Here is a 140115-nt window from a genome sequence, read left to right as displayed (position 1 = left end):
TTGGCTCCTGGGATCGCGAGTGGAGAAGTACGATATATTATGATATGATCAACTCAGAAAAGCTGCAGGTTAAGATCCTTTCGCTCATTTACTACGCAGATTTGAGGTTCCCTGCACAGACTCCATGCTGTCAACATGGAAAATCTCTTCTCAACAAGAGCCCAGCTTCCCCTTTCTGGGACTTCTCATGTTGTGGCTTCATCTTATCGTCCAACTGACATTCTTTGATTGGAAGGGGAAAACTAAAGATTTTAACTAAAAAAATATAGCTAGAGAATTTGTTGGTCTTCAAGAATAAGGCCTGTTATGATCCTAACTGAATGATGTAAGCTGAAAATACATAAGCCTAAGATGAAATTGAAAACTGAAGTCTTTATTCTTTAAGAAAACCTCTGTACTTGAAAGCATGTCTGAAGGGTTTACTCGTTACCACTAACATCTAGCATATTGGTATATAATCTATTTATACTCCACAAGAGAGTTTTCCCAGGTGGGTACAAACAAGTTTCTTCTTGATTAGGTCTACCAAAATACTTAAGCAAGGTAGAATTTAACCTATTATGAAGTTCACCCCTGGCCTTCACTGTTTTTCTAAAGCGGTAAGGGCACATTAAGGAACAGGCTTAACTCGCCTTCTTCCCAGTGTCGAGTCGCTTTATAAGCTAATAGTTTAATCTTGTGAAGATGGCAACCAAAACCTATGGCAGTTCAAATATCTCCAGTCTTCTGGAGCCAAATAGAGTTTTCAAGTTTGTAGCTCTCACCTCAAGTGGTTATGGGTGTGCTGTGACGAATCTGCTAACTCCAGCCTTGCTGTGACGAATCTGCTAACTCCAGCCTTGCTGTGATGAATCTGCTACCTCCAGCCTCAGTCTCTCCCACATCCTTTCCTTCCTTTCCTCTAAGTAAAATGAAACTTCTAAGAAAAAGCTTTTCAAACAAGTTCAGCACTTAGGACATATTGTGTGCACACTTTTGATAAGTTAAATTCAACCATCTATTAAAAGTCAAAACCAGGAGATAAATCAAGAGACCAGAGGTTCTGCTTCAGTTTTAAACAGACTTTTACTTAACATTCCAGTCTTTAACCACAGAGGCTAAACTGAGGAAATGGTTCCGCCATTTGCTATACATTCCAACAGTATGTTTCAATGTCAAGTTAAGAAGTCTAGAAAGCTATTTTCCCTGGAATAGTATAATCTCTTTGAGAATTTCTTATTGTTAAAATAAATCTGAGATCCTAAGCATGACCTGGGGGAAGCTTTTCTCTAAGGAGAAAGTGTCTACTTAAAAGTGTTTTTAAAAACAAACACAGACACTGTGTACTAAGATAGAGCTGAGTATTGTTAATTAATTCCAAGAAAAGTGTCACAATCAGAAACAACATATTCTCTTAACATTTTAAAATATGTATTGCAAAGAAATTGTGTAACTGTAGATGTGCTATTCTTGATGACATTATACACATGTAGCCCACCTCAGTGTCCAATGGTGCTAGCATGGGTTGTTGAGTTTGCTGCTGAAAGACTGAAGCAGAGATGCTATCCTTCAGAAAGCAATGATGACTGGAGAGGGGTTCTCCATGTTTTATTCTGCTGTTGTTTCTGGCTGTATAACTGTTGACTTCTCGACACTGTGATTTTTATATTTAAGACAATGTATTTATTTTGGTGTGTTTATTGTTAAAAATCTGTTCTAGCCTTTGAAATCTCCGGCCATTTCTACTCTAGAAGCACAAATAATTCAATGCAGCACAGGCTAAGAGCTTGTGTAGTTTGGAAATGCCAGTAAAGGCCTCACTAGCCAAGGGAAAGCGATGCTTTGGAATAAACTAGACAAAGTAAGGCTGGCACCGCAGTCATGAATCTCTCTGTGCTCAAGACTCAGCCAGTGCTTGACATTATTGTTCACTGTGGTGGTAACACGTTGGACCTGACACACTGCTGACCATGAAGGTCGCCACCAGTGTAGACTTTTTTTGGTTTTCAATTTCTTATCTGTAGAATAAGAATGTGGGGCTTTCCTAAGTTAATTCTGGTTTTTTTTTTTTTTTTTTTTTTTTTTTTGAGCTTTGTATGTCTGAGTTTTAATGTTTTGTGTACTTTTACATGAACACCTGACCACACTTTTGAGTTAAATTTCATCCCATGTGATATTTAGTTGCTCAAAAAAGGAAAGGAGGAAGGAAGAGAGAGAGAGAGAGAGAGAGAGAGAGAGAGAGAGAGAGAGACATTGCTGTAGGTCATCAGTGTACAGAGAAAATCAGTTATGGCCGTTAATACTGTAGCTGAAAGTGCCTTCTTTGTACATGAGAATAAATTCATAGCATTATTGATCTACGTTATTGCTCTGTCTTATTTACAGTCACACCTGAGAATTTAGTTTTAATATGAATGATGTACTTTATAACTTAATGATTATTTATTATGTATTTGGTTTTGAATGTTTGTGTTCATGGCTTCTTATTTAAGACCTGATCCTATTAAATACTACCTAGTCAGTACAACTGTCTGTTGTGATTCTCTGAATGTTCTTAATGCCACCGTCCTGGCAGAAAAGGTGGGTGCACAGTTTTTATATGGCTGTGGGACAAATGATGCTTTTTTTCTTAGCCACCGCCACTAAAACAGAAGCAGCTCTTGTTCTTGCTCAAAGACTCCGTTTTCTTTGCAGACCACCTTCTGAATGCCTGGCAGGCTTGAAGTGGTTGAAACTTGCCTCTCACATACGAGTTCCATGTAGAGAAAATTGCCCGTCTCTCTCACACATGTGTTCCATGTAGATTACACTCCTGGGTTCCTGTTGCTCCCATCTGGCCTTCTGTCTCTTATTCTCAGTGTTTTTCATCTGCATCTTTGGGTCACTATGCTGTGCTCATCAAGGCCTTAGCTATGTCCCTTGCCAATTTCTGCTCCCCTCTTGGAGACTTCAGTGGGGCGGATTCTCACTGGGAAGCTCCCAGAACCTTGACTGTCTTGGTGTGAGCACCTGTGTGCTTTACCCACTGTCACTCTCAAGACCACGGCCCAGACTCTCACATATGGAAACCCGGCACCTACGACTGGGTCACCTAGCTCTAGAGCTATCAAATTCCTACTCTCTGTACCCAAAGCCAGGCTTCCACACTTCCTGACCCCTCAGCACTCACCTGCTCTGGAGCCTTGGCCACTGAGTCCCTGGAGCCTGGAGCCACCTATCTGATGCTCTACTTCAGATTCAGACATTGGCTCTGGCTGCTCACCTTGGGGAACATTTTTAACACCCTCCATAGCTACTGGAGTCATTTCCCACCTCTCTTCACCCCCATCGGCCACCGGGTGAGGCCACAGGACCTCTATTTGGATGGTTGTAGAGCCTTTCTAAGCAATTTCTCTGCTCCTGTCCTTGCTCCTCACTAAAATCTATTTGTAATAAAGCAACATGAATGACTCTCTGAAAACCCAACCTCTGGGACCTGTGAGATGCTTCAGTGGATAAAAGTACTTGCTGCCAGGCCTGCGGACCTGAATTTGACCCCTGAACCCACACATGGTAGGAAGAGAAAACTGACTCCTGCAAGTTGTCCTCTGACCCTCCACACATGCACTGTGGTACGTTTACAAAAGAAAAAAAAAAATCACAGTATGTCACTCCCTCAACTCAAAGATCCCAACAGTCCCTGTGTCACTTAGGGTTACTTGGTCTCCCTCCATCTCTCCACCCCATTTCACTTCCCAGTGAACTTCAGACACATTGGTATTCTCTCCCCAACGTTCCAGGGGAACTCCATCTAAGGCATTTGCACTTCTAATTTTTTGTTTTTCTTTTGAAGACAGGGTCTTACTCTGTAACCCAGGGTGGCCTGATACTTAGTACCTAGCCCATGCTGGCTTTAAACTCACGGCAATTTTACTGATTCAATCTCCCAAGCATTGGGATTACAAAAAACATATATGTGTGTGTGTGTGTGTGTGTGTGTGTTTATATATATATAAATACACACATATATATATATATGTGATGTGCAAAGTTCTTTTAGTGGCAGACAACACAATTTAATGTTTTCTAATCATTCAGTGTATCCTAAATATACCAGCAAAAATGACTATTTTGAGTATTAAAACTTTCATAATCTGAAAGAGGAAGAGAGAGGTGTGTGTGTGTGTGTGTGTGTGTGTGTGTGTGTGTGTGTGTGTATAACCTATGTCTCTGTGTCTCTGTGTCTGTGTGAATCTGTGTTTATGTGTCTGTGTGTCTGGTTTCTCTAAAGAACTAGGGTGTTGTGGGTTTGGTCTAATGCTTGTATTATGTTAGTTGGGTCCCCAAAATTACAAGGGAATCTGCTTGTCTGCATGTAAGCCACTGAGGGTCCCTGCCCCCAGTTGGTTTTAATTGGTAAATAAAGTTGCTGGCAGCCAAAGGCTGGGCAGAGAGACAGAGGTAGGACTTTTAGGATTCCCAGGGAAGGGACTGAGGGAGGAGGAAGGAGATAGCTGCCATGTCAGGAAAGGAGTAGCTTCCATGCCTGAGAAGTGCAGGACAGAGAGACAGCCAACATGTAAGAGCCAGGGACTATGGCCCTGGAGGGCTACAGGCCTGTGTCCAGGGCAGCAAGATGGAATACAGGTTTTAGTAAGTGACAAGTTGGCATTATCAGAAAGTACATAAGCCACGTGGAGGTTAGGAAGTGGCCCAGTAACTGAGCTGTTTTAAGGCATATTAAAATATAAAGCTGTGTGTGTGTGTCTGTGTGTGTCTGTGTCTGTATGTATGTGTGTCTTTCTCTCTCTGTGTGTGTCTCTGTGTGTGTGTGTATGTTTCTCTGTGTGTGTCTGTGTCTGTGTGTCTCTCTGTGTGTGTATGTCTCTCTGTGTGTGTCTGTATGTGTGTGTCTCTCTCTGTGCGTGTCTGTATGTGTCTCTGTGTGTGTCTGTCTCTCTCTGTGCGTGTCTGTATGTGTGTGTCTGTATGTGCATGTCTGTATGTGTGTGTGTATGTATGTGTGTGTGTGTTTCATTCAGGAACCCAGAACTTTGGGACAAGTATGGAGAAACGTGCACTACACCCACCGCCGGGTTGATCTAAGCAGAGATTAACTGACTACTGCAGCACTAGGGGTCAGTGATTTCCTAAGGGAAGAGAAGGAGACACAGAGCTCACTAGCCAGGGCATGGTCACAGCAGGTGGAGCTCCGGACTGCACTGACTGCTGGAACCTAAGGCTTGTTGGCTACCTGGGAGACAAAAAGGTCTGGGTGTCTGCTTCTAACAACCATTCACACATGCTGAACTTCAGGTGTGGTGAGAGTATTCCAGTCCTAAAGACTTTCTAACATCTAAGATGTCCTTGAAGCACATAGAACAAGGCAATGCAGCTCTCAGACCTGATGGGACACACCTGTGGGGCCCTGACATGAACTCCCACTGCTAATGTCACAGTGACCTTTTTCTTCTAAGTTTATTTATCAAAACATCAAGGTAGAGAAGAGATTAATATTGTAATCATTATGAGAGGGTTTTCAGTAATGTTAGGATGTGTCTGAGCCTTAAAACTAGGCATAAACTATACATTTATTATATTTCATCTAAATTACTGCCTTCATAGTTACAATTTAATTCTCTTTAAGCTTACTTAACCTAAAGAAGCCCAATTTCTAGAGATATATTTGCACCCTAAAGGGAGAATGCTCAGTAATAGAATCTGGAGCACTAATGTGCACCCCAAGTTCTTTTCCCCCAGAGGTACTTCCTCCTCCATCCAACTTACTTGCTAGCCACAGACAACTCCCAGGCTACAGACAGACTCACCCACACACAGACATTCACGTTCTTGGCAGTCAGTGGTTTCCAGGCTTCCAGTCACCTGAAGTCTTTCTTAATTGACTCACTTAAGGCCAATCATTGCTTGGCTGAAGCCCGGAGGAAAGGACATGAATGGAGTCAACACATCGACATCTGCTGATGTCAGGATTGATAAATCCATCCTGAGAAGAGAGAAGATGCTGGGCTGATGGTGCAGAGAGGAGAAGGGCAGAAGGTAACAAGGATGGAAAGAGGAGGAAGGGAAGGTGTCCATTATCCGGTCCACAGAACTAAATAGCTTTCTAGCTTGAAGTAGAAGTTTCACACCATGGCTTTGTTCTGAAGTTATTGATGATGGATAACAACTGATTAGGTTATCCATCATTGAGGATGGATGAAAGCTGGAGCTGTGACCACAGTGTTACACTCGTGGTATGTCGGTGTGTCTCAGGGATGGATGGCAGCATTTGCCGGTTCTGCTGACATCACTGCTGATTTCCTTATAGAAGCTGCACACTGTGGCCCTCCACACTGAGACTTTGCTGCCACCTCTAGGAAGAATGCAAACACTTCAAGTGCCCAGGTTCCAAAGGGATACACCTTGTCACCCCACACCTGCCCAACAATTGATATATATTCTATGAGATATTATCAGCTCTAAAGGAAGCTTCAGGGCCAGGAAAGGGTGTGGGAGAGCCTGGGTAATGGCTTAGTTAATAAAGTTCTTTCTGTGTAAGCATAAAACCCAAGTTTGATTCCCAGAACTCACATTTGTTTAAAAAAGAAAAAAAAAAAAAAAAAGGTTTACATTTGTAATCCCAGTGCCAAGGAGGCAAACACACAAGGATCCCAGGAGTTCACTGGCCAGTCAACATAGCTGAAGCGGAATTGCTGTGTCTAGGTCTCAAGTATGAGACCTGGTATCAAAAATCAAGATTCATGATAAGCTGAGGAATGACACTTGGGTGTGCTCTCTGACCTCCATGTAGATGCATACATGCACACACACACTCCTATATGTACATGTATACTTCTGCACACACAGACATGTTTCTGCACACACATGCATATACACACTCTCTCACACACATAACCCTAAGTAAATCAGTGTGAAGAGAGAGATGCAGGGGATGAAAGCTACTGCTGTCATGCCATGTGTGTGCCTCGAGGAAACAGCTCATTGGTCCTCATGCAGGTAGATGCCTGGCTACTGGCTTTCAGCTCTTTTTCTGGAGTCCTTAAAGCATGGAAATGCCACGTTTCCTTTTTTATTTATTTGAAGCCAGAAAAGTACTGCAGACTCCCTCACCTGCAGACTTTCTCACCTAAAGATAGTCTTAAGGTTTCAAGCCCCTCTAAGACTACAGAATCCTCACATAGATGAAACGAGCAAGGCAGGAGAAGGGACTTGGACTTACCCACACATCTAGGGATATGGCAGTGTATGTAAGGCTGGCTCTGTGTCTGGCAGCATCCACAGTGACAATTTTGGCTTACCTCAGTTTTCAAAAGCATTTCTTTCAGGGCAGAGCCCCTGTGAGAAGCCCCCTTTTCTGTGCTGGCCTCGTGGGACTGTGGTTTAATAGTTTCCTACGAAGCAGGAAGCTAAAGTGTTCCCAGGGCTACCAGAGAAAACTCAAGGGCACCATAACTGAGCTGAACACAGCAGGCAAGCCCTCTCCTGCAGATGCCTCGCAGCAGGCCCTGCTGTTCAGAGGCTTGTCTTTGTTTTCTGTCTGATGTAGCTTTCTTCAACTTTGTTTGGGGTCCCAATCACTTCAGTATTATTTAGCATCTTGCACGTTCTATTTTTGCTGTTTTGGGAGAACTGAACCAAAGGCCTCAGGTGTACCAAGCAAGTACCCTGCAATAAAGCCTTCAAAAGGAATTCCTTTTGAAGAGTGGGAAATGGCAAATAAATCCCAAGCCACATTCTTCTGGTCTTGTCCATCCTCAGTATTAGCACCCCACATTTTCTTTCTGATCCTCCAATTCAGCTGGGGAAGTCCTTACCTCAGCTCAGCTGGAGCAACACAAAGCCTTCTGTCACTTTTGTTTTAATTATTTGAAGAGAGAACCTCTTTCCCCACAGGATGCTAAGATCTGGGCTGCTGTGTCACCATGCACCAGCACGTGAGCTATCTCTTCTGTCCTTTCCTGACAGCATTAGGGAACCATGGCTGCTTAACCAGTCATTTCATATGAGAGGTTTGCTCTAAATAAAAAAATAAAACACCAACATGCCATTAGTTTTTATTTACCATGCAAACTCATAATCTCAGAATAATTGCAAAAGTACTGGGCGTTGCTATTATTTTTGTTTTATTAAGACAGGATCTCTCTATGTACCCCAGGCTGGCCTTTAACTCAAGATCCTACTATGGCAGCCTCCTGAGTTTTAGGATTGCAGGCAAATGCCCACCAACCTTTGTTGGTTTTACTGACATCACTAAAAGGGATCAAAACAGGGGCTGAGGGGGGTAGGTCAGGTGGTTGAATACTTAGTACCTAGTGTGCATGAAGCCTGAGGCTCAGTCTCCAGCATTGCATTGTATAAAACATTGCACACCACATTGCATAAAACTGAGATGGATATTAACACTCCTTTTAGGTGCTTGCTCACAACATTGTGGCAAAGCTCTAATACCATTTAAACAATCGTCCACAGGCAATGGCCAGAAACCTTGGGCTGAATGTTTGAATGAAAAAGTCATTATTTGTATTGGATTAAACGTAACCCAAAGTGGGAGGCCGAGTAGATAGCTCAGTAGGCAAAGAGCTTCATCTGCAAACTTGAGGACCTGAGTTCAATTCCCAGAACCCACATTTAAAAAGCTGTATAGCTGCTCATGCTTATAATCCTAACACTGGGGAGACAGATCTCTGGGCCTTGCTGGTCAGCCAGCCTAGCTAAAGCAGCAGGCCTCAGGCCAGTGAGAGGCCATGACTCAAAAGAAAAAAACCCACAAGGTAGATGGTCCCTGGAGAATGACAGCTAGGTTGTTTTATGGACACTACATGTTTGCTCACATGTACACACCTACACACACACACACACACATACACACATGACAACAGGGTCAAAAGTGGGCAAAATAAGAAGATTCCCCTTTAAAAGGCAGCTATATTGAGAATTTATGTATTCATGACTTTACCATGTAGGCTCTGTCCAAACCATGATGATGCAAGGAAAAAGCTTCACTCTATGGTTAGAAAGCACCAGAATGCATAGTTTAGTGGGCAGAGTAACTGGGGATTGAGGATGCATGGGAAGAAGCTTCTAGAACTGCACATACCCTGCCTCAAACTTGAGACAGTCCCTGAGGTCAGGGAGCCTGTGCACAGGATGTAGAAGGGCAGACAGGGATCTCAGCTGGGGTTTGCTTCTGTGGAGAGAGCTGACATACGATTCCCCCAGACTGAAAGGACATGGTGAATACTCTGGCTTTTCACTGAAACCCCAAAGAGGCTAGACCGTGGTAGATAGACTCAAAATCAAACTCAAAAAAATCCACTCAAGAGACAGAGACAGACAAAAGCAAACCTGTCTAGTAAGATAGAAAATCAAGTCTCTACAAGTTCAAACAATGAGTCAAAACTTAAACATTCAATTAAAAAAATTACTATCCCCTAGGGGAAGGTGACAGAGTGCAGAACTTCTAAGAACTTCTGTAGAACGTACCTGTTACACCCTCCTCCACCAGGAAGAGAGAAAGAGAGTGGGGAGGGCGGTAGAATGGGAGGAGGGAGAGGGGGGACATACCGCTTATCACCAGGAGGAAAACACCCAGAAGACATAGAGGCCAGCTTAAACCCAAGCAACAGGACGTGTAGGTTATAGTTTCAAAGCAGCTGATAGGAATGTTTCAAGAAATGTTATGACCATTCAGGAGGACGGTCATAATGAACTAATGGAGCCCCAGCAGGGACTGTGTAAAGCTGTGGACTGTAGACACCCAAAGCTGTAACATCAGAGGGCAGAATCTCATTGGATGGACTTAGCAGGGTGAAAATTGCAGAATAAAAAGCCAATGACTTTGTAGCTGGGGTTAAGCGTTTCCACTTGAACCAGTGTGGAAGTGTGAGGGAAGTGCTTCAAGCTAAAGAAAATAACAGCGATGGACACTCAGATATCTAGGAAGGAGTAGGAGATAAAGAACCACTGGAAACAGATCCACAAGTAAATGTCGAATAATATCTTTATCTCTCTCTTACATTTTTTTAAAGGACAAGTACCTATTAAATGCCCAAAAGTATAAATTACTGTGTAGATGGTTTAAAATGACAACAAATTAACAGAACAGAATGGTGGTGGGGGTTTGAAGTTCATCTTGGAAGCCGGGGGAGGCCACAAGACGTTCACTGTGAACAATGTGAAGTTGAGTTCAGAGTGGAGAAGGCCACAAAGGGATGCATCAGCGCAGAGAAGCTGTTTCTCCAGTGATATTGGCAACTGCTAAGGACATCAGCCAGGAGAGAGAGTTTGTGGTGGTGGTGAGGAAGAATGACGGGGGGGGGGGGGTTCCTACAAGTTTAATGCAAAAAATAGGGGATGGAGACTGAGATTTGTGTGTGGGGGGGGAGGAGAATCCCATTCCTCTCACTTTCCATTAGCCTGTCATTCTATTTTGAGACTTGGTTGTTTACAGGACATCAGGGTAGGGGTTGTGAGTAAAAACTGGATAACAGTCAGTTCTCTTGGGTTCTTTATAATGTCAACCCATAGGAAAGGCTTAAAAATGCAAAACATATTTTGTCTTGGAAAGTTTTCACTACGAGAGAGAAAAAGAAACTTAGTTCTGATATAAAATGTCCAGAAGTCTAAGAAGACAAAAACCCAAAACATCAACAGCCAAAACCCCAACCTGCGCTGAAGAATCCCTGTGCGCTGGACACCCTGCTAAGAACAAGTGCTTAGAGGAGGCCTTGAAATTTAAGCCTCAGGACAACAGACTGCTATCTCATCACTAGAAGAGATGAGAAAGGAGAAGAGGGTTCTCCTTTGAAACCATTGACGTATTAGACCCGATGAATGTTGATGTCCCTGTCTTCTGATTCTAAGATGCCACCGGCACTGCCTCGTCCTAAGCGGTGTCAATAAAATGTCTCTAGATGTTTCTCCATATCCTCTAAGAGGCACAGACGTTGCCTAGATGATCTGGTAGGTGGGAAGATTTTCAGATTAGGGGGCCACACAGTAGAATCTGGCACAGACAGTACAGCCCTTCAGAAGCCTGCAAGCCTCTCTGGCCATAACGAAGCTACAGCTGAAGGACAAACGACTGGGTGATTTGTGGGGACATGAGCAGGCCACTGGCACAAAAGCAAACACAAGTCCTGAAGAACCTCATGCTATGTTTATGTGTATGTTTATGTATATGTGTATGTGTATGTGTATGTGTATGTGTATGTGTATGTGAAGAAAAATACCAACTCTTTTCTGGACAGGCACTTGGACCCGTGGGTTACTAATATACCTGGGGCTTATTTCTAGAGCTAGAACTAGCAATGTATCTAAGGGTTGGATCAAACATTTCACAGAACATGCCAAAAGTTATGTCATGGAGACTACTAATGATCCCACAACCCCATGACTATGTGTACAGGAAAGCATATACCACATGTGGACAGAAGTCTTAAGTCACCTGCCAGGCTACCGGTATATTGATTGACATCTTTTGAAGAAGGGACTGCAGCCTTGTACCAGGTGTTTTGAGCCACACCAACCAGGGATGACAGGACCATGTGTTCCCCATTCCTACAAGGAGCCACTCACTGGTCAGAGATGTCATGGATCCAACAGATCTGATGCCACAAATAATAAGCAATCTTGACAGACAGAATGAAATCTGTGTATGAATGAAAATGAGCATAGTCCCACTCCTGCTGGCTCTTATGTCATGAGACACTTTGCACGAGACTTTCCAGATTCATGTAAGTTCTGGCTACAGCATTCCAGCTTGCTGCTGAGTTGCAAGCCAGATTTGCCCAGAGGCTGCTCTTTACTGGTGTACTGTTAATAGAGACAAGGAAGACTTGTCAGGTGGCAGGCACTTTGCTTGCCTGTTGTGAAGGGGTCAGAACATGCCATTCAAAACCGTGCTACTTTGGCACAAGAGCTTCCGCTGATCCGGGTCTTCCCCACAATAGCTCCAGGTTCTGTACATGAAAACTGATCCACAATGATTGGCCATTGTTTTCTATTACTCTAACTTACTTACTTACATACTTACATTATTTATTTATTTATTGATCTATTTATGAGTCACGGTTTCCCTGTGTAGTCTTGACTGTCCTAGAACTCATCCTGTAAACCAGGAAGCCTGGCTGTCCTGGAATTCATGCCGTATACCAGGCAGGCCTCAAACTCAGATCTGCCTGCCTTTGCCAACCGAGGGGTTAAAAGTGTGTGTCCCCATGCCCAGCTACTCCGACACTGCTGACCAGCCCCTCAATAACTCTGATTTGAATGAGCCTGAGTAGTTAGGCTCAGTTGAAATGCTTTGGGCAGGGATACAACATGGCTGACACTCTGCCCTTCTCAGTAGGAAACGTTAGAAGGAACATGACTTTAAGTGGCCAATGCCTGACTTTGAGTATCTAACCTGAGCAGGGACGGTGTCAAAGACAAGCCAGGGGCTTCACCCACAAAGCAGAGACAGTGAGGCAGGCATTGGGAAGCCGATGTTTCTCTGATAATTCTCTCATCTTTCTGTCCCTAACTCAGACCCCCATGACACAGAGCTGCCACAGCCAAGTGTACGCACCGCACGAGGCATCACACTAAAGGTGAATCATTGGTTTGTCTCAGAAATGAGAAGAGGACTGAATCAGACAAACTTTGTTGTCAAAAATATCTCCCAGAGGATGTTACAATGAAAACCAGAAAGCAAAGCCTGCAGAGAAATACCAGAATGTTATGAGAAATCTACAAAAGTTGTTTTGAAGATAAATATGGTAACAGTACTTGAATCACTTCTGGAAAATGTCAACAGTTCAGTACACAGCCTTAACTCCCCTTCAAAGGCAGTCTCAGAATAGAATGAGACGCTTTAGCTCTAAAGATGTGTATTTCACAGAGCGGATCCGTGGAAAATGCTGGTTGAAGATCAAAACAAACACAATTATTGTGATGGGTGAAGCCCTAAAAGAGAATAATCAGAAAACACCATACTGCTTGATATGTTAAAGGAAAACAGAGAAAGGGGAGAGGGAGGAGAGAGAGAAAAAGGGAGGGAGAGAGAGAGAGAGGAAGGGAGGGAGGGAGGGAGGGAGAGAGAGAGAGAGAGGGAGGGAGGGAGGGAGAGAGAGAGGGAGGGAGGGAGGGAGGGAGGGAGAGAGAGAGCACGCCATAGTCAAATTGAGTTGTAAAACTCAGAGCTGGTGAGGGGTTTGGGAGACACAATGTTTAGACCCCCTAGCCATTACCCCGCAGGTAGTTATCAGCAGAGCCACAGCCTGGGCCAAGCCAGTTTTCTACCAATCATGTTGTATTGTTCTGGACAGGTTTCCAAAAAAAAAAAAAAAAAAAAAAAGTATTTATTTATTTTGGCTGGGAGGCAGGGCTGTGCCAAAGCAAACACGTGGAGGTCAGAAGACAACTTGCATAAATCTGTTTCCCTCGCCTACTCGTGGGTGGGTTCTGGGATTGGAACTTGAATCACTAGACTTATCAGAAAGCACCTTTACCCATGGATACTTCATGTAGACCAGGTTGGTCTTGAACTTGCTGTGTAGCAGAAGCTGGTCCTTAATTCCCAATCCTCCTGCCTCCACTTCTCGAGTGCTGGGATTACAGGCATGAAGGGCCATTCCCAGATTTGTGCATTCTTATCTTGGAACATTTCGCTAAACTCTTCTGTCAGTGTGTTATTTCATCAGTGGTCTGGAAAAGTGGTGCCATGTCTCTCATACTAAATATAGACATTGTTTTGAACCTTTGTCGAAGGAACAAAATCACATTTTAGCATTAATTGCACGTATTTAGATGTTTATTGACTACCAGAAGTTTTCTTATTTGAAGTTCTAGCTCATACCTTAACATATTCTCCCATCACCGTGTAAAGCACCTTTCTATGTCTGATGCCTGGTGTGTGACCTACCACACGGAGGTCACCCAGTGTTTGTTGAACCTCCCTGAGGCTGCATAGGTGTTTATTTCTGTAGGACACGCATCTAGGTTGTATATTTGAATCCCAACTCTAACAAGAACTTGAAGCGAATTTGTTGGCGTCTAGAGGTGCAGTCTCAGAAGATCTCACACATATGTCTGTTCCTTTGCCTGGTATGGTAAGGAGGAGAGCTACTCTAAACCCTTTGCTGAAAAACAGACTAGGAATGAGCATGGGTACCATGCTCCACTACGCTTGAGAGAAACTCCACTGAGGTGGGAGAGCAGGGTGCAGAGTGAGGTCAGGATGGCCTTACACAAAGGCTGTGAAGTCAGCCTGCAAGGGAAGCCTATCAACAAAGGGGAGGGCTGGAAAGAACGTCCAGCCTGGGCTAACCATTGGCCCAGGAGCAAAGGCAATCTTGAGTGTTTGCAGGTGACCTGTGGCTCACCCACTAAAACAAATTCGAGTGGGAGTTAAGATGCCATGAGACGTGGATGCTTGAAGTTGTGCCTAGAACTCCATGTAACAGACTTGAGAATGCAGGAGGATCCAAGGCTGTTTGAATGAACTACAAAGCCCAGAATGGCATAAAAGCCCCATCCTTTGTACAATAGGGTAGTTGAACTTCTAGACTTTGTGCTGTTCTGACCTGCCTCCTCCCTTGAAGCACACCTTTTCTTAATAAATTCCTCTGTTTTGCTTGCTACCATTCAATGTCCCTGTTCAGTTCCTCCCTCTAGGATACAAGAACATTTCCCATTGACCTCCAACATCTACCAACATCAACAGGTTGACTCATCCTTCAAGTTACCTTTTTCTAACATCTTTCAGAAACCCATTACCCATCATGCACTAGGCATGTCCATCCTGTAGATCACAGGTCAAAGAGAGCTAAGAATGTGGTCTAACACAAACTTGTAAGCTTAGTTAAGACATCATAAGACATGCTCATATTTTTTCATGATTCAGTGATGAGGTTCTCAGGTATAAGCTCTGTAATGGACAGTGTTCTACTGCAGTGTCAAAAAGCCGAAAAGCCGGGCGCACTTGTTAGTACATCCCCCGAGCAATAAAAACTCCTTTATTCTTTATGCAATGTTAGGAAAACTAAATGTTTTCTATCAAAATCTCACTACATTCATGGTTTTGAAAAACTTGGCTAATCCATGCTGTACAGAAAAAAAAAAATCTTTAAAGGAAACATTTGAAAATACCACCTTAAATGTTAATGTAATGGAGTTTTAGGAAGGGTAGATAGAGACTCTAGGGCTGGAAAGTCACTGAGGGTGAGGCCTCTCCTTCATAATCATCTGTGGGCCCCGTGTCTCTGGCAATACTAATTTTAAGGAGGAGGAAAGATTCACAATTGCCCCCTCGAGATTTAAATCTATATGAAAGGGATGAAAGTCTGGGTGGCTATGCTTTACTGAAGCCCACTTCCTCTGGGTAAACATGGCTGATTTTATAGATGCTTTTCCTTAACTCTCACGGGTCTACTCCACTATGTGAGTTTTGGTCAACAGATGGGATCTCAGTCTTATCTCTGGCTCTGGGAGGGATCAGGGCTTTCTGGTAAAGAACAAAGACACACTATTGTCCCTCCCCTTGAAGAGTGAACCCAAATGGGCCTGTCAATCACCTGGACAGTAAAATATGTTTCAGAAACTTTTGAGTATAGTATAAAGCCTTCATAAACAAGCCTGGTCACTGTCCACACTATGCATTTTTTCCTTCATAGTGGTCTCTCTGACCACTGGCCACTCTTGTCTCTTGTCTCTTTGTAATACTTTTTGATTGCCATCTGTTCTGTACCCCACTTTCTGTCTCATCTGAACTCATTCAACAGAGAAAGCAAGGCCACAGAGCTGGAGGAGATCTCATAGCAATACAACCTATAACAGACACTTCGATCAGCCTTTGGTTTTCATGTTCACCCAGCATACAGTTACATTTTCTCTCTATATATTTTAAGATTCCCAGTAGCTCCCAATGGTAAGGGATCTCAGTTATGGAACTCACCCTGACAGAAGTGCTGAATGCCACAGTGTAGGAGCCTGGGGTGTCAGGGAGGTGGAGTGTGGGGGTGGGGATTCCAAGAGTCATTTAAGCCTCCATACAATAGACATCAGGCCTCAGTCGCTCACATGAACCTGTGGGGTAGAACAAAAAATGCCATATTTCTCTGAGTCTATTCATTGGAAGACATGCAGTTGTGTAGAAACACTTTCTTGAGATAAAAAAAAAAGAGACATTACTGTGTTGATTGCAGATTTAAAAATGCTGTAAGCTTTCAGGATTGTTAAACTGCAAGATTTGTTGTTGTTGTTGTTGTTTTTGATGTGGCATTGGCTTCATTTCACACAAGGAATAAAGAGAGATGGACTTCCCAACCCCAAGATGGTGTGCACTTAGCATGTCGCCTCTGTTCATAAAATCCATCTTGGCCTTTTACTTTCTGTCGTTCTGTCCTTCCGGCAGTCCTTCTGATCTTTATATTCTTGCCGTCTCCCCCATTTCTCTCCAGTCAGACCCATCCATGTATTCTGGGAAAGGCGGTTCAAGCACGGATGAGCTTGCAGTTGTATACCTTAGGAACCGCAATAGTGCAATGATATTTGGGGCTATGCACTCATGTGAACAAGCAGAGCTCCATACACACTACAGACGACCTTAGCGTTAAACAGAAAAGCTACTTCAGGATAGTGACTGGGCAGCTGTTACAGCCCCACTGCCCATGGCACCAGGTGAGACAGACACCACCCAACTTCCCTCCTCATGAAGTTTTACACACACACACACATCAAAGTTTCCAAACTTTGTCGTCTAAGAACCAAGTTGGTCATGTGATCGAGAACATGCTGGGTACCACCCAAGCCTTGATTCAGGAGCCTGGCTGACTTCCCAACCCTGGGCCTCACTGCAGTTGGAGGCCAGCCAGCAGGTGAGTGGCTATCTGTGAGGCATCTCTAGTGGCTTGAGGCCCCTTACAATAAGAGATAACTTGCCAAAATGTGATTTCTCTGTTGTAACTTCTGCCCCAATTCTACCCTGACTTCCTCCCTCTCACAAAGCATTTCAGAAGCATCAAGGCGTTCTGTCTGATAAAGTCTTTCTTTGCCCACATAAAAGGACTCTGTTCTCTGCGGAGAAATCTCAAGCTTGCTAAAGAGCAGTTGTCTTGGGAGACAACCACAGCTTATGTGTTTGGGCCATTGGTCCCAGAGCTGCCTTTCTTCCTAACTCTGTCAGTTCATAAATCATGACAGGACCCTTGGGTTTCCAGAGCAAAGTGTGGGATAGAGAGTCCTGGGGTTCTGCTGGGGCCCCCAGAAGCCACAGGCTGCTTACAGAGCAGAGCCCCAGTGTATCTAAGCACCCCATGCTCCTTGAATCTCATCTCAGAACAGGAAAGCGTTGACCGAGAGTGTGTTTGTGGAGGGAGTGGAACCTGCTGTCACTGCTCACTGACATAATCTGGTCTGCACCATGTACTTTTCACACCCTTCAAACAAGGATATATTTATAGTATCTGATTTATTTCAGGGTTGTAGTTTTAGTAAAATTTTCTTAAGAAGTAGTACAATACCCAAAAGCTAGTTTGCACTCGATAGTTACCTTTCTAGTTCTGATGTCTTCCTAGTTTTTGAAGAATATTAGTGCATTTGCACAAAACGTTATTTTTCACACCTGAAACCAGATGACGCATTGCAGTATTGCCCTCCAGGAGAGGTCTCCCCTGACAGTGTGAACTATTAACACAGGAACGTGCTCCCGGGTAGAACCCAGTACATATGGGATGCTATCCAACCTTGTATTTATGAGTCCAGAGTTACTGCGATAAACTGTGCTTGGTATACTATGTCCAAACCAGACGTTAGCCTCTTTTGCTCTCAATGATGCGAACAACACAATTCCTGTCTTTGTAGATTTTTTCTTTGCAGAGGAGGAAACTTGAAAGAAGTGTCCCGAAGTCCCCTCCCAGCTTTCATTCCTTCTTCAGAATTATTGTTGGTCTTCTTTTGTTCAAATATCCCTTTGGAAGTAATGTTCACGGAAGCGTTCGTTCTGTGTCTCACTGGAGGCTGGTGTACATCGCTAATAATGACAGAGCTTCCTATGGGAGTGTCCAGGGCAGCTGGCCAAGGCAAAGCGCTCCATGCAGACGCCCCCTTCCTGCGAGCTCCTGAGGTCTGCTGCTAACATTTTTCGCCAAGTGCTATGGACGGTGTCATGTATCTTAGGTTACGCTGCTCAGAACTGATGAGAAATGTAAGGTTTAGGGTGGGGCAGCGTATGCTGCCGCCTCTCACAAGGCCATAAAGCAAAGAACAGGAAGCTCTTGCAGGGCAGGGTTCCCCACAAGCTCCTTGATGGCTGGCAGCTCTTCTTGGGAACCTGACCTCCCTTCATTGTTGTCTCCTTTACTTCCTCCTCTTTCTACCAAAGCACTAACGGCATTTTACCACAAGGGGGCAGTGCAGGAGAAGAAACCAGTGTTGGGCTTGGTGCATCCTTAGGGAAATTATGTGCTTCACAAGCTTGATAATTTTTGTCCTCTGTCCCTCATTCCTTGCCTTCCTTCCTACCTGTCTCCTTATAGATAAATCTATATTCAAACTAGTGTCTCCATGAAGAAGTCTTCAGTCCCACAACTTATCACAGGGTCCTGAGACATGCATTCTGAAATAGTCTTGCATTTGACTAAGGCCTCTTTTGGATACAAGACACAGAGCACTTATAATTATGAGATATTTCTTAGAATTAACTGTTTCAGGCAGTAGTGTAAGGAGATACAGAGTAAGAAGGCCTCTGAACGTAAAAGGAAGCCATTTAATAATATACATTTATTGACTATTACTATATTATATTAATATATTATATTAATAATATACATTTATTGACTAATAATATACATTTATTGTCTAAGTCCCCCAGTTAGTGGGAGTCAGATCCCCAAGACTGCACAGCTGGGTGTTTCCTGAAGACTTTAGCTGTAGGATACAGAGGTGACATTCTGATCCCTAAGTGGCTGGCTTATGACAGAGGCTAAACTTTTGCACTGGTTGTGTCTTACTGTTCCTAATGGCGCTGGCAAAGAGAACCTGTTATGACCACTGCTCAGCCATAAAGCAAACTGCCGCTGTTACTGAGACCTAAGAAATAAACCTAACAAGCGCTACGGGATTCCCCCGCACTTTATACAAAACAGATAAAAATCAGGTTTGTAAGGCTATTTTTAGATAAGAACAAATTGCCAGTAGCAACTAAAAACCTGGGTTTTTGTTCTAGAGAATGAAGCCTGGATAGACTGAGCAGCGATCTCACCAGGGAGAAATCCCCAGAAAAGCAACAGAAAATATTTGAAAGACACAGCAGGGTTGCTTGGATGCCCCAGTAGAGCAGGATTTTCCTAGTATCTAATCAAAGTTTTTTTTTTTTTTTTTTTTTTTTGATTGGATATTTTATTTACATTTCAGATGTTATCCTCTTACCCCATTCCCGTCCCCTCCCTTTCAGGAACTCTCTATCCCATCCCCCCTCCTCCTGCTTCCATGAGGATGTGCCCCACCCACACTCCTACCTCCTCACCCTCAAATTTCCCCACACTCGGTGTCCAGCCTTCATGGGACCAAGGATCTCCTCTCCCACCTATGTCCAACAGGGCCATCCTCCCCTACATATACAGCTGGAGCCACAGGTCCCTCCCTATGTGCTCCCAGGCTGGTGGTTTAGACCCTGGGAGCTCTGGTTGGTTGGTATTGTTGCTCTCCTCATGGGGCCACAAACCCCTTCAGCTTCTTCAGCTTCTCTCTCACTCCTCCATTGGGAACCCTTGATCAGCTCATAGGTTAGCTGTGAGCATCCACCTCTGTATATGTCAGACTCTGGGAGACCTCTAAGGAGGCAGCTATATCAGGCTCCTATCAGCATGCACTTCCTGGCATCCACATCATCGTCTACCTTTGGTGACTGCACATGGGATGGATACCCAGGTGGAATGGTCTCCAGACGGCCCCTCCTTCAGTTTCTATTCCACACTTTGTCTCCATATTTGCTCCCTTGAGTATTTTGTTACTCCTTCTAAGAAGGATCAAAGCACACACACTTGGTCTTCTTTCATGAGCGTCACATGGTCTGTGAGTTGAATCTTGGTTACTGCATATTGCAAGCTTCTGGGCTAATAACCAATTATCAGTGAGTGAATACCATGTGTGTTCTTTTGTGATTGGGTTACCTCACTCAGAATGATATTTTCTAGATCCATCCATTTAACTAAGAATTTCTCGAATTCATTGTTTTCAATAGCTGAATAGTACTCCATTGTGTAAATGTACCATATTTTCTGTATCCATTCCTTTGTTGAAGGACATCTGGGTTCTTTCCAGCTTCTGGCTATTATAAATAAGGCTGCTGTGAACATAGTGGATCATGTGTCCTTGTTATATGTTGGAGCATCTTCTGGGTATATGCACAGAAGATGTAGTATGGTATAGCTGGGTCTTCAGCTATATGTCCAATTTTCTGAGGAACCACCAGACTGATTTCCAGAGTGGTCGCACCATCTTGAAATCCCACCAACAATGGAGGAGTGTTCCTCTTTCTCCACATCCTCACCAGCATCTACTATCACCTGAGTTTTTGATCTTAGCCATTCTGACTGGTGTGAGGTGGAATCTCAGGGTTGTTTTGATTTGCATTTTCCTGATGACTAAAAATGTTGAACATTTCTTTAGGTGCTTCTTGGCCATTCGAGTTTCCTCAGTTGAGAATTCTTTGTTTAGCTCTGTACCCCATTTTTTAATAGGGTTATTTGGTTATCTGGAGTCTAATCTCTTGAGTTCTTTGTATATCTTGGATATTAGCCCTCTATTGGATGTAGGATTGGTAATGATCTTTTCCCAATCTGTTGGTTGCCGCTTTGTCCTGTTGACAGTGTCCTTTGCCTTACAGAAGCTTTTCAATTTTATGAGGTCCCATTTGTCAATTTTTGATCTTAGAGCATAAGCCATTGGTGTTCTGTTCAGGAACTTTCCCCCTGTGCCCAAGTATTAAAGGTTCTTCCCCACCTTCTCTTCTATTAGTTTCAGTGTATCTGGTTTTACGTGGAGGTCCTTTATCCACTTGGACTTGAGCTTTGTACAAGGAGATAAGAATGGATTGATTTCTAAACTGGAAATGAAGTGCTTAGAATAGCATAGAGGAGTCAGGGCAGGCCGGGAGGGCACGGCTTACAGGCAGCAGGGAGTGTGCTTTAGCAGACACTGAGCTTAGTCCTTCCCTTATACAGAACCATCCATAAGAGCACATCTCGGCACGAGGAAAGAAGGGTACCGAGTACAGAATTCAGTCGTTCTCCCAGCATCCTGTAGAAGTGGATTTTGAATGTACCTGGTGTGATTGACAGCCGCTGGGCAATCTCTGGGTCTGGATGCTTTACTATATCACTGGCTCTCAGGATAGGGTGTGAGTCTAGAACCAATTAAGGAAAAGCAGGACTTGGCTCTGCCACTGTATGTCGAGTATAATTTATATTTTTCCTCCCTGCTAATGTGTCACTTGCTCTGGGGCTGTGTCCTGGGTCGCTTCAGTCCAGCTCTACTGTGGGTTCCCAAGGGAGCCTGATCTCAGTGGAGCAAAGCCATTAGGCAGAGAGGTTGAGCTTTGCAACCAAAAACTTGGGAATAAGGAGACCCACAGACAGTTTAATGGCAGGTTCATCTCTAGAAACTGAAATTAACAAGAGAATACCCTATAGACATTCCCACAGGCCAATTGGATCTAGACACTCCTCCCTTCAAGGCTTTCCACTCAGATTACTCTAGGCTGTGCCAGCAATTAAAGCTAACTAGCACTGCATCCTTGAGCAATGACTATGGTTATTCTACTACTCTCAGCAGGCTGTCTCACTACACAGCAGGGACTGCAGGGGAAGCACTCTTGTAAACTACCAGTGGCTTACTGCATTGATTTCTGCTGGGAGCCAACAAGAGCTGTTTTCACAAGCTCAGTCAAAATTATGCAAATAAGACCACACATGATAAAAGAGGAGACTATTGGATGAAATTAAAATGAGCAGAAGTTGTGGTTAAAAACAACTGCAGTGATTCAGAACAGGTATTCGAAACAGCTGAGGTAAACACAGTGGAAGAAAGAAAGCCCAATAGCAAATGGCATTCACACACAGAAAGCGCGGAGGGAAGCCAAGTGGCTTCCAGCACATTCCATGCTCACACTCCATGCTCACACTCCATGTTCACACTCCATGTTCACACTTCATGTTCATACTCCATGCTCATGCTCCATGTTCACACTCCATGCTCACACTCCATGTTCACACTTCATGTTCATACTCCATGCTCATGCTCCATGTTCACACTCCATGCTCACACTCCATGTTCACACTTCATGTTCATACTCCATGCTCATGCTCCATGTTCACACTCCATGCTCACACTCCATGTTCACACTTCATGTTCATACTCCATGCTCATGCTCCATGTTCACACTCCATGCTCACACTCCATGTTCACACTTCATGTTCATACTCCATGCTCATGCTCCATGTTCACACTCCATGCTCACACTCCATGTTCACACTTCATGTTCATACTCCATGCTCATGCTCCATGTTCACACTCCATGCTCACACTCCATGTTCACACTTCATGTTCATACTCCATGCTCATGCTCCATGTTCACACTCCATGCTCACACTCCATGTTCACACTTCATGTTCATACTCCATGCTCATGCTCCATGTTCACACTCCATGCTCACACTCCATGTTCACACTTCATGTTCATACTCCATGCTCATGCTCCATGTTCACACTCCATGCTCACACTCCATGTTCACACTCCATGCTCACACTCCATGTTCACACTTCATGTTCATACTCCATGCTCATGTTCCATGTTCACATTCCATGTTCACACTCCATGTTCACACTCTATGCTCACATTCCATTGCTCACACTCCAATGTTCACATTCCATACTCATGCTCCCTGTCTTCTTCCCCCACTCTACCTCTTTCCTCTCATGGCCTGGTTCAGTCTACTGGCCGAATTCAGTTTATTATGTTATCTGCCTGCTCTGGACTCTGCCAGATGTCCCTGACTGTACTCTCCATCAAATCTACAATAAAACCTTCTTCTCAACCATCCCTTTCAGCAGTCTGTCCCACTTTATACTTTTGATGCTGAAACCCTCAGTTTATCCAGGCCTAGAAACTCACCTCAGAATAGATAAAAGATTTAACTTTTGATTTTGGTTTGAGCTGGCCCTCTTAACTGTACTAAATAGGTCATTATGATATCCCACAAAGGTGAAAAATGATTTGAAGTCTGCTTCATATATTACCAAGATATGGACACAAAAGAGACCATTCATTATTCAGGGGCAGCTTTGGGAGGGAAAGATCTGCTTAGCTTGTTAAGTAAATTGGTGACCATAATGTTATCAACATAACATAAGATGACATACAACCACATGTGTATTTTAGGACAGAAATAAAAACCAGATTGACAAATTCAAGTTGCAGGTCTAATAGCCTACTAAATAGTACTAGTAAAACAGAGAAGTATCAAATGTCAATCAAACAGATGCAGTCTAGGAACTGAAGCTGAATGCACATACCTTTGAGGGCATCCATATTTTCAATTCATGTTTTCTCTTGTCCCTAACTCTGACTAAAAATAGCTAAATAATGTTGTGTGTAGTTTAAATTAACTCCAGAGACCAGGAAAGTAAAGGGGAACTATGAGGATTTGGGGAGGGGGTTAGTAATTGGGTGAAATAGCAGGGTTTAGGTGATTTGATGGGGGAGATGGGAAAATTGAGGTGTGGCTTTAACTAGGGGGGAAAAATACAAAAGGAGAAGGGAGAGGATAAAATAGCAGTGAGGATGTCTGGAAAAGTCCCAAGAAATCAACCCCAAAACCAGGCATGAGAAACCTCCTTTTGAGTGTTGGTCAGGGTTGTCCAAGGAGACTCTCCCCAAATTAAAAACTATTACTGTTGCCCTTGGTCTGGGTCAATGTTGTCCCAGAGGTGGAAGGAAAGTTTCTATGGCAGAAGACACCATGTACTCCAGACACAGGACTCAGAGGGCCTGAGCCAGACCTAACTGAAATCCTTCTCCCTGAGGACAAGGTTTCATGGTACCAGGAAGCTCCATGTGAGTTTCCAAGGGAGGGAAGCTACCAACAGTCCTACCCAGCTACAAACTACAACAACAACCAGCAAGGCACGATAACCCTGTGGGTACAATAGTGGCACACAGACCTTTTGGTAACCAGCAGCTCTCTAATTGGACTTAAGGCCTGATCAACAAGAGAGTAACTGTATCTGGTGCTGGAAACCTAGCCATCTACTCGGGGCCAGTGAAGTCACAGATCTTGGAGAAGAACCTACATCCACTTTAGTGAACCACTTAGTAATCTATAATCTCTGCTATAATATAAATATCCTTATGCACACAGATAAGAGTAGTACTCATCCTTCATCAAGGAAACTTCTCTTTGCAACTGAGACCACCTCAGAAAACCACAACCCATCAAAATGCAGAGAACAAGAGATCATGTGCTTCCAGTCTCAACTGATGCATATACAACATAGCTCCTGCACCTAAGGCTCAGGGGTAAATGTAGAAGATGAGACAGACAACGACTGCTGCTATTTCTTTAGGGGTTATGGGACTATTTAGATGAGTTATCTGCTCCTGATTTAACGTTGGTACCTGATATCTGTCTAGAAAATTGTCCATTTCACCAGATTTTCCAGTTTTGTTGAGTATAAGCTTTTGTAGTAGGATCTGATGATTTTCTGAATTTCCTCAATTTCTGTTGTTACATCTCCCCTTTCAGTTCTAATTTTATTAATTTGGATACTGTCTCTGTGCCCTTTGGTTAGTCTGGCTAAGGTTTTATCTATCTTGTTGATTTTCTCAAAGAACATCCTGGTTTTTCAGCTCCTGGTTTTATTGATACTTTGTATAGTTCTTTTTGTTTCTGCTTGATTAGTTTCAGCCCTGAGTTTGATTATTTCCTACTGTCTACTCCTCTTGGGTGTATTTGCTTTTTTTTTTTTTTTTTTTTTGTTCTAGAGCTTTTAGTGTGTTGTCAAGTTGCTAGTGTATGCTCTGTTCAGACATCTGTTTTTTTTAAGTTTGGGAAGTTTTCCTCTATACTTTTGTTGAAGATGTTTACTTGCCCTTTAAGTTGGGAATCTTCACCCTCATCTATACCTATTATCCTTAGGTTTGGGCTTCTCATTGTGTCCTGGGTTTCCTGGGTGTTTTAGGTTAGGAGCGTTTTGTATTTTGCATTTTGCATTTTTTGACAGTTGTGTCAATGTTTTCCATGGTATCTTCTGCACATGAGAGTCTCTCTTCTATCTCTTGTATTCTGTTGGTGATGCTTGCGTGTATGACTCCTGATTTCTTTCCTAGGTCTTCTATCTCCAGGGTAGTCTCCCTTTGAGATTTCTTTATTGTTTCTACTTCCATTTTTAGATCCTGGATGGTTTTGTTTAATTCCTTCACCTGTTTGGTTGTGTTTTCTTGCAGTTCTTTAAGGGATTTTTGTGTTTCTTCTTTATGGGCTTCTACCTGTTTACCTGTGTTCTCCTGTACTTCTTTAAGGGAGTTATTTATGTCCTTCTTAAAGTCCTCTATCATCATCATGAGAAGTGATTTTAATTCTGAATCCTGCTTTTCCAGTTTGATGGGGTGTCCAGGGCTTACTATGGTGGGAGAACTGGGTTCTGATGATGCCTGGTAACTCTGGTTTCTGTTGCTTATGTTCTTGTGCTTGCCTTTTGCTATCTGATTAACTCCAGTGCTACCTGTACTCACTGTCTCTGATTGGAGCCTGTCTTTCCACTTCTCTTGCTTGTGTCAGAACTCTTCAGAGTTCAGTTCTCTCTGTGATCCTGAGCTCCTGGGTAGAAGAACTGCTGGGACTCAGGCCACCTCTGGGATCCTGGAATCCTGCTGCTCTGAGTGCAGTGGTTCCTTCTCTGCTCTGAGTGGAGTGGCTCCTCTAAGATGGCTCAGGATATGTTGTCTTTACAGGAACAGACTAGCTAGGTGTCTGCCCCTGCCAAAAGGCCCAAGCAAGGGGCAGAAGGGAAGTGGTATTCCGGAAGGGTGGTGTTTGGGGTGGCCAATGGGTCCTGAGTGTCCCAGGCTCCCAGTTATAGCTCTGGGGCAAAGGGTAGTGGGAGAGGGTTCTTTCTGCTGCACTGAGTGCAGTGGTTCCTCTAGCATGGTTCAGGATATGGTGTCTTCACGGGAGCAGACCAGCTAGGTCTGCCCCAGCCAAAAGGACCAAGCAAGGGGCAGAAGGGGAACACACACAGATATTCTTAAACCACTACAAATTAAGATTCAGTTCAGAGTGTCTTAGTTAGGGTTTCATTGCTATGAAGAGACGCTATGACCAAGGCAACTCTTATAAAATAAAATGTTTAATTGGGGCTGGTTTACAGTTTCAGAGGTTTAGTCCATTATTATCATGGTAGGAAGCATGGCAGCATGCAGGCAGGCATAATGCTAGAGAAGGAGCCAAGAGTTCCACATCTTGATCTGGAAGCAGGCAGCTGGGAGGAGGCTTTCTTTTGCACTGGGCAGAGCTTGAGCACTAGTTGCCCTCAGAGCCTGCCTACACAGTGACTCATTTCTTCCAACAAAGCCACACCTCCTAATAGTGCCACTTCCCATGGGCCAAGCATATTCAAACCACCACACAGTGGATATGGCAGAGAATCTTGTGACCCCCCCCCCCCCAGGCCAGCATGAGCTGAATAGTAAGATTTTATCTCAAAAGAAAGAAAATGAAACAACACACAGGCACAGATACAGTGTGTCCTGTAACTACAAATGACACAACATTTTACAAAGCCTTTCAATGGTAATAATTAAGACCAAAGCTGTTGTTTAATCTTGAATAGTGAAGAAAATTCAATTAGAAAAAGAATGTTCTATGTAGTATAGTTCTAGAAACTAGCAATATCAGAGGAGTGACCTTTTAATATAGTAATTCTATGTTAATACAGAGAAAAAGGGAAGGCTAGAGAGATAGCTCATTCAGTCATGTTCTTGCTATCCAAGCATGGGGACCTGAGTGTCAGCCCTAGGGCCCACTCAAAAATCTGGGTACGGTGGCACAGGCTTGTGAGTTCAGCTGAGGAAAAGATAAGTATCAGGAGCCATAATGGAACAAGCTAATTAGCAGGTGATCATCCTGAAATGGCTTGCCTTGAGTTATTATATAATCTGTGACAAGTGAGCTCTTATTCAGCAAGGCTGTAAGGGACTTGTTTTAGGAAAGATTCCTGCTATTAATATGCTTTTCCTATTATTATTATTAAACAAATATAACAATCACTAAGCAATAGCACACCCCTTTGGAGCAGATCTCTGCAGATCCCCAAAGATGTACTGTCTTGTAGTGATGCTATATAGACAAATAGATGACTTCTTAAGTCTTAATGATGACCCTATAAGAATTCCTAAAATTATATCAATGATTATTAAGCTCTTTTATAACAGGACTACTATTAGGTCCTTTTCTGATAGTCAAAACTGCAATGAGAACTCTGCCAGTCTCCCAAGTGTCATCAGTTAATTGCTCTTAGATAGTAACCAGACCTTCTCCTACTCAGAACACATTCCAAGAGGTTGTAAAACAATTAACCTAAGGTCACTAATAAGGGACTCACGATTTATTATAGGTGCTAGGACAGAAGATAAAATATTGCCTGGGTTTATCTATACAAAACTTCACTAATTTCTTAGTTATAGTTTTAAACCTTCAGTGAACCTGTGGAGCTAGACAGGTGATGAATGTTTAGCCAGCTAACTACTCCTAATGGATATGCACATAAACATTCTGTGTTGTAAACTTCTATTTCAATTTATGATTTGGTTTTTGGTGTGAACTTGTGATGAACATTGTAACATGTGACCATGTATTCTGAAAGATGCATAAGCACTGAAGACAAAGACAAAGAAAAGAGTAGCTGTCGTAGTCGTCGTCGTAGTTAGTTAGTCCTTAGTCCCTTCCTTTCCTTTTCTCCTGCATAGAATTCTTTCCCTTAGAAGTTTTCCCTTATTAGAATTTTTTTCTTTTCCCCACTTAGGACCTTTCCACGTTTCCCCTTAGGTAGCTTTCATAGGAGACTTTTTACACTTAGTAATAAACTCTATAGTAACTTCTCTAAGTGTCTTTTTCTTTCTGTGACCTCAGACTAGCAGGCATAAGTTAGAGCCCAGCAGTTCCTGCTGAGATAGAACAAAGGCCACATTGTCTAATCTTCTGCTGTTAGGCTACAGGTGTTAATCACCTAAGCCTGCAGTCTTTTACCCTCAGAAGAAGTTTTTAAGATAGTACAAAGGCTATTAATCCTTTGCTGTTTTGGGGCTGGGGTGCTGGGTGCCAGAGACTGCAGTTTCTGGCCACAGGGTTGTGGATTGCAGGTCAGCTACAGTGGCATAGTAAATAAACTTTTCGAGTATAGATAAGTAAACTTTTATTATACAGTAACCTTTAATATCTCATAAGACCAAGTCTTACCCCCCCCCCCCATAGTTGACCTTCTTCACCCCTCAGCTGCCTCAAGAAGAACCAAGAAGAAAGAAGACACCTCCACCAGCAGATAAGTGGATCACTGGGGTTCACTGGCCAGAGTCTGGTCCAATTGGTAAATTCCAGGCCAATGAATCTTACACTCTCCCGGTCCCTCTTCCTCTCCTTTCTTTCCTCTATGCATCTCCTCTTCCTCTTCTCTCTGTGTCGGTTTGCCCTCCCAACAGTAGACAGTGCCTAAAGAAAGACACTAGAGTTTGACTTCACATGCATACATGTGTGCCCCTGCACACACACACACACACACACACACACACACACACACACACACACGAGCATACATACAAAGAATAGGAGGAATTATGGTTTTGTGAACAGCGCTTGTCTAGACACCATTGCTTTGCTCTCTATTCTTTTTTGCAGTTTTGGAGTTTACATGATAGAAACTCTTACACGATGAAGCCTACTCTAGTCAGTGTCCTTGTTTAAATGGATGACTCAAGTCACTGAACAAAAACCTGAGCCTAACCAAAGAGTAAATGCAAGCGTTGTGTGGTCATATCATTCCGTATCCATTTGAAACCATGACCTGCAGCCTGGTTAGAGCTTTAGAAGCTCAATGCTCTCCACATAGGATTTTTGTGCTACCACCTACAATCCTTGTCAGACTCTAACATGAAACAATTAATGAAGCTTTGTGGCTCAGATTAACCTCCGTTCAAAGAGACTCTTTTAGAATGGCAGAACACTCTAAGCCCCAGATTTTCTTAAAACATTAAGTAAGTGTGCATAATCCACGAGGACTGATGAGCAGGTTTGTTTTCCGTGTTAGGAGAATGCTGGGTTACGGAGGAAGCAACCTCATCTCATGGCCAGTACTACGCTCCTTCTTCCAGTTTCCTCCCCTGAGTTCTGTAGCGTTGACTTAGGCCTCATTTTCCCTCTTTGCTTCTCGTTCTTCTTTGTGTTTTTAGCTCACCTTGCCCCACCTCCAGTTTGTATTATTTAGATTAAATAATAATTCATTCAGCTAAAAGTGACACCCAACTACGGTACCTTGTAGTAAGTATATACAGATATAGTCTTTCCAGTGACAAACATCTGAACATCCCAGCTGACCTATCTCCACCCCACAGAGTCAACAGGCTTCACATCTTCTACTGTCTGCTTTACCTAGTGTGGCTTCCTCATAGACAACACGACAGCCAAAGCTGCCCATTACCTGTTCAGTGCCAGCAGGAGGTAGGACCATGGCGAAGGGCTCCCTCTTTCCCAGTGGTCCTGTACAGCACTTACAGGACAGATAAGTGGCCAGACTTAGCCCAGTGGATAACTATACACAGCAAGCTGAGAAGTAAGTCATTCACTTCAGCTTATGCCTGGCTAAAAGGTTAACAGTCAGCTACTAAGGAGGGCAGGTGACGGGTAGACAGCCAGCAGCCTCCACAGACCCCGAGGTCCCATAGACTGTGCAGTGATGATATTAACCAACACCACATGGAAGGATCAAGAATAGTGGCGGAGCCCACAAGTCTCCAGTTCAGTATCTCATCAGCCACTCTAAATAAGTGGCTGTAAGTAAGGGAGTTTCCTTAGTGAACTACAGGGATTTTTTTTTTTTAATACAGTGGCCACTGTAAATTAGAATCCAAACTTCAATATACCACAACTAACACCCCCGAGCCAAGTTCCACAGAGTTCCCAAAAGCTTGAGCCCTGAAGCACCTCATGATCCATACCAGTGTTCCCTGCTCATAGCCTGATCAGTAGTAGCCAGACCCTGCTCCAATCTTTCTACTTAAACTGCTTTCTAAGCTAGGATTCTTCTTTTTTTTTTTTTTTTTTGTATATGAGTACACTGTAGCTGTCTTCAGACATGCCAGAAGAGGGCGCTAGATCCCATTACAGATGGTTGTGAGGCACCATGTGGTTGCTGGAAATTGAACTCATAACCTCTAGAGGAACAGACAGTGCTTTTAACTGCTGATCCATCTCTCCAGCCCCTAAGCTGGGATTCTTACAGCCATTTTCTAAAAGTAATTTTTTTCTGTATTTCTTGGTAATCCTTTTACATTTACCCAGTAGGCAGTATTTGGTTCTATGACTATAAATAAAGCCTTGGTCCAAGGAACACAAGTCACTGGACACACAGCTTTAGAGCTGTTCTGAGCTGATGGCTGGAGGTAACATAATGTCTCCATGTACTGTCTGCTCTTCTACCAAAACTGCCAACTGAGAAGTCATCTGTGCTGAAGACAGAGACTTCTCCATCCCCTTGGCTTCGTGGTAGCATCATCTCTATAATTCTCACTCTGAGTCTCCTCCTTGGGTCTCTGAGAACTAAGAATCGTTCTTATCAGAGTCGTCCTCTCCTTCCTCCCTGGTTCCCCTCATCAGACCCAAGGCTTGTTTCTGTTTCTTCTCAAGTTTTTAGCCTGTTCTCTGGGGTTTATCCTCCACTTGGTTTTCTGACCCCCTTTTATTTTCTGATTAAATGTGATATCCACAGCCCCCATCCCCAACTAAAGCTGTGACTTTAGGCACCAACGACTTAGAAACCTGCCCCGATTTCTTTTCTTATCTCTAGATTTGCGTCCTGTCTATTCGCTAGCTCCCTGTGGATAACTGACAGATGGCTTCTCTCCCAGTTGCCTTTGCTGGCATGTTTCTCTCTGGGCTAATAACACATCATCTGCATTGTCGTCCCAGTGAGGGCATTTGGAGTCTTCTGATGTCACCATGCCACTCTTGCTCCCACTCCTCATTCCATACACCCCTGAGATTTGAGGATCTTTGTAGAACATTCAGACCATTGTTCACTCTCTGCTCCTCCTGTTTCCCTTTCCCTCCCAAAAACCACTTGATAGAAGAAACCGGTGTTTACTCCTTTGCTTCTTCATTCCTTATGAAGCCTGCATCTCAATCATTTCTGCACTGGGCTGTCTCCTGTACACATGTACATCTCAATGATCAATAAATACCTGAGGGTTCTGCTGGTAGAATCCTAGAGTGAGCTCCAGGTATCTGCTATACCTATTTTACCTAACAGAAAAATATCTGCACTGTAGGTTAGAGTTCACATGCACAGTGTCTTAGGGTTTTATTGCTGTGAAGACACCTTATAAAGGAAAATACCTAACTGGGGCTGGCTTACAGTTCAGAGGTTCAGTCCATTGTTGTCATGGAGGAAAGCATGGCGGCATGCATGCAGACATGGTGCTGGAGAGGGGCTTAGCATTCTACATCTGGATCTGCAGGCATCAGGAAGAGACAGTGACACACTGGCCAGGCTTGAGCTTCTGAGACCTGAAAGCCCACCTCTAGTGACACACCTCCTCCAAGAAAGCCACACCTACTCCAAGGTCACACCTCCTAATAGTGACACTCCCTATGGACCTATGGGGGCCATTTTTATTCATACCACTATAGGCAGCTTTTAGTTTGGTGAAGAAATCAAGCCTACTTTTCCCTTGAAAGTTAGTTAGAGAGAAAGGCCCCATCCAAATGCCGAAGTGTAACAATTGCCAAGGAATCCTAGCGAAGTGTACTCTCCTTCTCCCCAGGGCAGAGCCTGGACAGGAAGTGAGTTCTACACATTTGTGTAGGGATCCCAGGAGGCAGGAGCAAAAGACAAGGTGAGTAACAGAAGGGAAAACTAGAACAAAGAATTTATCCGACTAGTTCCTCCATCTCAATGATGCCCTACCAAAGCATGCAAGAAGACCTTCTAAGTTCATCAGAGTGAAGAATATCTAGGCATGACCTATCCCGAGGGCCATCTGCAGGGACATGGAGTTTCTTGCACTTCTGGGAAGCTGTTCTTCAGTGTGTTCTTTGGATTGGATTAAAACCCAGAGCAAGGGCTGGGATGTGGCCGAAGGGGTGAAGTGCTGGCCTGGGTGCAGTAAGCCCTGGTTAGATCCAAGAACCAGATAAACTGGTTGTGGAGGTGCAGTCCTGTAATCCCAGCACTGGGGAGGTGGAAACAGAAAGATCAGCTGCATAGTGAGTTCTAGGCTAGCCCAGGCTATGTGAGACATTGTTCATGTTAGTTAGCGCTGCTTTAAAAGTGAGAAATAATGAGCAAAGCAAGTTCAGGAGAGGGTCTATTCACCTGTTCATCATGTCCCGACAGAAGCCAGGACAAGCAGGATGGGAACCTGGAGGCAGGAGCTGTTGCAGAGGCCATGGAGAAGCACTGCTTACTGGCTTGCTCCCCATGGCTTGCCCAGCCTGCTTTCTTACAGAACCCAGGACCACCAGTCCAAGGACATCACCTCCAATGATCCTAGCTTTTGTCAAGTTGACATAAAACCAGCCAGTACATTGTCCTAAAAACTGGTAGGGCAGGGCAGGAAAGCACAGAGGCTCATGACAGGGCCTGGGGTAGAGGCCTGCCATGCACAGAGCTGTCCTCCCCGGACATCTTCACTCCTTTTCAACCCTGTCCTGACTACGGAGACAATGCAGACACTACATGTCCTGTTCCCCAAATTCCTCCTTCTGCACTTCCAGACGATTAGAGAAAGTCTGCTGAGAACGATCTTGTCGTCCTTCCTCTCTCCTGTTGCTTGAACTAAACAGGAAGGTGATGGTCAGAGGTGCAGCGTCTGAGGCTGCCTCGTTATGCTGGATCAGACCTGCTATGAAAAGAGGGTTGGCTCAGAGAGAATGCCCAAGTTGTGAAGCTCTACCACATTGCCAGAGTTCTGTGGGCCAGGAAAAGCTCACTCACGCAGGGGCTGAACCTTCTGTTACACTCTCTCCAGTGGGGCTCTCATCAGTTCACTTCCCAAATCTCTTGCACTGTGCAGCTCCCACTCAGCCACTGCCTGCCCCAGCCTGGCCACCCTGGCCACTGAGACAGGGATGATCAAAATCTGGGAAGAAGAGGCCCAGAGAGATGACACTCCCAGTCCAACAGCCCTTCTCAAGTTCTGACCAAAACGAACTTTTCTCAGGTTTCCCAAAGGCAGTGTGTGTTAATGACTCTACACGATGTCCACAATGGAGAAGCCCAGGTCTGGGAGCCGTAGCGTATGTAGACACAAAAGCCTTCACAAAGCCAGGCATGAGAAGTTTATGAGGCTCTTTCTTTTGACATGAACCCACTGTTTAAATTGTTAAATTCTACAACTATTCTTTAAAATCAACAGTTGATTTTCCTCTAAGGAGGAGCTGGAGAAGTTCACAGCCAAGAGTCCAAGACTTGCCTGCCTGATTCCCACGACCTCATTGTGATGAAATCTCCCTTTCCAGGTATGGGTTTCCCCTTTGTATAGGAGCAAGATTTTTGAGGGCCCAGGCAAGGAAATTCCAACCGTTTGTCACTCATAAAGGTTCTAGAACAAAGGTAGGTGACGTTTAGGATCTAAGCATGGCCTTGCTCGATGGGTCTCTGGATCATCCTTGTTTTGTTCTGCTTTGAGCATCTTCCAAGGCGATTGAGGCTGAATGGCAGTCTTCACATGGGAATGGAAAATTCCTGTTCTTTTGCAGTTTATGGGCCAACAGAACATTATATGGTAGGTGGTTTCTGTTTAGTTACTGTAGGCAGACACCTTCTCTTTTGAAGACATTGCCTTTTACAGTAATTAAAACTCCTGGTGTTTTTGGCTGAATGAGTCATGGGAGCCTCAGGTCACAATTGAAGCAGGTTCCAAAACCACATGGGAAAAACATTTTTACCAAGGAAACTGAGCAGAGAACTATCCCTCATGACATCACTGTCCAGTTACTTACTGAACTCACAACTAAGAATCTACTGGGTGCTAACTCACACATGCTGGACACTGGGACAGGATGAATAAGGTGGACAGCTGTCTTTTCAGCTTACATTCAGGCCACAGATACAGACAATGTGATTATAAAAAAAAATAGTACTAGTGTGATTATAATAAAATTAACAAAATACTATGTCTATAGCATATTAAAATATAGTTCAAGAGTCCCTGAATTTGGGAGAATGAGGTGGAGGCATGCAGTAGACCACCACGCAGGACTTGGGAGAGCTGTACAAGAGAGTCAGTTCTTTCCCAGATGCCCTCACTCACGGCAGCCATGATACCAGCAGGCATTTGTGCTTGGGAACCACAGGAAAAGTTCCAAAGCACTAGATCAAGTGTCACCTTGTTTATTCTTGTGACCTTCCTGTGCAAGAATGTTTACAAGCATTTCAGAAGGGGGCGCAGGTGAGGGAAGCCAAGTTATCGGATGGATTTGGCACAGGCAACATGTGAACCATGCTCACTGGAGGCACAGTGTGGACTCTAACTTCATAATCACTGACTGTTTCTAGATCAGCTCCTGGTGTTCATGAACACTGTAAGTAAAGGTTCTTATATAAACGGGAACACAAGTCACCAAAGTCATTATGAGAAATGACTGGAGGGCTGAGTAAGAGCCAGGCACATCTACTTAGAAATTTCAGGTCTCACTTTCTTTTATCTTGGAATTCTTTTTAAGTTTCCAATTTTAAAATGTTCCGCTCTCTCCTACATGGGAAAAAAAAAAATAAAACCTGTCTTTCTATTTTAAGTCTGCAAAAACATGTTCAATGATCTTTCATATCTCAGGAAACAGTCCCCAGCCCATGAGTTGCAACACAGCCTTGTGCACTGGGCTCCTTGCTGGGGAGATCAACACGATCAGATGAGACCCTTCTGGTCCTCAACACATATTTTGTAATGCAGCACCATCAACTAACATAACCATCAAATTCAATTTTTCTTTAGGACATAGAAATAAATGAAAGCATTTCAATTCTATGTATAATGTCAAAAGGTCACATCAAATGGCCACTATTTTTGCACACTGAAAACAGCTTAAATGTTCTTTATTTCCTGTCAAGATGTTTATAACATAAATCTAAAGTTATTTTTCAGAATAAACAGAATTATAAGGTGATGACTTACTATGTATTTAATTATTTTAGATGTTTTCAGACATTATTGTAATACCATCAACACTTCACAAAAAATCTTTAAAAACACAAATTTATTTAAAAAAATTGATTACCATATATGAGAAGCCCACACCCTTGAAGTACCAGGAGAGACGAGTGTGTCTCCAGGTTTCTAGGTCTTTATTGGGTCTTTCATTGTCCTTTCCCTTGGGCCTGCCATGAGGGAGAAGCAAGACATTAAGTTTCCTGGTGAGGACACAGGGGGACTTGTCTAAGGTTTCCTTTCTCAAAGGAAGCAACGCCTCATTAGGGCAAAACGTGCTCTTTTCACACATGAAGCACAGACATACACCTCATAGACAGCCGCACAGGATAACTGTGCTAGTAACATGTCATGGTGGGCTGACGAGGGAAAGAGGTGAGGATATTCTTTGGAGAAGGTTGATAATGGGGATGGGCTGAGACACAGTGGACATTTAGCTGGAAATGTACTCAGTTGTGGATGAGTGGCCCATGCCACTGCTGCTTGCCTTTCTTATATCTGTAGTTATGTACTCAAGCACTCCAGAAATGCCCCCGTCAATCACCCTCATAACCTCCATGACCCACACCATCACCCCCCATCACCCTGTAGGCCAGCTGTTCTTTCTGCTTCCTTCACCACAACACACGCCTAAGATAATCAACCTGGGTTGAGTAAAGGTACATTTTGGCTCATGGCTCCAGTCTAGGGGAAGAAACTGAGGGCATACTCCCACTAGGCTTTGTCTCTTAAAGGCTCCCCACCTCTCAATAGCACAACACTGGGGAGCATTCCTTTAGCATATGGGACTTGGAGGGACAGTTAAGGGCACATGATTGAATCTGTTATGATCTAAAGAGACAGTGCTAGAAGCTGGGCCAAACTCTGTGTCTGTTGGAACACATTCTGCACCAGAAGATACAGTAGCAAAGACGTTTAAAATGTGTTAAGTTAAAAGCTGGTCTGTGGGAAATTCTTCCTATCATTAGTACACATTATAGAGAGACTTAGTTCTTATAGGTAGGCAGGAAAAAGAAGCTTTCTCTGTCACCGTCATGCCACGTGCACAGTTATAACTGTTCCCTTCCCATGCACAAATTAAATTTACCAGAATTTCTGTGAGTGTGTGTGTGTGTGTGTAATCCAACCTGCAGCAATACTAAAAGCAATAAGGATGCCTGCAAGAGCACTATGAGTTTCATGGTGTATACTTAACTACCAGTAATAATAATAATAATAATAATAATAATAATAATAATAATAAACTAAGGTCAGTCCATTATAATAAATAGTCTGAGATATCTTTCACTTCTTCAATAGAGAGAAACTTTGAAAACCCCATGGTGGACGACACCCAGGACTGCTTTTACTTAAGACTGTTTTCTGGTTTAGTCTCAGCTGGTGGAGAACTGCAGTGTACAAGTAGTGTCTTTCCTGAGTGTGGTGTCTTTACCTCCCCAGTTCAACCCAATGCCTCTGCCATCAAAGCTGCTCTTAGCCAATGCTGAAAGACTCATTGGTTAACTAGTTAAGAGCAGGAACTGCAAGCCTTGCAGCTTGACTTAACCACACAGTGCCTCAGTCTTCTACACAAAATGGAGATGTTAAAGCCGGCATTCAGAATCCACTGACTCAAGTGGCCCCAAGATCTAGCACCTTTCAGGTAGCCATTCCTACTCTAAAGCCAAATGATGTGATGGAACACGGCAGTTTCTTTTGCTGTTTTCCTCGACACCCAATGCACCTGATTCATACCCGGAGGTAATATCTGCCAGATTGTCCAGATCCTCACATATAACCTGGTGTATACAGGGTGGTGACTACCCTAAAGTCTGAAGAGGAATTCTTCCTTCCTTCTTCCTAGCTTTTGGGTTGCTCTCAGTCTTTGGTACCTGTTGTCTGGCATCTGCACATGTCTTCTTCCACTGTTGGTTGTCACCTGGGTTTGCCACCTCCCACTTTCGATAGCTCTCCATATAAAGATGCCAGTCACACTGGATCAGGGTGCCAGTTCTCCAGTGTGATCTCAAGTAATTACATGTGGAAACCCTGTTTCCAGACAAGGTCACATTCTGAGGTTAGGTCTCTGTTGTGTCTTTCTGGGAGGGGCGGGGATACAATGGGATCCTTACCTGGGTTAGGCAGTCTAGCTCCCAGCACTGATCCACAGTCTGGGCATCTCCTTGTATCAAGGTAGCTTGCCCTATTATAATTGCCTTGGGAACTATCTTATAAACTAAATTAAATAAATTAAAATTATATTGGATACACTTGGATTTTGGTTGTAAAAATGGATCTGCTTAAGATAAATAGCATACCATGCATAATTGAGAAAAAAAATTTAACTCGGCAGATCCAAGCTGCAATGTTGGCTTCATTTGGAGCTTCCTTAGGCACATGAGGCGAGTTCTCACTGTAAATCAGGGAGTCTGGTAGGAAAGTGAGCAATATTTTTTAAAGGATATTTATTGTGCTTTTATTATTCCAGGTGTACCCTCCACCCCACCCCTGCTATTATTAGCTGACTTTGTTGTCACACGAGCACCAAGACATTAATTGATTTTTCTAAGATTGCAAAGCTAGTGAGTCTCAGAACTGGACCTGAACAGGAAGTGGGATTTCAGAGCCGATGCTCTAAACTACTCTCTACCCTCCCTGGAAATAAAAGAATATAATTTTGTGAAAACTGACAACAAATCAAATGCTTCTTTGATGGGTGAGCGTGAGGCCCATGCTGAGACAAGGAAGTTGGGATGAAGAATGTCTGCAGCATTCTTGTCCTCATGTAAAGCAAGCACCTGAGGCATCATGGGAGAGCTGAGGCATCATGGGAGAGAGGGGCTAGTCAGCTGAAGGTTTCAAAGACTAGAAGGGAGAGATCAGTTCCAAGCTCCAGTTCAGAGGTCATCACTTACCTCAAGCATTAGAAGCACCCAGGTGACTTCCTAAAAGCTTGTCTACGATAGCCTGGTCACAAGCTCCTGATTAGATTCCAAGGTGCAGGTAAGTCAAGAAAAGACTCCAGACACCCTGTAAGTTCCTAGCATTGCTTTTAAACACTTGTCATCAAGATGACCAGAAACCTAACTTTACTGAGGTTCCCCAGCTGTAGTGGGACTGAGGTCTTGGCTCTAGCGCCGAGGCCTCTGTGCTTTCTACAGTAGTGACAACACAGTCAAAGTCTCTTCCCTGACATCAGAATGACACTCACCTTCACATCAACAGACAGGAACAGGAGTTGGAACACATTAAGCTTGGAGAACAACTAAGCATCATCCCAAAGCTGGTTTCTCTCTCTCTCTCTCTCTCTCTCTCTCTCTCTCTCTCTCTCTCTCTCTCTCTCTCTCTCTCTCTCTCTCTCTGCTTGGTTTCCCTCCCAAGCCAGGAATGTACCATTGGTGGACTGGGCACTTCCCATGTACCTAGAACCCAGTGTCACATATGAATGAGGAAGAGGCTGCCTACTTCTGGCCAGGGGAACGTATTTTTTTAATCTTAATCTGATAATTGAGTATCTTAAATGAATATCCCACCCTTTAACCTTTGTATTAGTTAATTTTCTCATTGATGGGACAGAAGACCTGATTAGAAGCAACTTTGGGAAGGAAAGGTTTCTTTTGGTTCATAGTATGAGGGTCTAGATTCACTGTGGGAAAATCATGGCAGCTTAGGGTGAGGCTGGTGAGCAGTCAGGGAACAGAGAGAGATGGATGCTGGCTCAGCTCATTTTCTCCTTTCTATTCAGCCCAGAACCCTAACTCATTAATGGTGCCATCCATCAGTCAAGGTGTTACACCCACATCTCCTTGTTACAGAGTTATCAGACAAGGTCAGGAGACCACCCCACCGGAAATCCGATTCACCTGGAGGATTATGCCCCAATGAGTCTATTTCTTCCCAGAATCCTCTCCCTCCATAGAGCCTCTTTCAGGGCTGGGGCAGGACTGACACAGCCATTGCTGGCCCTGCCTGCTTTACTGAAAGCGCAGCTGTCCTCTCTTCCTGACAGCTGTCAAGCTTTACAGTTTGCCTGATCTGTTGCTTTTCTCTCAAACTCTACTAAAATTGTCTTCCTGCCTCCTTCTGAATCTATTTTAAATTCTTTCATTAATGAGAAATAAGAAGCCCAAAAGGGAACTCCAAGTTTCCCTGGTAATATCCCTGCCTCAAATACCTCAATCTAGAGACTCCTTCAAAGGCATGCTTTTGGAAGGATTCTAGATTCCATCAAGTGGACAATCCAAACTAACTACCATGGCCCTCGTCTTCTATATGATAACTCTGAACTCTTACCTAAAAAATCACACTCTGATAGATCCGGCTTTATAAGGTTCTATGTTGGTGCTTACCCAGCAGGGGCTCGCTGTGGAGAGGCCATGTAAGTGTACTGACTACAGCATAACTCTGGAGTTCATTTTTCAACAAGAAAAGAAAACAGAAAAATCCTGACTGTGGGGAAGGCACGTTTTCTGCCTGATGATAGCCCAGCTGGTAGCTTGCTAACTTTGTACTCCCGGCCAAGGCTTAATCCCCAGCTCTGCATAAGCACTGAGTGTGAAGGTGAGTCCATGATCCCAGCACCGGAAACCGGAAACCAGAAACCGAGGCAGGAAGGTCTGTCTTCTGGGATTAGGACTTTTGAGCTCTGCCTGGGATACATCTAACCTTATCTGAAACGAAACAGAAACTACAAAAACAAAAAGAAGACAGGGTTTTCCTTAGGGAATTAACCTGTTCTCTTTCAGGTGTGGCAAAGGGAAAAGTGCTTTCTTCCCATTTTCCTAACACGAAGACAGAACCAAGAGAGAGAGAGAGAAAAAAAAATCCCCCTTAAGGGGAAGTTAGCCTAGGGCATAAAAATAAAAAGTCAGTGACAACTCTTAGTATAACTTTTTCAGGCCTTAATTTTTTGTTTCATTTTCAAGTGTAAAGATTCAAGATAAAAGAAACAGCAAGGAAAGTCTACAAAAGAGGGGAAAGTGTTAAGATCAATGATTAACAACAGCTGTGTATTTGTGAAATGCCTCTTTTTCATCTGTGCTTTTATTTGTTTAATTAACTGACATGTTGTTTAAGCCTATGACTCATACAGAGATACATGCTTGCTCTGTGTTGCTCGCTCGCGTTACAGGTTTTAATAGTGTAAAAGTTGTAAACACTCGTGCTTTTGTGATTCATACCTGTAGGAAGCCGAGCTGTGTGAAAGTCACCCGCTACAGCAAGAGTCTCTTGTTTCCAGCCTTAGAACCACACTCAGCCCCGGCCCTTCCCTGGCAGAGCAGTTAAGTCTGAAGGGACTTACTTTGCCCTCAGGACGGGAAAGGCAATGCTTAGCATGTAATCCCGAGGACATGACCTTGGGAGGAGAAAAGTCTATTTCAGGGAGAGCAAGCTAAGGTGCTCCGTGAGTTGGGCAGCTCGGTGAGCTGGGACGCGGGCTCTAACAGTCTACTTCAATAGCCTCTCATCATCCTCGAGCTCCCCCTTGGCTGGCCTCTAAAAGTTTCTCCCATCTTCAGCCTGGTGGTGGTGTGCACACCTTTAATGTCAGCATTCAGGAAGCAAGGCAAGTGGATCTCTGAGTTCAAGGCTAGCCTGGGCTACCGTGCAAGTCTCAGGACAGCCAGAACAACACAGAGAAACCAGGAAAGTTTCTCCCATCTTCTAATAGCACCCCCTGGCGGATGCTCGACATGGATAACTTCTAGGAAAGGCCCCGGGGCCTCCCGCCTCATCCTCTCTTTAGACTGTCTATGCCGGATCTCATCCAACCGTGTTCTGGCATTGATTCTGTCAGTAACTGTAGTCAACCGTAGAATAAACTCATACCCCGGTGCTAGGGGCGTTTACACTAGAACCACAAGGAAGAAATCTGGCTGGACCCTCACTGTGACTTGACAATCCTACCCTTCCCAGATGCTCCTCCCCCTTATTCTAGACCTTTCCTGCTGAACAAGCAGCCAGTCAACAGTTTCTGTGAAAACTTCCTGTGGGCAGTGGGTGCTCTGTGTAAAGCCTTTCGGCTTGTGCAGCCCCAGCTGGTGGCCCAGAGCGTGCATGTCCCCTCCAGTCCCCTCTGAAAAGCTACTATTCCCAGCATTTTTCTCAGAGTCTCATTCCTCTGACTCCTCCCAGTCCACTAGACAGTAGGGAACAGGGCTTCACTATAGACACGCCCCCTCTACAAAGCTCGCCTTATACAACGCACTCTAGCAGCTGTCAGTATCTTCTCAACACGCTGTTTCATTCTTGAGTCTTTAGTACCTCCCCACATTGTCTCTTGCAGCAGCAGTTTTATGTTCTGGCACCTTCCAGGCCTAGGGAATCAGCCATTTATGATTAGCTCATGCTCGCCTGTGAGCGGACGTCTTGGGCTGAGTGTGGTGTGTACACCTTAATTCCAGTACTTGGTCAGGTAGAAGAATCAGAAGTTTAAGATCAACTCTGGATATATAGCAAATCTCAGACCAGTTTAGACTAGATGAAACCCTCTCTCAAAAGTTAGAAAAAAATGAATAAATAAAAATAAGGTTAAAGTGCATGCAGGACTCGGGTCCTTTAGGAGTGAAATTTTGGTAAGTCAGGAAGTGAAATGTAAACTCATCCTCCCTAGAAACTAACACTTTTCCCCACAGTGTTGTCAGTAGTACGTTCAAGACCTATGGCTGTGCACAGCTGTCAAGCCTAGCTAAGTTAGTACTAGGCTTTTTCTGGGTCTCTGAAAAAAGAAAAGTATCTGCAGAGTTCTCTAAAGTTAGCGTTGGGTCAGGGCTTAAATGGCTGCTCTGTACCCAACACAGGGAGCAGCCTCCTCCCCCTCCCCCTCCCCCTCCCCCTCCCCCTACCCCTCCCCCTCCCCCTCCCCCTACCCCTCCCCCTCCCCCTCCCCCTCCCCCTAACTTCCTCAGTGAGAAGTCCGATCTCTTCCCTTGGGTCATCAGCAGGCCTCACTCATTGACTCTGGAACCTCACAAGGAGAAATTAGTTACTTTGTCTTTTTAAAACTTGCAATGTTACCTGGAAGACGAATTTCATTTAGATTAAATCATTTTCCTGACAGAAGGGAGAACAGAAATATCCTATTTTTGCTGTGGAGCCATCAACAGAAACTGCAGGGTGGTGTGCTGCCCACCAGAAGGCCTTCGTTAAGACACAGCTAGACCACTCCCTGTAACATCCTGCCTTAACCCTGGTCTCTGCCGTTAGAGATCTTAGAGACAAACTCAGTGAAGTCTCTGAATGCACTGGGCCTTGATTTCTCTAGCCCTCTAATTATAGCCTATGCTAAACAAACAAACAAACAAACAAACAACTAACTCTGGGCCCAGGATTGTTAGGTCTCAAACCCTGACAAAAGGCTGAGGCGCTTATTAACACATCAAAGCTGGCTCTGGCTACCAGTTTCTCCTGCCACCCTCCAGACCATGGCCTGGCTGGCAGGATCCAGCCCCTACTCTAAACTTCTCCAGCTCAGGGACTGAGCTAGGCAGGCTCTTCCCCAGCTGCTCTTTCCTGTATAACTCAGCCGTTTGGGCTATACTGGTCTCTTGGCTGGGCTGCCTCTCTTGGTCTCCCTCCCCACCTCTCATAGTCCACTTTAGTCTGCCATGTTCTGAGCGGACCCTTCCCCTACCTGCTTCCTCCCTCAAATATCTACAATAAAATCGTCTCCATACTTTAGGAGGAACCGTATCCTCCTTTTGTTTCATTGCTTCACTCAAAACAACGTATGATAGGGATATTTTTCCTTCTTCCTAAGTCTCTGTATTTTCAAACATTCAAGCATTGCATCTTGAATTTTAACAGAAAGAATAAAACAAATCTTTATATGTGAACTATATAGGTGATGATAGTGGAACAGAAATATCTTCCAGTTTAAAAAGTTTTTGCTAGAATGGGTTCGGCTGAAGTACTCTTAACAGTTTATAATCTTATAATTACACCTGTCTCTACCCATTCTTCATCTTTAGAGGTACAGAAGCTCAGGAAATCACCTTCAGAAAGACCAAGAAGAAAATTACGGATAGTAAATAAGCCTTCCTCTAGGGCGCTCGATCATTGAGGGATCTCAAACGCTGCCATCCTCCACACACAGGTGCACACTTCTGGTTTTCCTCACCAGCATCAGGCTTCCTGGGAATCTTACAATTGCTGTGTCACTATATTAATATATCACCGTGACAGTCAGCATAAAGGAGGACGCAATCTCACAGTTTTGGAAGGTTTTGGTCCGTCATGGGAGCACAGGCATGGCAGAGCAGTTCAGCTCATGGGTGCAGGAGCTTATGATGAAGGTGGCAGGAACCAGGGGAGGGTTCTAGCCTTCAAAGTCCCATCCCTTCTGAGTTATTCCCACCAGCGAGGCTGCTCCTCCTGAAGGTTCCACAGCCTCTCAAAATAGCGCCCCCTAGCGTGGAAACAAATCACCTTGCTTCTGTTTTCCCCCTTTGAGAAATGTTTAGCTATGCAGCCCAGGACGGCTGGCCTTGCCATCCTCTGACCCAGCCTCCTAGGTACTAGAATTAGAGATATGACCAGAGTATTTCAATTCCCGGTCATAGTTCCTCACAGTTAGGTGTGAGTAGCTATGCAAAGTTGTCCTTCACATTTCTACTGTGGTCTGTCACACCTTCTTCTGGTGTCTGCAGTCCAGAGGTCCACGGGTCCGAGTGTTACTGCGGCTTGAGAGTGTTACTGTGGCTTGAGAGCACCAAGGTCTGTAGTAGGGTGTTTCTCTGTGGCTCCCCCAAACTGAGAGTTCTCGGGTCATTAAAGCTCCACTGGAGAGTGCTGTGACAGAGAAGACTCTCGGACTTGGCACACATCGTGACCAGCTGCCTAAAACACAAGACCCAGGCTTTTTCCTCTTCTTCAGTCCTGCATGGGGCAGAGACTGATGTCTATCTCCACTCTGTTTTCCAGGCTGAGGCCAGTAGGATGAGCCAGTAGGGACAGCTATGGTCTGTCATTCTCTTGTCTTCTGCTTCTTTCTGCTGTGCTCAGATTCCAGAACATTCTGTCCTCTACTTTCCCAGTTTCTCTTGCGTTTCTGGGGCTTCAGGAATCAGCTCCAGACGTCGGCAGGAAAGGATCCCAATGTGTCATCACAGGACTTGAGGTTCCGGTCAGTTAACCAGCTGTCCAAAAATAATTCAAACATCAAGACATTCGTTTGCTCCTTGGTCACTGACTCTTGATCTAAAACCAAGAATTTTGTGCCGCTCTCCAAGAGTCATCTTAGCTGGGGAAATGCGATACACTGTTTTCAACTGCATCTTTATCAAAGACTGGACTTTCACAAGTCCATGCAACACCACCAAAGGGACTTGTTATATACCAGATTGTTTGTGTTTGCGTGATGTTGAATCACAGTATTTAGCCCAGTGTGGCCTTGAACTTACAGTCTTCCTGGCTCAGCTTCTTTGGTGCTGGGTTGTTATATGCACACCACGGTACCTTGCTCATTCAATCCACCACCAGGTCTCTGACTTGGGAGTAGCACCTCTACCAGCTGGCTATTGCTGAGCGTTCTCTCAACGTGATCCCAGACTAAAAGTAATCTTCAGTAAGGAGCAGAGCAACATACACCACCACTGAAAAAATAGCTCCTCCTTTCCCTCTAACCACAAGGAAGTGCTAATAGCCTTGGGAGCGCCCCCTACTGTTGATAAGGGACCACGAACAGGTCTCAGCTCGTAGAGCTAGTCACAGCTGCTGTGGGTTAACAGCAATACCTGTGTCATCAACAGAGCGTGTTTCACACGCTCACAGCAGTCTTCCTCATCCTCCGGCTCTATCTTCTCTCTCTCTCTCTCTTCCATGATGTTCCCTGAGCCAGGGGCACACTGATGTAGATATCTTTTCTAGAGCTGAGTGCTTGGTGGTCACTTATTCTTAGCACTTGGACCAGTTATGAGTCTGCATTACCAATAGGTCACTGAAGGCAGAGGCTTCTCTGATCAAGTCCCAGCGCCTCACTAGTCATCGATAGATGTGCACTGTATTCTACACAAATAGGTTCAAGGCAGTTTGGCATGATGCGGATTCAGGTTCCTCACTATGGTTTACATCTTTTACAGCTGTGGGCATTTGACAAGGTTTACAATATGGGGGATAAATCCCCTCCTTTGGAACAGGCCCCAAATCCATGCAGAGAGCGGTTGGTCATCTTCATAACATATAGGCACATTTTGTCCAATAGGTCAGTATTGTAGCTGACACCCACTAAGTAAGGCTATTGATGGTTTTCTACTCCCATAGGCCACCCTGCCCTTTCTGACACTATGGAAGCTAACCAGCCGGAAGAAAGTTTCCAACTCAGTTCTAGCTCAATTTCCCTTTGTCCTACAGGCAAAGTGTGTGCTGTCTTCGGCAACAGAGTCTTACCATGCAGCTCTAGAGGAAAGCCACAAGAAATAACAGTGTCTGGATAGTTTCAGGACCTCTGGAGTCTTCCTGGCCAACAAGTCATAGGACCATATTCCACACCTGGTGCTGGTCTTTTGTTTAAAAAATCTATAGCTTCTAGACTCTCCTTGAGAAATACCTTTCACAGTGAGCGTTCTGGTTTGTTCTCTTGCTGTAGTGAAACACCACAACCAAGAAAACATAAAGAAATGCATCTAATTAGGGGGCTTGTTTTCACTTTCAGGAGGCTAGTACACATGTGTCTATCTATAAGGGGAGGTTCTGATACTAACCTTGTTTCCCAATTGGTTCTGAATTTGCCAATTAAAAAGGCGCGCTCGAGGGGGGTGGCAGTTTCTGGTGAAGAGTACAGGTGGGACTTCTGGGTCCCAGGAGGAAAAGGCACACACAAGGAAGGAGAAGGACTTTTCCTGCCATGCTTTGGAGGAAGAAAAATGCAACAATCACGTAAGGCTTGGGGTGGGGGTGGGGGCGGAAAGAGAGCTAGGGCCTGTGACCTCCCTATAGATGGGTGGCCATGTGTGTTTGGCAGGGGCTAGGTGAAATAAGTTCAGAGCAGGAGGAAAGCCAGAGATAGTAACTTGGTAAGGGTGTGTTTTTTCAGGCAGGAGTTCTCCGCTCCCAGCAGCTGTGCCTAGTAGACAAGTTAAAGTAACAAAGGTGTGTGTGTGTCTTTTATCTATGGATTCAAGGGTTTTAGGAGTAGGCTGGTAGCGTGACCCCTCCTGGAACAAAGGCGGGTAGAAAGAGAAGCCGAGTTAGGGCTGGTGGCAGCCGATCCTGGAGCTAAGCCAGGTGGAACAAAAGGGAAGCCAGGAGGGGCCGGTAGCTTAGCCACAGTCCCCGGCAAAGGCGGTAGCTTTTAAAACTACACGAAACATCTATCATAATGGGGAGTGTGGCGATAGGCAGGCATGACACTGGAAAAGTAGCTGAGAGCTCTCACTTGATCCATAGGTCGAAGGCGGGAAGAGAGAATGTGATACTGGACCTGGCATGGGCTTTCCTTCCCAAACAGTTCCATTAACTGGGGACCAAGCATTCAAACTTATGAGCCTAAAGGGGTCATTTTCATCCAAACCACCACAGGGAAGGAAGCAAGCAGTAGTCCTGCCTGTCCACCCAACTGTGGTGCCTGTGAACAACACCAATGACCAGCCAGACAAGATATGGCATGGCAAAGGTGCAGGAGTGGTGTTCATATCTCCATGGGAGGCTTAAAGCCACTCAACGGGAGGGAAACCATGCCTGGTACCAGAAATCTAGCCAACCAACCAGTGATAGTGAGGTCTTGGATCTTAGAAAAAACCCTGACTACTGCTGCAAAACTAATAGTTCTACACACTCATCTTTACGCTCACAGTTAAATGTATCTGTCACCATCACCAAAGAAGCTTCTCTTTGCAGCAGAGACCATTACAGAAAGCCACAACTTGTCAGAATGCAGAGAACACCTGACTGCAGGGTGCCCAGCTCCATTTAATTCATATACAGCATAGGCCCACACCTAAGGCTCAGGGAATGTCACAGAAGATGAGGCAGACAGATTTTAAGAGCCATAGGAATAGGGACTTGACTGTGAGGTTATGTCTCTAGAAATGACAGGGAAGCTCAACAACATGGCTGGCTTCACAAGACCGGAACAATCACATCACCAATAGACATGCTTCTGTGGACAGGGAAATCTCATGGGCCCTATCCCTAGACAGTAAACTATAGGCAGCCAATGACTGTTGCAAAGGGGAGAAGACGTCCCAGGGATGAGCCCCCATATTTGATTATCCAATACCAAGTGGTCAGCATTGAAATTGTATACATACAACCGACACTAAACAGATTCATAAGGCTGTAATCATCTACATATGTATATGAGTGTGTGTGTGTGTGTGTGTGTGTGTGCATCAATAATAATTGGGACGGAAAAGGCCACAAATTGAAAGGGAGCCAGGGGGATATATAGGAGGGAGAGAGGTTGGAAGAAAAAGGATGAAGGAGATAATGTAATTATATTTCATTTTAAAAGTTGCAAACAAACACACAAGTAACCCATGGCTTCTCATGGTAACATTATCTACCCATGTGGAGTACCTCTGTTCAAACTCCTTTCATAAAAATTTATGTTTTACAATTAGACTGAAAAAATAGTCGGTTTTCACACTGTTTTTACATACACCTTTAGTTTTGATTAATCCTTTCTTCCTCATCGTCCCTGCTCTGGATCCTACCCTCACTGGAACCTTCCCACGCCCGGTCCTCCCTCCCTGTCCTATCCTGTCACGTGTGTTCTGCTGTCTACCCTCCTTTATGACTTCACTGTGCTGCTCCTGGGCATATACTCAAAGGAGTCTATATCCTAGTTCAGCGACGCTTCATGTTAATCTTCATTCCTATTCTGTTCACAGTAGCTAGGAACCGACTCAGCCCAGAGGTCCACCCACTGACAAACTGATAATGAAAACGTGGTACATACACACAGTGGGATTTTATTCATCTGTAAAGGAAAATGAAATTAATTTGCAGGAAAATGTAGAATGGAAAATATTACACTGTGATGTCACCATGAAACAAAAAGACAAATGATGAATGCTCTCGCTCAGACATGGGCCCAAGCTTCTGGCTTTTGTGTGTTTTACCTGGAGTATCTATAGTGGCCAGGGAAACAGAAGGGCCCGTGGTGGAGGGAGGCCTTAGGAGAGGGGTATGACAGGACCCGTCTGACTTCTTCAGTGAGCGTGAGGAGAGAGCATCTGAAGACACTTATCAATGAGAGATACAGTGATAGAAAGTGCAGCTCGAGAAAGAGAAAGTGTGAGAAATGTAAAAGAGACGCTGTCTAAATTTCCTTGTAGAGAGTGAAATACCTGTGCTGCTGATTCAGACACCCAGGGATGCTTAGAAACCATTCCAGCGATGGGGCTGGAGAGCTCCCCTCTCCTTTAGTATATCACCCTTAACGAAATTAAGCTGTGCTCACTTCCCCGCAAGTCACCTTACAGCTAGACTGTATCTGGAAGAGTCAGCAGCAGTGAGTAGCTCTTTTCTGTGGTGGTTGGCATCTGGGAGGAAATCCTCTTTGTTTGGTCTTCATGGTCATGAAGAGCAATTAAATGAATACAGCAGAGTAGAACTTGTGAGAGTGCTCACACCTGGCTGGAGTCCAGAAGAGCTTTCTTGGGCATTCTTCACCAAAGAAAGTCGTCAGGTGGTGGTGATCACCCGTGGATATCTGAGGCTGAGAATGAGTCACATCAGTTCCTTCTCTGAGTGGTGTTCTCAAGAGGTGAGGAGATCCTTACTTACACTTCAGAGTTAAAGGCAGGATGGACTATAGAGACCATAAGAACTGCTGGTGAGGTTGGCATTTTTCCCAGGTCTTAGCTTTACCAACTCTAAGGTTGTCACCGCAAAGCAGACAAGCAAGCTCATAATGGCGAGGTGGTGATGGTTGTAGATCTAAGAGGCCCTTGACTGGAGGACACTTGACTCCAGCTTCTGTCTACTAAATGCTTGGCTTTTTCTAACTAAGGTCTTAGAGAGAGCCCTGCATGGGGGCTGTGTCTCTCCCACACCTCTCCACTGTTGCTGAGAGTCGAGGACTGTGTAAACCGGGTGGCAGTGGCATCAAGTACAGAGTCTTGCTCTTGTTCATGCTAGGCAAACACGGCAGCCCCATCTATCTCCATAGCCCTGTCTCTGAGCTATTATACAATTGACAGGGGTTTCAAGGGAATCATAACACGCAGCAGGAAGCATGCATTGTTGAACTGTCTTGCCAAATCATGAAATCCTCAGGGTCACTGTTCATGCCCCAAACCAGTTCACAGTCTAATCAATAAAACTCCAGTGCAAGAAGCTGGCTCCATGTATATAGTAATTCTATATGTAGATATAGTTATTTCTAAGGGATGGCATTCACAGTTACCATGGCTTAGCTCTCCGTGTAGCAACCAGGAGTATCAAGTGTTGTGCTGTCCTGAATTCCTTCCCCGACAACCTCCACTAAAGATTTATGAGCTTTCTAGAACCTGGAAGCCATGGGAAGCAACCCCAGTGGTGCCCCGGAGGGTCTCCATCCAGTGTCAGTCTGAGCCACACTGAAAACTTGTCATTGGTGTTTTTGCTTTGACTGAATCAGGTGTGTGTGTGTGTGTGTGTGTGTGTGTGTGTGAACTCAACTTAGTTACATTCTCTTGACCATATGGGTCTCAGGCAGCAATCACGCACATAATTCTATATAAAGCACGGCTCTAGGCCCTCGGTGGCTTAGTTTTCTGTATTTCTTCATACTCCACACCACAGTTGTTCAGTTAGAATGAATGGGCCCTGAGCTGTCTCAGCCTGCTCCCACACCTGTGCGAGCATTCCCTTGTGTCATCAGGATCCTTTCTAGCACAGGCTATGTCTACGATGTGAGTAGGTTCTTTTTGGTTCACTCTATTAGTCTGGATATTAGTCTACAGGTTTACATAGGATTTTTTTTTCACTTTTCTCTGTTGCAGCCAATCTTTATAACTTAGGCAACGCTGGTTTTGCGATCCTCCCTCTACCGTAATCTTAAGACAGGAAACCACAAATTGCCTCATGTTGCACGATAATTCTGGGCTCTGACTCACGTACAGGGAGTGATTAGAATCACAGAATCTCAGTCTTGAGGGGAACAGAGAGGTCATCTCGCTGACTTACCATGGGAATCACCAAGGCTGGCGTGTGTTTTTTAAAAAAACACACAATTCTCCTTTCTCCACCCCCAGAGATGCTGGTTTTCTGGGTTTGACTGGGCTCCGGAACCTGTATTTTTAGAAGGTTCCCTGGTGATTCAGATAAGCCTGGTCTGTGACCCACTGGCACACTTCCCCTCACCTTCAGACGGAGGAATATCTGCTTGGGCATTCTGGGTTTACAAGCATGTAGCTGTCATAGTGTGTGGGAAGCCATGCTTTGCTGTGGGCTCTGAAGATTCCCCTATGAACTGACCGTAGCTCATGCTGGCTATTCACCTGGTATGCCCATGTTAGTGTCTATGCAGGGAACCTGTCTTGTTCATACTAACAGTGTGTGAATTTTGGAGGGAGGGAGAGAGTGCCCAAATGTATATATCAGGTTGACTTTGAATTAACAGTTTTTCTGCCTCAGCCTCTCAAGTGCTAGATTACAGCTATGCACCAACAGGTCCAGTGGCAGAAAGTTAGAAATTAGCCAAAGCATAGTATTATTTACTGGTTACAATGCTATAAGCCCCCTTTGTCTGTCTGTCTGTCTATCTATCTATCTATCTATCTATCTATCTATCTATCTGTCTATCTGTCTATCTGTCTATCTATCTTGTGGTGCTAGAGATCAAACCCTAGATTGTGGTCATGCTAAATAAGTACTTGCCACTGAGCTAAATTTCCAGTCCTTGGGAACTATTTCATGATACTTACCCTATAAATTAATTTTAGTTCTTAAACAAACTCTTTGTAGTAGATACTATCATCAGTCACAATTTGCAGATGGGACAAAAATTAAGGTTTGGAAAAGTCAAATAACTTGCCCAATTTCAGCTTCAATTTGAACACAAGAAATCTTTCAGTTAGAAAGGTTGATCTCCATCTGGTGTAACTCTAAGGTCAGGATTTGAGGGCATCATTTACCATACACTGCGTCATGTTGTCTGTTACTCTGTTACTAACTGTATCATACTGTCTGTTACTCACTGCACTGTACTGTAGCAGGATTTCCCCTGTCCAATTAATTTAAATATTAATACAACAAGAAGCCTGTGATTGGACTGGGAAAAGGGAGACAGAGCTAAGAGTTGCAGAGAGAGAGAGCGACAGAAGAGAGGAAAGGAGGAAAAGATCCCATGAGGCTTTAATTCTCCACAGATAGCTGTAATATCATATAGGGATACAATAATTGGGGTAACTTGTCTAATCTAGGTGGGCAGCTTGTATCATTATCAATTGGCTCTGAAATTATTGTGTGGGTATCATGGGATATTTTCCTGCTACATTTCCAATAAAGCTCAGTTGGTCATTGGGCAGTATGAAAGGTAGGCGGAGTGAGGAAGGGGAGGAGGAGAGAAGATGGCTGCTGATGTATGCATGTCTCTAGCAGTCTAAGGTAGTTATAATATCTAGGTTAGATAATTGGGCAACAATTCTAATTGTGAGGGCATCTTGTTAATTGAGCATTTCCAAATACATAAATCTATTGGATAATCTTTAAGCATTAGGAGTCTTCATTCTACCGGGCACCGCAGACATACTGGGAATGATCTGGGCTCAGCCGAGCATTGTGGACAGTGTGGTGGATTGGCAGAGCCAGCCACCATGCTGATGTCTCGTGGGTGCCAGAGCCTGTGCATCTAGCTAGCCAGAGCCTGGGTCAGAGCTGAGGAGCAGCAGGAACTCGGTGGCTGCCCAGGAACAAGCCAGACCGGGCTCTGTTTTCTAAATATTACCTGCAACATGTGGGCACGTTGTGAATTAATAATTTATTGATACATAAATCTAACTGATTAATTATAAGCTTTGATTTTACCAGGTTACTGGGTATTGTGACAGCTAACTGAGAAGTGGGCAGTCATTGTGTGGGGCCAACGAAGAAGTGACCCACCAAAGGAACTTAGAGAGTCAGGTGGACACATCTCGGGAGCTCCATGGCAGAGCCTGCTGAGATGAGAACACCCCGCTGGAGCCATCTGGCCCCGATGTCTGGCATAGTGTGGGAAACTGATGATCATTTTAATATTTCCCGCAACACTGCACTGCACTGTATTTCTGTTACTTGATCACCAAGTTTTTAAATAATTCAGATGGATTCAAGACACGAACATGGAAATAAAACTTTTGAATTTATCCTGAGTGATTGAAGTCTAGGATGGAGATTGGGTTTGGGCAACGGGTCACGGAGACTTCATCACACAGCATGGCACCCACAGTCTTGTGACTAATAAAACAAACAGCACCTCTGGACCCTTGCACCAGGAACAAAACAGGGCTTTGCCAATCAGCTGGGCAAGCTGGAGTCATCTAAATCTGAGTCTTAGACAATATCAAATGTTTTCAATAACTACAAGGAGGCAGGCTTTCCTTTCCTGTGCTTACCGGAAACAACAGGAGAACTGAGAGGTGGAGGACGCCTCCCTGGATCTTATTTCCCATCCCTAGGGTCTGAGATCTCTAAATGAGACTTAAGACCCTCCTCTCAGATGAGAAGAGGGTCATTTAGTCATAAAGTGTCGTCATTTAATGCCTCAGAGACAACACCTCGCAGGGATCCAGCCTCTGTGCATGCATAAATTCTCATTTACTTAATATAAACTCCTCGAGCCACAGATGCCCCCTGGAGCTGCCCACCAGGGGAGTCCTCGCCCTGCTTGTGTCAGGCTGGGTTGTTTGCCTTCTTTCTCTCAGGTTGTCCTCTGGTAAGAGTGAAAGCAGGTAACAGATGTGACTCTTTGATTTCTTACCTGACTGATGAACTAGAATGCCTGGGAAGGCTGGCCATGGACCAGCATGAGCGGTCCAGAACGTCAGACAAGAGTCAGACTTCAAGTGGAATCGCATTCTGCTTCAGCAGATATGCCCATAAAACTGAGTAAACCTCTGAAAAATAAAAGCTGTGATAACTATTTGCACTCTCCATAAAGGCAAGTCTACATGCTCAACTTTATATGTTTGTGTGTATAAATACAGACGGTTAGGTGTGTATGCAGTATTGGCCATTCATACGACATTCATAGGCTAAGAAAGTAATTTTTGAAGCTGAGGTGGTACTGCTGCCCAGGGGTGTTTGGGATATGTGGTGGAATTGTTTTGCTTCTCGTAATAACTGAGAAGCATTGTTACATTGAGCTGCAGCAAGGGCAGTTATGCAATAGAGAGCACCACTCAACATACCATATAGTACTCTGCTAAGAGAGTGCTTGTGAGAAACCACAGGCAAGCCACCCACCATGTTCTGTATGATGATGCACACTAAGTTCTACCCAAGAAACATTGGTGTTCGCCAATCGCCACAAACAGTGGGGGTGATATACAACCACATGTCTTTAAAATAATTCTGAATTTTCACTCCTTCATGATAATATTGGCAGGGACATACAAAGACACATATGTAGTTCTGGTTTTAACATGTCCGCTGTTCCACAGACCTCTTTGATACAGGGTAGAATCTTACATGCTGAGCATGGCTCCAACATTTAGAACTTAGGTGAACTGACCCCCACAAGTCTCTGCAGGCCAGTCAAGTGGGTGAATGTGACAAGGAGCTCAGAGAGACCATCTGCTGTAAAGCTTCCTGTTTCTTGTCAAATTCAGATTTGTTTGCAACACGTTCACGGATTGAACACTCTGTCTGATTACAGTGCCTCACTTTTCTGGTGAGTTCAATAGCTTGTATTTTTCACATTTTTTTTAAGGACAGATATAAGTTACCCCAAAATTCCAGTAGTACCAAAGTGCTGGTTTCAAAAGGGAGATTTGCTCATAAGTACTAGACTACTTTTCAAATAATTATTTGGAACAAAATTCAGTTGAAATTATATTTATCTACTGTTTTTTTTCCTTTTCAAATTAAGGATATTAAAAATACCTAGATACACTAGGAATATCTTTTAACTACTAAGAATAATTGACTTTTTGAGTCTTTAGTCTTTTTAATATATGCATGTATTTTATTTTTTGAGTGGGGACTCACCATAGGCCAAACTGACCTTGAAGTTATGATTCTCCTGACCCAGCCTGCCGTGCTTGGATTATAGGCATCATGCCTGGCTTAACATGAATCTTTGAAAGCAATTCTAAAATAGAATGATGTTCGAGTACACAAAAAATGAACAAAGTTTAATACATCAAAAATTCATGAAATATTATGTTTTTACTTATCTTCTAATACATAAATGATCTGCCAACTCATCAAACACTTCCTCAGAGCCTGTGATGTGCCAAAGATGCCAGACACTGAGTGAGCCAAGAGGAATGAGCCGATTTCAAGCATAGTTCGCCTTTATATTATTCAGTTAAACCAAATCATATTTTACCATTTTATTTCTTTGGTTTACAAATAAGGCAGCTCCATAGGGTACAAGGTCACCCAAGTGAGGCTCCGTGAGGATGTCCTTCAAGGACAGCTGAGAAGAGCTTGAGGGGCGGTGGGAAGCAAACTGCACCCTGTAGCCTGTGGGAATTGTTGGAGGGCTCTGTGACAGGAAAATCAGGAGGTAGAAAGGCCCTGCTCTCTGCACTATGGAGGCAGTGCAGGAATTAATGAGAAGAAGAAACTGTGAAACTAGCTCTAAGCCCCATCTCTCCCCTCCGCTCAATCTATTCTACAGATATTTCTGAAAATAACAAGATTGGGGAAATGTAAAATGAATAAATTAATTAATGAAGGATAAAAAGAAAAGAAAGTAACAAGATGGCTTGGTGGCTTATTTATGGTCAGAGATTATTCCCAGTGTGTCTATGAGGAGATGTCTAGATGAGAGGGAACTTTTTAACCCCTAGGGGAGTCTCTTCAGTTATTTGAAACCCTAATGTCTTAGTGTTTCTATTGCTGTTAAGAGATACTATAAAGATGGTAACTCTTATAAATGGAAACATTTCATTGGGGCTGGCTTACAGTTTCAGAGGGTTAGTTCATTGTCATCATACTGGGAAACATAGCAGCACACAGGAAGACGTGGTACTAGAGAGGTAGCTGAGAGTTCTACATCTGGATTGTCCAGCAGGAGAGAGGGACACGGGGCCTGGCTTGAACATTTGAAACTCCAAAGCACCACCCTGTCCCCTCATGACACACTTCCTGCAACCAGGCTATACCTACTCAAACAAGGTCATACTTCCTAAAGCCACTCTCTAGAATTCTAATATGTAAGTATATGAGGGCCATTTTTATTTAAACCAGCATACCTAAGAACAAAATATCTGCATAGAAAGAAACTCTTCCTGATATTAGGATGGAATGTTGTTCCTTTCTGAACTTTAGACTCAGACTGAGGTGTTGGTATATCCTAGGTCTCAGGACTTCTGGATTTTGGATGGCAACTTCTTGAGTCTCTGACTTCTGAGTATAGATTGTGGGAGTTAGTCAGAATAAGGCATAAGCTAATTCTTTATTAAATACAGTAATAAAATATATACGTGTGTGTATACACTGTCCTATTGTTTCTACTTATCTGAAGATTGTAGAATGCTGATTCATAGAATTTAAATTTAAAAAGCTATCTAATATGGAAAATTGTGCAGTTCTCGTAATACTTCAAAGCTCTGAACTGTATAAATGTCCATACAATGAAGTCAGAAGTGACCATCTAACTCTTACAAAGTTAGATCTGGTGAAGTTGAGGCAGAGAAATACTCTATCTCCTGAGAGCTACTATCACACGTCCACCTTCATACTAACTTAGGATATGCTACCTTTTTGTTTAAGAGCTATCAACTGAGAAATTAGCATAGACTTCAGTGGTAACAGATCTGAGACATTGGCAGAGTAAATAAATACAAACTTCTAAAGAGTCACAGTCATGGCCTGGTCCACATAAGAGTGTCACCAAACGCTGTTTAAGATGTCACCATCACTGAAATTGAAAACCACTCAAGAAAACCTTTCCTATGAGATCAATCAGCAGATACAATAAATGGCTGTTTTATATGAGATATTCCTATACTCGAGGAAGCTATCTGGTCCAATGTCACTCACCTGGCTTTGAAGGCAAACATTATTTGTCACACGTACCTTCTAAATGTCCACAGAGCAAAGGTTAGAGGTTTCTCCTTTAACCCTGATATAATTTTTAGGAAACTTAATTTTTTTCCTTTTGGAAAGGGATGAGTATTATTAGGGGAAGGGCAGGGAGGTGAAATAATGCCACTACAGTCTCAAAAATAACAGAAATGATTTTAAAAACCAGTGAAACATTACTCTAGATTTTCCCCTGGCTTTTTTCTCGGTAGCCAGGGCACATTCAGCCTTGGAAAGCATTAAACCTGGGCTCAGAGCCACTGATGGGAAGCCACACCTGCAAATAGTGCCACCCCCTGGGCCAAGCAAAAGCAAACCATCATGGCGTCCATGTTCTCCCTGCTTGTTTTCCTCCCCTAGGTAAGCTCTTGGTCTTGCAGGACATGTTCAACAATATCTGCCACTCTGGGCTCCTGATCACAGGCCTGCCCTATCACTAACCTAGCTGCTGCTTTAGGCTTCCCAGGATATTAGACCATTGCTTTCTCATAGGCTTCTTACAATTCCTGATGTGAACATAGATCTCCAAAAGAGATTAAGAGCAGATTAAGGCAGGCTGCCTGAGCAGAGCCAATGTCCATTCTGTGCAAAAATGTTATTTTTCCAAAATCATATATATTGTATTTATTTGATATAAGTTTATGGCATCTGTTACAAGTGAAATTAACTTTCTCTCAAAATCCTCAAGTAAGTTTTATGATCAAGAAGCACTCTAGTGTGGCTGGAGGGCAGACACCTACTTTGAGAACAGTTCTGTGATGGCTGCATGCACCTGGTAGATGGATCTTTGCATGCATTCTAGGCAATGGCTCTCCCAACCCCCACTATGGGGAACCAGCCCAAGAGAATGGTGTTCATTGCTGCTGAATGCCAGATCTGCCAATGCAGTCAACAAGGATGACAGGAGCTGGGGGTCTGAAGGGCACCTTGACACCAGGCTCGGTGACGTAGAGTTTGGGGTTTGCCCAGCTGGTTTTCTGTCTTACTTTGGCCTAGTATTTGTGCTTATTATTTCATAGTGGTTTACAGAAGTCCCAGATTCCTATGCCGCACTCTAACTCCGTACTACAACTGAGTGTGCTTCTGTTTTAGCAACCGGGGCTCCCAGAGACACAGCATTCGGTAGCCTTTGGCCCAGACTCTCACACCATGTTCCACTTTCTGCCAGTCTCCAAAATTTCATATTTCTTTGTAATACTTTGGAGATCAAATCATATGATTCCTCCTTTTTTTTTTTTTTGTTTTGTTTTGTTTTGTTTTGTTTTGTTTTGTTTTGTTTTTTTGAGACAGGGTTTCTCTGTGTAGCCCTAGCTGTCCTGGAACTCACTCTGTAGACCAGGCTGGCCTGGAACTCAGAAATCCACCTGCCTCTGCCTCCCAAGTGCTGGGATTAAAGGCATGTGCCACCACTGCCCGGTGACTCCTCCTTTAAGAAGAAATTCAAAGCTGGGCATGGTGGCGTGAACCTGGAATTCCAGCACTAGGGATAGAGGCAGGGGGATATAACGTGAATGAGGTCAGCCTAGGCTGCCAGTGAGATTCTCTCAAAATGAAGACAAGAAAGAGAGGGAGTCGGGGAGGGAATAAGTTCCACACCAGCTCTGAGAATTTAACTTTCTACAAATTTCTCTATAAAAGCAAATTATTATATTTTCCTTTGCTTTGAATATTACATTTTAAGCCAGTGTTTTGAAATCAAGAACCAGGGACGAAACACTCCACAAGTGTCAATGACCCCAAGCACTGTGTGGTAGAGTCTTCACATGCATGTATTTGACCATATCAATGGCTGTTTGAACATTACTGTGATTCTATTACTGGGTATCTGAACCCAATCAGATGACAAAAGTCTTGTCTCTTCACAAGGGGGCTAATTTTATTCTTGAATTACAAAAGTTCTTTATGAAGTGTGGTTTCTGATTTCTGCTCCCTCTCTGGAACAATTCAGAATAAACATAAATTTCTTTCATTCAACAGCATCCAACTTTCTTTGTTTCCCATTCTAGGCCCAGCTAACATGTCCCACCTCACCATCTTCTCCTGCTCTGTACATCTCTATAGGAACACCGTGCTTGCCAGATCCCCCTTCTCATCCCAGCTGTCTTCTGAACATACTCAGATAACTGCACCAGTGGACATTATCAGAGCTGGGTCAACACTGTGTCCTTTAACACTATAAAGTTAAGTCCCAGAAGATTGGTTGATGTGGCTTAGTTTCCTATGATCCTTCTTCATGGTGGTTGGTTGATAACAATCATTTCTCAAACTATTATTAGAAGAAATGGCTAGAGAAAGTATCTTTCAGCTCTTTTCAGAAGCCATGGAAGCCAACATGCTGGGGTTTCTCTGTGGAATTCAAGATCTGCATGGTCTAGTCCAGCACTCTGACTTCTAAAAGCACAGCAGAGAAGGGAGGGTCCCGAGTGTCCCCCAGGCTGTGTCCGTTGCTCCTCAGAGTGTCAAGTTCATGCTGTTCATGTCATCTGATTTGGGTTAGCTCTTCATCAAGGCATGCAGCCAACAGACTCATGAGCTGGGAAACAGAGTTCTATTCACTGGATGAGAGGCCCTTCCTGCCACCACCTTCGGGTGAATCAAATGTCCCACTGAGACAAAAGAACTGCCAGGGGACCTGTCCTCTCAACGTGGTACCTGGCACATAAACTGGCCTAGGACTACCTCAAACTCCTAGGCTAGAGGGTTGAAAATTAAAGGCTGGGCTGGCAAGATGGGTCTCTGGGTAAAAGCACATGCAACCATACCTGACTACCTGACTTTGATCCTCAGAACCCACATGGTGGAAGGAAAGAAAGCACTCTGATAAATTAGTTGTCTTCTTACCTCTGCATGGTTGCTGGGGCATGTATATGCCTTCCTATATAGACAAAGATATGTGAGCGTGTATACACACACACACACACACACACACACACACACACACACACACACACGGGGTCGGGGACAGGTGGGGGGGGTGGGAGAGCACATATAGAAAAATTAAAAGCGGTGTCTAACAGTTTTCTAGAAGAAAGGTAACAGTCCATCCTAGAAGCGGCTGCTTACTAATTACCTGGCTAATAAATATCCAAAGAGCAACGCTAAGACATCTCAGCCCCTCCTTGCTCGGAGACATTCACTTTGTCCCCAGATAAGAGTCTTGATTATCTTGTGACTTAATTTACCAAAGTGTTAAGGAACTATGAAAAACTAGTGGTTAACTTTCTCTCCCTATTGTTTGGTAGCAAGTTAATACCTGAAAACCCCCTGGGAATAAAGATGAAAATGGAGAGATAGTTCCTAGCAGCCAAGGAAGGAAAGAGGGAGTCAGCAAACCCCTGGCAGCACTGAGCAGCCATGACTCCGTAGGCTGAGGGAATCAGTGAACTGGATGTGGTTAATTCTCTCCCTGAGGAAACTCTCTCCTGGCTAAGTGTTGCTGTTCCACGAACTTCTACTCCCCTGATTGGTTATGGATACATCACACAGTCAGAGACCTGCTATTGCCTGGATCCTAGGCACATCTGCAAAGGAGAGCCTGTCACTTTTACCCTGAAGTCTGATCACTGGGGTAGATTCACAACAATGGCTCTCTTCACCAGAAGAGGCACAAACACTCTTGACAGAGTCAGGAATTAACAGACAAAAACAGCACAAACACAAGGAAACACACAAAGGGGGAGAGGATTTTAATTCACTGATAACGAGTGAGATTAAAGTCAGAATAACAATAAAACAAACAAGCAAACAAAAAACAAAAACCGTCCATCTCTTCCATTTCTTCCATCATGTTGACAACGATTGGAAGAATCAACAATATCCAGTCTCGTCAGAGGTGGGGAGCCCTCCTCGAAGGTTGCATATTGATAATTCAGAAGAGCGCTTCTCTGGCGGACCCGCTTTTACTGCTCCCACACCCCAACACACACACACACACACACACACACACACAAAGCTGAACAACAACAACAACAAAACTTCAGGTTTGAAATCTCTGAAAACGTTTCTAGTTTGGTAAGCTTTGTCCTCTAAGCGAGACACAGCAGCCCTGACTTACCGAACCCTTTGAGAATTATTATAAAAACCTTCCCACAGGCATGCACATGAGGCGACTTTCTGCATGACTAAAATACATATGTCATGGAGGAAAAGATAGTTTTGAGTATGGGCAGGGCATCCCTGTATGAGCAAATCACAGGCTGATCTCAGGTTTCTGAGCTGAGGGGAACCTCAGCTCTCCTGCAGCGAGCTTCCTGCCTTTGTTGATTACTTTCAGTCTTAATGCCATTGAAAACTGAACTATTTATAAATGAGTTTTGAATGTGGAAAAACCAAATTGCCTGACCATTCTCATTCCAGCGGTGGAAGGCATGACCAGTCACGGTGAGAACCCCTCCTTTATTTTCAGTTTTCCCCTTCTGAAGACACGGAAAATGACAGATGGTACTTTAAACGAGGGTGGGAAGACCAAATCTCAAGCACATCTCTCTGCTCTGTTATCACCTTTGCTTGCGGCACCGAGCTGCTCTGGATAAAAACTCTAGTCCCGAAAGGGAAGCCTGCGTCAGGCCATCCGCATCTTTCCATTATATCAAGGCTCCTGTCCACCTTCGTCTCCCCTACTTTGAAGGGGGAACACGCAGGACTAATTAACATGAGCTATGCAAATTCACTCAAGTTTTCCATTTTTTTTTTCAACTTTTTAAAAACAAACCCTATGCATTCAACTATGAGTTATGAATACTCCAGGGCAAAATTCATGCTGGAAAGAAAAAAGATAGTATGTGTATCTCAAAAATTATTACAAATAGCAACAATAATGTTTGTTTCTTAATTCATAAATACTGTAGGGTGACATAGTTCAATCCTCATATCTTACAGGAATGGAGCTGGCTGTGAAACAACCCAGACTAGCTCCAAGTGGGTGAGTACCAGCCCCGCAGAGAACAATGGCTGGTCAGTCCAGGCTCCCGTGGACACCCTCTGGCTCACTTGGCCCATGGAGACTCTAGGGGCAGGAGAAAGCTGATGTGGCCTAATGGACTGACTGAAAAAGAACCATCTCTTGTGATGAGATGATCTAGCAGAACAGATGACAACCCAGGAGGGCCAGAAGGCAGCAGAGCTGAGGTCCAAAGACCAGAGAACAGGTCCCAGATCAAGAGCCAGCAAGTGGAACCACACAAGGCAGGGATAGCAGGGGTCAACTCCAATGACCTGACTCCAAGTCCAGTGAGCACAAGGGTCTAGTTCACTGGAGGAATCAGGGTAGGGAGTATACTCATATTCACTTAAACTTCTAAGAGTCAGGATTATGTAATGTTTGGGGAACTGCAGTTGAACTATGAACATATACCCCCATTTGAACATTAAGTTATAGAGGATAAGAATCTTATTATTTAAGAGTGCAATCCATCCTCTCTGCTCATAAAACCCATGTAAAAGTGCTGGGCACAAAAGCTCAGCTCAGCATCCAGCTCACATGGTGTGATGGCCATTCCTTGTTGTCTTTGTGACTACATCTGAATTGAACTACAATCCAACCCAGCTCACGTGGTAATGTTTTTAATCGGGGTATTTATTCTCCGATGTCTACTTGACTACATCTGGATTGAACTACAATCTGGGATCTTGGGGCAGGAAGACAACATGCCGTTGACCTGGATCTTGAGGTAGGATAATACATGCTCTTAATTGGGATCTTGAGACACCCCTTTAATCTGGGCCACACCTTCTGCTAGAGACCTACATAGGCACAATAGAAGTGTGTTATTTCTTGGCCTGTTTATACTTACTTTGCCAGCGTATCTACTGGAACCTACTTCTTCAGGATTCCAGCTTATACAGAAGACCAGCTGAAACACCCAGCCTCCTGGGACTGAGCAACTGCTAGATTCCTGACTTTCATTCACAGCTACCCATTGTTGGGTTAGTTGGACTATAGACTGTAAGTCATCACAATAAGTTCCCTTTATATAGAGACATTCCATAAATTCTGTGTTTTTGGAGAACCCTAATTCACATGGGCTTCCAAAAAAGCCAAGGACCTTGTCTCAAAGTGTCACTCATTTTGAACCCCAGAAAAGTAGATCTTTCTCAGCTATTCTGAAGGTCCTGCCATGAACAACATCTGCTGAACTGTTGCCTAAGCCCAGATACTTCCCATATTCACTCATAGAGTACCAGGACCAAATGTGCCCCAGGATCCATGTGTTGACACTAGGTTGCTATAAACAGTATGTTTATAAAACAGTGATGTTTGTTCTGTGTGGCCTCTCCACACCTCCATGAGAGGATTCAGAATGCTCTGCTTGGTCTCTTGGAGGCAGAGACTGGGCCTTTGAGGCTTGAGCTCTATTGACACGGATGCTTCTAGAGGTGTGAGAAATAAAGTTTTGTTCTATGTCTTGTAAATTACTTATTCTCTGCTAATCTGTTATGTAGACATGACCATGGACAGACTTAGACATCGGAAGAACCAGACTCACCCTTCGGCTCCAGGCCAGAGGCTTCATTGGGAAGCCTTACTTGGTAGAGACCCCACCTTACACCATGGACCTGTCAGATCCAGCTCTGGATTGCACTGCATGCTCAAGCCTGGGCTACTTGCACAGTGTCTCCGGGTACAGCTGGATAAGCTCAGTTCTTGAGTTCAAGGCAAACGGGGCTATAAACAAGAAAGAACTGTTTCACTGGACTTCCCACAGACAGGGGAGAGAACAGAACTTTCTCTTTTCTACTGCCAGGTGCTTCCATGAAAGTGATAGGCCTTGGTAGTGTCTCTGCATCAGGGCATCAGAGAAGAGATGGGACAGAAAGCTGGAAACAGAAGCAGAGAGGTAGCAGGCTTAGAGAACCCACCCAAGGGTCCGCCCACTCAAGGGCCCATCCTATTCTACCCTCCCTCCCCCACCTTCCCTCACCCCCTTCTGCACCAGGCCTATCAGAATCAACCTCTGGAAAGCACTGGGGAACACAGCCAAAGGAAGCAGGCCTCCCCTGTTCATATAGCATCTCCTGGCTGGGCAGCACAAAGTCCACAACACAGATGAACAGAACTCTACTGAGCCATTTTACAGGACCCCTTATGTAGTAAAGGAGCTCCTTGGGGTTGCAGGCAAACTGAGTGCACATTACTGAGCAAAGATAATCTTAAGACTTTCACCCCAAAGTATTGGGAGTATTGTATACAAGTTTATCTTGAGAAGAATTTTCATAAGCCCTGGGTTTACATAGCTTTACTGTTTGTATTTTATAGTTTGTAGTTTAACCACACACTTGCTGTACTGTTGGCTTCTGTTGGCTGAGGCAGGGGACTGACTCACAGTCTTTGGGCTCTCAGGTCTCAAGTTCTAGGGTTACAAGCAGGGTGGAACTGTCAGTGCACCACCTAGAGAGCCTTACTGAGCAGCACAGTAAGGCTATGTCACTCTTGCAAGAGGTTTGGCATTCTGACTATTTGATTTTTATTGACTAATCTGTTTGAACGTTCTATCTCTTCTGTCTTCCTCTTTGAACCCTTGTCTTGTGAGAGAAGGATATAAAGCAGCAGCAGGGGATGGGGGAGGGGGACACATATGAAGACATGCCACAGTCATGAAAGAGAAGGCTAAAATTATTCTTCCAAAAGAAAACAGGTTTTTGTTGTTGCTTTTAAAAAGGCAATAGTACTACTTATGCCAGACACTAAATTAAAATAAACAAACATAGAAAGATATAAAGGAAAAGGAAAAAAAAAACATTCCCCAACCATAATACCTAGAAAGTTAATTATCATTAATGTTAAAGAAACATCATAATTGTGTCTCTTTATGACATTAATTTGGGGAGAGAGAGACAGAGAGAGAAGGAGAGACAGAGAGAGGGAGAAAGGGAGGGAGGGGGAGAGGGAGAGGGAGAGGGAGAGGGAGAGGGAGAGGGAGAGAGAGAGAGAGAGAGAGAGAGAGAGAGAGAGAGAGAGAGAGAGAAATCCTATCTCTAAGTCCTCAAGCCAAACCTGGTACTGTCCCTCGGTCTGGTGCCTAAATGTTGTCACTGAGGAAAGACAGACAAGTACACTCCACCCCATATTTCAAAATTACCCACAATGCAGTAGCTCCATAGATCAAATTAACCACAGGACAACCCTAAAGATCACCCAGGGAAACTGCTAGAACCACACTGTTATCTCGTTTCCAGAACAATTCAGAGCCTCTCTGAGGAAACTGGTTAGCTGTGAGGCTCTGTCTGACGTATGTACAAACTCCTCTGACAGAGCCACAGCTCCTGAGTGGCCTGAAATACCACAGCTGTGGGTGGGGAGTCACAGCAGCATCTCCCTACACAGACACAGGAAAAAAGCCAGCTTTAACAACTTCAGGATACCTTTTCTTAGGGAGGCAGGAATCCTGGAAAACCCTAAACAGAAACTTTTGGAACCTGGCAGCAGCTGGCTCAAGGACTCTTTGCTTGGTTTGTTTTTCTGTCTTCTTTGTGTTGTTTGATGTTTGAAGAAGGGTCTCACTCTGTAGCCCAGATGGCCTTGAATGCAGAGTTCTCTTGTCTCTGTCTGCTGGAGTTACAGTGTATTCAAGGTTAGGTTCTAACCGCTGCTCTCTGACCCACATGCTCCAGAACATAGAAATGTAACTTTGGGGGAAATATGTTTGTAAGTTAAACACGTAAACAAAACTGTTTACTAATGAGGGAGCTGTGATCAGGATTGGCAAAAGGCCAAGCAGGAGTCCTGGGCTTTTGTTTATTGAGTATGGCAAATTTCTTTGAATTTCTACCTTATTTCTTTTAATAAATAACCATTGGACTTTAATATAAATACCCAAATGTGTGTCTATGGAGTACTATAAATGTTTGCACCCTCCCCCACCTAAGCCTGTCTTTCCCCCTTTATTTTGTTTTGTTTTTTTTTGACACGTAGTCAGCCTGGCACTGTGCAGCCTTAAGCTAGCAATCTTGCCTCAGCCTCTGAGTGGTGCATTGATAGGTGTGCATACTAGGTCCAGCTCTGTGCTCTCTTTTGTTATATGTTCTTAAACCTCAGGTACTTGCAACCTACAGATTGCCCATGCCAGGATCCTGGCATAAACTCAATACAGTGGTAGTTATTATTAATTATATTTGAAACAATATTTCTATTTTATCTCTCATCTTTGTTCCCTCATCCCTCACTGTCTGTGAGGCTCTTTTGATACTGTTCTAACCAGGCAGGATGCTCTCAGTCCTGACCCTTGTACTTCTGAACACTGCAGTTTTGTGCATCTGTTTGCTATTTAGTCTGTGACCTCTGCCTGACCCTCCTTCCTCCTCAGAAAACCCTGTCCTTCGAGACTATATATAGTTACCTCCAGGAAGTCTCTGCTGGGGGTGGGGGTTGGGGGACAGACAAGGCCAGGTCCTGCCAGTGATCCTAAGTCTGTTGGGAAAGTCTCAGAGTGTTGTGTCTGTTTTTGAGAGACCTGGGCCACCATGTCTGCTAGCTTACATCTTCCACCTTTGTTGAGGCTAATCGTACCAGGAAGAACCACCAAACTCAAAGTCTGCCATAGGTAGGCTGGCTCTACTCAAGAGTTCTGTTCTGAGCTCTTGTCTTCTACAGGGCAAAGATGGCCCAGCTTTCCCAGGGAATTTGAATGGAACAGTCTGCCCCAGTGCCAGCATCCAAGAGGAGGAGGCACGAGAGACCGGGGCTCTGAAAGACAAATGTAGTTGTCACATGATGCACCAGTCTTCATGAGACTCTGTCTGAAAGCCCTTGGCTTCCCTCATGTTTTCTTATAAGAATTGCAATTTATCTGTGTATGTGCATGTATGGGTGTGTATGGTCTCCCATGCATATGTATGCATATGCATGCAAGTTTGTGGAGTTGTGCACACATGTGCATGTGTGCATGCACGTGTGTCCATGTGTGTGTGTGTGTGTGTGTGTGTGTGTGTGTGTGTGTGTGTATGTGTATACACACTTCACTTTTTTTTTTTAAGACAAAGTGTCTTACTGGCTTGGTACTCACCAACTTGGCTAGACATGCTGGCCAGGGAATCCTCTTGTTTCTACCTTTCCAGTGCTCCAAAGAATCACTATTTCTTTAGGTAACCAGAACATGTTTATGATGACTTTTAAGAGCCAGAGTAACAGTTTCTTCCTGGTACCACCCTCTGAACAGCCTATGGGTCTGATGTAGTAACACTGGGTCTGAAGTGACAGTCTGTGCCAGGGAGAAAGGTGTTCTCACACATGACGGAGTCATCTCACCAGTAGGATGCACATGCCTCCCTCAAAAACAGGAAAAGCAGCACTCTACACCCCACCAACCCATTTCAAATACAGCCAGGAGCTTTAGAAAACACCTTTAACAATATCTGCCAGAAACCACAGATACTGCTGTGCTAGTTGACTTCCCATCTCATTGATAAAATACTTAAACAAGTGCAAGAAAGGGAGGTGTGTTTGGACCCATGGTTACTTTGGCTCTGTTTCCTTGGGGAAAAGTGGGTGGCAAGTCTGTGTTGATGAGAGCTGGCTCTCCTCTTTGAAGACAGTACGGTTCTATTTCATTGGCATGTCGAAACGAGGTGGTCAGTGGGATGCCAGCACTAGTAGCTATGAAGCCTACAAGCAGGGACAGAGTCACTCGTGTGAAGTTAACGTACAGAGGGAAGCCACCGTGTGAATCCTCCAGGACCCAACACTGACTCGGGGGCCAAAGAAGACATCAGTAGAGCAGCAGAGCTTCCCCTGAACAACCCAAGACTTCAGCTGGAGGGACAGTACCAGAGCCACCCTGGAGTTTCTGCAAAGCTCATTACTAAGCGCAGGCCATGTCAACGCAGACCATGTCAACGCAGACAGCAGTTAAGGCAGTGTAAAACCTGAGGTTCTAGTTCCCAGATGTGGGTGGGATGTGATATGTGCCACTGATGGGAGCACTAAGTCAAGATAAAGAGGCCCCGGCAACAGCAACGCGCTAGAAGAAAAATGGTTCCTTACTCAGCTCTTGAGATAGTAACAGTGAGAAAAGACAGTGAAGAATGCTCTATGACTACATGATATTAAAAGGTTCTGCTGTGTTAAAAAAGCAGAATTAAAGTGCTAGGTGGTTGTCACCCAGTTTTGGAAAGGCTGTGAACACAGAAGTGGGAGGTGAAGTGATCACTAGAAAGTGATGGCCTCTGTCAGGGCTGGAGGTGACTACAGATGACTTTTTAATCTTGTTGGCACTTTTTTTTCATTTTACAAAATATTTTACAGTGAATGTGCAGTACTCTCTAAGGATACAGTTTTGCTCTCTGTATAACCAAAGGTTCCTTTATGTGATACTGGCCAGGCTCTTCCTGAAGACAGGGAAAGGCTAAATGGCTCGGAAGTGCCCTTCTCTCTCCCCTGTGGCACCTCACGGTGGATTCACGCCTGAGCAGTAGATGACCTATCCAGGGCATTGGAAATGTTTTAAAGCAACAACATACTAGCCAGCTCTCCAGGTTTGGAGATGTGGAGTGATTTCTTGTTTTTGTTCTCAGACTGTAAGCTAAGTGCATGGAGTTTCACGGTGTCTTTCTAGACGTCAGCGTGAAAGGTTTGCTCCTATGTGAGGTGGTGTTCTGTTCCAACAGGGCAGAGGATACAAACAAAGGTAAAAGGAGAGCTTCCTTCTCTTTCTTGGCTGCCTCTGGGAATCCAAAGAGCCTGGGCAATTTTGACACAGTAAGAGAGTCTTCTTAATCCTCACTCTGCTCAGATAGCCTGGGAATTGTGACAGTATGTCGAGCAGGATTTTTTGCTTGCTCAATCCTGTGATTAAATTCCAGGTACTATGAGAACCAATCAGGACAAAGATCTAGGCTGAAGCCCCTCTGCTCTGATCCTCCCTCAACTTCGACTGCTTCAGGGTCTCTGCCCACTGAGAACTGGGATGCAGAGATGGGGATGTGGTAGGGGCGGCAAGAGAGGAGAAAGAAGAGCCAGAGCAAGAAGAGGACAGTTCTTTTCAGGAAAGCAAAGTTCTTTCCATATGCAACTGTCTGAGTTACCAAAACCAACACAACTAAAGCTTCTCCCCAAAGGGACGGTGAGGAGGGAAACACTCGAGACCTCACACTGGACACTGTGAAGAAGCTGTGACAGCAGACCTGTAGGCTGTTTGTGGGGTAACAGGAAACCAAACGAACCACAGCTTCCTGTGCCTCTGCTTCTTTAAACCAATTGGACTTTTCTGGACAGGAACCCAGGAAGTTTGAAAGCAAACCACAGGACAGCAGGTACCCAAGCACATGGTCTATGGTCCCGGGGATTCACCACTGGCAGGAACCCAATGAATCCCAACCAGACCGTGTTGCATTCTCATGTTTACCACCACTCCATTTACAGACTCTGAAATTCCTTTGCCTTAAACTAAATATTCAAGTACTCACCCAGTTTGGCTTGTATATCAGATACTATGTTTAGCTTACCCAGACCTTGCCTCATAGACACCTACTGACAAGAGATAGTCATGGGCATTGCTGTCTGGCTCACAGTATGTAACTAGGATCACTGGTTCTCCTTTTTTCTACTCAGAATATAAACTTGATAAGTTGAATGGCAGCATTCACTTTGTGGCCCTGAGATAATACAATATGCACACAGTTTATGTCTATGTGTCGAAAAGGCTGAGACTCACAGATCCTAACAGTGCTGAGGAGGCAAGGGCCTAAGACAGCAAATACATATGGTCAGATTTCTTATGTGACACAGATAAAGCTTGTTGAAGCCGCTATATTAAGGTTATATTACCTTCAACCTTACATGTCTCCTACATGGTTTGGGGAGTGCAGCCAGATTTGGTACAGTAGCTAAGGATGGGTGGTCTGACTTTCCTGTTGTTTCAGTCAACTGTGCTCTAAAAGGATTGAATGGAAAGTTCTAGGCATAAACAATTCAAAGCAGAGCTTCTGTTACCACCGAGGAACATCCAACTTGACGCTAAATTTGGACAGGAAACTGAAGTAGTATTACTTGAGTTGAGTCCCAGAGCGCCATGTGAGACGCAGTTCAGTGAGTGGGAAGGGGTGAGGTGGATGGCTGTGTGCATCTTGGGCTCGGAGGCTGAAACTTGGCTGGGAAGTGGTTGGTGCACTCACAGACCCTGGTGGATAAACATGTCCTCTCTGAAGCTGGAATACTGGGGAGATGATATGAAAATGGATGTTAGAACTGTTCTGCAGCTTCCCACAGTAAATCCCTTCACACACAGAGAGATGGGGCCAGAGTGGACCAAGTGGAGGCGGAAAGGGAAGAAGCATGCCTCTCTTCCTGGAGACAGCCTTTCTATGGGTTGTACATCCACATTTGCTGAGAGCCCAGTTTTCTGAAGACTGCTTGTTGAAAAATGAAGATGAGAAAGAGAGAGGGGGAGGGAGGGAGGGAGGGAGGGAGGGAGGGAGGGAGGGAGGGAGGGAGTCAGAGAAACAGAAAGACAGAGAGAGAGAACACTGCCACCCAGCCAACTCTGGACTTTTCTGTGGAAGTGGCAGCCAACCTCCTTGTCTTTCTCATCTTGATTTCTCCTGTAGTAAGATGCATTCTAATCAGTAAGGAAAATATGTTTCTTATCTTTACAGAAGAAAAACAAACTTATTATTTGTCTATCAATCCAATCAGGTCAGCTGGCTAGGGATTGTATATTAGATCAGCAAAGAAAGCAAGCTGATGAACAGGAGTTCTGGTTATACACACAGGTGCCCAGCAGCTCCCAGTGGGGTTAGAAGGAGTGTGCTACAATAGCTAATAGCCAATGAGAAGTTTATAGGGAAGCTGAACTTCCGGGAATAGCAAATTGTGGGGTGGTAAAAATATTGGGAAGAACAGATAGTAAGACTTGTTTTCCTTGTATGTTTTGTGTGTACCTGTCTGGCTATCAAGTGAAAAGGACCCAATGTTGTCGCTAAAGATTAATATTTGCCATTCCTGGTAGTCAGGAAGGATGTGTCTACAACTTTCAGCAAAATGAGGAATGTGGGGAGTGTGCCACATGTCGTACCTCAGCAAGGCGTACGTCGCCCTGACATCTACAGCCTTTCCTCAGCTTCTTACCTACACCGGCACTCAGCAATGCCTGAAAGCATCTGTGTCTCACAAATCAGGCCCTGAGCTGCAGTTCCCAGGAGAGCTGACATCCTCACACAGAGATACGCACAGCAAAACACAAATACACATAAAAAAACAACTAAAAACAATTAGGTTCTGATAACAGTAGAACTACCTCTGTAAGATCTATAACTATGAAATAAAAAATAATGTTTCCATTTTTTTTTTTTAAAAGCACTTGCCCTCAGGAAAAATTTCACTTCTTTAGGATGACATACTGAAACAATTTGTGGCTTGATGGCCATGTGTCCGAACTGTTACAGGTCCTGGAGTTTGAAACAAACAAAGCTTCTACCTTTAGAGTTCAGATTATAGTGAAAGAATACAGACAAGCACCAAGAAACAAGAAAATCAGGCTGTGTGTTAGAGGGCAATAATAAACCATACAAGAAAGAAAAAGCAAAGAAGAGAGATTCTTATTTACCAGGAAAAAAAAATCAATGTTATTAACATCATAAAAGGTCTCAGTGAGAGGAAGACATTAGAGGAAAGAACCACGGGAACTGAGGGAATAAACTGAGGGAGATATGAGGTTACTGTGCCCCATGGGGACCATCCCTGTTGGCAAGAAATGATGCTGGCTTTCACTGCTGGGAAGCCACTCAAGGGTTTGTGGCAGTATCATGTGCTTTGACTTAGATTCTAGGAAGCACTCTGCCTTCTATGAGAAAACAGACTTACTGAAATAGAGCAAGGGCTGGGGGAGGCATCACTAGATAGAAGAGTAACTGACATAGCCAACCAAAACTTCAGTTATTCTATTTGGTGATGGGTGCTTGGTTACAAGTTATGAAATGGTCTTGATTAGGCAAAAACAAGGTATAGGAGGTTAGACTCGAGGATTTCTTCCCTTTTCTTTTCTATATTCTTTTTTCCTTCTTATGTAGAAGAAAGGGGTTGAAAAGAAAAAATGTGGAATATAGGAGTATTATAGAAATAATAGGAAAAAGGGGTAGATTATTGAATCTACTCATAAACCAAAGAACATTTTATAGCCAATAATGTTACATTGAAATATATCTTTATATGCGGATACATATTAAGGTTATATTTTGTTACAATGGTATAGATCTTCATATATTGATACATATTAAGATTATATTTTTTGTTACATTGGTATAGATCTTTATATATTGATGCAAAAATTAAGGTTATTTTTTGTTACATCATACTACGTATACATGCTTTCAACTTTTACTTGAGGTATTGTGCCTAGATGGTTCTTAATAATGTATTGTAAAGTTTTAGTCCCATTTAAAAGCTGCTATCATAAATTGTTCAGATAATTAAGTAATGCAAATGAATAGTTAGCCAATTAAACATATGGTCATGTTAAATACTGGACTAATTTATCACAAAATTTTTCCAAGCTTATCAGATACTAAATAGCTAAGAATAAAGTTTGCCTATTCATACATACTATTGATAGGTAGATGGTCTTCAAAAACCTCAAAGGCCTACAGAATATGACATTTAAAGAATTTTTTTTTATTAATTTAAGGCATTTTTGACAATGAGACATGTCAGCTCCTGGCAGCACCCCTTTTGACTTGAAAGAAGATATGGGCATCAAAGAACCTCCATTTGGAGTTTGCTTCAAAGATGGCAAGTTGTCACTGGGAAAAACTACCCTTGCATTGACTGCAAACAAAATGCTGTCCAAAATGTTCAAATATGAATGCAGGAAAGTTGACTGCTAACCCTTTCAAGAACAAGGTAGGCTAGCCCTTCATAATTCCTGTTCCACAGAAAAGTCTGTCCAATATTCTGGGACAGAAGACTGAAGACATATGCTCCAATGTTTTAGAAAAATTCTGGGGGACTGTTCAGGCAGCCAGCGTTCTCTGACATTTCTATAGCTTTGGAAGCTGCTTGCCTTCTCTTCCTGAATACTCAGGTAACACTTATTCCTTCTCAGGTCTCTGATGGGGTTGAAGGCTAGATAATTATAGTCTCACAATTAAGCTTAAGTTGTTTAGGTTTTAAAAAGATATTTTTAGGTCTAAGAAGATGTTATAGGTTAGTAACACAAGTAATGATAGAAATGCTTTAGATACAGAACTCTGAACTCACCAAGATAGGACAGACAATAGAATACTTTATCCAAAGTTGCCAAATACAGATGGACTGGACTTTGTAATGTAAATCTTATCTAATAAGATAAGCCTCCCTCAAATTTACATTAAAATCTTATCTTGTCATAATTGTTCTTGCCATATGTCATTCATTATTGTAAGAGAAACAACCTTTTAATTAGATAAAAAGGGGTAATGTTGTGGGTTGCATGGTGCTGCTATGTATTCAAATGCTAAATACTGGCTAAATACATAGCATCACTTAGTGTACATGAGGATCTGCTCATAGGGGGCGTGATTAACCTCCATGTTGTTAGAATCCACTTTCTATCTATAACCCTATTATTACCTACTAATTTCTATGTTTCTTCTTGGCTGTTCTTGACCCAATTGAGCAACCCTTTGGGCTGAAATCTCTTGGCCCCTTTACATGGTGGCTCTGGGTTTTCCCTCCTTCACATTCTTCTTCTTCCTTGGCCACTCTCATCTCTCCTCTCCTCCACACCCTCCTAAGGCATAGCAGATCCCCTTCCTCTCTCCTCTTCCTCAACATTCTAAGGGGGCAGGGGGAGCCTAAACCCTGCCGCTCTCTCTTCTCCCTAGCTATTGGCTGCTGGCATCTTTATGAATCAGAATTAACTGGAGGTAGGTTCCCAGAAGCCACGTGCAAACCCTCTCTTGCAAACAGTTTTGGGGGACTCAAATTAGCCTTAGAAGACAAGCAGCTACAAATGTCAGTTAGCTTGATATATAATCTTTCATCTGGGAACATAGAACACCTAAGACATGAAAGAACCCCGCACCAGGGTTTATTTAAAAAGTAATACTACAGATATTGCTCTCTGCTTCTTGGCTGCAGTTGCAACATGAGCAGCTGCCTCGAAGCTCTCGCTTTATGTATTTGTGAATTCCCTACCATGGTGTGCTAAACCCTCAAACCATAACCAAAATAAATCCTTCCTTTTTTGAGTAGCTTCTGTCAGGGTATTTTACCACAACAACAAAGAAGACAGTTCAAGAGAAACTCTGGTTTAGTGGAGGCATAGACACTAAGAAAATAAAGTCAGACTGAAGGAAGTACAGGGCTCAAGAGGTGGTTTAGAGGGGAGACGCAGAGATGAGGAACTGGGAGACTGCAACATTGAGAAGATGGAAAGTGGGGAGCAAACAGCAAAGGGAAACTGAGAAGGATGCACCAGGGAGAAAGACATTAGCAACCGAGCATGCTGTTAGAAACTTAAAAAAGGGTGTTAAGCAGGAGGACTTTTTAAAAAAGTCACTATACCTTCAAACGTACAGGCATCAAGGTAGGTTATAATGATCACAAAGAATCAGGGAAACACGGCACCAGAAAGGAACAAAATGAAGTTCGGTACCCAACCCTAAATAAATGGGGAACTATGAACTGCCTGGTGAAAAATCCAGGTCCAAAAGAATCTCAGTAAGTCACAAGATAAGTCAGGATTACAATGGAAGAAAAAAACAACTTCAGCACAGATAGAAACCACAAAAAGGGCCCAGCAGAAATTCTGGCATTAGAAATTATGATTAACCCACAAAAGAAAGCAACATAGAATTTTGACCTCAGCCTTCATCAGACAGAAGAAAGGACCAGTGAATTTAGAATCGCATGGGGGTGGGGGTGGGGGGGCGGTGACAAGAGATATAAAGAAAAACAATCACCTGTGTAGCTTGTGGGAACCATCTGTTATGAAAGTCTCACAAAGAGCAATGGGAATTCCAGGCAATTTATTTAATGAAATAATAGCCAAAAACATCTTACATCTGGAGCAGTGGTATAGCTTAGCTCTGTGCTAGAATGCTTACCCAACATGTGTCAGGTCTTGAATTAAACAAAATATCTTCCTAATTTAAGGAAGGGAAATGGACATCCAGATTTGTAGGATCTCTCTCTCTGTCTGTCTCTGTCTCTCTCTCTCTTTCTTTTCAAGACAGGGTTTCTCTGTGTAGCTCTAGGTGTCCTGGAACTTGCTCTGTGGGTACACCCAACTCTCACGAGAAGACAGAAAGGAAAGGCAACTTAAGAGGCAGTTTTACTGGTAGTTTTATGAGATAGTTGAAGAGAGAACAAGATAGACACATATGAAGACAGAACGAGCCAGAGGATGAGAAGGAGCCAGAAGATCAGAACAAATTTACCAGAGTTAATATGACGCCAAGCACAACAATTCAGTCAGAAGCTAAAAGAGAAGCCAGATTGAATCAGTCAGCTTGGAGAGGAGTTTAAGCCTGAACAGCCGAGTTGAACAGAAAGAGCTAGAAAGGGTGAGCTTACTCAGCAGTAAGCCTCCAAGATGACATCAGGCAAATAGAAGTCACATTTGCATGAGTGGATTAGTTCCTATGACACACTGGCCTGGCCCACCTTGCCTTGTTGTTCACACATACGCATCACCTGTACACAGCTACTTCCCTTCCCACTTCTTTGCCGTGTTATAATGTAGCTGACTGGGCCACTAAAGAACACTAGCACATATGTTCTGGACCTTCTAGCTACCAGAGTCACAAACAAATACATGTCTTTTCTTACAGACGGCAACACAAACTGACTTCCTAAAGTGCACACAGCCTTCTTCTCTGCAATGACCAAATGCTAAGCCACAAACCAAATGTTGGCAAGTTATTCCAAAACGTCAACAAACCATTTCAAATATCTTTTCTGGTCACACAGAGAAAAGTTGCAGTGATGAACAAAAGAAAGTGGGAACATTTTGGGGCAAATGGAAATGGAGCAACACACTCAAATAACCATTGAAGCAGCAAGCAAACTAGCAAAAAACAACAAAACAACAACAATAACAAAAATCCCAAGAGGTTTAGGAACAACTCAAGAAAAAAAAAAAAGCAGTAATATGAAGGAAGTTTAAGAGAAAACCACTACTTTAACAAGATGAAAGCAGCCATGAAGGTATGCAAATAGCCAGTGGGCAGATGGAAAGGTACTTATAGCATCAGAGAAATGCAGATCAAATTTTCAGTGATGTTATCTCTCCACACCTGATAGAATGGCAATTATAAATAGACAAAATCCTAGCACTCTGGAGTTTGAGGCTAGCCTGATCTATAAAATGAATTCTAGGACAGCCAGGGCTACTTATACAAAGAGACACTTTCTGGGAAAAATGAATGGGGGGGGGAATAAGTAAATAAATAAACTAACTATTGGTAGATGGCATGCGTGTGTTGACCCCTGTGTACACCATTGGTAGATCTTCCAAATAAAACTAGACACTTTCCTCTAAAAACTAAATCTAAAACTAAGGAATGATCCAGAAATTTGTCTTCTGTGTATATCATCCAAAGGAAAGGATACCAAAGGATCAAAAAGATGGCAGCACTCAAGTATATCACACTAGTCACAGCGGCTGAGATACAGAAACAACCTGCCCATCAATGAACACAAGTGAAGACGGTGTCTGTGGGCTGTGGGATGCTGTGGAGTCCAGTCCAAAAGGAAGTAAATACTGCCACTTGTTGCTAGATGCAGGAGCATGGAGGCCATACTGCTGAGTGAAACAAAGAAGATACAGAAAGACAAATACTTCATGATCTTGCTTGAATGTGGAATTTAAAGCAGACAAATTTGGAGAATGGTAATTGTCAGGGAGGTAATCATGGGGAGGGGAGTAGGAAGCTGCTTTCACAGGTGTAAGGATGTGCGCGATGGATTCTTCATGGAGATATTTCGTCAGCAAGGTGGCTCTTGTTAAGGACGCCTGTTCCCAGTCGTATACTTGAAATTTGCAATGAGAGTAGATCATAACAATTCACACCACACACATGAAAAAAAATAGATACATGAAGAGACTGATACGTTAATTAGCTCTCTTTTGAGCTATAATTTCACAATGTATATACATGAAACAAGTTGTATACATGAAAATATACCAATATATGTGCTCATATGGCTTGTATTATTATAACCTTAAAGCTGAGGAGGATGGATGCTAGTCAAATTATCAGGTGGATATTGTAGATTTCAGAGATCAAACGTGATTTATGTAGATGTTTTTAGATATGAAGTACTTTCATGTCACTTAAATAAATTGCCATAGCAGTGTTACAGGGAAAGACTGGAATGCCGTTCTTTTGGCAGATGATAATCAGCTTTGTAGACATAAAGCAGAGGGCTAGGTCGTGAGCAGCTTAGATTTCAGACTCAGCTCAAGTGCTTACTGTCTTACTGTTTTCTGTCACCACAAAACTCCCCAGGCTAGGCAATACAGCTTTGGGTGCTCTGATAGTTTCCTTTCTGTTGCAGTATTCAAACACTCTTACCAAAATAACTATGGAAGGAAAAATGTTTACTTCAACTTACACATTACGGTCCATCACTGAGCAGTCAGAGCAGGAATCAAGCAGTAACCTGGAGTTCCAGGGGGAACTCTGTTTGCTGGCTTGCCTACAGGTTCGTGCTTAACTAGCTTTCTTACAGTTAAGAGCCACCTGCCCAGAGAATGCTACTGCCAATAGTGACACAGTCCTTTCCACATCAGCTAGTAATCACGATTGCCTACAGATATGCTCGAAGGCCATTTTGATCTGGGCAATGTCTTAATTGAGACTCTCTTCTTAGGTAATTCTGGGCCACGTAAAGTTGACAGCTAAAGTTAACATGGACAGAAACTAAATCCAAGATTAGCACTGTTTGGCCTTTAGCAAGGACTTCATTGCAGATGGTGTTGGCAGAAGGTGTGTATAAGAGACGCCGGTGTAAGGAAGCCAGGGCAGGGATTCGGCATTAGGCTCTTCCTTTTCTTAACAACTTGTTCTCATGGGAACTCACCAGAACTCCGAAGGATGAAAGAACAAAGGGATTTCCAGTGATCTACATACTTCTCAGCAGGCCCCACACCACCTCATAGAGGTCATACTAGTTCAACCCTCCCCACTGGAGCCAAGGTTCTGGGACAGGAACGTCTAGGGAACACCCATAGGCTGTACCCAAACCACCTCACCTACAAAGTCAGATTCATAATACAATGAGGGAAGCGGCCACTTGTGAGTTCCCAGGTAGCCACTGCATGAGGGCATTTAACTACACATGCAATGGCCAGTGTGGCCACATCTTCAGATTTTCAAAAGAAGGTGTAGTAGAGGGTTCTAGGTTAAATAGCCCAAATTAAAAATATTTGCTAAGTTGAAATATAAAATACACATTATAAGGCTAAACACATATAGCTCACTTCTGAAACCACAGACCTAGATATTGTCTTTCTTGATGTTCTGCTACTCCTATGCCTGTTGGGTATTTGGCATATCTTCATATGTAGAAAGTTGATGTAATTGTTACCTAATAATTAAGGCTAGTGGTTTGGGGTAGCATGTATCATACAGATGGCCTTCACCAACCACAGCCACCTTTCTATATAGTGTTTGTAAATACTTTTATTTTTCTTACAATAAGCTCTTCAAGCATTTAGATATGCTAAGTCAGGGGATATAATTGTCACTTATGATCATTTCCTCTCTTACATCTATGTTCATGAGCCTCTTTGATCTGAAGTATGAAATAAAAAATCTAACCTCATTCTTTCACACGTGCATATCTGTCCCCCCAAGGCTACACGTTACAAAAACCATACTCCCATAAAATTATCTTGATGCTCTTGTCAAAACTCAACCACAAATATAAGATTTTATTTTTGAACTATTAATTTTATCCCATCTATGTCTATGTCTATGTCTATGTCTATGTCTATGTCTATGTCTATGTCTATGTCTATGTCTATGTGTATGCTGGTAGAAGCTAGAACATTTTACGTTCAGGAGTTAAGTACTTTCCTAACCCATTACAGTCATTGTCTTGTATGGAAGCAACCCTAGGTGTCTGTCTTCTACTAAAACATAACATTCTTAGGCCAGAGAGAACTATTCATTTTTATGTCCCATAGCCAATGACATATTAAGAATATTTAACAATATTCTTAAGCATTTTGATTTCACCAAAATAAATGTAGAATCCTAAAAATATGATCTGATGTACTCACAGCATGCCGCGACTTACAAAGCTATGATCAGCCTGTGTATAAGAGACACTCACAGAAGGCTTGGTCCAGGGAAGCAGCGCTGGGAAGAGATAGACCCTTGAGAGCTGAAATCTTGTGGGAGGTCCCTGGGTTCCTGGACTTATGTTCCCAAAGTTTACTCCATGGCCTGCATTTCTTTCTTTTTCCATATCCAGGCTTTATAAGGTAAATGGTTGTTCTACAATGTATCCTCACCAAGATGTACTGCTCTCATTTGAGGTCCCTCCAAATGGGGTCACTTAATTTTGGATTGTAACTTCCAGAAGCATGCGTCTAAATAAAACTTTTTTCTTATAAATAAACTGTCTCAGATTTGTGGCTATTGTGACAGAAAGCAGACCAGTTCAACAAGGAACCCAAAATAAAAGTGGCTTAAATAATATGTTTGTTTCACACTCACATGAAAGAATTTAGGAGTCAGGGAACCAGAGTTTATTGGAAGCCCCATATAGTTGTCTGTGTTGTCCCTAGAGAGTGGTAGTCACCCTGTCCTCATGTTCAGAGGAATCATTAGGACTCCAGACTTTACCCCTATCTGTCCAGAACTCATTGCAAAGAGCATTGGAGAATGTGGTATTTAATGAGGAACACAACTATGTTCAGTTAAAAATCAGAATTCTGTTTCCAACTAGGAAGAAAATTAATTGCTGTTATGGGAAATTAGCATTCTCTATAACAGAAATGAGAAGTTAAGTTTTACAATTCCACAGAGTCAAACAAAATGGGGTATTTAGACATTTCCTCTGGTTTCCCCAGGAGCAATGGACTTGGAGTTTGATGTGAGTGGAGTTTGAATGGTTGTTCTTTGCTTCTCCAGTCTCCGGGGATCTAGTCACAGCAACCTGTGTGCATTCTCCCCACTGGGGTATGACACTTGAATGCATATTCTCTAGGAAACAACATTATTTTATGTCAATCTAATTCTCTCCTAAGTGCCTATTCCATAAATTAGGTTGGTATAACTGGAGAAATGGTTTAGTGGTTAAGAGTGAGACCCTGTTCTAGAGAGGACCTAAGTTCACTTCCCATCATTGATGTCAGGAGGCTCCTAACCACCTGTGTCTTCAGTTTCAGAGTGATCTAATATCTAAGGCCTACACTCCATGGACACCTGCACTCACATGCATGTACCCCTAACATATACACATAATTAAAGCTAAAACAAACCTTTAAAATAGGTTCGTGATATTCCATTTCCCAAAAATTAGGATAGAAAACAGCTCATTATAAAATTTTCCAAAAGTTTATTATATTAACTATTATAGGTACTATGAAATTATGTCGACAGAACTTGCAGTGTTTTTCAGCCCACAAAAGATATTTTTATTAGTAATTGAAAATTTATCTACCACAGCCAACATAGCGACCATGAAAGATGAATTCAGGAGTGAAACAATGTTATGTTGGATTGCAGAGCCTCCTCTCAGTATAAACTAACAAACAGGCATTCTCTTCTATTAGACACAGAAAATATGTGTCTATTATTGAAATTCTCAAGAAGTTTTTGCATTTTTTTTCTGCCACTCACCCCATAGGGCTGGGTTTTGTTTTGAGTCGACATGTTGCCATGTTGTTCAGACTGGCTTTGAACTCACACTCATCCTGTTTCAGCCTCCTAAGTAACTGGGATTACAGAGGGTACTCTGCCCAGCTAAGGTCTATTAAATCAAAGAATAATCATCCCTTTCCTGAAAAATAATAAAATTCTTGAGAATTATTATTTTGCCTCCTTCTGTGTTCATAATACCACAGAAATAGGGGAATAAATTAGAACATCAAAGCATAGAAACTAAACAAGACTGAGACTCAGAATTTCCAAGGCTCTTTCAAGTGAGACTGAGACTCAAGAAGCAACTCTGTTGCCACCTTTGTTTGGGCTCTGTGCTGAACTCTCTGAGTGTTCTTGACAATGATGGCTCCTGAAAACTATGTTCACATTTAGAGTAACAAATTCAATGCTCAAAGTTAGAATAACAAAACCTTCAGATGCCCGTTTTGCACTCCTAATTTCTAACATGCATTCCACATCACTTCAGACGCCCGTTGTATCCTAATTTCTAACATGCATTCCACATCACTTCAGATGCCCATTGCATCCTAATTTCTAACATGCATTCCACATCACTTCAGATGCCCATTGCATCCTAATTTCTAACATGCATTCCACATCACTTCAGATGCCCGTTGCATCCTAATTTCTAACATGCATTCCACATCACTTCAGACGCCCGTTGCATCCTAATTTCTAACATGCATTCCACATCACTTCAGACGCCCGTTGCATCCTGATTTCTAACATGCATTCCACATCACTTCAGACGCCCGTTGCATTCTAATTTCTAACATGCATTCCACATCACTTCTATCCCATCAAGGATTCACTCTTGTATCATTTTGCTTCTTTCTAAAATTTCATAAATCATTACTTTGCAACTTCGTTTTTTTAAACTTTTTTATGTGTATGAATGTTTTGCCAGCATGTGTATCTATGTACCATGTGTGTTAGGCTCTTAGAGGCTGGAAGAGGGCGTCAGATCCACTGGAACTAGGATCACACATGTTTGTGAGCTATTGTATGGGTGCTGGAAATCAAATCTGGGTCCTATGGGGGAGAAACCAGTGCTCCTGCCCATTGAACCATCTCTTCAGCCCCTGTAACCTAATTTTTTAATGTGTGTGTGTAATGTGTGTGTGTGTGTGTGTGTGTGTGTGTGAGAGAGAGAGAGAGAGAGAGAGAGAGAGAGAGAGAGAGAGAGAGAGAGAGAGAGAGAGAGAGAGCTAAGTCTGGGACATATTCGTATGTGGGTATAAAGGCCAGAAAAGGACATCTGTATCGCAGTCTGTCTTATTTCCTTGTGACAGGGTCTTACCAATCTTACAGCTAGACTGGTGACCATCAAGTTTTAGGGATCCTCCTGTCTCTGACCCATCCCCCACACTGCTGCAGTTACAGGCCCAAGCAGTCACACCCAGCTTCTTATGTGGCTTCTGGGGGTTTGACTGTCTTCATGCTTGTGTAGCGAGTGCTCTTACCTGCTGAGCTACCTCTCAGTCATTAAAAAAGGATGTTATAAATAATAAGTCTTTTGGCTATGCTCTATAATTAAATTAACTCAGTGGTTTTGTAAGAACCACCCTAGTATTTATATATAAATATGTAAGTAGAAAGTGTGGTAAGCAGGTAGGAGAGAAGAGAATCTCGAATTTTCCAGGTTAATGTCACACAAAGTATTATTGATATGAATATTTTTAGTGATTTCATGTTTTTAACATGGGAAGAAACTTTCTCATATTTATGTGAAGGCTGATACCATAGCATCAAACTGACCATGTTTTGTCCTAGGAAAAGTACTCTTAAGTGATCAGTATTGAGCACAATTTATTGGGCAGATTAAATTGTCTTAGGGATTTTCCAACTCCAGAGTCTATATCATTAGTTACAAAGACACACACACACACACACACACACACACACACACACACACGCACTTCTCCATTTGGTGCTGTGACCTTGTAGCATTAGTTGGAAGCAGGGACCCCGAGTGATGTGTGCTCCCCTCCTCCCCATGGCAGGAGCTATTGCTGTTTCTCATTTGCACAGTCCCTCCGATGTCCGATGTCCGATGGCCCTTCATCCCCATTCATCCCCAAGGATCTTGGCAGGCATTCCGACTTCCTTCACTCCCTCCTCTTCTCCAGCATAGCTATTTTTTATAATAATAATTTCCCCTGCTCTTCAGAATTATGAAATAACTCTAGTGGGCAAGATTACAAGAGAATACGTACATACATACATACATACATCTATCTTTGCATTTCTGAATTTTTCTATAACAAATATGAATTATTTTATTTAGACAAAATGTATTATGAAATGTAGCAGTGAATTAGTTAATCCTCTTTGGCTCCTGGTGGGTCCCACACTGCACCTGCCCAAGAACTCTCTGGATTCACAAATGAAAGACACACACACACACACACACACACACACACACACACACACACACACACATCTAATTTTGATATGCCTTGACTAGCTCAGTGGTTGGGCACTTCTAACCCTCCCCTCAGTTAGCATACATTTCCCTCTAGTACTCCTGGCTTAACACCTTCTAAATCTAAGCTTTATCTTTGCTACCCTGTTACCTTCTGGTTAGCTCACCGCACCTGCATAGGACCCATTCTCTTTCTTCCTACACTGCTGGATACTTTCTCTCCTGCAGCTCTTAAACCAAATCCTTCTCCCCTTCTTTCTTTCCTTCTTTTCCCCTCCTCTTCCCTCCTTCCCTCTCCCCACTTCCTCCCTCCTCCCCCTTGACCACTCAATCTAAACCTCCTGCCTCCATCTCCCTGCCCAGCCATGGGCTGCATGGCAATTCTTTATTACCAATCTGGGGCGGGGGGTGGGTGGGGGGGGAGGGAAGATGGAGAACCCTCAGGTCTGGAAGCCCAGCTTTGGCAGCTGAAATAAGACAAAGCACTAGAGCCAATTCCCAACAATGAAATGTTAAGTAAATGAGTTAGCTTCCTGTAAGAACATACTATCTAGAATGACAGCACAAAGGAGTCTCTAGTTAGTCTACACAAACCACTGTGAAAAATAAAAAGAACAAGCTGTTAAAGGAGCCAGAACAAAGCAAGTTCTGACAGGAAGCATCAGGTGCACGAACTTTAGTTAATAGTTTTATTTTCCCAAGATCTTGAAGAATTCACAGAATTCCTGACAGAAGGACATACTAATATATTTATCTGTATTTCTTCTTAGTTTCTTTCTCTTTTTTTCTTTCTTTCCTTCTCTTTTTTGTTGCTCTTGTTGTTTTTTATTTTGTCTTGTTTGTTTGTTTGTTTGTTTTGAGACAGTTTCTTTGTGTAAGAGAGCCCTAGCTGTCTTAGAACTCGAACTGTAGACCAGGCTGGCCTCCAGCTCACAAGGATCCACTGGCTGCCTCAGCCTCCTAAGTGCTGGGATTAAAAGCATGCACCACCACACCCGGCTTTCATCTGTATTTCATAACACATAAACAAAGTGGCTGAATATATGAAACTGTTTCATTAACCATTTTTAGTAAAATGAGATGAAAAGATAAAGAGTGAGATGCGCAGATGTGAAAGTGTTTTATAAATTTGCTGAGTTTTGCAACCCTATCGTCGCTGTCAGAAGATGACTACACTCAGCCACTAGAAACAGTCTGTGACCTAACATACAGATCTCTATTGGGAATCCTCAGAACGTGAAAGGACAGCCATACAGATACAGGTACAGAAAAGCTGGGCTGGGTTGGGTTGTAGTTGCTCTGATGTGGGGTGGGGTGTGTACCTACTGTGCAAACCCCAAAAGAGCATAAAGGGGCAGGTTAGCTGGTCTCAGTGGGAGGTCTCTGTAGGAGTGGCCTCAGGCATCAGGGAGGAGGAGGTATGGTTGCTAGTTATTGTGCACACTGGTCAGTCATTTGTAAACATTTGTACTTGGATCAGAGGAAGGCTTCTGGTAATTCTTTGAGCCTGGCCCAGGGAAGGCTGAGGTACTGGGGTCCTTGATATAGCTCTGCAATATCCTTTCACTCCGGACTTCATTCGCATCCACAGTAGGTTTTGTAGCTACTAATAAAATCTAGCTCTTCTAAGTTCTGAGGACCCCTAAAGCTTCTCAGATGAGGTATTGTACACGAATGGAGCCTTGCCTGAATTCCCAAGTCATCTCTGGGAAGTGCTGGAACAGCAGACATAGTTGACTTTAGCCTGTCTCATAGGGACTTCAGCTTCACCGTCTTTCACTTGATAAACAGATAGAATGAGAGGGCCAGGAAGAAATCTTCAACCCTACCGCAACTAAGAACAGAATCACAGAGTTACTCCACCTCCCCAAACATCAGGTTTCTTATTGGTTAAATGTGGTTCAGTGAGATGATAAATTTGAAAACTTTTAAAAATTAAAAATTCCAAAGAATTAAAAAATCATCTCTATGCTGAAGGTCATAAACATTAAAAGTTGCTTAAGACCAAGTTGGAGTCAGCTGTCAGTCATTTATAAGTTTTTGAGTGTTTGCAATAAACTGGAATAATATACAATAAATAAATTTTAAAAGATCAAGTTGGAGCATCACCCTGAGGAAATGTGAATTTCACAGACGAACAAATGGTGTGCCCTACTTTTTAAAGGGCAAGGAGAGGGTCTGAACTGAAAGCCAAACAAACTTTAAAGAAACCAGTAACAAGGGATAATTAATACTGGCCTCACACCAGACCAAACTGAAGCTTTAAGCCACGAAAGATAAGGAAAAAGAAACTCTTGTGGGAGGCAGAGTCCTTAGGAGTTTGTAGGCCACAGATTCCCTGGGCAGCAGCTCTGGGCCTGGGCCTGCCTTCACTTCTAGGAGCAGCTGAAACAGCAAATACCAGCCATAGAGCTCTGTGGCTTATGACACATAGGGTAGTCAGGCAGCTACTGATTATATCACCGCTCCAGCCAGAAACCCCAGCTGCTGTGTCAAGGATGTTAAAAATGGAAAGTGCACCACAGTTGTTGGTAGCTTTCTCCCCAAGCATTTCAAGAAACTGGGGGGTGGGGGGAATGGGGGGACAACTTTTGTAATGGTGCCAATTATGCAATGCTCCATAGGGGTAAAACATGGCCCCAGGAACTCATTCCACAGGCATTTAGAAATGCAGCCATGTAAATTTCTCTAACGGAAACAGCGGGAGAAATAGAAATATTGAGCCCATGAGGACATCAAAGGCCCTGTTGTGTGGAAAAGCCCCCACACAGGAAAATGTGTGGGCCTGACTCCTTCCACTCTGGAAGGGAGGCCTGAGCTGCCTGGGCCGGGATGAGATGCTCAAGATCTGAGAAAAGAGACAAAAGCATTGAGGTTGAGAGGTTATTAGGTAGAGGCCCCTCACAGTGGCGTGCTTAGTCTGAAGGCACAAAAGGTGACAAATACCAGGAGACCTGTCCCCGTCCTTCTCTTCAAACATGCTATCCATGTCACCATGATGCAAGAAGTTGTCATGCTTACTGCAAGATACATGCAGTTTTGTGCTGTTTTCTAGAATACTGTCCAATGACTGGAGAACTATCCCAGAACCATTCTCTGTTCTTTGTGAGAGACTACAAGCCAACATTCCTTACATTGCTTAATCTTCCTGCCTCCACTATCTCCCAGCATCAAAATTCCGCTTAAAGTAACTACTTGATTTTCAAAACTCTTTTTTTCACCCAACATCCACCATTACTCAGGATGTTATCTGTCTCCATCCAAGGATCAGGTTGATAGGAACATAAATGGTACAAGAGTCATTCTGGACTCAGAACATTCTAGTTTCAAATCTTTACGCTACCTTTTACTGGCAGCAAGGGCTGATCAAACTCGATGACTTATTTAGTGTACCCACAGTGTGTGTGTAGCAGTTGAAGACAACTTTGTGGAGTCAGTGAGAACTGACTTCCACCTTTATGTAAGTTCAGGGATCAGGGGACAAGGTTTGTATAGCAAGCCCCTTAGTCATCTCATCACCCTAGATCCTCAGTTTTCAAATCTACAAAATGGGATAGGTGTGTGGTGTCATAGGTGTGTGGTGAGGCTTAAGTTACTGTTGTATTTGCACATATTTTCTCCATTTCTATGTACCCCAGGGTGTTTTAGATGGTAGATAAATGTCTGCATAAAGACTAGACCAGTATGAGTTATTTAAAATGGAGACATCACAGGCAAGCTCTCTGAGAAAGGTCCCATGTCTACCAGTTGGTTTAGAATTGTGTTCCTAATTCCATCACTCAGCCAGTGTACTACACTGAGGCTGAGGAATCTGATGTATCCTATTCAGGCCGCCCACTGAGGACACGTGGGAAGAATATTCCCTAGCTATTACTCTCAGAGTGCCCTGGTAATTTTAGGATAAACCCAAATCTATGGAAGAAGGGAGAAGAAAGTTGCAAAAATGGCTCAGTGGTAGAGGCTAGTGGCAGAGGTAGGCACACAGACTGGATGATTTCTGAGTTTAGATTTCTGAGTCACGCAAGAAGACAGAAGAGAAGTGACTAGCAAGAGTTGGTCTCTGACCTCTACAGGTGTACTGTGGCACACACTCACACTCACAATACACGTGCACAAATGCATGTACACACATACATACGTGCACACACTCACACACTCACATACTCACACATGCACATAAACATGCTCATACACTGATACACACATATTCACGTGCACACATACACATACACACATGCACACATGTGCATGTATACACATGAAAATATTTTTTAAAAATGAAAGTGCAACTAGAAACATAAAAATAGCACCAACATCCTTAGATGCAACCCTTCCTAAGAATTTGTTGGACATCATAATCTTTTTAAAAAGTATAATAAACACCAAGGCACTTAGACACAAAACATGTTAAATTTAAAACCACAACAACATAGTACCTCCAGCTCAACCAGCATTTTAGGTGTCCGTAGCTTACTATTTCTCTGGCTAACTGTACAAAGCCACCTATCACCTTGTGTGCAATTAGCTCATCGTGTAGATAAGAAGGTAAAACCATCTTGAAACAGGAAACCAATATTCTTCCTGTCTAATCAACAAATCTAAAAGATTTATTCTTTTCATCTATCTCCTCTTGCGTTTGTCCACCACAACAGGCTGCTTACAGGTTCAGGATGGTTTTGACAAAGAGAGCGTTTTCATGAGTTACTTTTGTGTCTCCACCCCAAAGAGGAAAATTTGTTTCATACAGAAGGCGTTCACTGTATGAATTAAAACTGCCACCTAAGTGTGGGCTAACCTAACCAAGAGGGATTTCACCTAAATCCATTCAGTCAGTGTATGGGGGTTTAAAGAAATTCCAGAGAGTCATCAGAAGAGGAAAAACAAAGGTAATGCTTTCTGCCACACAGGTAGACTCTTTGAAAATATGTGTAATATGTAAAACATTATGACACCCCCATATTATTTTTCCAGCATTAACAGTATAAATTGGCTCCCATGTGAAGACTGCCTATCTCCCTTGCTAATCACTACTCACAGTGACCTCAAGTCCTGCAGACATGTACAGCATGCAGCTCGCATCCTGTGTTGCACTGACGCTTGTACTCCTTGTCAACAGTGCACCCACTTCAAGCTCTACAAAGGAAACGCAGCAGCCCCTGGAGCAGCTGCTGCTGGACTTACAAGTGCTCCTGAGAAGGCTGGACGTAAGTGCATGTCCGTCCCATCTACAGGCGTCAGCTTTAGTGTTTTTGCCAAAGGTTGTGTTTTAATGACAATGTGTTGTGCTTTCTCAGAATTCCAAGAATCTGAAGCTCCCCCGGATGCTTAAGTTCAAATTTTACTTGCCAAAGCAGGTAAGTGAGTTTCTATGTTCAATTGGTGCTCTAGTAAATTCAAAGTAACGTGTGTATATATACCTCATCTGAAGAAAATAAGTTTCTTCACTATCTCTCTGTAAAAAATCTTGTTTGACAATGGCACTTCTTTTAAATGGGTTTCTCTCAATTTTTCCTGTGTATTTGTGTGTTGGGAAAGAGGGGATGTGAAGGAAATGCAAGATAATTGCACTTTGATGCTGGGATAATTTAAAGACTGTGTTAATTTCTGTTTTATGCTTGTCCTAGAGATATTTGAGAGAGATGCATTATCTTAGCTTGTAAAATGTCAAAACTGATTGCTGAGGGTCTCATTTGACATACACTTTTCTGTTTTAAGAATGATTCCCATGACTGCATTTTTGAGGAACAGCATAACCAGTATTCAGATTCTAGGGTGATGATCTGAAGTGGAGTCCCAGCCCTGCTAGGGCCTAACTCTCATGGCCTCAGGAAGTTGCCTCTGATCATTCACCTACTTACATAAGTGATAACTGATATGCTTATCAATTGCCAGGTTTCAGAACAGTGCCTAGCCAACAGCATATAAACACACTATTGGTGCTAGTGAAGAAAAAGTCTGAGATGTATAAACAATTTTGGAATTAAACAGTTTCTTTTTAACCAGTGGAACTAGAGAACTGTAATATTGCCACCGATACTATCTCCCAATATTGAAAGGTTTTTTGGTCTCCTTTGGAGGCAGAATGTTGTATAATACAAAACTATTTACCCAAGCTCCTATGACTACATCAAGGGTAGAAATCTGCTTTAGTTCTGACAGTCAGAAGAGGATGGATAGCTTTGGTGCTAGAAAGATCTTGTCACAGGATAAATCCAGGCCTAGAGCAAAAACGGGATCTAAAGGGACAAAGAAGCAGCTGTTGACCCACTCCCAGTCAGTCAGGGGAACTTTGCCTCTAACTGTTCTACAGGAAATTGCTCTTCCAGTTTAATGACAGTCACATAACTTTCAACTCCAACAAGAAAAAACTAGACAGTTCTGTGAGGGAAGGGGCTCCACACTGACTACCCAGAACACACCATAACAAGTTGGAAGGTCAATAGCAGACAAATCAGGAATTATTCATTCTCTGGTCAAACCTCTTCCTCTAAGGACTATTAGAGAGACAACAGAGATCATGTTAATTTAGAGAGTACTGAAATTCCTAGAAATCTAAGTTTTAAAATAATTATTAAAAACAAGAGTAATGTGGTAAATTCAGCTGATGTTTTCATTTAACCCCATTAGGTATGTATGAAAGATTTAAAAAACAATAGAAGCATGTAATTCAAAGGGTGTGGCTAATGAAAAGGAGCGACAACCGGACCACCCTTGCTCCCCCTGTTCATGTGGCTGTAGGAAAGACATAGATTGTAAGACTTGGTAAAGTGGAGATAACCCAGTTTACTGCAGACTTAAAGTGGCTGACTTTATGGAAATCACAGTGTCCTGTAGAACTAGACAGTATTCTTTCTCTCTGTATATGTATGTAAATATGCATGATGTATTTAAACATTATTTCAGACATGTATCAGAAAAATTCTCCCAAGTGTTCTGTCTAAATATTAGGACTTTTTATTTCATTGGGACAAATAGATTTCAATTTTATTTATTTAATCTGTATATATATGGAGATGCATGTGTATCATGGTGTAATTGTGGAGGTCAGAGGACAAAATATGAAAGTTGAGTCATTCTTTCCACAGTGTGGGTGGGTCACTGCAACTGAACTCAAGTCATCAAGTTTGGTGGCAAGTGCCTTTACCTTAGAGCCATCTTTCTAGCCTTGACAAATGGGTTTTTAAAAAATTCATCTTTAGTAATTGCAGAGAAGTATAAATTTAAGAAATATTAAATGTGTCTTCCTGGATATCTTAACACTTATCATTCAGGGCCATGATAACCTAATCTGTAAGATTTGGGTCTATAACAGTTGGCATCCGAGGACCCCTGGCCCTTACCATTCTGTGATTCTCTACTCTGGGATGTAGAACATCAGAATGTATCAGAATGTAGAATGTGAACCTTGTTATGCATTCTGACAGGGAAGCACAGACTTTCTACAAAGCTTGATGAAGCCAGAACAACTCACGAGCGTGGCCTAAGAGTTAATGTGAACCTTAGGGTTTTGAGCTCTTGCTCTTATAGATTTATGACGTCAATTACTTCAATCCCTCTTACACTGAGAACAGGGAGTGGTAAAAGCTACGTGCTGACTACCTTGATTAGAGAAACTGCAGACTAGCTTCTGACTCTTTGGTATATGGTGAACTGAGCTGATGGTTAAGTCTATTACTCTTCTAGGCCACAGAATTGAAAGATCTTCAGTGCCTAGAAAGTGAACTCGGAGCTCTGCAGAATGTGCTGGATTTGACTCAAAGCAAAAGCTTTCAATTGGAAGATGCTGAGAATTTCATCCGCAATATCAGACTAACTGTTGTAAACCTAAAGGTAAGGTGTTGCTTTATTTGCTAATCTGAAAATAAAATAGAGAAGAAATGCATTTTAAATGGCATGCCATTTCTGGTCTTTGTCGGATTCCGCATTTAGTCAGCCAAGGTTAAAGCCACTGTGCGAGTGACTCCTTCCACTGCAGAATGATGCTAGAATTCCCAGCTACCATCACCTGCAAGGCGACTGGGAGCAGGAACACACTGCTCCCTCCCACACTGGCATGGTGTGAGAGAAAGCACTGAGTAGAATTCCACAAGAAACAAGCAACAACAACAAAAAAATTATCTGAAAAGTTTTTCCAGAGAAGTTGTGCTGGTATTGGTAGAAGAACAGAGAAGTCTGTCTCCAAATATGGCAGCCATTAAAATGGACAGAGGAGGAAGACAGGGAGAGCCCACTTCAGGGCTTCGTTTTTAAATGCACAAGAATCATGGACTCTGGTGAGGCAGTAGCAGCAAGCCTCCAAGAGGGTGTAGGCTAGTCCTCTCCAAACCAAAGTCACATTTTCAGTGTACTATTTCCATTTGAGGTCTTTAAAGTAGGCTGAGATATGAGTCATCTAGATATTGAAAGGTTTGAGTCCTTATCTATGCAAAGAAGGGTACTGTAAAATCTATGGCCAATATCAGAAAGTTCACCCCTAATGAATGGTACAAACTTTAGAGCTACATGAGGACTAGAAAAGTGTGTTTCAAGGGCCACATATTTTTAAAAAAAAATTAAAAATTCAAGACATTAGAACATTGAAATAGCTATGTAAAGAGGGTATGTAAGACCACAGCAGCTTATTTGAAAAGGAATATTTATTGAAAAGAAATAATCTGCCTCATTTGACTTACAAGGAATTAGTCAGATTTGGAAAAGCCATCCCATAAATTTGTCAAAATATTTCCTTCTCAGCTTGTCACCTAAAAACAGAATTAAAATATCTCCTTTAGCAAAGAGGGTTAGCTTCCAAAAAGCTAATCCACAGAACAAATTTATAATATTTATACACGTACAAACTGTGATTTGTCTGCATTGATTATCAGGGTAGGTATATCTATTTATAACAAAGTTCTCCAAATTTCCCCCAGTAGATGATAGTCCCATACTCTGCACTGTTCCCATTCTGAGTTGGGGGAAAGAATAGAATAATAGAATCTTAAGATTTTGCAAAGAACATATAACAAGTATCATTTCTTCATTCCTAAAGCCTAAATTGATGCATAGGTATGTACACTTACCAGAGAAAAAGAGGTCAAGCAATTGGATTCTACAGAAGTGTTCAGTGTTTCCATTCAAATGTTCATTTGTTACTCGACTCTGGAAAGCTTTATTCTGTATGCTTTTATCATTTGGTATCATAATAAAACATAACACAATAATTTTGATCATTCAAGAAATGTGAATGTTTAATATATTTTAACCAGTGTTAAAATAAATGCCCAAAAACTTCAGTGAAGAATAATCATATGTAAAGTAAACTACCTTAACCTAAAATTTTATATTCTTTCTTAGGGCTCTGAGAACACATTCCAGTGCCAATTCGATGATGAGACAGTGACTGTGGTGGAATTCCTGAGGAGATGGATAGCCTTCTGTCAAAGCATCTCAGTAATGGCTCAATAATTATGTGCCTCCTACTTACCACACACAGGCTTTCTATTTATTTAAATATTTAACTTTATATTTATTTTTGGATGTATTGTTTACTATCTTTTGTAACTACTGGTCTTCAGATGATAAATATGGATCTTTAAAGATTCTTTTTTTGTAAGCCCCAAGGGCTCAAAAATGTTTTAAACTATTTATCTAAAATTATTTATTATACTGAATTGTTAAATATCATGTGTATGTAGATTCATTAATAAAAGTATTTAGAAGAGTTGATGAATATAAATAAGCTGAGGTATCTGTCATTTTTACAGCACAGAGTAAGCACTAAAATGATTCTCAGTTATTCCTGTGAACTCTGGTGTTTAGTATGTTTATAGGATGTTTATAGGAGTCACTTTCCCCTGGAGAAGTATGTAAAATGAGACAAGATTTCTCACATTTCTTACATTTTCCTTTTAAGTGTTGATTGGATCTTTAGTTCTGATATAAGAAAAGCTTATTGGGATATATTTTCATTTCCTTTAAGCTTAAACAGTATACTAAGCAAAAAAAAATTTAATCCCTTTGTCATAGTCTGCTTTGTGTTGTAACAAAACTCCTGAGTCTTGATACTTTTTACAAAGAAGTTAAGCTCACAGTTTTGGGTGTTCAAGATTATGTGAGGATCTTATGGCAAGGTGGCTTGAGTATGTGAAGAAGACGGTGGGTGTGTGTGTGTGTGTGTGTGTGTGTGTATGTGTGTGTGTGTGTGCATGTGTGTGTGCGTGTGCGTGTGGCTTATAATCACCTACTCTTGCAGGAAGTAGTCCCGTCCCACACAATCTGACCCAGCCTTCTGAAACAGCACTTTTTCATTTATGGGGCAATCCTTGGGCCATAATATAATTCCTGTGCACCAACCCTACCCTTACCTACCACTTTCACACCATCACACTGGGGACCACACTCTATCCCATGAGTCTGTAGGGAATAAGTCATAGTACATCTCACAGAAAAATATGCCCTCTATAATTTAGCACTGCTGTCTGCATTTAAAAGCCTCACCTGGATAAATAAAAAATCATCTTCTTTCCTTAATCACTGACAATGGCAGAGAAAGATGCAGAGAAAGAGCTCCCTGCCTTTAGCTGTATCTCTTGGCCACCGAACTTGCCTTCTCTCAAGGTGGTTTATGGGTATATTTTGGTTGTGGATCTTACCTTCCCTTCCACATCTCCTTTTAAGGTGGTGGAACTCGTTGTTGCCAGCTCTAGGGTACCTGTGCTATCCTTTACAGACTCCTTGTATCTTGACCAAAACTTTATAAATCATCCCTTTATTAAATCTTCCTTCTTCTTGGGAATACCATCTGTTTTCTGCTGGGACTCAAATGTAGTAACTGTATCAGAAATACCACCAGGAAATACACCCCCATATAAGACTCTGGAATTGTACTGATAATATATTGGATAAAAATAGTAATAGCTGTGTATGTCTTGGAACATGGTATGTCTTGATTTCATGGTATGACAATACCATTTATATAACTATTTATATAATCTGATGTTTAATTAAAAGTACTCTAAATAGAATAATGAACATTTGAGTGGGGAATAGCACATGCTACACAAGTCCAACCCTAAGCAACAACTACAACAGGAACAGAACAGAACAGAACAGAAACTACAGGTAGCTAGAGCAGACCTTAAAGCAAGAAGAGCAGAGATAGGTCATGGTTTTATACTGATCAAGTTCATTCCACAAAAACATACGCCAGTCCTAAATGTGATCCAGAGCCTCCAAGTACACAAACAGAGGCTTCTGCACCCAGCCTTGATAGAGCATGGGACCAGAGTGGCCTCTTATGACTATCCATGAAAATGAGACTCTGAATACAGGCAGGATATGTGACTAGAAATGGACACAGCTGAGCTCCCACAGAAAGCACTGTAGTTTTGATGACTTAAAGAAACACAGGTTAGAGTTCCAGTTTACAAAAGTAGCATTGGAAGAATGTGTGAGCCACAGTAATAGAAGGCAACCATAAGAGGAGCTATGGAAGTATGAATAAAATCTAATTTTTGTTTACTGGGCAACAATTCTAAACAGAGAACAACATTCAGAGAAAGAATGTGCACTGGAACACCAGAACCTCAAAAACTAATGATGCTCCAAGACTGGAAGGTATCCAGGTCCAATAGATCAGAAACTCTTACACTACCCCAGGTTAGGTGCTACAAATCAAGAAGACTGTCTTAGAAGGAAGAACAATCTAGCCTTGTAAACCTGGAGTAGGAGCACTCTAAATATGAGTATATACTGTGCTAGGTCTGCTCTCAGAACTTTAAAACAGCCAGCAAGACAGCTCAGCAGTGAAGGCAATAGCTACAAAGCCTGATGACTTGGTGGTGGAAGGAGAGAACTGACTCCTGCAAGTTGTCCTATGATCTCCACAAGGGGACCATGTGTTTAGCAAGACAGTATGTCAATATGTAGCTTAGCCTGACTTTATGTTCATGTTCTTCCTGTCCTTGCTCTTTAGTGCTGGGTTACAAGTATGTAACCACCTTGCTGGATTTAGCACCATTTTTGCACAATGGTATAACATGGGTTTAAATGAGTATGGTGAATGGGAGACAGGCAGGAAAGGATTGAAAGAAATATGTTAAATTATTACTCACAGATGTGTAAAGAAAAGATCTGCCATGAAAGAATCTAGGTTAATGGGTGAGCTGAATAGGATTATTGGTAATATGGTTAATCATATGGGGTCAATTGTATTTTTCTTTGTCAGTATCTCAGAGAATGTATTTTAAAACAATACTATTTACAGCAGAACACCAAACACCAGATATTTGAGAATAATTGTAATAAATATATGCCTGTTAAAATAAGAACATATCTAGACTTTAAGAGCTAATTAGATGGTTCTAAAGATTACTTAATTCCAAGATTTGATATCTTAAGATGTTAATACTCCATAAGTCTATAGAATTAATAAAATCACACTGAATTTTCAGTCAATTTTATTTGGAAGTATATGACAAAGGTTCAGGTGTTGGTATTAGATGTGTATTAAAAATCCTGTAAAGAAGGTAAGCCAGTTAAAGCAAGGCTACTAATAATTAGACAAGATGATGTAAAAGGAAGGACTTTTATTAGATGACCCAGATGTCGTGTTCAACAATGAATTCTGAGCACTTAAAAATGTATAGCTTTGAAGACTGTGTATGTGCAGATGTGAGGGAAAGCTAGAGAAGGTTGATTTAGCTACTGTTATAAGGCCTAGTTGGCTGGATGTGTGAAATGTTTAAAAAAAAAAAACTTTAACTGTCATTTTAGTAATTGCACAGATGGCTGTGAGTGGTGTGGTTAATGAGCCAAGATATAAGTATTACAATAGTCCTATTATTTTAAGTGAGTAAAATCAGAGTATTAAGAAGACTGCGGCAACAACTACAGGACTTGAATGGGAGGAGGACTGAGATGGGGTAAGGGGCTCTGTGGTTGATGGGAGTCAGAGGTGGAGGGTAAATTGTGCTCATTTTCTAGGAAAGGAATTAAGTTGATGTTGTGAGAAAAACACATCTGTTGAAGTTCTTAGGAGTTGATGTATACAAAGAATCATGTTATAGCTAAAATGAATCTAATGTCTCCAATGTGATTATACAGTACTGCTTAGAGGGCTGTACTATTTGCTGATAAAAAAAATGATATAATACCTATGCCTGCCTTCCCAGCCAATAAAGTTGTTGGTTGAAGCAAAGATAAGTAATGTAATTAAAAATAAAGGAGGTATTTGATAAAATAGTTTAGGAGAAGTTGGAGTGGACAGATCATGAAGAAAACTCCGTGATTGGTCACATTATGAATAAATCTATGAGTAAAAAGAGTAAGCAGAAATAGTCAAAGTTTAAACTGATAGTTTTGGAGAATTAACAGTAATTCAGTGTCAGTTAGTAATTAGGTGTGTCAGAATGGTAGAATGACATTAGGGGAAATAGGCTAAGAAGAAAAGCATATTTGATAAATGAATTTACACATAAGGGAAACTGATTTAATGCCAGTTATAAAATAAAAATTGGAGTGCTGGTGTGAACTCCATTTCCCTTCCAGTCTGCACCTGTGCTGGGGCAGATCAGTTTGACTGCCCCTCACTCTCAACACCGAAAGTTTACAGGTCTCCAAGGAAATCTACTGCAGCCAGTATCACAGAGCTCCTAGGAGATCTGCTGCAGCCGAGGGACACAGGAGGCAAAGCTCCAGACAGAGACACCTAGGCCAGTTAACCCCAGAGATAACAATATGGTGAGAGGCAAGTGCAAGATCATAACCAACAGAAGCCAATATACTTTGACACCACCAGAACCCAGTTCTCCCACCACAGCAAGCCCTGGATACCCCAACACACCTGAAAAGCATGATGCTGACCTAAAATCCCATCTCATGAAAATAATGGAGACTTTTACGGTGGATATAAATAACAATCAAACAGGTGAAGAAACTGAACAAAGCAGTCCACGATCTAAAAATGGAAATAGAAACAATGAAGAAATCGCAAATAGAGGTAACCCTGGGAATGGAAAGCCTAAGAAAGAGGTCAGGAACTATAGATGTAAACATCACTGGCAGAATACAAGAGAGAATCTCAAGTGTAGAAGATACCATAGAAGATACAAAGCATCAGAAACTCCTAACCCAAAATATCCAAGAAATCCAACACAATGAAAAGGCCAAACCTAAGAATAATAAAGAGAAGAGAGTGAAGATTCCCAGATCAAAGGGCCAGAAAAAATCTTTAACAAAATTATTAAAGAAAACTTCCCCAACCTAAAGACAGATATGGCCATAAATGTACAATGAGCCTACAGAACACCAATTAGATTGACCTAGAAAAGAAAATCCTCCCATCACATATAATCAAAACACTAAGTGCACAGAACAAAGAAAGAATATTAAAAGCTGTAAGGCTAAAAGGCCAAGGATAAAGGCAGACCTATCAGATTTACACCAGACTTCTCAACAGAGACTCTAAAGATCCTGGACAGATGTCATGCAGACCCTAAGAAAACACAAATGCCAGCCCAGACTACTAAACCCAGAAAACTCTCACTCATCATAAATGGAGAAACCAAAATATCCCATGACAAAACCAAATATATATATATATATATATATATATATATATATATATATATATCTATATCTATATCTATATCTATATCTATATCTATATCTATATCTATATCTATCTATCTATCTATCTATCTATCTATATATATATATATATATACTAATCCAGACCTACAGAGAATTCTAGAAGGAAAACTCCAACACAAGGAGCGTATCTACACAGAAGGGAGAAAAAAAAACAAGAAATGAGTCATCTCACAACAAAACAAAAGAAGAGAACCACATACACATAATACCACCTCCAACAACAAACATAACAGGAATTATCAATCATCTGTGTTAGACGTCCGCGCACAGCTTAGAACAGACCACACACCAGACCAAAGGATTCCAAGGGAGGGGAGATAGGGCAAAGGGGTGGGGGGAGAAGTAGAAGAAGAAAATGGAAAAAGAGAGAGAAGAGAGAGAAAGAAGATAAGTAGAGAAACAGAGAAGTAGAGGCCAGCCATGACCACATGGAGAGAGGGGGAAAAGAAGGGAGAGAAGTGAGGAGACAGAGAGAAGCTAGAGGCAAGAGATCAAGAGATCAAGAAAGAGAGGAGGGGGCAAGCAAGCCCTTTTACAGTTAGCCAGGCCTACCTGGCTATTGCCAGGTAACTGTGGAGGTGGAGTTTAGACAGAATACTAACAATCTGTCTTTAATGTCTCTCAACATCAATGAACTCAATTCACCAATAAAAAGACATAAGCTAACAGACTGGATATGCAAGCAGGATCCAGCATTTTGCTACATACAAGAAACACACTTCAACGACAAAGACAGGCACTACCTCAGAGTAAGAGGCGGAAAAAGGTTTTCCAAGCAAATGGTCCCAAGAAACAAGTGGGAGTTGCCATTCTAATATACAATAAAAGAGACTTTCAACCAAAAGTTAACCAAAAAAAATGAAGGATGCTTCATACTCATCAATGGAAACATCCACCAAGGTGATGTCTCAATTCTGAACATCTATGCCCCAAATGCAAGGGTACCCACATTCTTAAAAGAAACTTTACTAAAGCTCAAAGCACACATTGAACCCCACACAATAATAGTGGGAGACTTCAACAGCCTACTCTCACCAATGAACAGGTCATTGAAACAGAATCTAAACAGAGACACAGTGAAACTAACAGAAGTTATGAACCAAATGAATTTAACAGATATATACAGAACATTTCACCCTAAAACAAAAGAATATACCTTCTCAGCACCTCATGGTACCTTCTCCAAAATGGACCACATAATCAGTAACAAAACAGGCCTGAATAGATACAAGAAGACTGAAATAATCCCATGAATCCTATCAAATCACCATGGACTAAGGCTGAACTTCAATAACAACAAAAAACACAGAAATATCACACACCCATGGAAACTGAACAGCTCTCTACTCAAAGATAACTGGTCAGGGAAGAAATGAAGGAAGGAATTAAAGACTTTCTAGAATTCAATGAACAAAATAGAAGACACAACATATCCAAACATGGAACAAAATGAAAGCAGTGCTAAGACGAAAATTCATAGCACTAAGTGCCCTCATAAAGAAAATGGAGAGATCCTACACTAGTAATGTAACAGTACATCTGAAAGCCCTAGAACAAACAGAAGCAAACACACCCAAGAGGAGTAGTCAGCAGGAAATAATCACACTCAGGACAGAAATCAACCAATTAGAAACAAAGAGAATGATACAAAGAATCAACAAAAACAAAAGCTGGTTCTTTAAGAAAATCAACAAGATAGATAAACCCTTAGCCAAACTAACTAAAGGACATAGAGACAGTATCCAAATTAACAAATCAGAAATGAAAAGGGAGACAGAAAAACAGAAAGTGAGGAAATTAAAAAACAAACAAAAAACATCTGATCTTACCTCAAAAGTCTTTACTCAACAAACCTGGAAAATCCAGATAAAATGTATGATTTTTTTAGACAGACACCATGTGCTTAGGTTAAATCAAGAGCAGGTAAACTATCTAAACAGTACCATATTCCCTAAGGAAATAGAAGTCATTAAATACCTCTCAACCAAAAAAAAAAAAAAAAAAAAAAAAAAAAAAAAAAAAAAAAAAAGCCCAGGGCCAGATGGCTTTAGTGAAGACAAAATAGAACACCCTTCACGTTAAAAGTGTTGGAGAGATTAGAAATTCAAGGTGCTTATCTAAATATAATAAAAGCAATATATAGCAAACTAAATGAAGAGAAACTTGAAGCAATCAAACTAAAATCAGGAACTAGACATGGCTGCCCACTCTCTCAATATCTATTCAAAATAGTACTTTAAGTTCTAGCTAGAACAATTAGACAACAAAAGGAGATCAAAGAGATATAAATTGGAAAGGAAGAAGTCATAATATCACTATTTGCAGATGATATGATAGTATACATAAGTGACCCCCAAAATTCCACCAGAGAACTCCTAACCCTGATAAACAACTTCAGCAAAGTGGCTGGATATAAAATTAACTCAAACAAATCAGTAGCCTTCCTATACACAACAGATAAATGGGGTTGAGAAAGAAAATAGGGAAACAACACCCATCGCAATAGTTACAAATAAAATAAACTATCTTGGTGTAACTCAAATCAACAAGTGAAAGATCTGTATGACAAGAACTTCAAGTCCCTGAAGAAAGAAATCGAAGACCTGAGAAGATGAAAAGATCTCTCACATTCATGCATTGATAGGATTAACATAGTAAAAATGTCCATCCTACTAAAAGCAACCTATAGATTCAATGTAATCCCCTTTAAGGTTCTTCACAGACATTCAAAGAGCAATCATCAAGTTCATATGGGAAAACAAAATCCCAGGACAGCAGAAACAATTCTTAACAATAAAAGAACTTCTGGGGGAACCACCATCCCTGACTTCAAGCTGTACTACAGAGCAATAGTGATAAAAAACTGCATGGTATTGGTACATACCGGTCAATCAATGGAACAGAATCAAAGACCCAGAAATAAGCCCACACTCTTATGAACACTTGATCTTTGACAAAGAATCCAAAAACATACAATAGAAAAAAGAAAGTGTCTTCAATAAATTGTGCTTGTCTAACTAGTAGTCTGTATGTAGAAAAATGAAAAAAGACTCATATTTGTCACCTTGCACAAAGCTCAAGTCCAAGTGGATCAAGGACCTCAACATAAAATCAGATACACTCAATCTAATAGAAGAGTACGTGAAAAAGAGCCTTGAACTCATTGGCACAAAGGGAAACTTCCTAAACAGAAGACCAATGGCTCAGGCTCTAAGATCAAGAATTGAGAAATGGGAACTCATGAAACTGAAAAGCTTCTGTAAGGCAAAGGACATAGTCAATAGGACAAATCGGCAACCTACAGAATGTGAAAAAAAATCTTCATTAATTCCACATCCAATAGAAAGCTAATAACCAAAATATATAAAGAACTCAAGAAGCTAACCTACAAAAACCCAAATAACCCAATTAAAAAAAACAGGCTACAGAGCTAAACAGAGAATTCACAACAGAAGAATCTTGAATGGCTGTGAAGCACTTAAAGAAATGTTCAAAGTCCTTAGTGATCAGGAAAAATGCAAATCAAAATAACCCTGAGATTCCACATTACACAAATGAGAATGGCTAAGATCAAAGACTCAGGTGACAGCACATGCTGGCAAGGATGCATAGAAGAGAAACATTCCTCCATTGCTGGTGGGACTGCAAATTGGTACAACCACTTTGGAAATCAATCTGGTGGTTCCTCAGAAAATTGGAAGACCTACTTGAAGACAAAGCTGTACCACTTTTGGGCATATACCCAAAAAATGCCCCACCATACCAGAGAAACAAGTGCTCCAATATGCTCACAGCATCCTTATCTGTGATAGCCAGAACATGAAAACAACACAGATGTTCCACAATGGAAGACTGGATACAGAAATTGTGGTACATTTACACAATGAAATACTATTCAGTATTAAAGACAAGGACATCATGAATTTTGCAGGCAAATGGATGGAAGTAGAAAATACCATCCTATGTGAGGTAACCCAGACTCCAAAAGACATAGATGGTATGTACTCACTAATAAGTGGATATTATCCAAGAAGTACAGAATACCTAGGATATAACCCACAGAATCTAAGAACTTTAACAAGCAGAAAGGTCAACTGAGGATGCTTCAATTGCCCACTTATTAGGGGGAAGAAAATAATTATTAATCACGGGAGGCAGAGGGAGGAGGGGATTTGTGCGGGAGGGGGGAGGGAAAAGGGGAGCACGATCAGGTATGGGGTGGGGAGACATGAGAGAAGCTCTGAGGGCCAGCAGAATGAATGGAAATATGCAACCTTAGGGTGTGGGTGGAGGCCAGGGGACCCTCTAGAAAGTACCAGAGACCTGGAAGGTGAGAGACTCTTAGGACTCAAAGGGATGGACCTTAGATGAAATACCCAACAGTGGGGAAGAGGGAACTCATGGAGTCCGCGGCCAGTAGAAAGACAGGGCATTTCTGACCCAGAACTGTTCCTGTCTAAAACAACTGCAGGGACAAAAATGGAGAATAGACTGAGGGAAAGGTGATATCCAGTGATAGGCCCAAATTGGGATCCAGCTCAAGGGGAGGCTCCAAGGGCTAATACTATTACTGATGCTATGATGTACTTACAGACAAGAGCCTAGCATGGCAGTCCTCTGAGAGGCCCAATAAGCAGCTGAAAAAGAGTCAGATACTTACACCCAACCATTGGACTGAAGTTGCGGACCCCTGTAGTTGAATTAGGGAAAGGCTGGAAGAAGCTGAGGAGAAGGGTGACCCCATAGGAAAACTCAACTAACGTGGATCCCTGAGATCTCTCAGACACTGAGCCAGGCAGCTACAGTAGCTGGTCTGAGGCCCCCGACACATACAACAGAGGACTGCCTGGTCTGGCCTCAGTGGGAGAAGATGTGCCTAACTCTTGAGAGACTTGAAGCTTCAGGGAGTGGGGAGGCATAGTGTGTGTAAGGCATCCTCTTGGAAACAGTGGGAGGAGGAATGTGAAGAGGAACCGTGGGAAGGCAGACTGGGATGGGGGCAACAAATGGATTGCAAATAAAATAAAGAAGAACTTGAGCTAGAAGATTAAATTCCTTACAGTAGTCACAGTCAGTGGTGGGTCCATGCTGCCTTCAGGTCTATTCCTCCCCACTCGGTTGGCTCACTGCCTTATAACTATTGCCTTCTTCTCAGTCCTCATAGTCTCCCAGGGATCTTAACCATACCTAGACTCCATTTTCTAAACCAAAACTTCTACAGGTAGAAACAGTATCTGGACACACTCAGTGACTAGGTTCTGGATAAAAAGTTCTCTTGAGGACTGATGAAATGGCTCAGCAGTTAAAAGTATATACTGTTCTTGCAGAAGGCAGGGATTTGATCCTGAGACCCATATCAGGCAGCTAGCTCACAATCACTTGTAAGTCCAGCTCCAGGGGATCTGACACCCTCTCCTTGACTCTATGGGTATCTGCAATTTATGTGCGCATGCTCCCTGATCCCGCCAAATAACTGAAAATAAAATCTTTAACTTAAAAAATGAATTCTGTCCATAAAGCAACTGGGTTGTATTTGACTTATTTTCCCCTCAAAACTACAAACTTGAGAAAAGAGATCATAATTCTACTGATTCTCATCGTAGGACAGCTCTTGGATCCTTGACTAGGGAGATTTCAGAGACTAATTATCTACTTTCCCAGATGTTACAAATGTGAGTGGCCAAGAAAAGGTGAAGCATTTCGAGTTTTCAAAGGCAATTTTACTATTAAGTAGCAAAATAAAAAAAAAATAGGTTGAAGTTTTCCATTAAAAAAAGCAGCTTATAAGAAAAAGCAATTAAAAATATTTACAAGAAAATGTTAACTAGAGAAATAAAAAGTATCATACAACCAACTGAGATGTAATTTGCTAATATATTTACATTGATCCATAAGAAACTGCTCATATTTTAATCATTTCTATCATATAAAAAATGCAAATTCCCATGGTTCAACCTAGTAAGTAGACTCTAGACCACCCAGAGACATGTGTCTTTACAGAATCGTTTCAGCACATATTTAGAGCTGAGATAACAGCCTGTGTAGGGTGAGGAGGACTTAGAAATTTAGTAGAGATTTAAGTGAGATAAAGGAACAGACTTAAGAACCAACGATGCTTGATAAAGCTAGCTGAAAAATATAAAGTAAACCGACGACGTGATTAAGCTGTCCTTTCCCTCTAACTATTGTCTAAACAAAGATCTATGATGCTCAAGAATGCTTTATTTCCCTATAAATCAAAAATCTCTACTACTCTAATTACAAAGAAGTAAATTACATGTGTTATAAATCCTATAGGCCACTTAAAAAGGGAAGTCTTTTTAAAGAATATTAATTATCATAATCATTTACCAGATTTTTTTCCTAATGTGATTAGGGCTTTTAGCTATTTGTATGTGTTTACTCATGAAATCCTGAGCCACGAGTGATATTCTAATGATTGGTTTTCTATCACCAAGCAGGGTCAGTGGCACTGATCATACACCCAAATGCCTGCTAAATCAGTTAAGTTAGTATTATTTTTATTCTTGACTCTTGCTTTCAGTTATAAAAACCTATAGTGGGATATTGTATACAATGTTGGATATTACATCTGTATGGATAAATTTAAAGTACAGACCAAGATATATGAATTATCTTTTAAACCCTTTAAAAGGTCAATGGCTTCTTAAAACTACTTGAGAGTTGTAATAGCTTTATGTCTACAAAACTAATGGAAAATGTCTACATGTTTAATTAGGCAATTCTTTTATAAAAGGTAAAAAAGTGTATTGTCTCAGTGCAAGGTGTCATGGGTATTTACACATTTTTAACAACATCTGGGCATTGCTGTTACCAAACTTCCACTGTGAGGGCTAAAGTCTCTATATTTTAAAACATTTTTACCAGTCAAATACACTAAAAATAAAAGATTTTTAATATGCCAACATGTTGTCTAATTCACATACTAAATTGCTCTATACAGGGAGACTTCACAATCCAGGAGCCATAGCCATGCTGCTGCAAGTAGGCCTTCAGTAACGCCTTAGCTTCTTGATAGGGTCCAGACATACACTAGAGAGAGAGACAGAGACACAGGAAGTTAATTGCATCAACTTGGCCTGCAAAGTAAATAACCCCATACTGTTCAACTTTAAATTAAAAAAAAAAAAAAACTAATGAAAAATCTCTGAACTCCTATGCTAATTTAAAACAATTCTTTCCAAATATGCCTAAGCAGGCAATTGTGCTTGTTATTTAACATTATAATTAAGATTAAATAAATTCATGACATAAAAATGGAAAGAAACATACAAAAGTATCATCTATAACAAACTATAGATAACTACCACTGCTATTTTCACGTGTTCTTATTTTTTATAAATGAACATACATACCTTCACAAAGCTGCCTTTACTAAAGTGCGGTTAACTGTAAAACTTTCCCACTGCGATCTCTGTTAACGTTTTAGGATGTGCTAATTAACCAAGTCCAGCGGTAATCTAACTTCACTACCTCTAAATCTTGGATTCTGTCTCTTACAGGCTTGCAATCAGTCTCTACCTCTACCTTTGGCTCTAGCCCCAGGCAACTTCACATTTTTTTGTTTCTAGAGTTAGTTTCCTGGAAGTTTCACATAAGAGATTAATGAGTGAGCACTCTGCCATGACAGGCTAGCGCAGTATTTTCCAGTTCATGCTATTCCATGTGTCAGGCTTGGTTTTCACTGTCAGTTAACACCACTGTAAGAATCGACCATAGCTGTCCACTTGCCAGCTTAAGAACGTGCATACTTCAAGTTTTTACTATTAGGAAAATGCTGTCATAAACATTCATTAAGTCTTGTTTCCTACAAATGCCAGTGGTATTGCTGAGTCACATGGCAACTATGTTTAGTTTCGAAGGGCAGAGGGCAAAGGAAAAGCCAAATTGTTTTCCAAAAGTGGCTGTACCATTTTCAGTCTCAATATAACGCATGAGGCCTCATCCATCCAAACTATCAATAGCAGCTAGTGTGTCCATCTTCTGAGCTACAGTTATTCATGAGGTTTAGAGAAAGAGCCTGACTCCATCAAAGTGTGAAGTGAAGCAGCACAAGTGCTGGTGAAGAAGCTGAAGCAAATCGCCGAGCTCTGGCTCAGAGCACTTTAAGTCCATGCCTGGCTTAAAGTTTTAAAGAATGCCTTGACTGTTTTGTTAAGGGATGATGTAGATACTAGCTATCAACCAACGACAATATTCATTTACTACCCAGAGATCTTTATAGCCATCAAAAGATCATACTAAATTTTTTTCTTGTGATTTATGACTGAAACACTAAAGTCTGGATGAGAGCACATCTGTTTACAGTGTGGTCTACTGACAAGGTGTACAGTTTTATTTTTAGACAAGGACTTTGTGTGTAGCTTACTCTCTTCTCACATGCTTGAAATGGTATCTATTCCTGGTAGAGGCTACGGACATTGTTGAAATGACAACAGAGAATTTAGAACATAACTTAAATTCACTTGATGAACAGTGGCAATGTTTGAGAGAAGTTCTAGTTGGTTTAACATGCTATAAAACATGCTACATGGAAATCTTACATGAAAAAAAAAAGGATTAATGAAAAGAAAAAGAATTAATCACTGCTGTCTTGAGAAGTATAGTCATTCTAGCACATGAGAAGTGTGAGAAGGAAGACTGCTGAGTTGGGCTAGCCTGGGCTGTACACTGCAGCCCGTGTTTCTTAATAGCAGCCATCTTATGAAAGCAAGGCCCTCCCTCCACCAGCAAACAACTCAGTGTTTTTCAACCAACTTTAGATTTCGTTTTTTAATTTATTTTTGTTTCACATTTCATTGATTTCCACTCAAGTACATATTGTTTATTCCATTTTATTTATGTTTATGCCCCAGCTTTTAATCAGTTTCTTGAATTGGAAGCTTAAATAATTAATTTTAGTATTATTCTGTAATATAAGCATTTAAAGCTACACAATTGCCATACTTTAAATACCCATTAATTTCAATATTGTGCTTTTTAACTCACTCTATGATGTTTCTTAGTTTTTCTAGAAGTTAGTTCTTATGAAGTAAAAAAATTTCCAAATATATGACAACTTCCCACATTTCATTCTCCTGTTGATATTTTAATGCCACAGTGGTTAGAACATTACCTGATGTTTATGTTGCTAATTTACAGTTCTGCTTTCACTGGCATGTCTTCACCAGTGTTGAGCTGCTATGCTCTCATTCTCATTTTTCCCTTTTATTTTTACAGTAGGCCTAGCATCCCAGTGGTTACCTTGTACCTATATAACTTAAGAGATAAATAGTATTAACAGCAGACACTGCACTCAAACACAAGACTCATGGGGCTCCTGTCTTCTTCTGACACACTTGCATGTGGAAGTGGGTATATTTAATATTGCATCTGTATCTTAAGTATCCTTTGGCTTTTGTTCACTGAACTGTTCTTCTTGAGCTCATCTTGTACATGACTCTAGTTTTCCTATCAGCCAGAGAACAGAGAGTTTCAAGTTGATTTCAGTTCTTTTGTTTCCCCATATCATCTTGGTAAATAGATTTACCACTTGCCTGCAACAAGGACTCCAATTTGAGCCAGATTTACCAGCTTTTCCTATTTATTTCCTACTGAATTTGGCACCTTAGTCTGAAAAAAGAAAAAAAAAATTCTACGAATGTTATCCTTTGTCCTGTATCAAGCATATTGCCTCTGGCAGTAAAATCTGACTGTAGTGGAGTCTGAATTCTGCTAACTATACTCCCTACGATTCAAACCATTCAAACTCATTCTCTCTCTTTCTTCCTTCCTTCCTTCCTTCCTTCCTTCCTTCCTTCCTTCCTTCCTTCCTTCCTTCCTTTTTTGACAAAACATTATCAGGGTTTTATTCAACAGCAGCTTGGAGTCCACGCCTCCACCCACTGGGAGCAGGCATTTGATCGACTTCACTTCTGTGGGCCTTTGCAGGTTACAGCTTGACGAAAGAAAGAACACCCTTTATATGTACTGTACACGACCTTGGAGGGCACAGTTTGAAGGTGGAGTCTCACAGGACACTTGTAAAAGTGTGACAACAGAGTCTCACTGTAGCCCACGAGAAAGTAGAATTTGTGTGCTGGCAGCTTTCCGAGGACCAGGGCACAGATGTCCACGTGGTTGGCCCTGCGCTTCAGAATAATCTGGTCAGCCAGGCAGCCTGGAAAGGTGCCCACCATAAACTTTCGAAGACAAACATCCTCCTGGGTTCTCTCTGCAGCATGATCTTCTCCATCCAGGTTACCTGTATGCAGTGACAGCCAGCCCTTTCGGTGTGCGATGTAGTGCGGGGCATGTGCCTCCTCATAGCTCACAGGCTTGTCTCCCTTGTTATGCTGCCTGGTTCTTGGCACAGACCACGGAGCTGTGCAGGGTGTGCCAGGCGCAAGGCAGCTCCTGCCTGCAGACCATCACCCGCAGCCCGAGCCCGTGGACAACGCCATCTTGGGCCTGCGTATAAACTTGTTAAAGTCCTAGCACTTTTTCAAAAAATATAATTTTGATATTTGAATTTTCCTACCTTTAATTAATTTCCAGAGTTATGAAAGAGTGCTTTTGACTATTTTGTTTATTTTTCATACTGTTTTTACAAAAAGACCTATAGCCTCTTTACATCACTCAAAACAGCAATGATGGAGAGAAGCTCACACTTGGTTCTATGTGGTGTGTGTACAAAGGCTTGTAGCTTCTGTAACTGTGTATGGGAATATGTACACAGGCTTGCAGTTGCTGTACCTCCAAGTGGGTATGTGTACACAGGATTGTAGTTGATTTAACTATCTGTGGCATGTGTACATAGGATTGTGATTGATGTAAGTGTATGTGGGAACATCTACATAGGCTTGTGGTTGATATAGCTATCAGTGGGAGTATATATACAGGCCTGTAGATAATGATGCTTTACAGCTTGGAAGTATTGATTGATTATTCCAGTGCTGGCAAAATTAAGAGACTTTAATATAACACTATATTATTAAAATCAGGAATACTAATGATAACATGGAAGTATATACATGATAAGCCATACCAAATGAGAGTTTAATAAATAAAATTCAGTATGTACTGTGACTTTAGCTCAGTGCTACAGTGCCTGCCTTGAATGTGCAAGCAATCTAATCCTCCCGTCCCCAAAAATCTGTTTAGAAAGAAAAAAATCTATAGTATCTGCTATATCATATCTAAATTAGGGTCTGGAATTAAACATCTTAGGCAACGTATTATTGTAAGACATAACATTCTATAGTTAATAATGCCATGCAGAGAAAAAAAAGATTTATTACATTTGTTTCTCTGAGGATAAGAAAAGGGTGTTAAGCAAAGTAAGTACTGTAATATGTTATATTCAGGGCTGTTTAATAAATGTTTGCTGTCTCCATATATTTACAACATGACTGTATTTATCTGTACTTTTATGATCACCTCACCTTAGCTGCATGGTATGTCCGAGCTTCAAGTAAATCATCTGTTTTAGCTTCCTTGGCAAGTAGATTAAATCGACTTAACATTGCAGCCTTACAAAGCCGACTTGCCATTGATAAACCACTTTTAAATGGAGAACTAAAGTTGAAAGAAATGAAACACACAGTAATCACAGTTAATGACTTATGTTGGCAACTGTAGGGATTAAATAATAGTCCACTAATATTTATGAGTCCCAATTAGGCAGAAGAATACATGACGGGCAGCTTTATTTTAGATCAGAAGTATACAGAGTATTTAATTGCTGTCAGAAGCTAATTTAACTTGTTACTGTACTACATCAAAAGTTGAAACTGAATGTTTGTATTTGAATATTTTTGTTATTTGAAGTAAAACTAAATTATGGTAATACAAATTGAAGCAATGATTCTCCTGTGCTTGACTGAAAGGTGGCATGGAAGTACCTTCTGGAGTGATGACGACCACTGAGTTTTGACTAGAGCAATAGGTGACATGAAGGACACATGGATCGAATCTGAAACTGTACAGTGCATCCTCTACAAGCAAACTTTAATTTAGAAAACACTTCTTCATAACCATCCATACATGTATATGTGTGTGCATGCACATGTAAACATTGTCAATTCTAATAAAACTGAGTTCTAGATGGTAAACCTTTTTACTAAGTAACTTTTCCCCCATTATAATTTATTAGCTGTTCTTCTGAGAGATGATTAAAACTGTTAAAACTTTCCAGTCTTCTGGTTTCCATGTAGCTTTTCAGAGCCATGCATCCCCTTGAATTTGTGAATTTGTGCTAGCCTTATGATTTGTTATGGTGAACAAAGAGAAAATGTGCCAGTTCAGAGCCTAGGTTTCAGGGTAACCCTGTTTTCTTCTCTTCAGACTCCTTCAAGTTCAAGCAACTGTTCTGGGATTTACCTAAAGGGCAGAGAACAGTTAATCTTCTGAGAGATCAACCAAAATGACTTAATCTTTGACTCACACCTGACTTGAGATGCCTGAGTTCTAATCAGATCCGGAAGAATCCTTCAGCTGATCTAAACATTTATTGAGAAGTAACAATACATTGTTGCTTCAAATCACTGAGTTTTGAGGTAGTTTTTATGCAGCAAATGTTAGCATGAGCATGCACTCATGTATATGAAACCTACTGATTTCTATATTAATTTCCTACTGTGATACTGTTGGTAGGTTTTCTATAAAATTTTTGGACTTTTCAGCAGAACTGGGGGAACACGGAAGGGGAACATGTGCCTGGTGTCTGTAAGGTGCTTGGTTCAACATCCAAACTCCCCTAACAGTGGTAGTCTTACCTCCTTTCTCCCACATGTTGTTTCTCACTTTCTCTAATCCAGCATATCAATGTTAGGCAGCAGCAGTAACAATAAACAGTCATCCTGGCATGTCATCACCAATCCTGGTAGTATTTTTGAGTCAATAAAGCTGTATTTTATCCTGCAACAAACCATCTACTGTTCTCCTTTTTAGTTTTACTCCTTAGTAGACCTTTGTTATATGCTCTACTGGAATGATGACATCAGTAAATGGTGATAAGAAATATAAATTTCTAAGTGGGTGTCACCTCTGCTACCACTCTGATGCATGAGGAAAAACTTCAATTACTACTGAGCTATACATCATCTGTTTTTAAGTGCTTCTAAAGTTTCTGTTGCAGTAATTATTGCAAAGCTTTCTTTGTAAATTTTATGTGTATGTTGAGAAGGAAGTAATGTTTCAACATGTTTCAAGATGCAAGATGCATCTGCTTCATGTAAGGACTGGTGGATTTATGACAGGCATGGTAGATCACACCTGTAACCCTAACACTCAGGCTGAGACAAGATAATTGAAAAACTGAGACTAGGCAGGCATGGTGGTACATGCCTTTAATCACAGAACTTGGGAGGTAGAGGCAGGCAGTTCCTTGAGTTCTAGGCCAGCCTGGTCTACAGAGTGTTATAGGACAGCCAGGGCTACACAGAGAAACCCTGTCTTGAAAAACCAACCAAACCAAACCAAAACAAAAAACCAGAGACTAGCCTTCTTAGTGAGACTGTGCACACACACACACACACAGAGACAGAGAGAGAGAGTTGGATGCTTTTAAATTTTTATCTATGTGTGTGCTGTGTATACACAAATATGCACACATGCACATTAAATATCCTTAGAATCCAGATAAGGGAGTCAAATCCCCTAGAGCTGGGAGTTACAGGCAGTTTTGATCCACCCCATGTGGGTGCTGGGAATCAAACTTCCATCCTCTGCAAAATTAGCAACAACTCTTAACTATTAAGCCAGCTCTCCAGCACTTAGGTAGTTCTTCCCCCTCCCCTTTTCTTTCCGTCCTCCCTTTCCTCTTTCTTCCTCCTTCTAACATCAGTATTTTTGTTGCTTTCTGCTTGCTTCTTTTTAAAATGTTTTTAAATAAAATGACCTCCCTTTCCTTCCCTGCAGCTTCTGCCATGTCACCATATCAAGTTGATAGCCTCTTCTCATATTATTATTATTATTATTAGTAGTAATAGGAGTAGGAGCAGCAGCAGTAGTAATTGGGTGTATGACAGCCACCTGATATTTGACAGGCAAACAATAAGCACTGATAAAAGAACAGCTTCTGTAATAAAAGTGCTGAGGAAAATGGGATGTCCACATACAGAAGAGTGAAATTATAACCTTATCATCCAGCACAAAAATTAAACCCAGGTGGATCAAAGATCTCTATTTAAAACCTGAAATACTAAATCTACTACAAGAAAACAGGAAGTACACTATAAAATACAGGATATGTGGTGGTTTGAATATGCTTGGCCTGTGGAGTGGCAGAGGTGTGGCCTTGTTGGAGGAAGTGTATTACTGTGGAGGTAGGCTTTGAGAGACCTTCCTTCTAGCTGCCTGAAGATGCCAGGCTTCTGTCTGCCTTTGGAACAAGATACAGAACTCTCAGCTTCTTCTCCTGCACCATACCTGCCTGGACGGTATCATGCTTCCTGCCATGATGATGATGGACTGAACCTGTAGGCCAGTCCCAATAAAATGTTTCCCTTTATAAGAGTTGCCTTTGGCATGGTGTCTCCTCACAGCAATGGGAATCCTCACTAATGCAGAAGTGTAGAAAATAACTTTCTGATAAGATTCCATTTGCCAAAAAAAATCAGTGAACAACTGAGAAGTAGGACTTCATAAAAAAGGCTTCCATACAAATAAGAAAACAATCAAGTGAGCAATGGAGAAACCCACAGAATGGGAGAAACTCTTTTCAAGCTATAAATCTGACAGACAATTAACATACAGAATATACAAAACTCAAAAACAAACAAAAAAACAAACCAAAACAACAACAAACAAGAATCAAGGATATAAATGACCCAACTTAATAACGGGCTCTGAAGTTTTGAATAATAAATAAAAGTGGCTAAGAAATACCTCAAAGAGTGTTCATCACACTTAGCAGATAGTGAGTGAGGTGCAAACTAAGACAACTGACATTCCATCTCACTCCAGGCAGAGCGGCTAAGACAGAATGACTGACAACCAATGCCAGGGAAGCCACAGTCAAAGAGGAATGCTTACTAACTTGTGATGGAGACACTCTGGAAATAGGTATGGAAAATCCTCAAAAAACAAAAACCCTACTATATGACCCAGCTATTCCATTCCTGGGCATATACATACCTAATGACATGCACAGATACATGACTGCTCTATATTTACAACAGCCAGGAAATTGAAAGAATCTAAACCAAACACCCCTAGACAGAAGAAAGGATAATAAAATGTGATACATATGTAACTCAATAAAAAAATGAGACTTTTGGGAAGCGAGGGTTAAATAGTGAGACTCTGACTTCAATTCTTCTTTCTTTTGACAGAGTCCTTAGGGCTTGAATATCTAAAAATACAACAACAGCAACAACAACAACAATAACAACAACACAAACATCTTTTGTTCAGAAGTCCAGGCTGTCCAGAACCTAGGGAACCTGTCTTTTCTTCTCTGGTGTCAGGGTCAGCACCACTGGACTGGGCTTTCTCTGCTTGAGATTCTTTGAGACTAAAATTCACATAGCCTAATAGTCAAACATATCCGCTGTTTTATTTTTATTATTTGAAAATCCTTGGCCATAATAAAAAATTACACTAATTTCATTTTTATTTATTCTATTTTGTCATGTCATTATTTTCTAAGTTTTAAAATATCTTTGATATAGTTGAATGTGTAAAGTTGGACCTATTTATAATTTAAAGCACAAACAATTCATTAATTCTGGTAGTCTATATTATTCTTGACTCTATCTTGAGTATTATCTCAGAGTATTATGCTTGATGATATTCATGCCAAGAAATAGTTGTATTGGTCTTGATTAAATATCCTTCTACAAGAAAGATATTAAAAGAAGTAAAAGAACACTGGGTTTATTTGGGACTACATGTGTGTGCATGGGTTACTTACTGTATCCTAGAAAACTTACCATGGCTCTAGTCTTAAAGAAAAAAGGCTTCTCTTCCCCTGTGCATTAAGCTTTTTAACATCAGTGTTCATTTAAAATGTGTATATGCATTACTAGAAGTTTTTATTTTTATTCAATAATAAATTACAGGAATATTACAAAGGAATATCTAAAAGTATACAATATTATGTTTAAAAATAATGCCTTTGGAAATAAAATGTCTAGATTAGAATTCCAGTTTGTAATCCTTAGTATAGGGATGACTCAGAAAAATACTAGAAAATCACATGCAGCTTACAAGGCTATCATAATAGAAAGCAGCACGATATGCTACAATAGTTCTTAGACTTATGTGTTCATAATATTTGAGACAGAATGTGAAAAATGCAAATTGCTAATCCCAGATCCAGAAATTCAAATTTAAAGACCAAGTTCTATTGATTCTGATATAAAATGATGTTTTAACAAATACAGGGTCCAGAGACAGATTCCTTGGGTTTGAACGCTGGCTTCACCACTTACAATATAACTGCTCTAACCTCATATTTTCCCCAAAAGGAATTTATAGTGAATATGATGTCAGCAACTGGCCACACCCAATAAAATTGTTCAGAATTCAATAAATAATATGCAAAATTGTTGAGTTTTATATTTCAATATTTCAATAAAATGCTTTCTTTTGCTTAATATCTAATTTTTAAAAGAGAAAGTGGTAATTCTAACCTTTCAGTGATCTTCCCATTTAAGCCATCCACAATCTCCAAAGAATTGTCCCCCTGTGCCCAATTCAAACTGAGTGATTTATGGTCCAAGTTTATTTGCAGAGGATATGCAGTGGGCACTAAGCTAATATGAGGTCTGTTGACCAAGTAAAACATGGGCAGTTTTGAAGTGAGTGCATCATCAACACGCTGGTTTATTGCGATTTCTAAGCCTCTTGTGTCATTGCAATTCCCATCACCTAGAAAGAAAAAACAAAATACACTCAGGAATTTAAGATCAAACGGCGTTAAAAACCAAAAGACAGGTAACAGAAGTGGGCTAACTGTAAACAATCTAAAGCTCACTTCTTCAATTTTCTCTACACCACATCTATCCTCTTAGCAGCTACTTCCATGTATTTAACCAAATCAGCACAACATAATAACAAAATTTCCATTTAAAAAGGCTCAAAAAGAAGTAATGAAGTAATACTAGTGAACAAAAGCAAAGAAACAGGGGCTCAGGATTAAGAGCACTGGCTGTTCTTCCCAGCACACACCCAGTGGCTCACAACCTTTTGTAACTTCAGTACCAGAAGGTCTAATGACCCTTTGGCTTCTTCAGACACTGCAAGTCCATGGCACACAGACACACATGCAGGCAAAATGCCCACATACATAAAAAAACTAACTAAAAAAGCAAAGAACCAGTTCTGACCCACAAAGGAATGGTACTTTTTACAGAGTTCTGCCAGAAAGCACCTGCTCATTCTGTCTTAATTTTCTGGTTTCAGCATGAAATCAGCATTGGGGGAATCAAATAAGTCTTCTGACTGTTGGCAAAAGTCACTTAATTTTCTATACCGAATGTCCACACATTATAACCATTATAGAACCACAATGTTCCAATTTCAGGACACAAAGCAATTCAAAGAATATATTTTTGGTTAACATTATGAACAGTACCAAGAGCTTTGTATTCTCCTAATATTGCTGAGGAGAGTAAAGGTATTCTCGAGAGCCACAAGAGCCACTCAGTTTGGCTATCAAACAACTAAAATGATGAACCCAAGTCACTGGAAAAGACTGGGATCCTGGTGGCAGCCAGAGGAAGGATAGGGGTTGTCTCTCAGAAAGAGATTTCACACTGTTTTGACAACTTGTCAGACAATCTTGCAGGAGAAACTAGAACTGAGACTAGATGAATGGGACAGACTGCAGCAGGAATGGTGTGTCACGTATGTCTTCTGTCCTTTGTTTAAACCTAAACCTCCTATCAAAGACCCCGAAAACCTTTCCAAAGCTAAAATGAAGTTTACAATACACTGTTCTTTGCATTCATATTCTAAGTTAACATGGGCTTGGAAGAATCACTATAAAGAATTGTAGGGTCACTGACATGACTTGTACTGAGTTTGATTCCAGAAACCACATAGTGGAAGGAAATAACCTACTCCTCCCAAGTTGCTTTCTGACATGTATACTGTGACACATGAATACACAAACCCAAATAAAATATAATTTTAAAATTATTTTAAAAGAATTATAACATTCCATAAGACTTAAGAGAAAAGAAATAAAGTCATTTTCAAATATTTAAATTTAATCTGTAATGCTCCTTGTTATAGAATTAAAAGTGAAGCAAAGTTCAATTATATAAAGGAAGAAGTTTGTAAAGAACTGGAGCCACTTAACACAATTGGTTGTGGTCACACCTATACTCTACCGACTGTTTTAACACAGGCTTAGATGATGGCCTATTCAGAATAGTATTTAATAAGTGTTATATGTTAGGTAAGAAACTGTATGACATAACAACTTTCAATTAACTCTCAAGATCTTCCAAGTATCTAAATCACTCTCTTAGAATATAGTTGCTTAAGTTAGAATTGCTAAAAATGTGAGCCATTCAACTACCAGTATCAGAATCCACTGAAGAGTCTCTAAACAGTGTCCTCTTAGCTTTATATTACAGGTTCCAAAAGATCCAGAAGCTTCATTTTCTTACTTATACATATAACACATTTTTAGGTTATACCAGACAGATCACTATTTTCATACAAGATCCACAGAGATACTGAGAGGAAAAATCTGACGCAGTTTTCCAAAGCCATTTACTTTCCATTGTCTGCATACCCCACCAGCCCCACCCCTGAATTGCTCAGTGCAAGATGGCAGTCAAACGACCAGATCTAAGTTTTCTGTTCCTGTTCCAATTCACTAACCAAATATGCAAAAGAATCAATGTCTAGCCTCTTGTGCAATATTATAACTACAGTATGAAGTTACATCATATAAACTTTTAAAAATACCATGATAAAAATTAACAAAAGCTCTCATCACCAAATATGTGATTCCTAAAAATTTTTTAGGAATATGTGCATTCCTAAAAAAAATGCACACAAATTTCTTAGATTCCATAACACATATTTATCAAGAACAAAGAAAATCTGCTACAGAAGATTTAGAAAAATTTAACACGTCTTGAAAAGGGATTCAAATGGATTCAAACTGAATAGGTAGTAAGAATGTTAGTTAACAATGGAATCTAAACAAGTATCAAATTTCCACTGTAATCTCTATGAGTGTATGAAGTAAGCATGACTGTGGGCCTGAGTAAGCAGGCATTCTCACACACTGTCAGTGGAGAGGTGCACCAGGGACTATTTGGAACATTTTTTCAGAACTGCACATCTTTGACTTGCAATGTTAATTGCAGGACTTCATACTACAAATATACTTTACATGTGTGAATATTAAGTATGAAAAGGTCATTCACAATAACTAAAAGGTTAGATACAATCTAGAATCTCATCAACTGATACCTGGTTAAATAAATATGATATACTTATGTATTATAAAGCCAAACAGATTAATAAAGAAGTTATTTACATATACATAAAAAAGATTTACATACGTAAATCTTTCCAAGATCCTTTTTTAAATAAGAAAAGCAGATGGAGAAAAGTATAAATTGGATGTTCCTGTTGATATCTGTATATCTAAAGTATAAAATTAAAAAAAGAATATGTACACTGATTTCAATAAAGCACAACTCAATTATCCATAGGGGAAAAAAATAAAGAAACTAACAACAGTATATCCCTTCACAGAAGTATAATGAGTGCCTAGGGACTGTCATGGGAGAGAGACTTTTCCTAAGTCTTTTAAATTATAAATCAAGTTAATGTATTTCCTCTACATTTAAAATAAAGGTAATATTAACAAAACAAATGGTAACCATTTTCTGTTTTACTTATGAAGTTGAACATATACATATGGAAAAGCTGGGCATGGTGTCAAATGTCTGTGATCTTAGCATTTGAGAAGTAGATGCAGGAACATCTGGAGTTCAAGGCTAGTCTCAGATACAAAGTGGGTTTGAAGTAAGCCTAGTTTACGGAAGACCCTGTCTCAAACAAACAAACAAAGAAACAAAGAAATCAGACAGATCTCAACTAAGCAACTTAACCATGTCTCTAAAGGTTTCAGAAAAACAAAAACAAGCCAAACCCAAAAGCAATAGACAGAAATCCTAAATTAATGACATGAAATAAAAAAGAATCAATATAAAAATCAATACAAAGAGTAGGTTATTTGAAAATATAAACTAGATTAATAAACTCTTCACCAAAGTAATAAAAATATTCAAATTACTATAATTAAGAGATGAAACCAAAGCTCATTAGGGAACACTCTGAAAACCTAGATTCTTAAATGCTGGAACCAGCCATCTTCTGTAACCAGGCACACATATGGGAGGCCTGGTACACCAACCCAGCCACAAAACCTTCAACCTGTAGTTTGTCCTGCCTTCAGAGACTATATCCAACAACTAATGGGAACAGATACAGAGTCCAACAGAAAAACATTAGGTAGATCTTGAAGAGTCTTGGGAGGGGGAAGGACTGGAGGAGCCAGAGAGGTCAGGGACACCATAAGAACATGGCCCTCAGAATCAACTGACTGGGACTTATGGGGCTCATAGAGATCAGAGAACCTGTGGGGGGTCTGACCTAGGTCCTCTGCATATATGTTACGTTTCTGTAGCTTGGTGCTCTTGTGGGAATAATGAGTGTGAGTGGAGACTGTCTCTGACTCTCTTGCCTACTTGTGGGACCCTTTTCTTCCTACTGGTTTGCCTTGTGCAGCCTCGATGTGATGGTATATGCCTGGTCTATTGCAGCTTGTTATTTAGTTGATGTCTTTAGGAGGCCTGATCTCTTCTGAGGAGATAGATGAAGATGGGGGTGGATTTGGAGGATAGGGGAAGTGGAGAGAAGAGATTAGCAGGGAGAAGATAAAAGGGGAAACTACGGTCAAGATGTAATATACAAAAAATAATAAATTTAAGAGTAAAATTTTAAAAATACTTAACATTTTTATACCAAAATTTCCCTGAATCATCCAAGCAATAAATGAGCAGATTAACTAAATAATTCTCAAAAGAAATATAAATGGCCAATAAATACATAAAATGTTAAACATCCTTAGCTCTCAGAAAAGTGCAAACCAAATCAGGCTGAGATGAGATTCTATCTCACCCCAGTCAGGATGACTATCATCAAGGAAACAAATAATAGCACATACTGGTGAGGATGTTGAGAAAGAAAAACACAAAATAAATGGCAGGCAGGAATGTGGTTACTATGAAAGTCAAAATGGAGGCTCCTAAGGAAATAAACAAACAAAAATAAAAAACAAACCCCCCTAAAACTGCAGTCACCAAATGATCTAGCTGTAACATCCCTAAGTATAAACCCAAAGAAATCTAAGTGTCCCAGACTTAAGTTCACACCCACACATTTATTAGAGCAGTAAGCACAACAGCCAAGACATGAAACTTGCCTAAGGCCCTTCAACAGATGAATGGGAAAAGGGGATTCAGTATATAAACACAATGTGTTTTTAGTAATGTTGTCTCATGTGATGAATCTAAATATATATATATACATATATGTATATGTATGTATGTATATGTATGTGTATATGTACATGTACATGCATATAGTTAAACACACAAAACCACACACACCATGAAAGCTAATGGAGACCAGTGGAGGGGAAAGGAGAAAAAAGGGAATGTAGTTAGTGACTAACAGGACATGAATATGAGCACAGTATAAAGATATATGTGCATGTAAATGCCATGATTCCCATTATTATGTGTGCTAAATGATAATACATAAAAGAAAAACACCTACAGAAAGAAGTATAATGACATGTATACATGAAAAATGCCACAACAAATCCCATTACTTTGCATGCTAACTTAAAAGAAGAAAATTCCCAAACTGTTTTTCAATGAGATAGTATCTGGAAAGCCATTCAAATATAAATCCAAAATTCAACAGCACCTTCTATCTAAGAAATGAATAACCTGTCAATTGTATTCCAGTTAATCAGACTCATTTGACCAATTAAAAGGATCAACATAATATATTAAAATTGTGTAAGAATAAGAAGAGGGAAATGGGCATTTAATTTCTTAGAGAAGATAAGACACAGCATAAACTTTTATATTTAGGAGGTTCAAAAGTATCTTTTCCATAAAGAAATGGGGTTCAGTATCAGGTAAATAAAGCTGTAAGTTTAAGACAGAATAAGAGTAAGTATTTAGTACGTTAATTCTTGGCCTCCTGTAAGATTATATAAGTCATATAATAAGCGTGATTTCTAGATATGACAAAACAAATAGCTCAACAAAGCAATGAAATGCAGCGAGAGTTTTCATTTTAACCCCAAGTGTGGGATAAGAGGCTATTTCACAGATTATGGTTTACTTCATGCACTAGCAGGGTCATCACTTTTTGCCAGCTGCAGACAGTTTAATCTGGGGACTCTGAAGAGGACTCTAAGAAAGCCCTGAGAGGGCCTGTGGTAGCCACTTCCGCTGCTGCTGCTGCTGCTGCTGCTGCTGCTGCTGCTGCTGCTGCTGCTGCTGCTGGTCCCTGCTGCTATGTTTGCTGTTGCTCTTGCTATTGCTGAACTGATATTTGTTGGACTGCTAGAGACTGCTGAGGATGAAGACTGGACTTCCCCCAGGGAACCCAATTCCCCCAGTCAGCAGGAAGTAGGATATAGAGGTATGCACCCGCTTTACCCCTCTAACCTTCTTCTCTCCTACCTAGTGTTGGGGGGTTGGAAGGGAATAGGGTGGAATAAGTGCTGGAAGGGAGGGAGAGGTATAAGAACCTAATAAAATAATAAAAAAATACATCAACAATGATGTATGCTTTTTACTTTAAGTCTCATGTATACAAAAACTGGTTATATACTAGTAAGTCAAGTGTTTTGTTTTTTTTTCCCTACTAAACATACCCAACTGTGCTGAAACTCACCAACAAGTATACTGCTGATATAAACTGGCTGTATAAAGTGACTCAGCAAGGCTCCCTGTACACCAAGCACCTCCCATCTTGTCAGTTTGTCACTTGAGGACATACTGTTTACTCTATTAACCCCGTCTGCAGAACAGTAAACAGTAAGATAAATTTTGCCTTCAACAGCCACATGGAGACTCAGCTCTTCATTAGCTTCAAACGCAGAAATAGAATGTGGATTAAGGCGTCTAGAGAGAGAGAAAAGTTTTCTTTAAGAAAAATAAAATTGTTAAAAGTAAAATGTGCATGCTCTCAAGAATTGTTCTCTACCAGATTTAATCTGCCAGTACACACTTAATTCCAATAATATGAGACAATGTAAACACAAAGAAAAAAGTAGAAATAGATTCGTTATCCCAAAAGTAATACATAACAAATTACCAACACACCAAGCTCCCACACAATTTTCCTATTATAAGCATTTTTATGGCCATTAATATAGAACGGCAAGGTCTAGGTAGTACATGCTGTTAACTCCAGCACTTGGGAGATAGGCACACAGATTTCCATGAGTTCAAGACCAGTCTTGTCTACACAGCAAGTTCAACATCAGCCAGGGGTATAGAATAAGATGCTATCTCAACTCCCTTACCCCTGCCAAAAAGTTTAGGATCAGCCTTGGCTATATAATGAGTTTCTGATGGTTTGAATATATTTGGCCCAGGGAAGTGGCATTATTAGGAGGTGTGGCCTTGTTGGAGAAAGTGTGTCACTGTATAGGCAGACTTTAAGGTCTCCTAATACTCAAGCTCTGCCCAGTGTGGAAAGAGTTTCTTCCTGTCTGTCTCTGGATCAAGATGTAGAACTCTCGGTTCTTTCAGCATCATGTCTGCCTGCAGACTGTCTTGCTTCCTACCATGATATTAATGGACTCAACCTCTGAAACTGTTAAGACAGCCCTAATTCAATGTTTTTCTTTATAAGACACCATGGTCATGTTGTCTCTTCACAGTATTAAAACCCTAACGAAGAGTTCAAGCCTAGTTTGGGCTACGTAAGACCCTATGTCAAAAAACTAATAATAATAACAACAAAAAAATTTTTGTTCTTGTACTTTGAGAACAAGGTTCTTCTATATAAAAAGTTTTAAAACCACAATATGATGAAATGGGAAAAATTTTATTCAAAGTTCACCTATGGTAAAATGTTAATTAAAATCTAAAGTTATTTTTCTTGAATTATATCTATGCATGAATTTTATTTTCAAAGAAATTCCTAGAATTTTTACGAAGCTATTGCCCATGGTTACTTCTAGACAGTCAGACTGGGATGGGCTTTTCTTCTTTTTCACTGTTCTTATGTGTACTATTCAAAGTTTACCCTACCTGATATTATGTACTCATCAAAACAATGGCATTTGACCCTACCTCAGTTTTTAATCTCTTGTATTTGAATATGAATACTGCTTAGATCCAAAATTTCTTAAAGCTTTTGAAATCTTCAAGGTAGAATTTTCAATACAATAGAAAAGAAAGTGGTAAAGCACAAGTATTTTTTGAAAGTGGTCATAGATCAGAGTGAATGGAAAGGGGGTGAAGCTGGTGGTGGTGGTGGATTTACTGTGCCCTGAAGCTGAAAGATAAAACTCAAGGCTACAGGGAATATGGATACAAAAGGGCTTACTCTTTTTGTTTGAGAAAGGGATTCAGAACATATATACAGTGATCGTCCTACTGTCTTTTAAGAACAACTTCCATAATACTTACAACTGTGACTTAATCTGGGCTGATCCTTTAGGCAACTGGTTCATATAGAGGTAAAGGTTGATGTTCTGTTTTAGAGTAAGTAGATTAGAGGCTGGTTCTGTACAAAAGATTGACTTTTCCATCATAGCAGGATTTTTGCTATAGAAGAGCAGAAGTTGTCTATAAAAGTACCTAAAATAAACATTGTAACTTTGTTAAGTAATAAAGCTTATTATAGATGCATCTTAATGAGTATCATAACCAAATATAACATGAGCAATGTCTGTATGTCAACAGTTTTGATATTGATAAGAATCTTATAACTTTAGTGAAAAATTAAGCCCCTCAAGAAGTCCTCACATGGGACTGTCCTGTAGCTCATATTAAAGTATTGTTGCTTCATTACTATTCTGTATTGCACATTCGAGTCTCTATTATAACTTGCAAAGGACCCACTTCTCCAGGTTCCTTCTTTCTTTCTGAGATAGTTCTGAAAGTCAACTTGTTGCTCTTTGTCCTATCAAATTAAGTTACTCATATTTTACTACCATCACCATCACCAACATTGCTTCTTAGTGCTGTTAAGAAAAACCCAGAGCACAGATACAGCACAGGGAGTGTTAGGGGTTGAACAATGCCAAGCATGAGAAAAACTTCATATTTTAGAGGCAGCATTAAGAAAGTCAGATAATTTCATCAGCATCAAGGAAAAATGGACAAGAATGAGTTAACTCCTATGGGCTTCCATAATAGTGTGTGTGTGTGTGTGTGTGTGTGTGGTGTATGTACATAAGTGTGCATGACAGTGTACATGCAAAGGCTAGAATAGGATGATGTGTGTTTTCCTCAACTGCTCTCCCCTTATTGTCCTGAAAAGGGCAGTTTGGTTTGTAGTCTGGGCTAGGTTAGCTGGCCACTGAGCCCTCAGGATCTGACTGTCTCTACTCCCTAAGGCTAGGGTCCCAGGACCAAGCAGCTATTGTCCAGCTTTGAGTTCTGGGGATGTGCAAGCAGGTCCTCATGTTCACAGAGCAAGCACACTTGCCCATCTTCCCAGCACTCTAATAACTTTTAAGATTATATAATTGTTTTCTTAATAGAGATACCTACTTGAATTTTTTTCAGGTAAAATGGATCTATCTACATTTTGTTTTAAAATATTCCAGCAAAGAAAAGAGCAACAGTGAGAACACAGAGATTAAACAAGAGCAACAGAATGCTGACAACTGCTCAAGCTGGAGGGTGAAACTTACTCCAACTCGGTTTGATATTGGCTATGATAAAAATATGTAAGAAGTTTAATGCTTTAAGAGAATCAAAAGTTGGTGTCTATTATGGGAAGTAACACTCAATTCCCACTCTTCACATTTTTATATACAGAAAAATTCTTGGCCTTTTTGAACCTCCTGCTACTTCTTCCTCTTGTGAAGAGCAGAATGGTTGATCAGCTTGGGGGGAAAAAGAGGAATCTGACTTAAGCCCCTTTCTTTCTCTTTTGCTCTATTAGTCTAGAGCACTGCTTCTCAAACTTCCTGATGCTGTGACCCTTTAATACAGTGCCTTATGTTGTGAGGATCCCAACCATAGAATTATTTTGTTGCTACTTTATAACTGTAATTTTGCTACTTATGAATTATAATGTAAATTCCAGGATATCTGATATATGGCCCCTGTGGAGTAATCATTGAACCCCAAGTGGGTCACAAAGCAAAGGATACATCATTTATACTCTGCTGAATAATAGTAGAGTACTGGAAGAATTTATAACTGGAAACCTGTGCTTTTCTCGTGCTGTCTTTGGATAAGTATATTTAATTTAGATGTGAAATAAGATCAAGTTTACTTTGTATTAACATGATTTTACACTTTCCAATAACTTTAATCATTCAAAGATAATATTTCTAACTTTAAAATATCTTGCAGTACTCTTTTTTAAAAGATTTATTTCTGAGTGAGGTAACTCAGACCCAAGAGGACATGCATGATATGTACTCATTAATAAGTGGATATTAGCCAAAAAATACAGAATACCCAGGATACAATCCTCAGAACTCAAGAAGGTTAATGAGCTGAAGGGCCCATGTGAGGATGCCTCAATCCCACTGGGTAGCAAGAAGAAAGCAGTTAATGGGTGTGGTGGGGAGGGAGGGACCTGAGTAGGAGAGGAGAGGGGGAGGGGGAAAAGGGATGATCAGTATTGGGGCCAGCAGAAAGAATGCAAACAGGCAATCTCGGGAGGTAGGAGTTTGGGGAACCCTCTAGAATGTACCATAGACCCGGGAGGTGAGAGACTCCCAGGAGAGACCTTAGATGAAATGCCCTATAATGGGGAGAGAAAACTTGTACAGTCCATCTCCAGTAGAAAGACAGGGTATCAAGTGGAGGGATGGGGTTGTCATCCCACACTCAAAAACTCTGACCCAGAATTGTTCCAGTTCTAAAAGAACTGCAGGGACAAAAATGGGAAAGAGCTTGAGGGAAAGGAGGTCTAGTGACAGGCCTGGATTGGGACCCATCTCAAGAGGAGGCTCCAAGACCTGACACTATTACTGATGCTATAGTGTGCTTACAGACAGGAGCCTAGATGGCTGTCCTCTGAGAGGCCCAACAAGCAGCTGAAAGAGTCAGATGCATATACTTGTAGCCAACCAAAACAGAAGCTGGGGACCCCTGTGGTTGAATTAGGGAAAAACTGGAAGAAGCTGAGGAGGAGGGCAACCCCATAGGATAAGCCAGCAGTCTCAACTAACCTAGACCCCCGAGATCTCTCAGACACTGAGCCACCAACCAGACAGCATACACCAGCTGATATGAGGCCCCAACACATATACAGTAGAGGACGGCCGGGTCTGGCCTCAGTGAGAAAAGATGCACCTAGCCCTTGAGAGACTTAGGGCCCCAGGAAGTACGGAGGTCTGGTCGGGTGGGGGTCAGGGGATTGGAGACATCCTCTTGAGATGGAGAAGGAGGCATGGGATGAGGAACAGTCAGAGGGCAGACGGGAGGGAGATAATGACTAGACTGTAAAAAGAGATTAAAGAAATATATATATATATATATATATATATATATATATATATATATATATATATTGTAGTATTTTGCCTGCATGTATGCCTGCATGCCAGAAGAGGGTGACAGACCTCACTATAGATGGTTGTGCACCTCCATGTAGTTGCTGGGAATTGAACTCAGGACCTCTAGAAGAGCAGTCAGTGCTCTCAACTTTGGAGTCATCTCACCAGCTAATCTTGTAGTGCTCTTAAAACTTAGTTCTCAAAGAAGTCACCAAAACCTACACAAGACACTATAATTACCATGGCGATGTTACCACAGCATACGACTTGGATTAGATAGAAGTTGATACTTTTTGCTCTGTTACAAGTAAAGTTCCACTTGAAAGCAGGGAAATTCCTATGTAGTTACTTTGGTCTGAGAACATTACTATTGATGGCATTAACACATCCTTTACCTTACCTAAGGAGAGACCTTCTTGCTGTAACAACTGCATGAGTATCATGCAGCACCCTTCCATTTGGCTTGATGCACTGGCTGTAGTTGTATTCACCTGTGCCTATAGCCACAACTTCATGATGTCCAGCTGAAACAGCAGCAAGTTGTTAGTTAGTCCCCCTCTTTCTATGTTCAAGTTACCCAGCCTTTATCCTCATCTGAAAAATAATTTATTTTTATTTATGTGATGTATTCATATATCTGTGTTTATGTTGTGAAATGTGTACAGAATTGATATCAATGATAAGTCCCGCAACTGACAGGACCTGTTTACATGAATGGAATGCCAAAGCCAGAAGATATTCTTTCTCCTCATTTAGTATAGCATTTATCAACCAAAATTTGCTTTTGCTTTTCCTCCTTTGGTCCCCTTGTCTACCTCAGCAGGCTCCTTTCTGCTTTTCTATCACATGTACCCTTTCGGCCCTACTCCCCTTCCTTAATACTAACTCTTGTTTCCTACCTAGCTTCACAACCTATACTCACTCCACTTATTTACACACATGCCAACACTAAAAATTAAAATCTGCATAAGAGAGAGAATGTGATCTTCTCTTTGGGCCTGTGTAAGCTCACTCAGTAAGTACTTTCCAGATCTGTCCATTTTCTAGTTAGCTTCTTGCAACCCAACTAAAACCATAAGGAAAGGAAGCAAGGTAATGCAGTGTAGAAATCCATGTGCGTTACTGCAGGAATGTCCGCTTGGCCTCGCTCAGATTTTACTAGCCCACATATACACTTGTATTTCCTAAAATATTTTAATTCTCTCTCATAGGCTTCATACAACTTCATGGCACTTTCCAGAATTCCAGTGAACATGGGATTCACTCACTATTCTATTATATAAACTTGAAGTGATGATTTTTATTGATACTAGTATATTGTTATCACCTGTATATTATTGATTTAAATACAGATTTTTCTACTTCTGTTCATGTTCCCAGTTCTTACACAGAAATTCCAGTGCCACACCCTCAACTGTGATTATATCATATCTAAATATCTTTTGCATTATTAATCTTATTAAATCTAATTTTTGACTGGCTTTTAAGCCAACTCGCAGTTGAATAGCATATCTTAGCAATTTAAACATATTTTATTTTACTTCTGTATATATACTACCATATATTATCAATAAATTCATCTCCTTGTTGCCCCAATAAGTATTTTCCACCACATTTGTTCCTCATGCCTTCCTTTGTCTAAAAATATTTTCTCTCCTCTTCAGGGAAACCACTAGCATTCAAAGTTTTAGCTTAAGCCTCGCCTGATGCAGGTTTTCATTCACTGATGTATGAATTCTCATAACTTGTTTTTTTGAAACAGGGCCTAATTATGTAATTTCAGAATGATCTTTACATTATGATTCCTCTGACTCATACTTCTGAGTTCTGTAAGTACAAAAGGGTGTGCCAACATGTCCACATTCTTACATGTTTGCATGGTTAAAAGCAGTTTTTCATTTTTTATCATCTTACACATTTATATTTATATATACATGCATATATAAGATATATAAGAAATATGTGATATATCTTATAAATTATATATATATATATATATATATATATATATATATATCTTCTCTTCCCACCTGGATCATAAAAATTTCTTAAGAATATATCAAATATCAAAAATTGTTTTATCAACATCTCTAATACAAAATTCAAACTCTTAAACATTAAAAGACAAGATAAAGTTAAAATAGAACTATTACATCAAAATGTCCACAGGAATATACTCTTTCATATTTTGATATTTTCTTATTTGAAAATAAAGACAATTTTTATTGCTCTCTCTTTGGTGTGTGTTATAATGGGGGTTGATGTGAAGAAGGCATTGCTTCTGGTGGGGAAGGTTTAAATGTTAGGCCTTTCACTATTCTACATCTCTCTGTTGGCTCCTGGTCAGTTCCTTTTGTTTCTACCTTTGAGAAGCTTTGTATTTAACGACTCAACTATCAGAAAAGATCCTTTCAAAGCAATGAAAAATCACTGTCTACAGGAACAGGTCATAAACATATAAAGTGCAGTTCAAATCACTAAGGTATTACTTTTTCTATAGAGTAACATATACCAAATATATGGACCTACCTCTTTCAATAATGAAAGCAGCCAATGAACTGCTACATTTCAGATATTGTGAATGACTAGAAATTAGTTGACCAAATGTTTCTTTAACAAGCTGTGAAATCTTGGCATACTGGACTTGTCTCCCTTCTAGGAAAAATAAAAAGCAGGATGAATTTGAAGAGGATTGTTATTTTTCTATGAGATGTGTAATTTTGCAGTTACATTAGTGATTTATAGAGATATGTAGACAAATTTCCACTTTTGTTATGGTTATATTCTGTTGTAAAAGAATACAAATTACAGAGCTCTGTAATTTCTTATGAATGGAATGTCTGTATTAACCTTACTATCTGAACACCACTGTTTATGTTTGCAGAACTCAGTCAGATATGATTCTCAAACTCATCTGAGACATAGGGCAATTTTTTTTTGCTGTACAGTACTGTCTATCCTACATACTGCAACATACCACTGAATGGTAATAATCCTTCCCAACCTGTGACAATCAAAACATACTCATCATAGTCATCATGACATAAAATATGTAGAATTTGCCCCAATGAGACCCAGTGCAAACCAAAAGCATTTGAACTCCTGATATAGTTTTCCCATATTCCCACAAAGAACTTCTTGATCTTGGAAGATGATTCAAATAATTTTAAGTAAGCAGAGTCACTAGCAGAATAGTGCACGTAGCTAAGAACATACATCACAGTTACACAGGAAGCTTTATTTATATTCTTTAACATAATGTATCTTAAAACGACAAGGTAGAAAGGTCTGCTATTTTGTCCACTTCCAGCTGTGCACTGCTAATGAGAGGCCACTGTCGTGAGTGGATAAGAAACTGCAAAGGTCACTTAGTGCAGTATTCCCAAAGTTGGTTGTACAGCACTGCTTTTTTGTTTGTTTTTAAAGACAGTATCTCACTGTATAAGCCAGGATGGCCTTCACTCATGATCCTCTGAGGTCACTGGCTTCCTGAGCTCTGTCTGGGGTTACATAAATTTGCCAACCTGCTTAATCCACTGAAAAAGGTTCTTGATGCTTCATGGTAGGTGCTAATGGTTTATTAAGTGGTTCATAGTTCATTTAATATTGTCAAGGAAAACTAAAATGGTTTTGCATTCATGCAATGATATATAAGAAATGTATGACTAAATGCTTTAATAAATTATTAATAATGATTAATATTTATTAATGTTTATTAATTTATTAATATTTATTAATGCATCAAATAAACATTAAATAATTATTAAATAATCATTATTTTCTAAAAGGCCCACAAATACATTAGCAATGTCAGTATTCTGCTAAATGGATGTAACTTATTTTAAGTCTGTTTTTCTGTTCTTGTTTAATTGAACTTATATTTTTATTTGTTCATATTATTGACACTATATACTTAGACCAGTTGAGTTATAATTCAAAAGAAGACAAAGAATAAAGGGACAGTCACAAAATTAGAAAACTAAACTTTAAGTTAAGCTGAGTGAACTAGTGTCTCATTTATCACCCAGAATTCAATTCATGATTCAAAAAAAAGAAGCTTCCATTATAAACATTTTTAATTAATCCTTTTTTCATAGAAATGAGATATAGATTCGCAGGTTTCTCTCTACAGATGCAGAACCATCACCACCAATTCCCTACAGGTATTTGGAGACACAATCTATAAATATAAACATACATCACTTAAACATAAAAACAAAACCATGCTAAAGCCCAGTCTTTGTATTTACTTAGTCTTGAACACTCAAGGTTGCTATTAATGGTTTTTCATTCTCTTTAATGGCTCCCAGAACGAATATACTATATATGGTTTGCAATTACTTTGTGTCTTATTTTATGATATAAAAAGTACACTAAGTCAGGCAGTGGTGGTTTTAATAAGCACTCAGGAAGCAGAGGCAGGCAGATTTCTCTTTGAGTTTGAGACCAGTCTGGTCTATAGGAAAGCCAGGCCTACCTTGAAAAAAAAAAAAAAAGGACACTAAGTACACTAAGTACACTGAAATTGGACCAACAGAATGTGGCAAGAAAATGTTTTGCTGCATATTAAAAATATCATAAAGAACATTTGAGATTCATCACTGTGACAATGTAAGATGAGACTATAGCTCAGTGGTAAAGTGCTTAAAAATGTATTCTTGGGTTCAATCCTGAACACCACAAAAGATAAAACAATGTGTTAAAATAACTCTTCATCTTAATTTAAAGATTTATTTTTATTTATGTGTATGTAGTTATTTTCCTGTGTGCATGTTCACCGTGTGTGTGTGTGTGTGTGTGTGGTGTGTGTGTGTGTGTGTGTGTGTGTGTGTGTGTGTGTGCATGTGTGTGTACACGTATGGAGACTAAAAGAGGATGTCAGATCCCCTGGGACTAGAATTATAGGCAGTTGAGAGCCATCTGATGCAGGTGCTGTGAACCCAAATCTCCAATCCGCTACAAGAGCAGAAGGGGCTTTTTACTGCTGAGACATCTCTCCATTCCCCCTTGATCTTAATGTTGAAAGAAATATTTCAGATCAAATCAATTCAAATAGTTATTAAACATACCTCTCAGCATATGTGTGAAACACGAACAAGTGCAATATTGTTTTTCCTATGTATGGGCACCAGTTACTGAGGAGATCAAACCATTTCACAAAGTAGTGGATGTAATGAGATGAGACCATGACACACATAATACCTGTCCCCAGTTTCCTTTGAAGATATTTATCACGTATATGTGTAAGTGTGTGTGTGTGTGTGTGGGGGGGGGGTGTATGTGAGCTCAGGTGCGTAGGAACCAGAGATGACAAATCCTTCTGGAGCTGGACTTACAGGCAGTTGTGAATGGCCTGCTCTGAGTGCCCGGAACTGAATGGAGGTCCTCTACAGGAGCAGTAGGAGATCTTAACTACAGACCCACCTCTCTAGTCTTATTAGACCACTTCTTTGACTACAAGTTGCTAATTTCAAGTGAAACCCATTGTCATGAATAACCTGAATCTATTTTCAGAGACAACTTAGTACTATTCTCATGCAGATACGGTCCACTAAAATATACTGCAAAGTAGACAGACTGTAAACTACTGACCAGCTGATAGCTGGCCCAACATGAAGTACTCAGGAAATTCTTTGTGGGTCTCAAGTCTTTTTATTTTTCAAAAGCTTTAACATTTGATTCCTATTTTTAACCTCATACAGTTGTCTGCTCACCTTTTTCTGACATTTGGCTCCAAAACTCAACTTCCCAAACTGGACTTAACTTTTACATTATTTTTTAAACTGTATCCTCTCTGATTCATAGACTATAATCTGTTTTCCCAGGGTAATGTGATCTACATTTTTGTTTGAGTCTATCCCTTTGGCCACTACAGACATCTACAGAGGCTCACAGGAACAATAAAACCTCTTCCAACATTATGCAATCACCCATGTAGACTGAGCCCTCGAGTCTATTCATGAATCCTCATACCTCTGAGGTCAAATGACCATACCTATCCCTTGGTGAATTTTGTCTTTTGAATGTGCTTATTTTCCCTGCCTGTCCACACAAGCACATTTGAGATATTTGTCTTAGGAAGATGAATACAACAGTAAGTCTGACTAGAAGAAAGTAAACCTGACTAAATGTAAACAGTGAAAGGGAAACTTCTCACTTCACAAACACTGTAAAGTCTGAAGTATCTCTCAAATATCATCAACAGATAAATTAAGAATGTCCTCGCCAGGCAGTGGTGGCGCACCCCTTTAATCCCAGCACTTGGGAGGCAGAGGCAGGTGGATTTCTGAGTTCGAGGCCAGCCTGGTTCCAGGACAGCCAAGGCTACACAGAGAAACCCTGTCTCGAAAAACAAAAACAAAAACAAAACAAACAAACAAACAAAAAAAGAATGCCCTGCCTTCCAGGAGATGATGGTGTACGAGTCAAGGACACAAATGCTATATCATATTGAATGTGACAGTCACAATAAAACAATGAAAGTTCTGATTTAATGAACATTTCCTGGGTGCCAGGTACTCATGTATTTTATGCCTATCAAACCAATCCTCATATGATAATTTGATGAGGTAATTGCTTTAATAGCAATTTTTAAAATGAAAAAAAATAAAGTATAATGAGAATTAATTTTTGATTACATATAACTTCCACTGGATATGTACATGTGTATATATGTGATTTTAAAGATTTTTCTATTTTTGTCTGCATGTATATATGTATAACATGTACATGCCCTATTAATCTACCTTGTTATTAAAAGGACCTGCCCCCAACTATTTTGTGTCGTTCTGACAACTGAGCCAAAATTTTCATACCATGTAGGCAAGTATTCTACCACCAAGCAATGCCTAAGACCCCTCTTACACTTTTAGACAAGACTCACTAAACTGACAGACAGGTTGTTTGGTTGAGTGGCAAGCCTTGAATTTGCTATCCTCCTGCCTCAGCTCCCAGAACAGCTAGGATTTATATATGGCCACAGCATCAGAAATGGCTCAAATCCCCTTTTAACTTTCCTCTCCAACATTGTTTCTATTCTTACAAGCAATTTTAGGGGAAACTTATCTCTTAATAGAACCATGAAAGGTCTGAATAGAATGTTAAGGTGTATCTTCATATCTGTGCACTTTAATTTTTCAATGGGTTAATCTTCTAAAAAGAACAGTACCTACCATATTGTACTTTTGAAACATATGCTGCTTCTGGTGTAACAAGAGGTTCTGCAGGGATAGGAGGAGGTCCTGTAAACACAACCAAACCATGGGAAACGATGAAAGGGTAATGTTCTAAAGCACTAAGAGCTAGCAGCTCTTTACTATTCTGCAGTAACAGTAACCCAAGCATGCAATAAAAACAAATGCAAATCCAAGAATAGCAATACATATGGTTATACTCTTTATACTTTCCTGCCAATTCTGTCATCATCAAATGCTCCTTAGCTCACACTGGTCTTTCCTATTTTGACATCAGTTATTTAAATTTCAGAGTTTCTGGATCTTAACAGCAATTTAGCTTGCTTTGTAAAAGTGGCAACATTCTGAAACTCAGTAGAGTCTTATTTCAGATACTTAGGAGCATTTCTATTTATAATAATACTATGTAAAACACTTGAACATTATATCAAAATGAGTAAAATTATTCAAAATGATGTCATCAGGCTTTTAATAGGACAATGCTATAAATTTTCTAATGAGTTCAGTCCAAATCTTTGTAAATGTTTTCCAGCTCAGCCCTAAAAGCTAAAAAGCACATGAAAACCAAGAAAAGTTCATGACATCACACCAGAGGGACACACACACACAAAAACTGAAAAGTTTAAACAAAAAAGCTCTAGAAGCTAAAGCTGTTAACTTAGTTAAGAGAAAGCAGAAAGAACACCTCTAGACTAACTTAGATGAAAAATTAAAGGTACAGAAACGAGCCAGGAAAGAGCGGTGCTGCACTGAGACCTCATACTGAGAAGATGCTAACTAGAGTTACACACATGCACCTGGACTTGAGAAAAGCAAACTGAAAATTCAGAAGGAAGGATTTTAAATTTATTTTCTCAAGAGAGTTTGGCTCAAGCAGAAAAAAACTAAAGACATTAAATTATGGTTATTATGAACAAATAATCTCAATAAGTAAAACAAGACTGTACAAAGCAAACTTCATTGTAAAATACCAGAGACAAACTGCCAAACATTTTGAAAAGAAAAAAAAAAACAACCCTAAAATTGGAGAATCCACATATCCAGGTTTCAAAACTTATTCCAAAGCTATGTAATCAGAATAATATGACAGGAATCAAAACAATGTACTGTTGTTATAAGAGCAGAAACATAGGTCACAGTGCCCAGAAAGACACAATCCAGGTGTTTTTAACAGGGTGATAAGGGTTTGGTTTTTTTTTTAAAAAAAATTCCTGGGAAAACTAATATTCATAAGTAATAGAATGAAGTTGGACACTAACTTCTTATACAAAAATAAAAATTTATCAAAAACCTTTAAATGTAATAGCTAAAACTATAAAACTCTAAAAAGAAACCACAGTGGGAAAACTTCATGACACTAGATTTGGCAATAATTTCTTGGGTATGGCACCAAAGGTACACGCAACAAGAAAAAACCGGATTTATCAAAAGCAAAATGTTTTGTTCATCAAAGGATATTACCAATAAAGTTAAAGGTAAACCTTAGGATGGAATGTTTTTATCTGTACATCATGTATCTTAGAAATACCAGAAGAGACTTACAGTTTTAAAAGTCAGTAACAATAGAACTAGTTGAAAATGGAAAAAACGACTTAAACATGATCTGTCTCTCCCTCTTAAAGAGATAATGTCTAATAAACACAATAAATCACACAGAAATTGGGAAATTTAAGTCAAAACCACAAAGACTACTCTACATCCTTTAGTATGAGTTCTGCAAAATATGATTATATCTTTTGGTGATAAAAATACAAGATAATTGTAACTATGAAACATTTTAGCAAATAGCAACTAACAAGAAGTATTCAAATCCTATGATCTTGTAGCTGTTAAGTTATGATCTTGTGCCTTTCTTGACTCCTTCTGGAAAATGACACATTCAAACACAGATTCAGTTGCACTTACCTGCTGGTTCTAAAACTCTCGGCTCAGGTTCATCCAGCTGTAGAAGCTCATCAAGAGCTAATTTTGCTGCATTGGATCTAGATTCCTTTTTATTTTGTCCCAGTCCTGTCTTGTACTGAATACCATCCACCACAGCACAAAAAGCAAAGTATGGTCCCATAACATTTCCTTGAAAAAGAACCCAGAATGAATGCTACAATAATTCATAGTATATTCTTGCAAGTGATGTCTGAATGTTAGTGGAATATTCCAGTATAAAATTCTGGAAAATTATTTGGTATTAAATGACCTCATTTTAGCGTAAACAACTCTTTGTAAAGCAAGTAAGGATTAAAATTACAGTTAAATCAGCCCCAAAACTTGCATGATAACTGCAGCCAATGGATTTAAGCAGCTGCACTGGCTGCAGACATAATGCAAACAATAAAAACAGCTTCAGAATGCAGTATAATGTATGGCAATGGTTAGCATTCAAATATTTACTGAACTAACTAAGAGGTAGTAGAATATTTGAAAACTTCTAGTAATATTCATTTTTAAAATTTCAATATATATAATAGTGAATTTCTCTCATCTTTGGAATGCCCTAAAAATTTTCTATGTTCTAAAATATAAGAGATCCCTCTGAAGAATCTTTGTAGAGCCATTAAGACATCATAGTAAGCAACTGAATCAATTACAGCTCAGGAAAGGGAAGGTCAGGGAATAAGTAGAAAGAAATAAAACAATCATGAGAAAAGATGTTATCTATGAATTAAACAAAATGCCCATCCTTGCACAAACTCCACAGCAGGATTACCTTTACACTATGACTTTTACTTGGGTTTTATAGTTGCCTCATGAAAATGAAAACATAATCATCTCCTAAATTTACAGATGAGACATTTTAATGTTAGGCACTTAAATAACCTTCTCTTTGGTTAGGAATGGCTAGGGACTAGACACTGCACATACCGCTATCTTATTTTTTCACATATTTACAATCATGTTTCATTAACTGCTTCTAAAACATACACTTAAAATTTTACTAGGAACTTAAATCCTTATCTGAGTAATCTTCCTTTTTTCCCCTTACCTAAAACATCTCAATTTGCTGTTTTCCCATGTTTACCTGTATTTCAATCTAAACTTATTAAACCAGGTAATACTTTACTTTCTTAACAAGTGGCTCAGATGACTCGTGTATATTATACACTACATTTGTTAGAAAGTGTTCTATATCAAAAAACTGAGTATTGAACTTTAGCTTCTTTATAGCCTAGGTTCAGAGACTTCCTGAATCATACTTAGAACACAGAACAAACAGAACCGCACTGGCAATCCTCAGAGCACTGAAGTATTTCACTGGGAATTCTTTTTTATCTTTCTTATTAGTAGCTTACATTTCCAAGGGTGATCTGAGAATAATGTAGGGAAGCTAAGAAGTTTAACAAATATTGAGACCACTGTTTACTTAATGACAGTATTACAGTGTACATTTTTGTCATGTCAAGTTTACTAGTATTTCACCCAAAGAAACTTATTAGAAATTTTCAGTAAAATTTCCAGAACTTTAAATTATGTTGCAGAAATACCATCTTTGAGATCAATACAGGGAAATGTTAGAAAACTACAGAAACAAAATTCTCTACATGCACAGAAAAATTTTAAAGCTGTTTTTACTACCATAATAGTCTTCTTAACAACAGGGTAGTGCTTCTTAACAACAGTGCTTCTTAACAACAGGTTCCTACGGTTCTTGGTTACTGTCCACAACATGAAGAGACTAGAAGCCTTTCTGCTTTTGATTATACTCCTGGAGCCTTCCACAAATACACACAGTAAGATGTACTTCAGGTTTAAGGGTATAAAGGAGAATGGCAGATGCCAGACAATTCTGAAGAGGCAACATCAACCATGCAAGTACCCTCTTATCAAATCCTTGAATTTCAGGGGCTAAATCTGAACATAATTTTTTCCCTCAGATATCGCAATCACAGAGTCTTACAATTTCAGAATAAATACTTGATTAACACTGACAGAAATGTGTGTTTATTCTACAAATATTTGCGTCACAAAGTACCTATTTAACGTTAACATTGCATGTGGTTAAGTAACTGTAAAACTGCTTATATACCCTGCTTTTATTAGAAAAAAAAATGCTAGTCCTAGGATAATTAGGCACAACTTCCAACTTACCTGTTGTTACAGTTTCCTTAAGGTCAAGCTGAACACGCTGCATTTGTGCAAACTGGTGCAAGGCCGACACAGGATTGATCTCTCCACGTTTGTATTTCATTATAAACTCTTTAGGTATTTTTTTTGGAGGAAGGACAGGATTTGAAATAGATGAAAGACCTTTAGAAAGTAATGGCTCTGGAAAATTACCTAAGAACAAATGTTTATACTGGTCAGTTTGGTTTAAAGAAAATGAGTTAAAGTACTAAATCCTTATAAAATAAGTATGTTTTCCCCTAAGTTCCTACTAGACAGTTTGGGTAATACATATAACCACAACCTGTTAATATATTATATATAATTATTAATATTAATAATATAATATATATATTATTATATATATCTTTCAGCACACTGAGGATATATTATACAGAAATATCATTCATGATAGAAAACTTAATGGAATTTTAGTGATGTCTCAGAGATAAGTCATTTTTACAGATGAGGTCACTAAGGTCTAGAATGGCAATGACATAGAACTGGGTTTGTTGGGACTACAATCTAGTTTTGTGCTCCAATCTGTTATAATGCCTATCTCACTGAGCTGTCTGATTCCAGTTCAATCTAAGGTTCACTATATGTTTACCTCTGCTTTGTATTATACCAAGTAATACGTAGAATACAAAGTGCTTGTAAGTCTAGCGCTTTCCCTGACACCCCATGGTGAAGGCAGGTTAAGTTATATTTTAAGTAATTCAACAGTAAAGGTGGGAACTAATAAATGATCTGCAAAGTTAAAGAATTCTACAGGCTTCCTATTGTAATATAAGTCGGTTACTAACTCCAAATGGCGCATGGCCACAGAGATGACAGACACCACACACCCACACCCCACTTAGCAGTTACTGACAATCCCAGAATCTTAATGTACCTAGGTACTTCTACAAATAAATAGAAAGTTGTACCTGTCACTTGTGTAACCTTGGATGCCATATTCGACAGACTACAACTTTCAGAGGAATATCCGGTGGGCAAAGTTACTGTCTGAGCTGGTGACTGAACTGGTAAATTCTTTTTCAGCATCTGAGCAAAGCTAGGGACCCTGGAACTCTGAAACCAGTCATTGTTTCCAGAAGTTTTCTCACCTGTTCAGGATGAAATCGGCAGAAAATGAAAATTCTGGGTAGACAACAAGTTCCTGGAAGAGGAACTCCCCAAAATTTTTAATTTGACAGAAGTTTTTTCCTCACGCACATGCTCCCATGGCTACGGCCAAATAATCTCTTTAATTGACCTCAAAGCTGTGTTGTGTTCTAACCATTAACTTTTCCAAATTCTTCCCTAAACTCAACTATAAACGGTAACAGAAGGAACAGCAGAGGGAACCTGAAAAGCCACCACCACCACCACTAACAGTGAATCTCCACAGAACTGCGGGGCCTCATTAGCAAGGTCTAGAAAGATGAGAACAAGAGGAGACAGAACCAAACCGACGGCCTCCGGCCAGCGCACCCCCGAGGCTGTCCTTCGCGCCCTCCCCGCCCAGGCTCGCAGGCAGGTGAGCAGCCAGAGGCAGGCCGAGCCGAGGGCCCGGGACCGGGGCTCGTCGGCTGCCGCCCGCGGTCGCCATTGCTGCGCTGCCACCGTCGACCTCTCGCCTCAGGCCTCTGCGGGCCACGCGGCCAGTCGCGTCTTTCAAAAGGCCCCTCGAGCTGACCCTGAGGAGCGGGGCCAGCGCCCCCGTGGGCGCCCCTCGTCCAATCAGCAAGGACCTTCGCTCTGGCCCCGCCCCCGCGCCCTGTGCGCGTGGGGTGCGTGCGTAGCTTGGCGGGGGTCATGGTGAATGGTGCGTGGGTTCCAGGCCTCATCTCTATGGGCCCCATTCTTCCGGCCTTGTCAGGTTGCATTCTTTCTGTAGAAGACAAAGTCCCAAGGTTCAGGCTCTCTTACCCTGCCCCTCTCACCTCCTCATGTGGCTGCTGGTCCTCACCCCGTGTAGGGAGACACTCCGCCACACACAGAGCGCTACAAAGCTGCTTATTCCCACCTCAGTTGTCCACACCGAGGACAATCTACCTGCCTCACAGAATACTACATGGCTGCGTAGCCCCACTTCAGTTGTCAACACGCAGAGTTGACCCAGAGCATCCCAGAGCAGCGCGCTGTTGCTTATCCCCGCCTCAGTTCTCTACACGGAGGGTGCCGGCCCTCACAAAACACCAGGTGCCTTCTTGACCCCACTAAGTGTCTCTACCGAGGGGAACCTTCTCCAGCGTCCTTGGAGACAGCCAGGAAAAGCTGAGGCTTGTTTTCAAAGATATCCTTTTCCTTGTCACCAGGTAAGATCTGAGAAACGGCCCAGGTGTTACGACTCTGACAAGCAGAAGATCCCCTAGTGCAGCCCAAAAGGACAATCAGGAAGCCAGATGTGAGGCTGAAATCAAATGGCCCTAATATTTGGGTGAATAATCTCCCTCTTCCCCTTTTAAAATTCTTCTCATACAAGTCAAAAGAGGTCCTAACCAAGGTATTAGCTAATAGGTAGTTGAAAATATTTTAAATAGTGGATTATCAAGTGTTGTGATGTGATCAAAAAGGCATCCAAAGGATTGTGTTTTGTTAGCACAAGATTGTGATGACATCAACCCTTTGATACGAGCAGATGTTCTTAAGAATTAAAGACATTTTAAAGAGTAAGAGAAAAGGACAATAGAATCGATGGGCTATTTACCTAGTGTATCAAGAAATAACATGCATCCACAGTACATACTGAAACTGAAGGCAAAATAATCTCATAACATTTGCAATAAGTATTTTTCTTTAGTTATTATCAACATGTCTTGACTAATTTATTTAATCAAAAGCCCATTAACAACTAATGATCCAGAAATTTTTGTTGCTAATGATAAAGATGGTAATAAAATATTTAATAACATAATCCAGTTATATTAAGGTCAAATATAAAGGTAGATATGGAACAGAAGTAGAAGTTGGAGGAACAAAAGAAAAATATATAAAATGATTCAGTGGATAAAGCTACCTGATGCAAAGCATCATAATTTAAGTTTGATCCTTCAAAGGAGAGAATTAGCTCTTGTAGGTTCTCCTCTTTTTTTTTTTGTTTGTTTGTTTGTTTGTTTGTTTTTTGAGACAGGGTTTCTCTGTGTAGTCCCGGCTGTCCTGGAACTCACTCTGTAGACCAGGCTGGCCTCGAACTCAGAAATCCGCCTGCCTCTGCCTCCCAAGTGTTGGGATTAAAGGCGTGCGCCACCACCGCCCAGCGTAGGTTCTCCTCTAAATACACATGTGCGTGTATGTATGTGTACACACACACACACACACACACACACACACACACACAAAGGGAAAAATTAAAATTTACAGTTTACAGAAAATGACAGTAAAGTCCTTCTGTTTCCCCTTGTGTTACCTTGTATAACCACAACAAATTTATTAAAACTAAGAAATGATACAATGCATTCTTTTGGATTTCAGAGTTTCCCTTGTAATCTCCGGTTTCTCTTTCAGGAGTCAGAGGTCGCCACAAACATTCAAACATTGTTTCCGTTGTCTCCTGTGGTCTGCAATATTTTTAAATCTTGTTTCTTATGCTTAGATACATTTGAACAATACAGGTCCCAGACAATGACATCTAATTGAGGGGGAGA

At 41.2% G+C, this 140115-nt stretch overlaps 3 protein-coding genes and 1 pseudogene across 3 annotated transcripts in view; 2 read left to right on the top strand and 2 right to left on the bottom strand.

The window, feature by feature from the left end:
* Il21 (interleukin 21) overlaps positions 1–1217 on the top strand; it is an 8746-nt gene extending 7529 nt beyond the window's left edge. The window contains exon 5 of the mRNA XM_034501450.2: positions 1–1217. This exon is cut by the window's left edge and continues 120 nt beyond it. The gene's annotated coding sequence lies outside the window, so the exon portion shown is untranslated.
* Positions 1218–87858: 86641 nt separating this feature from the next.
* On the top strand, positions 87859–92245 carry Il2 (interleukin 2). The gene is made up of 4 exons (XM_034500404.2): positions 87859–88005; positions 88096–88155; positions 90485–90631; positions 92135–92245. Exons 1-4 carry the CDS (start codon positions 87859–87861, stop codon positions 92243–92245), a joined length of 465 nt encoding a protein of 154 aa, XP_034356295.1.
* Positions 92246–103133: 10888 nt separating this feature from the next.
* Positions 103134–138222, bottom strand: Adad1 (adenosine deaminase domain containing 1). Its single transcript, XM_034500402.2, has 12 exons — positions 137960–138222; positions 137413–137592; positions 136469–136657; positions 134291–134458; positions 132365–132433; positions 127722–127847; positions 125593–125716; positions 122137–122307; positions 120389–120618; positions 114070–114307; positions 108877–109009; positions 103134–104485 (listed from the first exon to the last, which is right to left on the bottom strand). Exons 1-12 carry the CDS (start codon positions 138075–138077, stop codon positions 104372–104374), a joined length of 1860 nt encoding a protein of 619 aa, XP_034356293.1. The 5' UTR covers positions 138078–138222; the 3' UTR covers positions 103134–104371.
* On the bottom strand, positions 107362–108241 carry LOC117706745 (small ribosomal subunit protein uS3m pseudogene; annotated as a pseudogene).
* Positions 138223–140115: the final 1893 nt, after the last annotated feature.

Source organism: Arvicanthis niloticus, chromosome 4 (assembly GCF_011762505.2).
Source record: "Arvicanthis niloticus isolate mArvNil1 chromosome 4, mArvNil1.pat.X, whole genome shotgun sequence".
Classification (NCBI taxonomy): domain Eukaryota; kingdom Metazoa; phylum Chordata; class Mammalia; order Rodentia; family Muridae; genus Arvicanthis; species Arvicanthis niloticus.
The sequence above is the reverse complement of the archived record's forward strand: the minus strand, read 5'-3'. Positions and strand labels throughout refer to the sequence as shown.

What these genes read in the sequence shown, in the direction of transcription:
- Il2 (XM_034500404.2), top strand. Translation starts at nt 87,859, where the DNA reads ATGTACAGCATGCAGCTCGCATCCTGTGTTGCACTGACGCTTGTACTC. An exon ending in AATTTTACTTGCCAAAGCAG is followed by an intron (nt 88,156 to 90,484) that starts GTAAGTGAGTTT and finishes TTACTCTTCTAG; the next exon opens with GCCACAGAATTGAAAGATCT. An exon ending in TAACTGTTGTAAACCTAAAG is followed by an intron (nt 90,632 to 92,134) that starts GTAAGGTGTTGC and finishes ATTCTTTCTTAG; the next exon opens with GGCTCTGAGAACACATTCCA.
- Adad1 (XM_034500402.2), bottom strand. Translation starts at nt 138,077, where the DNA reads ATGGCGACCGCGGGCGGCAGCCGACGAGCCCCGGTCCCGGGCCCTCGG. An exon ending in TAAGGAAACTGTAACAACAG is followed by an intron (nt 134,459 to 136,468) that starts GTAAGTTGGAAG and finishes TTCTTTTTCAAG; the next exon opens with GAAATGTTATGGGACCATAC. An exon ending in TGCTTTCATTATTGAAAGAG is followed by an intron (nt 125,717 to 127,721) that starts GTAGGTCCATAT and finishes CTGCTGTTTCAG; the next exon opens with CTGGACATCATGAAGTTGTG.